The sequence below is a fragment of the Synchiropus splendidus genome, chromosome 5, assembly GCF_027744825.2.
Source record: "Synchiropus splendidus isolate RoL2022-P1 chromosome 5, RoL_Sspl_1.0, whole genome shotgun sequence".
Taxonomy (NCBI): domain Eukaryota; kingdom Metazoa; phylum Chordata; class Actinopteri; order Syngnathiformes; family Callionymidae; genus Synchiropus; species Synchiropus splendidus.
Genome location: NC_071338.1, coordinates 24,777,007 through 24,918,223, shown reverse-complemented (window position 1 = coordinate 24,918,223; position 141,217 = coordinate 24,777,007). Strand labels below are relative to the sequence as shown.

At 42.7% G+C, this 141,217-nt stretch overlaps 9 protein-coding genes and 1 long non-coding RNA gene across 27 annotated transcripts; 1 reads left to right on the top strand and 9 right to left on the bottom strand.

Moving 5' to 3' along the window:
• Positions 1-2,462: 2,462 nt before the first annotated feature.
• On the bottom strand, positions 2,463-6,891 carry LOC128759108 (insulin gene enhancer protein ISL-3). 2 transcript variants are annotated; one of them, XM_053865780.1, is made up of 6 exons: positions 6,744-6,891; positions 6,478-6,667; positions 6,087-6,349; positions 5,351-5,646; positions 3,991-4,158; positions 2,463-3,917 (listed from the first exon to the last, which is right to left on the bottom strand). In XM_053865780.1, exons 1-6 carry the CDS (start codon positions 6,799-6,801, stop codon positions 3,801-3,803), a joined length of 1,092 nt encoding a protein of 363 aa, XP_053721755.1. In that variant the 5' UTR covers positions 6,802-6,891; the 3' UTR covers positions 2,463-3,800. The 2 variants fall into 2 exon arrangements, with proteins under 2 accessions (XP_053721755.1, XP_053721756.1); XM_053865781.1 differs by having other exon boundaries at positions 5,363-5,646.
• A 13,536-nt stretch (positions 6,892-20,427) lies between these two features.
• Positions 20,428-53,755, bottom strand: LOC128758573 (transmembrane protein 266-like). Of its 4 annotated transcripts, none has more exons than XM_053864658.1 (12): positions 50,546-53,755; positions 47,772-47,883; positions 47,028-47,136; positions 41,426-41,617; positions 29,858-30,015; positions 29,455-29,528; positions 28,555-28,611; positions 28,269-28,407; positions 27,184-27,299; positions 26,121-26,316; positions 22,130-22,192; positions 20,428-21,840 (listed from the first exon to the last, which is right to left on the bottom strand). In XM_053864658.1, exons 3-12 carry the CDS (start codon positions 47,039-47,041, stop codon positions 21,257-21,259), a joined length of 1,593 nt encoding a protein of 530 aa, XP_053720633.1. In that variant the 5' UTR covers positions 47,042-47,136; positions 47,772-47,883; positions 50,546-53,755; the 3' UTR covers positions 20,428-21,256. The 4 variants fall into 4 exon arrangements, with proteins under 4 accessions (XP_053720633.1, XP_053720635.1, XP_053720632.1 ...); XM_053864660.1 differs by lacking the exon at positions 50,546-53,755 and adding an exon at positions 50,284-50,539; XM_053864657.1 differs by lacking the exon at positions 47,772-47,883.
• Position 53,756: 1 nt separating this feature from the next.
• fbxo22 (F-box protein 22) lies at positions 53,757-60,969 on the bottom strand. The gene is made up of 6 exons (XM_053866228.1): positions 60,839-60,969; positions 60,254-60,386; positions 58,936-59,023; positions 55,475-55,627; positions 55,248-55,413; positions 53,757-54,150 (listed from the first exon to the last, which is right to left on the bottom strand). The coding sequence occupies exons 1-6, from the start codon at positions 60,967-60,969 to the stop codon at positions 53,757-53,759; spliced, it is 1,065 nt and encodes a 354-aa protein (XP_053722203.1).
• Positions 60,970-61,700: 731 nt separating this feature from the next.
• On the bottom strand, positions 61,701-76,274 carry LOC128759685 (major histocompatibility complex class I-related gene protein-like). Of its 2 annotated transcripts, XM_053866838.1 has the most exons (10): positions 76,248-76,274; positions 68,484-68,523; positions 66,926-67,192; positions 64,959-65,240; positions 64,402-64,686; positions 64,097-64,198; positions 63,889-63,906; positions 63,713-63,775; positions 63,256-63,315; positions 61,701-62,717 (listed from the first exon to the last, which is right to left on the bottom strand). In XM_053866838.1, the coding sequence occupies exons 1-9, from the start codon at positions 76,272-76,274 to the stop codon at positions 63,257-63,259; spliced, it is 1,143 nt and encodes a 380-aa protein (XP_053722813.1). In that variant the 3' UTR covers positions 61,701-62,717; position 63,256. The 2 variants fall into 2 exon arrangements, with proteins under 2 accessions (XP_053722813.1, XP_053722812.1); XM_053866837.1 differs by lacking the exon at positions 76,248-76,274 and having other exon boundaries at positions 68,484-68,636.
• Positions 69,368-76,357, bottom strand: LOC128759687 (major histocompatibility complex class I-related gene protein-like). Of its 2 annotated transcripts, XM_053866841.1 has the most exons (9): positions 76,208-76,357; positions 74,482-74,748; positions 74,023-74,304; positions 72,208-72,504; positions 71,891-71,992; positions 71,683-71,700; positions 71,507-71,569; positions 71,022-71,108; positions 69,368-70,541 (listed from the first exon to the last, which is right to left on the bottom strand). In XM_053866841.1, the coding sequence occupies exons 1-8, from the start codon at positions 76,272-76,274 to the stop codon at positions 71,059-71,061; spliced, it is 1,146 nt and encodes a 381-aa protein (XP_053722816.1). In that variant the 5' UTR covers positions 76,275-76,357; the 3' UTR covers positions 69,368-70,541; positions 71,022-71,058. The 2 variants fall into 2 exon arrangements, with proteins under 2 accessions (XP_053722816.1, XP_053722817.1); XM_053866842.1 differs by lacking the exons at positions 69,368-70,541; positions 71,022-71,108; positions 71,507-71,569; positions 71,683-71,700 and having other exon boundaries at positions 71,891-72,124.
• Positions 76,358-78,164: 1,807 nt separating this feature from the next.
• On the bottom strand, positions 78,165-84,744 carry LOC128759688 (major histocompatibility complex class I-related gene protein-like). 2 transcript variants are annotated; one of them, XM_053866843.1, is made up of 9 exons: positions 84,607-84,744; positions 81,915-82,181; positions 80,997-81,275; positions 80,246-80,542; positions 79,914-80,015; positions 79,707-79,724; positions 79,531-79,593; positions 78,938-78,988; positions 78,165-78,311 (listed from the first exon to the last, which is right to left on the bottom strand). In XM_053866843.1, the coding sequence occupies exons 1-8, from the start codon at positions 84,656-84,658 to the stop codon at positions 78,939-78,941; spliced, it is 1,128 nt and encodes a 375-aa protein (XP_053722818.1). In that variant the 5' UTR covers positions 84,659-84,744; the 3' UTR covers positions 78,165-78,311; position 78,938. The 2 variants fall into 2 exon arrangements, with proteins under 2 accessions (XP_053722818.1, XP_053722819.1); XM_053866844.1 differs by lacking the exons at positions 81,915-82,181; positions 84,607-84,744 and adding an exon at positions 81,648-81,891.
• Positions 84,745-85,429: 685 nt separating this feature from the next.
• Positions 85,430-101,760, bottom strand: LOC128759686 (H-2 class I histocompatibility antigen, Q7 alpha chain-like). Of its 3 annotated transcripts, none has more exons than XM_053866839.1 (9): positions 101,589-101,760; positions 94,617-94,877; positions 93,340-93,618; positions 90,036-90,332; positions 89,401-89,496; positions 88,610-88,663; positions 87,456-87,473; positions 87,280-87,342; positions 85,430-86,890 (listed from the first exon to the last, which is right to left on the bottom strand). In XM_053866839.1, exons 1-9 carry the CDS (start codon positions 101,644-101,646, stop codon positions 86,820-86,822), a joined length of 1,197 nt encoding a protein of 398 aa, XP_053722814.1. In that variant the 5' UTR covers positions 101,647-101,760; the 3' UTR covers positions 85,430-86,819. The 3 variants fall into 3 exon arrangements, 2 of the variants coding, with proteins under 2 accessions (XP_053722814.1, XP_053722815.1); XM_053866840.1 differs by having other exon boundaries at positions 90,036-90,269; XR_008414617.1 differs by lacking the exon at positions 85,430-86,890 and having other exon boundaries at positions 87,605-88,663.
• A 1,242-nt stretch (positions 101,761-103,002) lies between these two features.
• Positions 103,003-120,480, bottom strand: LOC128759229 (major histocompatibility complex class I-related gene protein-like). 6 transcript variants are annotated; one of them, XM_053866028.1, is made up of 8 exons: positions 112,375-112,535; positions 110,415-110,681; positions 108,254-108,532; positions 107,391-107,687; positions 106,886-106,996; positions 106,677-106,694; positions 106,314-106,376; positions 103,003-103,596 (listed from the first exon to the last, which is right to left on the bottom strand). In XM_053866028.1, exons 1-8 carry the CDS (start codon positions 112,424-112,426, stop codon positions 103,556-103,558), a joined length of 1,128 nt encoding a protein of 375 aa, XP_053722003.1. In that variant the 5' UTR covers positions 112,427-112,535; the 3' UTR covers positions 103,003-103,555. The 6 variants fall into 6 exon arrangements, with proteins under 6 accessions (XP_053722003.1, XP_053722002.1, XP_053722001.1 ...); XM_053866027.1 differs by lacking the exon at positions 112,375-112,535 and adding an exon at positions 120,313-120,480 and having other exon boundaries at positions 103,003-106,376; XM_053866026.1 differs by having other exon boundaries at positions 103,003-106,376.
• Positions 116,221-118,630, top strand: LOC128759232 (uncharacterized). Its single transcript, XR_008414568.1, has 4 exons — positions 116,221-117,260; positions 117,544-117,616; positions 117,755-117,890; positions 118,078-118,630. It is a non-coding gene; the product is annotated as an uncharacterized LOC128759232 (long non-coding RNA).
• Positions 120,481-125,446: 4,966 nt separating the features above from the next.
• LOC128759656 (major histocompatibility complex class I-related gene protein-like) lies at positions 125,447-138,269 on the bottom strand. 4 transcript variants are annotated; one of them, XM_053866781.1, is made up of 10 exons: positions 138,178-138,269; positions 135,377-135,643; positions 134,496-134,774; positions 132,318-132,611; positions 129,707-129,769; positions 129,136-129,246; positions 128,928-128,945; positions 128,752-128,814; positions 128,152-128,211; positions 125,447-127,564 (listed from the first exon to the last, which is right to left on the bottom strand). In XM_053866781.1, exons 1-9 carry the CDS (start codon positions 138,230-138,232, stop codon positions 128,153-128,155), a joined length of 1,209 nt encoding a protein of 402 aa, XP_053722756.1. In that variant the 5' UTR covers positions 138,233-138,269; the 3' UTR covers positions 125,447-127,564; position 128,152. The 4 variants fall into 4 exon arrangements, with proteins under 4 accessions (XP_053722756.1, XP_053722757.1, XP_053722758.1 ...); XM_053866782.1 differs by having other exon boundaries at positions 125,447-127,561; XM_053866783.1 differs by having other exon boundaries at positions 125,447-127,424.
• Positions 138,270-141,217: the final 2,948 nt, after the last annotated feature.

Genomic DNA, 141,217 nt, shown 5'->3' with positions numbered 1-141,217 from the left:
CTTGATGCAAACTCGATAGATCAAACTGAAAAACGTGATCACAGCTGATGTATCTCATCTAGCACCTTGGACTTTCTCTTCTGAGCATTGTAAATTGCATTGTGATTTAAATAGATGCCTATATTTAATATAAAATGTATAAATAATCCATGTCGTGGCAGCGTCATCCGTGATGACCTTTGCACCTGTGATTCTCCTACACTGAAATATGCCGTGGGTTTTCTGTTTTATGACACGCTTGAGTTAACTGCTGCCTTGAACGCACCACCATGGAAACAGGGGATTATTTTGTGAGACTAAATGAGCAGCACAGTGAGGACACGGCACCGACTGTATGATAATAACAATGTGAGTCAGTAGCTCAGCTGCAAATGTTCTGAAAGGACTGCATGAGGTGAATCATTTCTAACTGTGTCTATCACTCACATAAAACAATAAGTCAGTTTTCCTCCATTAATTTGCCATAGACAATAAATAAACTGTCTTTGACGCGTTGTTTACTCACTGTTGATTTGGGTTTCAGTTGAATAACAAAGGTTTTATGCGCTGATGAATGAGAATGATTTAACTTTGTCCAAAGGGATCTTGGCTTTAACATAAACATTAAATCATTTGGTATTTTGCTCACTTATAAACAGATTGGTTTAACTGATGTTTCACTGCCCAGCGCACATACATGCTCTAACAATGAATTAGAATCAAGTGAATGGCTTTGAATCCGTTGACGTCCGTAGGGTGACGCTGTTATTTTATGACTTCTCTCCCTAAGTCAGCGCTCTTTATTAGTGAACTCGAAGTGGTGATTAAAAAGATGCACTATTTTTCACAATAGATTATTAATTGATAGCTTTCGTTTTTGTTTTAATAATTTGACTCTAAGTAAATAATACATTCCCATAGAAAGTCGACATATATTTCCTTCAAAATAATTATTTCCGGTCTTTTAAATAAACTAATTTTCCATTCGTCCTTTTTGGATTTCTCTCGTGCTTCTTTCTGCAGTCGCGTTGGGGGATGAAGAGGGGTGAAATATAAACACAATTCAATTATCTGTTTTGGAAACAGTCCGTGGCCCCTCGTGATTCTGGGCCGGAGGAGAGCTAATGTGGCCACATTCTTGCGCGTAAACGCTATTGTTATTCCCCGCTTATCTCCGCGTTATCTTCGACTAGTCGCATTGTTTACTTATCTGTTTTTGAACTGGCTCAATTACAAATCTATTATCGTCTTTTGTGCTCCCCGATTGCGTGTTTCAGTCTTGTGAGAAATTGCGTGGGTTTGACAAACTGACCAAAAATATAACTTCATTTCCGAGCGTTGTGATTAGTGACGTCATTTCGGTTTAATGTAATTAATTCGGGAATTGACTTAAGCATTTTCTGGGGATCTGTCAGAGGATAAAGGGGGTCAGTCTTGACCGGGGGTCTTGACCTGCTCGCAATAACGCAATTCACTGAAGGAAAATAAACCTTAGAGGAGAAGTGACCCTTTACGATCCGCGCGCCTGCGTGTGTGTGTGTGTGTGTGTGTGTGTGTCAGCGGTTTGTTGTGGCTTCAGCTCGCTTGCAGGTGATGCCAGAAGCAGATAAGAAGGTCGCGGATCTGCTCGCCGTCTAGACCAGACTGTGACTCAACCAGACGAACTGGACTGAGCACAATTCACAACAGATTTTTGCCCCTAAGACACCAAATGACCACTGTTCCTATTCGACATCACCGAGAGGAGAAAGCTGCAGATGGATGTCAGCGATAAGGACGCGAGGAGCTCCAGGCCGGCAGAGACGATGCTGAGGGCCCGGAGGGAGAGCCGGATCAGCGCGCGCGCGCGATGTGTGGCCCCTTCTGGGGGACCACTCTGAACTCACGTTCGTTAATAGCCAACGTGACTCTGACAACCGAGGGCATCATTGTGAGATTAAACGTTTTCAAGATTAAAAAGCGACGTCATATTAGGTATCTATAGAGATAGAGAGATCAATCGAAAGCGCTTGCGTGATTCATGAAACGGGATATTAAATTCTATATTTCTCAGCCTAGGAGGAGGTGCGTGGCTTGACTTTCGGGACGAATTTGCCATGTTGTGAACTTGCAAGGTTTGACGACCTATTAACCGTTAACACACTTTCACGTGTAAGACTTTTGTTTTTCTTCAACATTTTAAATTCCGAGTCTCTCAAAATCCTCTAAAAATACATGTCTATCTTTATATCTACAACAATATTTACCACCGATGATTTTGATAGCTATTTAAGACCAAAATTCAATACTATCAGCGATCCGAAAATGAATAGTTAAAGACAATTATGCGATAATCGCGTTTCATTTCATTGTGACATTTGAACTGCTGAGTCAGCGATATTTACACAATAGTTTCCCGAGATAATTCGTTGTCTTGCTCTGGAAACCGCATGTAAGCACATTCGTTTCATGGTTTAAAATATACACTTTATATTTCAGAATGTCTTGTGCAGCATTTCAACCCCACTGGTTTGTTCAATTATGAATTATGATCAATATACTGATATTTTTGTCACGTATTATACGCAATTCCTGGTAGCCATCGAGTCAGATTGGGGCTTTCCGAATTTAAAATATCAAGCTGAAAAAATATCGGAAAAATGAAGTTGCAATTTGCGTCTGCTAGTAAAACACCGTTAGCCAGGTTTAATATTTACTTTCATTGATATACTTTGGAGGAAAACGGTATTTCAGTGCACATTTTTCGATGAGTATCTTGTCTTTATAAATTGTTTTTGTTCTTTAAGAAAGGTAAGTGAGGTAGTAAGTGAGTCTGAGCTGATAGGTTAAAATGACAATAGACAAATTTCACGCATGATTACTAATATTCAGGACCATTTCTGACGATTTACTTGAAGTGTTTTTAAAAAAAAACAGAACAGTTTGCGTGTTTAATCATGGTTCTGCAGTAATGCAGACCGTTTTTTGCACTGTTATTACGGTAATACATTGCACCTGTGATTTACATTACTGAATTACTTCGCAATCAAAATCATATTTCTCGGGTTCTTGTAATGTTTAGACGCGGAATATTTCTATATTAACGCCGGCAAATGTTTCTTTCGTATCTTAAATCGTGAATTAAGAAACTACCCTAAACATTTCCTCTCTTCTGGATCAATTATTTTGTTTATATTCGTTATATTTATATCTATTTTCGAGCGGAAATGTAGCTTTCCTGCATTTGTTTTGTGTATCTATCAGCATCGTGTTCGGTTACTCATGCGAGCTTTCACTGCTCTGATCGATTTGACGCAGAATTTCAATGAACTCGAACGAAATTTCGTCAAAGGTTGTGGATGAAATCTGCAAAGACTGTTTCAGTATCCATTTTTATTGTCTTGATCAGTTAATAATCCCTTTACGAATCTTCCCTAACAATAAATAATATAACAATAATTTACTTTCTTTTGTCCGAGAAGCTCCAACAAGCTGCACATTTAAGATGAAGACGTTATTTTACAGGATGAAGAAGTAACGACGGGCTTTTCATGCTCGAGTATCAAAAAACAAATCGTCGAGGAAACGAGACACAAAATGATCACAATGACGTCGAAGGGTTCGGTTCTGGAAAAAAAAAATGGTTCCGGTCTGGTGTAAATCCATGGAGAGGTTCTTCTGTACATCTCCTCTCTCTCTCATGCAAATCCACAGTAAAGCTCCTCCAGAGGGGGAAAAACTCTTCTCTCGGTGGTGTGATGGTCACATGCAGGGGGGGTCATGCTGCAAATGGACTTGCAGGGCAGCAGGAGGGGAGGGGGGGCTCTGGCGGAAAGAGGGGTTCACGTCTCCACCGGACTCGGTACCATACTGTTGGGGGTGTCCGGTAACTGCGAGGATAACGATGTGACGTCGCTGCCCGAAGAGTTCCCGAGTGATCCCGATTCAGAGAAGGACACCTGAGAGTGAGATCGACAGGGTCAGAACCAGAGTGTGGTGGGGGTCACCATGACAAGCGGGTCAGACACGCACCAGTTGTTGGAAGGCCGGCTGGTCCAGGTCACTCTGCAGGGCGAACTCACTCAGGGCCTTCCACGGGGGCTGGTAGGTCTGGACCTCCACCGGGTTCCCCTGCACCGTGCTTTCGTGTCGGATTGGACTTCCGGCGACCAGCGGAGTACCAGTCAGTCCCTGCAGGTTCTGAATGAACAAGACAACCGCTATAACGCTTTGTATTTCACTGCTGCACCAGACAACAGCAACACAGACAGTTTCACTGATTCTTTTTTGGAATATTTTCTCATTTTGTTTTGTACAATGCAATTATGGCACTATATAGTTGCGGTGTTTTTAAGTGGCGAATTAATGATACCGTTTCAAATGCCGTATAAAAAATATCTGATAGTTGAAATGACATTTAAATAAACTCCGATGAAAGATCAAGATATTATCTGGGTACACACGACTATCCGTTTCATTTTTAGTCATTTTCACAGTCAAAGTTTCAGGTTTATAGAGCTTTTAAAAATATTCTGAATAAATAATATTAAAATAGAACAATGGAAAGACCGATTTTAAATCTTGTTTTTTTCTATTTATTATTTAATAAATGCCTATATACCTGTTTAATTTTATTTTTACGTCTACAACACAGGCTCAAACAGTTGATTCTGTAACACTGATCATTAACAATAAATCACAGATCGAAACATATAAATCAGTATTGATTGTGAACTCCAGCACTGTAAATTATAGTAGCAAAAAAAGATGGCACGTTTAGTCAACCTAGCATTCTACGGTTATGTTGTCAAAGTGTTTGGAAAAAAATATCTGCAGAAATAATTTTCATTTAAATTATAAGGCGCCTGGTCAAAAGACATGGTCAAAAGAGACATTGTATTAATGAACATGTCCTCATATTCATGTCGCAGATGGAATGCAAATGATAATAAGAATAACCCAAGCCGGCGAATCAAATTCCTTTAAATAAGTGTTTACATAACAATTGAAATGATGACAATATATTCATTAAGATGAAAAGAATATCGCAGTTTCTGGTTTCTAATGGTATTTGTAGTACAAAAATAACGAATGACATTTTGCGTTAGTGTGATTCTTTGGCCCCGAAAATAATACTGGAACGATGCCATTGTACAGTAAAATAATACTGAGAAAAATCGTAATATGAATCTTCAAAACAGCTATTAAAAATAGATTGTTTCTCAGAAGAAAGAGTTAAAATAGTTATCCGAGTACATTTGTGAATTCTGGTGGATTTCCAGTATCTGTTCCGATTTAGTTAATGACGTTAACTGAGATGTAAATATTTATTTCCACACACACAGACACGCAGAGACGAGAATTTTGGAAGTAATCGAGTGGTCAAACTTACGAAGATGCTTACAGTCTTATCACTGTGCTGCTGCTGCTGGAGCTGCTTGATCAGCAGCGACTTCTTCTTGTCCTTGCAGCGCTTGTTCTGGAACCAGACCCGGATGACCCGCGGACTCAGTCCCGTCATCTCCACCAGCTGCTCCTTCATCAGCGCGTCCGGCCTCGGGTTGGCGTTGTAGCAGGTCCGCAGCGTGTGCAGCTGCTTCTCGTTCAGCACCGTCCGGACCCGCGTGGTCTTCTCCGACTGCTTGTGGACGTGGTTCCGATGCGGGGCCTGCCGCACCGCCACCGGGTCTGCAGGAGCCAGCAAGAGCTCGGTAAGACGCTGGATTTTTTTCTTCTTCTTTTCAACACTATAACTCCTGTCACTGACGTCATCGCTCAATTTATCACCTATATTTATGTCTTAAACGTTCACAATTTCGGGTCCTTCTTTCCAGAGAGTGTGTTGCAGAGGAGAGTCACACGCTGAAGCAGATTATTGAGATCATAGCAGCGGAGCAGGAGCCTTCTAATGGGATCAATTATGAAATTAGCCTGCGACACACACACACAAGCGCCTCAATCGAATAAAACGCGACTAACTTTTCTTTCAATGTATTTACGCGTTTGAGCTGAAGCAGCTAACATGAGCTGAAGTAGCATAACATTACGTCATCAATTGAATGGAAACGTTCGTTCTATTCTACGTTCTCGATTGGACCGGTAAAAGAAAATAAGAGCTGAACAATGACCTGCCAGGTGCAGCGGTCTGTTGTTGTGGATGTGTCCGGGGCTGATGGGGCTCCCGGCGGAGCCTCGCTCCAGCAGCAGGCTGTGGTCCGCCCGGCACAGAAGCTCGTCCTCCCGCAGCGAGAACTCGTCTCCCGGCAGAAGCTGCCGGCTACACACCGAGCACCGAAAGCACTCGATGTGGTAGACGTTATCCCGGGCTCGCATCACCAAATCGCTGCTGCTGAACCCCAAATTGCATTTTGCGCACTTTATTCCAAACAGCCTGCGAGAGGTGAAGAGGCGTTAAATAACGGTGGTGAAAATGACCTTTTCATTTGAAATAAATCTGCTTGAATAACAGCAAGACCCTAGTGAGCTGCTGCCAAGTTTCATTTCTCCAAAAGTTATTACCTTACATAGTCTCTTTTGCAATAGGTCTTTCCGTCCCGGACGAAGCAAGTGCAGGTCTCGTCCAGGTACTGGCTGCACTCGGCGCACTTGAGGCAGGCGGCGTGCCACTCCAGGTCCGGGGAGACCCGCAGAATATACTGGTCATGGATCTGACTTCCACATCCCACACACATGGCGAATCCTGGCTTCTCTGCAAACCAACCGACAAAGAGTGGCGTGTTTTCTGATCGATGCGACTCAGCGGCATCACTACGAACGGGACTTACTTTTGGAATGATCCCCCATATCACCCAAGAAAGAAGAGCTGAAAATAATATCCACCATACAGGAAGGATGAAGGGGCTGCGGTCAGAGCGGAAAAAAAAGAGGAGAAGTCGGTCTGGCCCTTCGGCTTCCTCCCTGATAACTTGTGTCCGTCCGGACTGGAGGGGGGCCCGATGAGTCTACAGGGTCCCACCAGCGGAGCCGCTGACGTCATGACGTCACCGCCGCACTCGCCAATCACTCCGCGGCTCCGCTGTCAACCTGGGAGCCAATACATCCACTATATTTACGAGTCCGGAGCAGTGGAAGAGGACGGACATCGACGAACGTGATGTCAGTCTTTCTTTAAAATACACCTTTTAGGAATCGACGATCGCCTAAAGCGGATCAATACTTAACTTAAAAAACGGTTGTAGTGTGTTTATTGTCTAAACAAAGACTTGTAGTTATTTTCTAATTGTGCAAGATGAAATCTGATTTTCCGCTTTAGCTGTTTTTATTAGAGAAAGGAAAATGACATTTAAATTTTAATAATATTAATAATTTTTCAAAAGTCAGGATTTTTTTTATTACAAACGTTAAAAGCTAAAAATAGACTCATAATCTTAAAACGACCCGAAGTTGTGCTCCTTTTATTTCAGTAATAGTCATTCGCCGCTTCCCAGGCTGCTTTCTGTTTTAGGACGCCATCTGTCGGACAAATATTGAATTACAACCAGAAAGTTCTTCAACTCGAATTTGGTTATATGCGACGTAATTTTTTAAAAAAATGGAGATTTGACTCATACTCCTAATCTAGTTAGTCTAAATCCCCCCATCATGCTGTTGAAATTATTAGTGCCTGTATGTCTTTTTACAGTTTAAGTGGACCAAGACAAGCGCATGCCACAAATACGCGACTAAAATGCAGAGCTGCACTTCCTGTTTTTATTGAGACTCAATAAGAGGTCATTATATCAGGATTAGCATTTTTATCAGACGTTCTGCCGAATGCTTTGTAAGATCATCAGAGTCTGCATTTAAAACCATATCATCCGATGTTCTAATGCACTCGAGCATTTTTGTTTCATTTGTGATTGGTCACTTAAACTGTCTCCTTCCAAGACGTTTTTTTCTTATTAAATCAAGATGTATTAAATGTCCTCGGGGGTATTTCTACTACAGCTTGATTGGTTTTAATGGGCTCTAATTGACATGGGTATATTCAACCTTCCTGTCCGCCACAGAGCAGCAAACAGAATTAATAATAAACCAGCTTTTAGAGTGTTCCACCACAGATTTTTGTGAGAAACATTCGACTTTTGTGCTGTCTGACAGTTTTGACCGCAAAACTTTCCCCTTACTTTTTGGCAACAATGGAGTTCTCACAGTGATGGATGAAGCAAAGGCGTGAGTGAGTGGAAGTGAAATGATCTGCAGGGTTTTTTTTACCCGAGAAGGTGACTTTCAGCAAGACTAACGCGTCTAATATCAAGGAGTGTTGAGGGTGTCGGAGGATAAATCATTGGGTGGTTTTCAGGGCCACGAGCCGAGGTCTTTCTTCAAGACAGTCATGTCACGCAGTGGTCCTGAAGCAGCTCTTGTTGAGGACCCAGACTGGGAGTGAGGTGCAGCGGGGTCTGAGGTGTTTTTGTTTCTTCTTTGTTTCTTCACTGAAAGCTTTTGAAAAATCCCTTTCTGTGGGTGACTGTAGCCCTCATGGAAGTCACTTTGAGAAGCTCCAGTCTGGCTTGTTTTATACCCAAACCATGGCTGAGGAATCACCAAGAGTGTTGCAAAGCAGCACAAAATATCTTGGAAATGTGGCTCTTTCTGTGTATCTAGAGTAAAAATGAAAGTTAGATATATACGTCAGTCTCTTCGGTAAATGTCCTTTTCTTTTTTTTTTTCATTTTTAATAAATTTCCTGCTTTTTGGTACTTTATATTTATTTATTTTTGCAGTCTCTGATTCACAGGGGCGTGTCACATGACCTCCAAAGGGGTCAGCAGCAGCAGATATTCTGGTGAACCTTTTATATAGCTATTCAATCACTTCTCCTTGTTCCTCAGATGCAGCTGTGTTTCTCCTCTCAACATCAAAAACTGACCTTGTGTCACCATGGCAACCTGGCTTACTGTTGACATAATACATCAGGACGTGGTTTGTTTATGACGTTTAGCAATTTGATAACGATAGTGTATTTTTTTTGACATCACCAACTAAATCGAAACATAATCACAATTATTATTTATGTATTTTTAGGTCTTGGCATAAAGCACACTTATGTTTACTATAGGAAAACCTTTTTATTATTATATTATTATATTATATATATATTATATATTATTATTTAGAACATTTAATTTTGATCTATTTATTATCTAGGGGTGGGAGGGTGTATGTCTTTACAATCTAAACAATTCTCTCATGACATGAGTTCATAAATCTTGAATTATCTCTTCACTAAAATAGATGCAAACAGAAAAAAATAATAATTTCATAACATTGAAATGTATTTTGTCTTACAATATAATTGAAAAATATGGAACATAAAACGACCCAAAAACTGCATAAAACGGGGTAGTAAAAGTTGGAAATATTTTATTTAATTTTATTAATGTTGACCCTCATAAGCTGTGATCAAATAAATGGCCAGTTGTTATAAATAAATTTCATGATTCATTATCTTCCTTTTTCTTTGTACAAAGGGAAAAGAGAGAAACTTTTTTGCTTAAAACACACTTTGAATTTACATCTATATCTACAAAAAATGTGAGTTTCTGACTTTAATATAACTCATAATACGAACGTTGAATGATAGTTTAATGAAGTAGAATTTTACCCAGGAAAAGAGCCACTGACAGGATCCTTGCGACCCAGCACAGCACCTGCTGGAGGCTTTGCTGCACATGACAGACACCCTTTCATTTCTCCAGTCTCGCCTGTTTGTCTGCCATGGCTCAGACGTCAGTAAAGTCACGGCTGCCGGCATTCAGACGTTTTACGCTTCTGACATTCGATCAAAAGCTGTTTCAGAATTCGTCGATGCATCAAAGCTTGTTATCTTTGTAAATCACTGCATTGCTCTACATTAAAACCAGACACTCTTCATCATCCTTTGAAAGCTTTTAGTCTCCCTCGTGCCTGAAGACGGAGTGTGAGCGGCTGCACAAGAAGATCCACGTTATTAAAACTGATAACCGCTCTGATACTGGGGTCAAAGGTTAACAAGCCTGCGTACGGCCGGTCTGTAGCCAGGCCTCGTCCGACATTATTGTTTGTGACCTGTTAATGACGGAGAGATGGTGCCGTGACATAAAAGCCTCCCAGTAGAATCTCTAATCACAGTTTGATGGGGCCCATTAACCTCATGAAATATATATGCGCCACTGAAATCATCCACTTAAACTTTGGCAAGAGCCAAACGTTTGTGTTTGGGACGGAGCAGGGGGCGGGCCTTCACTGAACAAGTCTTTTCTCTCCTGAATGTTTTAGATTTGGATGGCACTCTGCCTCTTTTGTGAGACGCACGAGTCATTTACTCCAGACTCCCTGCGGCTGGATCGGAGCTGACACTCTGCCAGTTTGTCAATTTGTCCTGAAACACACTGGAGCGAAGCTGTTTACACGCGTATTGATCAGTAGCTGTTGAACTACGAAACGCCTTGTTGCTGCTGGAGTCCACTGTTTCGCTTCTGATCATCTGACGCTAAATTTGAATAAACCAATAGGATCATCTGTTTATATACATGGCTGATGCTAAGATCTGTCTTACATTGTGAATATGCTTGGGAATTTTATGAAAACAATGCCATCGTTGAAGGTAATTTTCATGTACTACTTGTTGAAAACTATTATATGAAGTTTATGCTGAAACTATTGACTTAAAATGTATAGTAATTTGAGATACTGAGAGCAGCTTTAAACCTCAAACCACCCCTCTCTTCAGTGTTATCAGCTCCCGCTTTAGAAAGACCCTGAGTTTGAGTCTTGACTGCAGGTCGGAGAGATTACCATTCTTACATCTGCAGCCAGGACTCATCCATGTTGCTGTCACCGTGAGCGAAATACAGCTGTTGACCTTTCGGAGCGCGCAAGTATCTCACGTCTGATAAAGTGTGTGGAAGCGAGACGTGGGGAGGGGCTTCATTACGCCCACCTCTTCCACCAGCAGCTGGAATCTCTAGTCCATACAGGACATCCAGACAGAGGTTCAACTTCTTGTAGCTATGTTACTAAAAACAATGTTCTTTTTACAAAAACAAACACAGATTAAGGCACCTACACATTTGTTGAAGCATCAAGCAGGCTTCATGAAACAGTGGCCTCATTTTCAGAGCTCAATTGATGGTACACTTGGTTTGTGAGGTTTCATCAAAATGGTTGTTCAAATCCAAAGTGAGCTTTGAGAATGAGGATCTATCTATCTATCTATCTATCTATATATATATATAGAGGGACTGAAAGTATATTAACAACATAATTCCCCAGAATTTTTTGCTTGATTTCCCACTTAAAGTTTGTTAAATAATTATTTATATTGTATTGTATTATTTATAAATGTGTTGCTCATTTGAATAATTTAAATCCAGTATATTACCATTACTTAATTATTGGAAAAAAAAATGTAAAAAATGTTTTTTAGAAAAATACAAAATTGATTTTGTGGCTGTGACAAAATAAAACTATTCTATTTTTGTCATAGCCTCACATGACAATTATGTTTTCCTATTGCCCACACTGGAGTTTTAAAGTGGGAAAAATGATGATAATAAAATTTCTCTGTAAACAGCATTTCATTTCTGGTTTGGTCCCTTTGTCACCTTTGCGAGCACAAGCAGCTCGCACACTTTGGTGTCTAATAAATGTCTAATAAATAAGTCTTTAGTGCGAATGTTACAGCGATGGTATTTCTGTTCTGGATTTCACTTCCTGGCTGTTTATGGGGAGGAAAATAAATAAAAAATCCCTTCCTCATGCGAGCGAAGCTGATCTGAGAGGGGAACCATGTTGCAGATTTATAATTCATAGTTTGTCAGAGTTAATGCAGTATTCACATGATAATTAGAATTAATTTTTGATTGGCGCCCGCGGGCAGCCCTCCATTGTTGCGGCCAGGAAGCGGCGCCATCGCGAGCTTATTAGTGTAACTGTCAGTCGCCTCTTTTATTTTACAAATCTGCCTCTTGTCTTTTATTATGAGCCGCTCGCGCGGTCCTTTTGCTTATCAGCGCTTTTAACACGACAGTGTGTCACTTAGATGAAGATGGAGAGCCAAGTCTGCGTAAGAAGCGGGAACAGCATTCAGAACATCCCTCTACTCTTCAACTTTTGCTTTCTCAGAAATGTGCTTTGGCTGGAAAGTGTCTGCCAATCTGACAGGGAATCTATTAGACGCTAATAATCAAGCTCCACGTGATTTATGATTAATATTTATTAAAACAGTTGCATTATTAATGAGGGGTTTCTCTCTGTTTTAAGATTAGAATGGTGGCAAATCAGACACATTTTTCTTGGTCAAAATACAGGAATACTATTGTGGTTAAATGACATCATGTTTTATCTGACATGTGTTGTGTTGTAAAATTTATTTAAGTATTCACAGATATGTACCCACACTGATCACTCTATTCAGTAGGTCGTGGTTTTGACATTTCAAAACCGACAGAAGTTCAAATTCATGATGTTTTTATTGTGAATATGAATCTCACGTGTGAACAAGCTTCAGAACCAATTCTTGAATATGTCGCCTGACCTGTGGTGAATTGACAAAGATGTCCAGGTCCAGCCTCCTTATGTTCTTTTAATACCAGTTAGACATTTATTTGTGACACCAGTTATGTCTTTATGAACTCTATAAAGCGCTACGCTAGCTAGCCTAACATAGCTTAGCTTCACATTCAAACTATTTTTTTAACATATACTTATTGGGATTATTTTTATCTTTATCTTTTTTATTCATATCTTTCATTAAAAAACAACATTTGGTCATTTATTTTATTATATTTCAACTCAACATTTTAATATATAATATATAGTCATGACATTGCCCTTTTACATAAATACTCTCTCTTTAATTATTAATTTTATTTATTATATTTATTTTTTTATGTATTCAATTCATTTTCTTCTCTTACACTGACAAGATTTTTTGTCAGTGTAATTTTCAATTTTAATTTGAATTCTTTTGTTTGTGTGTGTTTGTCTATCAACTGGTTTTAAAATGTAGGTGATTCTCACATACAGCACCTCACTCATGGTCTCACTCCAGAAACTTGGTTTTCATTTACATCTTATAGATGAGGTATCATGAAACTGTATTTCAGGGTTGATGAAACGGTGCCCTAATTTTCAAAGGCCACTAGATGGCGCTGTCTTGGTTTAGAAATGATGGGATGTTTCATTGAATTAGTTGTTTAGGTCCAAATATTTGCAGCAGACAGTGCCATCTGGTGGCCACTCAAAATCAGGAGACTGTTTCATGAAACCTCATCACTACGAGCTAATATCTGTATGTAGTGTTTATCTGGATATGACTGTCTCACTTAGCAGCTCTGTAAACAGAGTCGTCCCCTGTGAGTTTTGATGAATTTTCTGGTGGCCCAGTGTCCGCTGTCGTTGTGTTGGAGAGTCGGTTCTGGACTGGGATCACAGCTCGATGACTCACTCACTCACACAACAATCTGTGTGTTTTGCGTGTCACTCGTGTTCTCACACCTGAGGGCAGCCTGGCTGCGTCAGCTTGGAGGTTTCACATCACTTTGGGGTATTTTCTGAGCAGGACAGCAGGTGCGCGTCTGTTGACCGGCGCCCTCCACCAGCTGTGTGTGTGAGTGTGTGTTTGTGGATCGGATGGCAGGCTGCCAGGGCTCGGAGAGAACCGGCCGACCCGACTGATCCGCCGGTCGCTCTCAACTGTAGTCAGCCACTTTCTTTAAAATCTGTTTCTATGGATAGCGAGAGCAAGCGTGAGCGCCCCGGTGCGTCCCCCTCCATCTCTCTCTCTCTCTCTCTCCAGCTAGATTGACGGTGCCTTCATACTGTATTATCTGGCCGGGCTTTTAACTCCAGTAGAACTGTGTTCACAAATTGATGCTCTGCTCCTCCGGGGCTGCAGCTGAAACATTAAATTGTACTGAAATATTCATATGTGAGTGCATTTAGCTGAGAGCAATTGATGTGCGACTCCCCAGAGGCCAGATGGAAATGTTGCAGGGCCCCGGCACCCGCTGGCAGGGACCCCGAGCTCCGGCCCGGGACAGAGAGTCTGATTTAGACAAGCCAACCCACAAGTCACACCGCACTCTTCCACCCTCCAGATGCTCAGTTGGCGTGGTGCTGCCGGACTGCGGCTGCGGTTTACCAGGAAGGAGACTGTGTGGGGTCCAGATGGAGCCGGAGAAGATTTGAGATGACAAGTCCAACTGTAGAACTGTGACCACACTAACTAGCTGTATCTGATCTTTCCGAAACAAGATGCACTACTGCAGTGTGTCAGCTCTTTGTGGTGCCTTCACTGACCACAAGGATGCTTGAAAATGAGAGCTAAACCTTGAAGATGACCGTGACAAGGAATTAAAATTGTGCCTCAATGAAAATATTTTCAATAATTCAAATGAGAAAACCAAGTGTGGTTGCTATTGCCAGGTGGTTATTTAAAGATATGCACCAGCATGTCAATATTTTTCTTAGTCCTTGTTTTCATCACTCAATTCATTACATATTATTTAAAAAAAAAAAAAACATTTATCTTTACAGTCATTATAAAATTTCGAATCATCATTAATTTATCATCAAAAAAGTTTATATTGCATTTTATTGCATTTGAACACAATGCTTTCTGATAAATATAATATGACATACATTTTTACATGAAAATATCAGCTCTTTGTTTATTCACACATATTTATTTTGTTCTTTGTGACATCATTCTGTTTTTATATATTTGTTTTTAATAATAAAACGTTTTTTGTTTGCATATTTTTACCCTTAGATAATGGAATAACTATGCTTTTCCAATAATAAGTTTTATATATTTTTAAATTCCTTTATTGGCATCTCGTCTCATTTTTATTTTCAAAGTAACATAAATTCTGCACTGACTGGCAGCAAATGCTTCAACAAAACAACACAAATCTGTTTAACACAAATAGTTTTCTTCATTTATTTAAATAAAATAAAATAACTTCAATGGTCAGTGAAAACTAATGTAAAAATAGGAATGTGTTTCAGTTTTGAGTGCAGTTGATTTTCAAAAATGCCTTAAAATGTCTCATTATTAATAACTGTAAATCAAAGGAAATGTTATTCTGCATCTCATTTAGGTTGGACATGTAAAAGCCTCGGGCTCTGTCCATCCCATTTTGGTTCCATAGGTTTAATATGAAGCCATAAGTGAGTTGCCAAATATCCGATGATTACTGCAAAAGGTTGTTCGTGTCTCTGTTGAGTCAGCGACTGGAAATACACCATTTAATTCATTATATTGAAAAACACATAGCGCACAGACAAAAAAAAGCCAGAGAGGCTGTGTAATTATAAATTCATGTAAGTTATCGTAAAACATTTTAGATGGCGCAGAAAAATGGACCTGATTTCCCTGGAGAGTCCTCTCTTCCTCTTTGCTTCTGAGCGTGAGCGTTTGCTAATTCAGCCTCCGTGTTCAGACCCATGCATGACTTCATGCTCACATGTTGGACTTCTGAATTAATTTTCATGTTCATGACTTAATTCAGTTGTTGGGAGCCGCTCTAGTGTTCCAGGTCCCTGAGGGCCGCGTCAGCGGAGCCTCATGTTTATCAAATGACTTGTGATGATGCGGCTGCGACAAGAAGAAATATCTTTTTCTGTGTGTTTCTATTTTTAACTATCGCAAAACACTCAAAAGAATCGCTTCATTCTGGCTGACTTAAAACTGAATGACTGTTTTTTCATGTTAAATATTTACAGTTAATCAGACTAGCTGACAAATTTCTCCTCCAAAAATTACTAGAAATTGATTCAATAATTAATACAGCACCTCACTCTTGGTCACCCTTGCGTTCTGGGATGTTGACCCACTTTCACCCAAAGAGGCGAAACAGAAGAAAAAAAATCTCAACAGAAACATAGCTGTCGCCATGGCAACAGTCTCCAGAGTGGATTCCTTCCACCATGCGAACTTCAGAGCACTTAAGAAGTATGTCTGAAAAGGAGAACCTGAGAAGCTTTTTAAAGAATGATGTATAATTTATTTGTCTTTTTCTGCTTCTGCGTGAGACGTGATCTGAATCTGTCAGAGCCTCGCAGCCGTCTCCCGTGTTTGTTCTCCGACCCTCTGGAACATGAGTCCGGCTGTGAGCTGCCACCTTGAGGTCCCCAAAATCACAGACGCTCGGCCGGGAACTAAACAAGAGTCGGGCCCTACTTCTGCACACTTGTCTCATCTTCAGCTGCGAGTCATCGAAGAGATTTACAAGTAAAGAATTCAATACTTGTTTGCTAATAACTACATATTTGTTGTTGTTTTATTAACTCAATGTAGTGACATGGTTGGCCCTCAGAGGGCTCCCTGGCGACTGACTTGTGAACACGAGAAGTCGTCGTTGAAACATTGTGGTGAATCAGCAGTCATGCAAGACTTCATTGCATGTGGTTAGTGATGGACTCATGAAACAGGCTCAGGAAACAGCTCAGTAGGTGGCGCTATCAGGTTAAAAAGCATATGAGATGTGACTGAAATGGTTGTTTAAATCCCAAATTCTTGGAGCATAGAGTGCTAGTGGGCTCTGAAACCAAAGACACTGTTTCATGTGGTTGCTACTCCTTGAATGGAGTCCTAAATGTCTGAGTGAGCCCCTGCGACCCAACATGAACAAGGCTTTTCAGCACTTCTGACTAGAAAATTCTGACCATGGTTTTAAATGTAACTGTTCTGTGCAGAAACTGAGGCACTATTCCGATGTCAATTTGATGTTGCAGGAAAGTTACCGTCCTATTTCCGTCCTATCAGAGGATATTGGCTGGTGACAGCAAAAACAGAGGAGTTGCCAGTGAAAACCAACACCTAAAGTTGCTTTGTTGCATCCAAAGGTTTGGAGTGAAACCTGACAAGTGGCCTTTAAACAGGAAGTCATTTAGTCTGTGAGCTCTGATCAGATGTTTGGGCAGGTTCTCTCTCTCATTAATGAGCCTGAAACAACGATCATGTAAAGTTAATGTGGTTAAAGTGACTCCCTCTGAGCCGTTATTAAAACACCTCAATTATTAAGTGTCTAATGGTCAGCGCTTGCTAGCTAGCGTGACAGCGCCTCTACCTGTCGGCCCTTCAGAGAGTCCCACACGCCATTTGCCTCGCCAACATCGCCGCTCCGCACGTCAAAATTGGATTTTTGACAGGATTCGTATCGACACACTGGGTTCCTCCGGACCCCCCTCTCCACCCCTCCTCCCCTCATCAGCCAGGCGCTAGCTAGCAGGGGCAGAGGGAAGAACTTCAGCAAGTCTTTTAGTGAGCGTTTTCACGGCTGCTTGACCTGGACGGGGTTCAGACGCCCGGCGTCGGCGCTGGAGTCATTAATACGGTTAATAATAAGGTGTGACAGAGGGCGAGACGGCGTTTGGCACACGCCGCCAACATGATTCCTTTGTGTGCGTCGGGAGCCAAGCAGGTCATTATTTATTAAGCGGCTGGGTGGCATGCGATAGCTGTTGTTGTTTTTGTCAACAAGATTGATGAGACTGGTGTAGTGACGACTGTGGAGACACCTGATCAGCTGACACGGAGGGTCGGCTTTCCCGAAACCACACGGTAGATTAGAGAGCAGCTCTATGGAAAACCTGTGGGCAGCTCGGTCAAAACATTATGACCACTAACAGCTCAAGGGATGGTGTGGGAGATTTTGGAGTGGTAAACTATCGTGCACTGACTGGTCAAAAAAAAAAAAAAAAGAATGGTCTCATAACAAATATTTTGTAGAAGTAGTTTCAGCTTTGAGCCTGATGACAACAAGCACTGTCATGCTAGAATTGAGCGTCACCATCTAGCAAAACAAAAAAAAAAAAATTGAATAACCCAGTCCCTCTGTCAACTATAACTTACCTTCAGCCTGGCCGACTGCTGCTGAAGGGCTGGTGAGGTTTCATGAAATGGTGTCCTCATTCTCAGAGTCTGTCGGCCCAGAGGTGCAAAACAAAAAGAGTTCTAGTGGCCCTCTAGGGGGTGCTCGCGGCCCAACCATGGGCCCCGACCCTATGGTTAAGAATCACTGATCTAGTGGGCTCAGAAAATGAAGACACTATTTCATGAAGCCACCCACGTGGGTGCTACTCCTGGAAAGGAGTCCCACATATCTGACTGAGTCCCTGTGACCCAGGTTTTCAAAAGAGCTGACTAGAAAATTCAGAATTCAAAATAGTTCAAACCAGGTTGCAACTCTTTGTTAACGTGCCTACCTCTTTATTTAGGAGCAACAAGGCAGCAACGCTCCAGATCCAGATCAAGCTAGCGTCATTGTAGAGCAACATCTGAATGTCCTTGGAATCCTGTTCATTTCCTGCCTTGTATTAAACTGACATCACATTTGCTCAATGCTCAGATACACAAGCGGATTCTGACACGCCACAGCATTAATCGCCTCAGCTGTTGCAATTAACAATGAATCCATTCTCGGGCTGCTGGTCAACACGTGACAAGCCGCTAAATGGTGCGGCAGTTTATCTCCTAAATTAATGATATCAGCGGGTAATTAGCAGGAGTCAACTCTAACACAAGTACAATTAGCACTTGTTGTGACAGATAGTTTAATGACCCTAAATAATTCAGCCTCCATTTCATGCAAATTTCCTGAGGATGATGAAGACGCTCACGTCATGACAAACATCGATGAGCCATGTGTGGTGCTGCAGGGCGGAGGAGTGGAGGGGGGAGGAGGAAGGGGCTGTGGGGCCTCGAAATAAATGCTGCATTAGATCTATAGTATGTATAAGAGTTTCAGAATGAAGAAAAAAAAGCACTTTTCCCAATGCAGGGACAGTGGCCGTTGTACACGTCAACACAAGCGGTTACGGAAATACTAAGATTTATTTCTCGCTATTTTCATTCAAATGACAACAAACTGCATTTGGCAAAGACTTCCTCATATCAAGTTTACAAAAGTGTCTGTAAACAGTAAAGTGCAAAGAATTAGCCTGCCGAGGGGGCGCGATTCTTTTAAAGGTTCATGCTACGAGCACTCCAGTTTGAAGAGTCCAGACACTTACCTCTCTCACCGTTACAAACCTGGAAATTAAAAAAAACATGATATCAAATACAGTTTGATTTTCAGTCCAAAATAGAACATACACAAAGTTTGAACATCGAAGGGGCCATAGAATGTCTTGTGCCTTTTTAAAAATACGAGCTTGTCGTCTCAAAGTCGAGGGCCCAAACTTGGGTTCCTTGCACTGCGCTTATTTTCATTTTCTTGATCTACGAACCAGTTTTGAGGTGACTGACTGAATTAGCTTAAAAACATCTTAAATTAAGAGAATTTACGAGAAAATAAGCCGCTATAAGTCAGTTCACCACACTCATCAGTTATATTTCCAGGCCGTGAACTCTTCTCTGAGACTGATTTTGAAGTACCTTTATCCAGAATCAAGTATTTCTGAGCTCATTCCCAGGACTTTATTTGCCAGATGAGATGAAAACTCAAGCTTGGCGCCAAGCTTTTCTGCCGCCGAACAGAATTTCCTTGCAGTCAGTTTCGAAGCAACATTTACGGTTCGTCTAGTGAGACTTTAATGAGTGTGTAATTCTATGGCCCCTGTAAGAAATGAGTCGTACCCTGTTTGAACATGGACAGGTCTGATCTCAGGTGGACAATCAAACAAATCAACGAGGAAATCAAAGAAAAGTCCGGGACGAGAGCGTCTTGGTCAGCGGTCACGTCCAGCGTTTGTTCCGATATTCAGGCCTCAAAACGCGTTTTGCTGGTTTTCATGTCGGGTACAGTTCTGAGCACTGAGGACCCCTTTTGTTGAGTTTCCTGATGAAGACTGTGTCCAAGAACACAACAAGAGTCCCACGCTAGCAGGGTCTGTCTTGTGCTATCTCTGTGGGGGGGGCAGGAGGAACTGGGAGGGTTGGTCTACGGCTATGTCCACACCACTCAATTTCATTTTGAGTCTATCCAGGTGAAGATTTGGCACATTGATCGTATGGTTCTGGCCGTACGGTTTTAGATTCCACTCCACAGTTTTACATTACACAGGGGTTCCAACTGTGCTACTGACTGAGGCAAGGAAGTGGAGAGAAGAGGAGCATAAAGGTAAGGAGACGGAACGTTGGATGGAACGTCAACAAGAAATGCATAGGGTAGAGAAGAAGACACACTAGTAAATACAAAGTAAAGGAGCATCAGGCAAACAGAGAGACACATGAATGGAAAGAATAAAGATAAAAGTTGAAAAGTAAAAAAAAAAAGAAGCGGAAGAGTGAGAGGTAGTGAAGGGTAGATGAGGTATCATGAAACAGAATTGCAGGGTTGTTAAAACGTCATTTTCAGAGGCCAATTGATGGCGCTCTTGGTTTAGAAATGATGTAAGTCTACAGCAGACAGTGCCATCTGCTGGCCTCTGAAAATCAGGACACTGTTTTGTGAAACATCATCAACCCACCACCAGTGAGAGGACAAGAAATAAAAAGTATCTAGGAAGAAGAAATGACAGAAAGAAAATCTGCTGATAAATGAGGGAAGAAAATGAACGACTGTAATGATGAGGGAACGAAGAAAAGAAATGTACCAAGAATAAGAAAGGAAAGAAAAGAGAAATGAGGGAGAAAGGTTAAAAGGAAAGTACAGTAGATGAAGGAAAGAAACAAAGCACAAGAAATAATCTGTATATTTAAGTGAACAAAAGTAAGGTTGAGGGCAGGAAAATGGGGTGGATACAAACTAATAGTTGAAACTAGTGACAAACCAATGAGGCCTCATGAAACAGTGTCCTCATTTTTGGAGTTTTCATTGAAATACTTGGTCCAACCCACGATTTTCCAATTTTGAAGCAGAGGGCACCATCTAGTGGGCTCTGAAAATGAGGTCTCTGTTTCATGAAGCCCATCACTACCCATCACTGCCGGAAACCTAGCCAAAAGAAGAATGGAGAGGAAAGGGTACAGAAGGAAGGTAAACACAAATGTTAGGCAAGGGATTCAAAAACAACATAAGGAAATGTAATGTTGAATGAAAATAGAGAACAGGTGTTTAAAGAGCTGGTAAGTGAGACAGAAGGAGAGAAGAGGAAAAGAAGGAGGTGAGTATTCAAGTGTAGTTCAAAGGCAGCAGGACATCATCAGAGGGAACACTGAACCTCGGCGCTCGTCTCTCCGCAGCGTTATCGCGGACTAACGTTTCCAAAATGAGCAGTTGGTAGTTTGAACGCAGCCATTTTGAGTTAAGGATCAGTGTTGGCTAAAAGCTAAGGCTCTAGCTCAGACCTGGCTGAGATCGGACTCACTCCCGCGTGGCCTGGTTTTAAAGCTTCCCCACCGCTCCAGAGCTTCCAGCGTTGGCTATGTGTCGGACAGAGGGGCGTCGGCAGGAGCCAGGAGCCTGCGCTTCTCCTCCATGGAGGGCTCTGTGGCGCCGCCCTGCAGGTGGATCAGGGGCTTGGTCTGTAGCAACACACAGCCCCGCCCCTGATCTCTCCGCTCCACCTGGTTCCTGCAGTTGAAGATGTTTATTCTGTGGTCCAGCTCTGGACTGGCCGTCTCTGATCCAGTGGGACTGGGGAGTTTGAGGTTGACCGGGTCCACTGACAAGCCTTTTCGAGCCAGACAGGACTCCTCAGAGAGGGAGGACAGCAGTTCCTGCACCACCACACTTGGGTTCCTGTGAGGCTCAGCGGGGGGGCAGCAGCTGTAGGTCAGGCTCGGCTCCTTCCTGCTGCAGTCTGTCAAGGAAGATGCCGGCGTGTAGCTACTGCGAGGCCGAGCCGTCAGGCTTCCGCTGGACCGAGAGATGCTGGTGTCACTCATGGTGCTGCCCACACGCTCCATGGCCAGCGTGGCGTTCACCTGTGCGGGGTTGGTGGGCAGGTGGACGTCGATGGCTGCGGTGGTGATGATCCGAGTACCAAAACCGGCTCCTCCTGTGTCTGGAGGAAAAACAAATATTGACTTGGTCGTGTGAGTGAAGTGTAGAACCAAAAGTGAGGGAGAATGACTCTACACAGCTACAGGTTCTGAAGGTTACGACCTTAAATCCAGAACACAATCTCTCTCTTAAGGTGTCAGCTTGTCAAGTGGACTTTAAGAGTTGTAAAATAATGAACAATAAAAAATAAATAAAATTAAAATAAATAAAGAAGTGAGCTGTTCTCCAAGTGCCACGTCCAGAGTTGCTTTTTGGGTTTTAGCATGAGTGTTTTGATCATGCAGACTCACCACTGGTGGCTTCACTGTAGTACTGGCTGATGTAGTTGTTCATGTCGTCACGTACCAGTGGATCTGGAGAGCAGACAACACAATATCAAACTCAGAGTTTGGGAAACTGACATCAGCTTTTTGACCCATGATCTGCTTTTGTCCTGGCAACCAATGTGACCGACTTCTTCAGGAATGAAACAGGACAATCTGCAGATGCGGCAATGAAATTTCATTACGACCAAGAGTTGTGAATTAAGCTATTTGTGGATCAGGTTGCTGTCCGCATATAAACCCGGTCCAACCGTCGCTTACTTTTCTGGGCACATTTTAGACTGGAGCAGGACTCCACTTTTTAAACAGACTACGGATGATCAAAGTGCTCTGCTGTTATCACATCCTGGGCACAGAAAGAAAAATCCTGGGGAGATTTTCAGGTCAGGTGCCCTTCCGACACTGGTCGGCTTCTGCTGAACACCTCATGCTCCTTGCTACTATTTTCCTTCCCATTTGGGGAGTCTGCTTTTTCCAATGTGGGCCTTCACTTATCGGTGCTCTTCTCCAACCCATATTTACTAACATGGCGTAATATACTGACTACGGAAAAGTGGGGTTTTTGTTGCGTGTTGACACATAGGCGTGTCAGTGGAGGACATGACATTTTTCATTGCACAGCCGTTTGAGCGACTTGAGAACGTCAACCTCCGCCTTATTTTTACTCTACGCCCATGGTGTCAGGAAAAGCCGTGGAAGGCTGAACATGTGCTTCAATTGAAAGCCTATTGCGTCACCACGCAACGCTGACGGCTGCCTTTGGCGTCACTATAGGACGCAAAAGTCCACTTTCCCAAAGTCAATATATTACAGCATGGGAGGGCAGGGTTCAGAGGTCATGTGGAATCATGGCTGGACTTAGTTTGGACTAGAGTTGTGGGGGGGGTTTCGTGACCTTACAAAGGCTGCTATTCCAAAGTTTGAGCCGTTAAAAGTGTTCACGGCTCGTATCACTCTTGTACGATGTCACATTTACGATCGGTCGTTTGTTTACAACCACATATTGACAGAAGTCACTTCGCTGGCATGTGAGAAGAGGCCGCTCTTCATGCTGCATTAAGCGGACCGGGACTGAAAAAGTGGGGCACTGATGGTAGCGAGGAAGATTGGGGAGCTCTTTGTGGAGGCCAGCGTGTCCCTCCACTGGTGGCTCGGCGGCGCTCTTCTCCTCGCTTCATTGGTCTTGAGCTGGCTGTCTGCCGGCTGAGTGCCAAGCCAGAGTAGCCTGAGTGCTAGCCCTGGTCCCCGGGGACGCGCCGCAGACTCTGATGGGTAATTTCATTTATTTTTCAGCCTAAAATATTAATCCCTGAGCCAAACCCCGCGGAGGAAGCATTGCACTCACTGAAACAAGAGCGAGACAATCGCTCGGCAATTAATAACACATGAGTCTTCAGGAGGAGGAAATAAAGAACGGGCCGTCCGAGCCATGCGGGAGACGCTCGGTTCTGTGACAGGCGAGCTAGCGGGTCGTCCGCGTGAGAGGAGGAGCGACTTTTCACAGTTCCAGATATGAATTTTTAACCGGTGTCACTTCTACATCACTGCTCAAATAACCAGGTGGAGATGGGAATATGCAAGTCAGCCGCTGCTTTTGATATCGGCAGGTTTGATGGAGATTCACGTCCTCAAGGATTGCGATTTAAACCAAAGAAACCAAACATTTTAAACCAAATGAATTTCATATTTTTAATCTATTGATGAGCTGAGCTTGCATAGCTTTCACAATTCCTGATTTATTCAGATGAATTTAGAGAAAAATAAAGCAAGCAGTTACTTTTATTAAATACTGACAGACTTTTTTGTTGCACCTTAAATAAGTCAATCAGGACTTTTAACGTCTACTTCTTTCTATTTTTTTCAATTTATTTTTCATTATTTATTTACTTTTATCTAAACTGCTAGTTCTTGAGCTACTTTTGGTGTCACACAGGTTTCCACACTTGACTAGTGTTGCAGTACAGTCTCAGTCTCAGGATTTTACCAGTCGAGTCTGCTGCAGTAAAAAAAAAAAAAAAAAAATCACAAATGTGTTGGATTATGGAGTTAAAATGCAGCCAATAACTTTCTGCATTTTGTTTTGAGAAGTGCTGATTGCCACCTACGTGCCTGTTAAAACCATCTGTGCACTCCTTTGATGATCTTGTTTATCGTTGAGAGGGGAGAATGTGGAGCGCCACCTGGCCACGCCAAGCTGGCTCTGAAGGCAGCATTCAGGCTCTCAGTCATCTACTTTATTTCCTGTACATGTGTAGATCTTAAACATTTTATTGTACTACAAACAGCAAATTGTTTTTTAGCTCTGGCTCTTGATGGGAAAGACAGGAACAATTGCAGCTCACCATTCCTGACAGGAGTTGGCCTCACCAACCACCTGAAACAAGTGACAAGCAGACTAATGTGTCTGTAATCTGTCTTGACATGCTCTGGTCTTGACCCCCACTCAGGTGGTCTCGACGATAACACCACACCTGAGGCCAGTGGAGGTGGCTTAGGCATCTTTTTAGGGTGTCACATGGACGACTCCCTGGTGAGGTGTCCATTGGGGCGAGGGGGGCGAGTAATGGAAGACGGATGGTTGCTTCGTCTTTTCCAATGTCATCATCTCTTGATGCCACATGGTTGATAAGTCGTGATGGGTAGATGAGGTTTCATGAAACAGTGTCCTGATTTTCTAGGCCACCAGATGGCACTGTGTGCTGTAAAATGTTTGGACTTGACCAACTAGTTAAATGAAACCTCACATCATTTTAAAACCAAGAGCGCTATCTAGTGGCCTGTGAAAATGTGGACAATGTTTCTTCACTGCAGTACTGCTTCATGATACCTCACCCATGCATCACCACTGATGAGGCTTCATGAAACAATAAGACTCCATTAGATAGCACTCTTTGGTTTGGAGCAAACATTATTTTTAAACCTACAGTGCCACCTACTGACCTCTGAAAGTGAGGGACACTGTTTCATGATCAGCCCTTCACGACATGTGAGCAATGTCAACACTTTGCCAAGGACCGGAGTGTGGTTTGGGTGGCGGTCTGACACAAAAATGGGGCGACAGATGCCAAGACAAGCTCATGGTTGCAATGATAGATATCTAAATGAGTGTAAGTTGACCTGAGGTGACCTGGAGTACAGTGAGCCTCCTCCGTGCTCCGGTAAAAAGCCAGTTTGTTCCTGCGAGCCAGATTGCCTCCCACATGCCCTGGGGGTAGTGCTGCGGCCACGGCGCTGCCCTGTTGCGGTTTGCAGGTGAATGGGAACAGATGTTGACAGCAGCCCGCCAACACGGCCCAAAGCACAGAGCACTCTGTCGCTCAAAGAGCCCAAGCAGGCTGGGTCAGGAGGGGAGCGGGTGAGGGAGACATTAGAGGCTGCTGCTGCTGCTGCTGCTGCAGGCGGTCGGGGGAACACGCCTGCTGGATCCTAAAAGCTTTTCTGCTCCGGTATTGATCCCGGCGAGCCTGCGGTCAGGAGGCTGTTACGTGTGAGCGCGGAGGGCTAAGAGCCCGGCCCCGAAGACCCTCCAGGGCTACTGCTCCACATTAACTCTACACTGCTCCAGCATCCACTTGGCCTGATGTTACACCATCAGGGACTTTTTGTTCCACACGATTATGTACATAGTTGAGTCGGCTGGGTGAAGGTCTGTCATCTGTGCCGCGCACCTGAGGGGACAGCGCGGCTCAGCTCAGGTGAAGTAAAGCCTGGAGGAAGTCAGGAGCTGAGGTTGCCCAACTATACTTCTGCTTTTTTACATGCAAATAATTTACCGAAAGATCTCCGACCATTTTAATGTGATATCTGATATATATATATAAGAATTATGACTTCTTGATCCCGGATCTGTTCCTTCCTTTGGACGATTAAAAGGCGACTATTGTATACTCTCTGATTTTAAAAGACCTAAACGCTCATAGAAGCTAATGAAACGCCACTGCCCAACAGCGCCCCCTACCTGCAGTCGTGAGCGGCTCCCTGGGATTCCTCAGAGCCGCCTCGTCGTCGGACTCGGCGGGAGTCGCGCCCTCGACGACCTGAAAGCTCCTGCCCTGTTTGCTCCAGACGTGATGGATCTGCATTGCCGCCTCCCGCTCCGCAGCCAGGTCCACGTCCTGCTGGGCCAAGTGGGCGCGCAGCTGCCGGATCTCGAACTGAGCGTGGTGAAATGTGAAGAGGGAACTATCAGATAGGTGGCACGTATTTTTGCGATTAAAATCACCTCAATATTTGTATGACATGAAACACTGAAAACGATCATCCAGACGTTCAATAATTGTACGAAATATTCGGGGCATTTACCAAGACAGCATTGAAAATTTGAATATCAAAACACTTATACAGTGATCTACAGTGTGCTGTCCAGTCCATCCTAACCATGACCGCAACCCTGAAGTAAGAAGAAATGTGGAGGTTTGCTGCCATCGTCTGGTCAAAAACAGAATAGCACGCTTAAGTCAATGATCAAATAACTTGTGAACTGAATTTTTATCATTTCATAATATGATATTAATAGTTTAATTAGCTGTGGATACTACATATCCAAGTATTTTCTATCGACAATCGACAATGTGTTTCTCTTCACTCTCATAGTTTTTGAGAAATAATGACAAATTAATTAGACATTAAATTCCTATGTGCTAAAACATTTATATTTAATATACATCCTCATCTTCCGCAACTATCCGAATGTATTTCAGGTGCGTAATTCTAAACGCGCGACAGCATCGCCCTCGTGTGGTAGAAATCGGGACTAACACTAAAGTTCGATGACAATATTTTCATGTGAAATAACTTTCTTCTCAGGAACAATGATGCATTCGTGACCTCAAATTTCCCCTTGTAATGAGTGTCATGAGGATTTAGTTTAGGTGACCAGACTCAGCTGTGCTGGTCTGTGACAATCAGAGGGATTCTTCCAGTCACAGGAAGCTGCTAGTGATGTAAAATTTGGATCCAAAAATAAACGTGTAGCTTTGTGATCAAGCTCTTTTCCTGGCGACAGCGGGAAGTGAACTCACGGCCTGTTCTTGGCAGATCTGAGTGAGACGCTCCAGCTGCTCCTCCCTCACTGCCTTGGTCTTCTCGCACTGCTGGATCTCCAACTCCATCTCCACCTTCACCTGCAGCACGTACGCTGGGAGAACGAGAGTCAAAATGAAAGGGTCAAATATGAGATGACCCCTCTGCTCCTCTGCCACCTCCACCGATCTTGACCATGATGTCGTCGCACCTTCAACATGAAACCCCATCCTCTTCATCTCCAACACTCTTGGACCAACAAAGCTTCACTACTACCATGACGTCACGATTTCCACAAACATGCATGTGTTCTCATCAGATTTGAAGCCCTTACACGTTCCTTGACCTCACAAACTCATGTTCGCTTCCCTCATTGTTGCCTGAGAAAGACTTCATTTTCCACTGACAGAAGCCTTTCTTGAAACCGCTTTGCTGTTTTGGACCGTCGAGAGGCTTGCGGCGCTCCACTCGCGCCGAGCTGCTACCTATTTGTGCTGGTGGAATGTTTGCGTGGGATTCGTGGCTGTGTTCTTCGGAGGCCGTCTGAGATGGAAACTCAATCACTCACAGATATCAAACCCAGCAGGTCGAGGTGTGGAGGAGGGAAAATCAGGAGTTCATACCTCGGAAAACAAGAGTGGAGCTGAATGTTAAAGAGGGACGCGGCCGCTGCTGCACATCGATCCTCCGGCGTCGATCGATGACACACAAACCAAGAGTTATTCTGAAACTTTTAAGGCGACGTGCTGGACGGCGGTTAAGACTCCTGGTATGGAATCTATCGGGTCATGAACAGACCGACGGCAGATATGTTCACCTAGTTGCTGGTCTGAATCTGCTTAACCAGAGATCTGAGAATTTTGTTGTTGTCACCAAGTATACTATATCAAAGTAACTGTGGCAACACTGCACCTGGTGAAGGTGAAGAACCTTCATTTCAGATGAGCTGAGCTTCATCCCAACTGGGTCACGGGCCTCCAAAACAAAAACCATCTCACCCTGCACTGAGAAACTCGGTTCATAAAAGGACTGCTGTAGCCCTGAACACCGCCGAGCGAAGAGAGCAACACAGTTTGGGACTGACCGTCGATGATCCTCTTCACCCTCCAGATGCGAAGAGTGATGATGAGGCTGATAGCATCCCAGGGGCTGCTGGGGCCGTTGGCCACCGTAGAGGCCACCATGGGGGCCAGCGACAGCACAATGACGGCGCCATCGAACACCTGAGACCATGACGGCAAAATACAAGCCTTATTAAGCAACACAGGAGTGGAATTGTCGGACAAAATAAAAACGCCTCTAAACACTAGAGGTGTTTTTATTTTTTCAGTTTATTACTTGTAAGTGACGCACTGACATTGAACTCTCACCTCAACCTTGTTCTCGATGTAGTCCCAGATCCCCAGAACGATGATTCTGAAGACGGTCTAACAACAGACAGAAGAATCATTTGTCACATTTTTTTTTTTTTTTTTACACCAAGTGCGCCACCTACAGGCCTTTGAAAATGAGGCCACAATAGAGCCAGCTCCTGACAGAGGACAACATCAAGCATTCTGAGAGTATCTTCAGCTGCCAGGTCAGACGTTTGGTACAGTTGGTAAGAAATAATAGTTTTTAAAATCCTTGAATTCTCACTCAAAAGTTCTTTTATAGATTTTATTTTTCTCCTTTCCCGTTGTCTGTTTTTAGTCCCACATTTTTAGAAATAAGCTAAAGTAAATAAGATCCTTTTAGTGAGTCCATGAAATAAACACTTTGTTACAAAGCGCCTTCATATCATAGAACACTATAGTTCTGTTACCAAGATAGTCACCACTTGGGACCTAATATTTGTACAGCGAATACAGAGAATTAAATAACATATATGCGATAAGATTTTACGCACCTTAAGTCATGGCCTGTTTACATTTTTTTTTCTTTTTATATCCTTGTTTTTTTTTCATATTTTAGTACAAAATGTGATTTAAGTGTATTTGGTGTATTTTTCTTCTGTCATATACTTCTGAGGACCAATTCTTGGAAATACAGTTCCTTGTGGGGACACTTTGCTGGCCATGTTGAGGTTAAGGCTCAATTTGAAAATTAAAACTTCAAAATAACTGTTATTATAACTCAACGTCAGTTTAGGTCCTACATAAGGTTAGCTACAGTATTTGTTTTGAATGGTTAGGTTTAGGGTAAGAGGCTGGGGAAATGGTTATGGCAATGAGAGGTCCACTCAAAGACAAGTCAAACGTCTGTGTGTGCTATGTGTGTGCAGGTCTCACCTCGGAGAAGAAGAGCGAAAGGATGACAAGGCTGATCCAGTGAATGATGCTGGCAAACTGGAAAGCGTTGGAAACTAGTAAAATAATAAAATATGACAATGTAAATGACAAAATGGAAAAATATCAAAATGTTTGACCATAAAAGCACACATAAAAACATGTCAGTGAACACAGCTGAGGTCCTAAATGAGCTGACATCAAAAAAATAAATAATAATAAACATAGTGTATATTACATACAAATAAAATTAATAGAGTTCTTTTATAAAATGTGCCAAATTAAGTCCAAAACCTGTGTCAAATATCACCTCAAGTAGTAATTAAATATAAGCCGGTAGCAGCGGGATCACGTTTAATATAGACAGTTTATAATGCATACTAACACTATAGAAAACAAACGTTACATTGAAGCAGTTTGGTGTCGATGAGCAGCTCCAGCGACAGGAACAGAACCACCAGGATCACGCTGGCCACCAGGACGCAGTTGAAGCCCGCGCTCAGCAGACAGACCTGCCACAGCGCCACCTGGCGGCCGCAGCAGGGCTTCAGCCAGTTGGAGTAGCTGCAAAAAAGTTTGAGAGGCGCTGTTAGTCAAGATGGCCTGCAGGGGTGGAAATGTGCGGGGAATGAAGAATCGCGGTCATTGAAGGGACCGGACACTGAGGCTCTGTGAGGACCAGAATATTGATGCTGCGCTTTTCAAACTGCGATGAAGGAGCTCAGTGTTGAGGCAGGAGGAGCAGCCGGAGTCTGAGACGCCCGAGAAGCATCACACCAGGTTCCAGGTTCAATTTCAACATGATTTCAGAGCATCACTTGGGCCAGAGATGATCTGTCAGTGGGAGCGGAACCGTCACCTCTCACCAGCTGGAGTGGAAATTTGGCTCGGTGATGCACATTTCCATTCTGCACCGGCAGGAAGGAGCAACATGCCAGCAGGTCACATGACTTTGAGCACGTCTTCATTAGCTGGTATCCTGTTGCTCGGAGCCAATGAAGGCGTCTGCAGGGGGGCGATGCTGGCGTCTAAGACGGACGAAATTAGATCTTTATTTTGTTTCGTTTGTTCCACAACCTTGTCTCATCAACATAAACCAGAGCTCCAAGCTTCCTGAAAGTGTCTTTGAAATGTTATCAGTTAGAAATGTCATATTTGTAAGATATTTTGATAATAAATGATAAACGATAAATACAGAACCTCTTTGGTGAAGTCATAAATGTATTTTAAAATTATTATTATTATTGTTCTTAGTAGCAGAATAAAATTTAAAAAATGCACGAATCAGGTCCAAAAAAGTTGAAGTTGGAATTTAAATAAATATATTTAATAAATATATTTTATACATTGAAGTCAATCATCTATGAATTCCCCACGAACACACCACTTTCTCACACAGACAAAACGCATCAGTGACGGACGTTGGTGTTGAACTAAACAGTGAAGGTGAAAGAAGCACCGGGGCTCTCAGACCTGCAGCCGGCACTTTCTTTTCTGCTGTGTTTGGCTGTTTTAGAGTGTTGGGTGCATAACCTCCAGCCAATAACAGGAACTGTGGGCAGCAATGGAGGGGAACCGACCGCTGGCACAGCGAATATTTTCACCCCAACTTTGTCTGCTTGTTTGTATCTGAGAGGGGAAATGACTTTCACACGCTGCTGTAGCAGAAGAGAGCTGACACACACTGACACGTATCTTCCTATCAATGGATATTAAACAGCATTTTAGATGAACATAGGAGTCAAACCAGTCTGCAAAATTTTCCTCTGCAAAGCTGGGGTTGAAGAATTGGTGTTTGAGAGGGAACATGGAGCGCAGTAAGATCCCTCAGCGAGGCAGCCGCTGCAGGATCAGATTGATGGTGTGGGGATATTAAAATGAGTCAACAAGGTCATAAACCTGAGTTATCTGCTGATATTGATGGTCCACGGCGTCACACACTCGCCGGGCAGCGCAGAGCAACACAACACACACACACCCGAGAGCAGATGGGCGAGATATATCAGTCCTCGCAGAGCTGGAGCTTCTCAGGTGAAAGAAAAATAGACTCAGTGAAGGGGAAGTGGACGCTGACCGATGAGGATGATGTTGGTGACCTGCGGACTGGGTGTGTGGTGGAGACATCTCACAGTAAACATGAGTGATTCCACCTACAGATGTCGGCCAGAGGACACAACCATCTCAGCACTGTGATCGCATCTAAAACTCCTGATCCTGGTCGTAATGGTTTTGCAGATAAACCATGACTGGACCGGACTGTCAGCCGAGTGTGTTGTTTATTTTATGGCAGAGATGATGATGTCATCTCTCAATAATCGCAAAGTAATAACAAATGGAAACGGGCATAAAGTCACATTTTCTTTTTGCGCATTTCCACTAGACTATTTGACTGTTGACGCGGAGGTCGCCTGCACTACATTGTCTATGGTAAGACAGTTATTAGTATAACTTGTTAAAATTCTTGCGGGAAAAACTCAACTTCAACATGTGTTCTAAACTCTTCTCTCTCTTTCTCTCTTATTCTCTGTTGAGCTTCTCAACTGCTCTTCTCTATATGTTCTTCACAGTACACTCAAAAGCTGTTGTTATTCAATGGCCATCAAAACAGAGGACAAATTTGTGCAACTTCCAACACTCTCCACTGATGTGGAGTGACAACTCTTGAGGTGACATGCTGGGGCTATGACATCATTTTCAAAAAGTTGTAGTTTTATTGTACAGAGATGAGAAATCTGCCCAGTCTGGCGCGCAATCTGAAAAGGTGCCAGAGTCTCAAAAAACCATTTTGACGCATAACTTGAGCGAAAACAACCAAGGAAAGTCAGCAGAATAAGAACAGAAAGTTCAGACAGTTGGTCGACCCTAGTTTGCTGCAGACAGTTGGAGCCGGTGACCCAGAGAGGAATCACTGGATGTCCTTTTGAGGAAGATCCAAGTCGATGCCTCACGAAAAAGCCTTGAGCTGCGGCGAGTAGTTTCCTTCATGTGTCAGTTTCCTGCCGCTCCGGAGATTGAGTGAAGCTCATTAGGAGAGTAGACGTGATCGATACTCATGTGTCCAGTGGACCCGGGTAACAGGACCGGCGCCAACAGTGTCATCAAAACAACGTGGTCAAGCAACGAAACCTTCAAACGCACACGGTATATTTGTCAGAAAAAAGCAATGTTGCAATATGCTAGAATATACGACTCCATCTGTTTCTTTAAAGAAAAAAAATGTAATTTCACTTTTCGCCCGAGTGAAGGTGAGATGGATCCACCTGGGTCGACTTCTTCCTATAGGCTTCTGTAATGAGTTCCGGCAAAAACAAGTTGTCTCCTGTCCAGCGACCGATTTACCAACATGGATTTGGAAGGGAGAAGTTCCGCAGGGGGATTGAGTTCCAGAGATTTCTAGCCACAGAAGTTGAAGTGCCGTCTGGGTGGATGTCGAGCTTCTAAGAAACAGCACCTGAAACTGTCAAACACTGATCTGTTGCCTGAGACACCCGTCTCTCCACAACAAGAGCCAATCCTCCGTCACCTGCAGATGGATGGTCCCAGAGGCCGGGTCAGTGCACCAACCTGGACGGCCAATTCTTTGTCTGCGATAGTGCTTATACAGCACAGAACACACGTTTATACACATTGACACATCTATTCATCCAATCGAATGTTTTGGACGAAGAATTTAGGAAGTAGAAATGTGATATCATTTTCTACAGAGACAAATTAGCTTGATCTGGTGAACTGTATGTGACGTGTGTTGATGATAGAAAAGGTTGGCGCTGCGTTAGCGGCACAGGAAGGAGTTGGTGATTCCACAGGTGGGAGGTCGCCTCCTCCAATGCTCACTGAAAGAACAAGGAAGCAGTAGGTTCTGGCAAACACGCAGATGGCCGTGGTTGTTGTTTGGAAAACTGGCACGTCACAGAAATGGAATATTTGGACCCTTGACCCGGAGCGGCACATTTAGATCATGAACCATCTGGTGTTGCTCACCAAACCAGGACTCCTTGCTTTGCACATTTGGAAAAGCCGAATCAGCAACATATGTTTTTTCCCCCGCGTGTCTGGCAACCACACCTCCAGTGACGACACACCGCGGCTGTGGTGTTGGTTCTGCTACACACTAGTCACCAAGCACTTTAACCCAGTGGAAGTTATTTTTCAAAAATAGAGAAGCATATGCCTCTGTGTTTTCCCTTAATGGAGTCTAACTATCCCAACTACACACGGCGAGAGGCGGGAACAGGTCACATATCGCCGAGTGTGGGAGAAAATCAGTGCATGAAGAACACACATGCAAGCACGAGGGAGACTAGAACCCACAACCTTCTGGCTGCGTCGCTGTAGCACTAACCCCAAACACTCTTTCCAAGGAGCTGTAATATCATGCAAGCAAGCTTCACTTTCACTTTCCCTTGCAGCCATCCTGGCAGTCTCTCAAACCAAAAACCACAGTTTTATACTGTAACCGAGATCTTGATTTATTAATAACTTTAGAGGCCATTTTGCAATGACAGGTCGTCTGGAATTTTCCACTGACTCAAGTATGATTGTCAGACGACATTGAAGTACCTATAGTGGTAGCTGGTGAAAAAAACACGTCTTTTTGGAGCAAACAATGGGATTCTGACACAGTTTAGACAACTTGTTAAGCAAATCAAGTACCGACCAGGGTGTCTGATCAGTCAAACTCAGAAAAACACTCTAAAACACTCTATACTGATTTACCATGGCATTGATACTTCTGAGTTTGCTGGCAGTGCGTAGCCACGGCTAGTAGCCAGGAGCTCACTAACTTGCCTCGAATGTGTTTTCTCCTATTAAACATGAAGACGGATGTAGATAGATATCGACCTGCAGCGAAATGTAAGACGTTACAGCTGGCTTTCACTCTGCTGTTTCTTATATTATAACTGTCTTTTCTATTGTTTCCTCCAATTTTCAACAATTGCATTTGTTTTATTCAACTGTTTGTTTTTCAAGTAAACAAAAATATTTTTCGATGCCTTTTTAAGTGTTTGGTTTGCATCTCGCCTCACCCCAGCACTGTTTGAGATCTCGGATCAACGCTTCAGATCGGCACGTCTCAACCACAGTTCCTCTGATGCTGCCTTTCACAAGACAACACTTCCAGCACTGGGCCCAAAATAAGCCAGCAAACAAACAGAAGCAGCTTGATGACTGGAGGAGGAGTGGGCAGCTATAAAAGTGCTGATCACAAGCCCACGCCGCCCCTGGTCCTCCCAGCACTTTTCCTAGACAAGAAGATGGATGGACCCAATGCTATTAATAAACACAGTCCACTTACCACGGCGCCAAAACTGCCAGCATCGCAGCTGCCCCCTGATGTTCGCTAGAACAACCGCCTCCCACCGAGCCGCCCACTTCTCTCCTGGTAGAAGCAGCAGCGAGAGGAACAGTAAAATCAACTGCTGAGGGAAATCTCCAACTGTGCACACTCTTTTGCTTAGCACAGGCCACCGAGGCTCACCAGCCTGCACCAGGTGGTTTCTGACCAGCGGAGGAGATAACTGACTTCAAGGGAAGCGACCCACCTGTTGAAACCGCTCGAGGATATCCTCAGACACCACGAGCAGACCAGGTTTATGATGCGTTACGACTCAAGGTTCTTGGCCTCAGGTGAGTGAGGGACGGACATAGATCAGAAAGTTGGTAAGCTTCAAACATGGCCGCTGCAAATAGTAACTTTTATCATTCAAAACCAAGCCAGCAATCCAGGGTTTTTTGTTCACAAGTGAGGGACAAGGTGGTGTGTGAAAGCAGCGCATGGCCCAACAGTCACTCTGCCTCAGTCTGTCATGGTGGAGAAAGAGCTAAGCCAAAGGACAAATCTTTCTATTTATTGGTCGATCTTTCTCCAGTTCCTTCTCCAACCTGTGACTGAAGAGGTCCTGGACACCACAGTCATGAGGTACTGCAGGTGTGTCGAACTAGGAGGAGGCCATGGGGCAGACCCAGGACTTCGTTGGAGGGCCTCGATCTGGAAGCTAGCCAGGGGTGACCCATACCCGTTTTTCATTAGGAAGTACCTAAATACTAGTGATGGGTTGATAAAGTTTCATGTGTCCCAATTTTCAGAGGGTACCAGATGGCACGGTCACACATCATTTCTGAACCAAGAGCGCCATCTATGGTCGCATGTGCAATATTGTTTCATGATACCTCATCTACCCATCACCACTAAATACAACACTGAGTTCTAAATAATGCAAGGTTTAAACGTCATTGCTACCAAAGCTCCGAACTAAGCTCCGCTGTGTCCGATTTGGTGATGGGCGGACAAATCGAATGATGACGCCTGCGGATGTACTAGAGGAGGCTGGAGATCCGAGGAACCAAAGATGAAACGCATGAGTCTAAGAAAGGGAGGCAGGAGGAGTCAAGTAGTGAAAGCGGTTCAGAGCGATAGACAGGGGTGAAGAAGAGAGTGCTGGCAGGGCGGAAGGGTGGAGACTGAGGAGCAGCAAGAGTGAAAGGGAAGACTTCTTAGGACAGTAGTGGTCAGGAAGATGAAGAATACAAGAGGAAGAATAGAAAGAGGAATTTGAAGAAAAACGATAATAAACAGCCTCTGCTCATGATTATTATTTTGCTCTTGACTCTAACAAGTGAGCGACTAACAGACAAGGGGAGTGAGGAGTTTTATCAGGTGTAAACGTCCGGTGCATGGAAGGAGGCGAAAGGGAAAGAACGAGGAGGCGATTCAAATGTGCCAAGGCATCAATGAAGGAGTGCGACTGTTCCTAATGAGGTGTGACAGCCCAGTATAAGTGGAATATGAAGTGAACCATGATTAGAGCGGATTAGATAACAGCAGCGACAGAGCGCAGTGAGAATGAATTCCAAACCTGCCCTTGTTTCCTCTTCCTCTGCGTTCACTTTTGCTGCTGCTGCTGCTGCATGTGTGTGTGTGTGTTGCAGCGATGCCAAGCGAGGGCAGCGTGCAGTGCAACAGAGAGCAGTAAGGTCAGCTCCACCTTCACACTGCTGCAGGCCATGATATGCTAGCATGGCTGACGGGAGGTGCTTCATCACCCGGTTGACACCAGCGCCATCTCTCCTGATGAACCCCCCCCACGGCACTGCCCCCACTCACAAATGTGCTGCTGCTTACAGTATAGACAAAAAACGATAGCACACACGTTCATTTATTGCTGCGCTAATCTGCTAGCTGACAAAGAGAAACGCCGCCCAGTGAAGCCTGACTCCAATTCTATTCTTTGTAATCGTGTAATTACATTTCAGAGAGCAACAGCTCCTGTCTGGACTCTTCATGTGACTCACATAGAAATTCAGGAAAAACAATTAGTTCGTTTTATTTTAGTTTTACGAAAATGTACAACTAAATTGTATAAATAGACAAAGAGCCAAAGTTTAGAAACGTTAATGGACAACGAACCAACAGCTGCCATTCACCCAATAGAATGGCCCTACAGGATGTTTTTCTGTACTACTACACATAGAAAAACCACAGTATTGAAAATCCCTTTCATATTATTAGCAGTCAAACTGAAAGACGCAGAACATAACTGGAGCCATGGACGATTTGATATTGTCAATGTTTTTACTTTTTCATAACGCGATATAGATACGATAACAATATATCGTTCAGCCCTAATCCACATGGAAATCCGAATTTCATTGAAATCTATTCATCTGTTTTCGGGTTATGTTTCAAACAAAATAAACGCTGGCGATCACGTTACCACTAGCAGCAAGGTGCCATGCAAGGGAACGAGGAATCCTTCAAGCCAAGTCCTCATGGGACTAGTTGATAGTTGTTTAACTGAGTTAAGCTGTTGACATGCTGACCTCATACGACAGAGCCTTTCAGACTTTTTTATTGAATGTTGATGCCAAAAAATCCTGATTTTGCTGCAGATTGTTTGACAAATGCAGTTTTTTTTGTTCTGGAAACACAACTGAAACATGGCTAGTAAAAACTAGTGTCAGTTTTTAGCCAGAAAACGCTCATATTTCCAAAAACCAATGAGAATATCAAGAGCAAACCCCAAAAAATAAAATAAAATATTTTATGAGTATGCTAAATAAAAAATGATGATAAAATAATTGCATTTTTAAATGATGATGTTCCGTGGATAGTTTCCAGGCTGACAGTGTGTAGTGAGTGCTTGTTGTTATGTTACAGAGCTCCTCACAGGGGCGGAGACTGATGGACGTTTTGAAGGAGTCTGACAGGTAAAGGGATGAAAGGAGAATAAAAAAAAGTGATTGGAGGATTTACCAGGAAAGTGGTTGGACAGATTCGCTCGGCCAAAACTGCTCAATGGTCAGAGCGAAAATGTTGAACATTCAGAGTGTTCAAAGTAATAGCTTTGAGATTGAGAGTAGGAAACAAAATATGTGCTTCTTGTGTGATCAGTGAGCACCAGGATGAGGCAGAAAGTGCAGTCGGTGAAGGAGACATATTTGTGTTTCGGTGTCTCATTAACAACCGGAGCAGGATTCCTGGACAGAAAACTAATTTCTGAGGCAGGAAAACTTGCTGATATTCACCTTGTGAGAACCAAGAAGCTCATTCAACACTGCAGAGTCAATGGAGCATGTGACACTCTCACTTCCGACGTCACAAAAGAAAATATCTCTGCTACGGCTCCTCCACTACAGCGAGGTGTGCATGCAGAGTGTGTGTCAGTGTGTGAGGCTGAAATCCACTCCAGAGTCATCGGAGCAGCCGCACCTCTCCACCCCAACCTCCGTTTTCATTTATATTGATGTGACTTGCTCGGCGACTGCCACCTTCTCCTAACTTCACTTCATCATCCACACGTTCATAAACAGCCTCATTTCATCTGCCCCATTTCTCTGCAGGTGAGTCCAGCCATCCATCTTCAGGCTCCTGTGCAGAGCTCCGACAGCAGAGCTCGCACCGTTCCACGGAACCTGACGATGGTGCACAAAAACTACGGCAGCAGTCGACGGCTGTCTGTTTAAGGCCTATTGATCGAGCCATTAGGAGGCGCCGCCGCAATCACACAAAGCCCGGCGGTGCTGAAGTGTACGGAATGAAAAAGAATCGGGTCCAAGTGGGCCGAAGGAGCTGACTCCGAGTGAAACAGACTCTGACGGATGAGTTCCTTTGTCTGACTCAATTTTTTGTATCAAATGTTTGGCGATAGTTACTCAGGACTGAAGTTCTGGAGATGAACGAGTGAATTTCATTTCCACAAGAGTCAAGAAAGAAGAATACTGGTGCCACTGAAGCATAACCGGCTTAGTTCATCAACCATTACTTGCTAGAGCTCTGGTTAGTGTGTGTACTGATCAGAGCTTGTACTACAGCTTCTGGTGTTTGTGTGTGTCCCGCGGAGACGGAGCGCTGCTCGCCAAGCTTGAGTCACAGTTGTGGGGATAGAACGGAGCGAGACTGGACGTTCGGCAGGTCTGGCAAGTGTCGATGTTGTGACTAATGGAAGGGACAGCTGTGATGTGAGATCATTTCCATATGTCGGACAAGCTGCTCGCGAAATGAGTCACGAAAACAACAGTTTGTCTTTTCATTGTTGTTCAGAAGGAATCATGCCGCTGAGCTGCACAGGTGCGTCTGATCCTGGTCAGCCCCTCAATTTCACTTCAGTCTGTGATCAAGAAACACGCGCCTTCTGGAGACCACAACAACAACTGCTCAGTTAATACATCAACAATTTACCCAATAAAACACAGCATCGCTGACCACAGCGATATTTATTAACCAATTGTGGCAGTCATATCATTCCATATGCTCATCATCGTTCCAACAAAACAGCAATATCATATGACAAAAGCATGTAGATTGGACAGAGGCCATGACAGGTCACTCCAGCATCACATTGATGAGGCACCACTGAAAACTGGCAGAAGAATACGAGAATGGATGGACAGTTTCGGTCCAACTGGAAGGACTTTCATCACAGTGTAAACCCTAGGTCCTCAATAGGCGTCTCTCAGGCCGCAACAGGTCCTCCAGCCATATCTATGGTCCCTGAGTTGTAATTCCTAAACCCCTTATTGACAATAGAGTTGCCACAGACGTTAGTACACATGTGCATTTCAAACTACCGTAACTCCTCGAAAGTTTATCCTATGAAGCGAATACAAACACCATCTGAAAGAAGAGGACTGGGTCTTTGCACCACAAGACCATTGCAGTCATGAATATTTCTAGTTTGAAATGACACGAAAATTGAAAATAAAATCTTTGTGGCCCTTTACATTTCAGTACGACAGCATAACATAAGTATGTAACTCTAGTTCTGTGAGTGCACTGCTGAGTTGACCCTTCCGGGAACGGGAAATGCCACATTGTGGGTTGTGAGTCAGGGGGAGCACCGATGCTGAAGAGGACTCTCACCTAGTCAGGTTTGCTGCTATGTTTCACACGTCAGGGCGACTGCATTTGTAGCGTCATTAAAGCCGCGTTCCTACCGCCACAAACAGCTTGTTGCCTCACTGACTGACTGATGTTATCAGTTTCCTGCGCTTGTGCGGTGCATGTATGTATGTCACTTACAATAAAGCCTCACACGCTCCGTGGGATGGATGTGTGTTTAGACTGAGATGATTCATCGATCTCGGTTGACTTATGGATGCCGGACCACCCGGGGCCTGTCACTCCATGATAGATGGACATGAGAGAGAGAGAGAGAGAGCCGCAGGGACGGACAGTCAAGGACTCCAGTAGGCCGAAGGGGTATTAATGCATGATGGATGATGATCCAGACGACGACATGGGATTAATACTGCCATGATGCTGTGAGTCTGTGCCCTCGATGATCAATGTCTCGGGTGCAGATCGCCATGTCACTATTGCATCAACATTTGGATTTGGAGGTCAATTGTATGTTGTTTCCATAAGTGTTACCACACTTAACAAATGGATGTGTTTTTGCTAGACTGTTGAAGCGAAATATTGTGATATCTCGAAAGTAATGCTCTGACAAGATACGGAATTTTTAGAAAGAAATTCTTGATAATATGGCGGAGACTGGTAGTTAGCTTTTGGGCTGGTGATCATAGGCGTATAAAGACAGTTACTGGCCCAGAAGCTTTCTGTGGGACCCCTCTTTCCATCATGCAGTCCCCAGATGCACATACACAGTGACAGCCGGTATAACACAAATGCCACTGCTAAGGCATCACATGTCAAGATCTACAAGTGGAATTTTGCGTCTGAAAAAGAGCCTCCTATGTTGCATTGTGACGCATTGGCATTGGCAAGTTTGCCCTCCCAGGTGATGTTCAAATGAAGGGGCTGGGATTATAACAAGATTGTTAGATGTCATCACTACTTTATGCTAGACAAGTACGCACCGTGAGGGAAGCACATGATCATATGAGGTGCTGTTCATTCCAAGGGAGATGTTACGGGCTATCCAGCGCGAACAAAGCGCCACCCTATGACCCAACCCTGACCGCTCTTTTTTACACGTTGTCAAGGAAAACATTTTTTACTCTCCTGAAACACCTATTGGTCAACATGCAACACTGAAGGCTGCCTTTGGCGTCTGTATAGGACGCAAATGTCAATTTTCCCAGCAACAACATATTAGCCTCAGCATCAAGACGGTGGCAACAAGTAGATAAATCATTAAGAGAGACGCTTCCTGTCTTCAAAAGGTGAGTTTCCTTGTGCTTCTTATCTTACCTGACTTTACTTTACCTAACAGGGCCAATCTGATCTTCCACTCGAGTACATTTCAATGATCAAATCAGAGGGCCCTGGGGCCCGGTGGCCCCATCGCTCTGAGCAGCTAGTTATTGTGTGCTCCCCTGACAATAACGTTTTTCGTGACTTCTATCAATGGTATTTAATAGTGGCAAAAGGAGACATGACATGGAGGTTGTGGTCCCATAGGGTCAATGCCGAGGAGATTTTGAGCAACAACAGATCTACTGTAGAATATATCTTCACCGAAGCATCTTGTCTTCAGCAGTTTGAAACTGCAGCGACAGTGTTGTTACTCACCCGTCCCTGTTTTCGTCCTCGTCAGCGTTGGACAGCAGCTGCGATCCGGCCATGGACAGGTCCAGCGCTGCAAGCGGCAGGTCTCTGTAGCCAAAACTGACCAGCTGGACCGGCGGAGCCAAGCACTGGTTCTCATCCTCTACCGGCTGAGAGATGATCTCCAAGTCCGACAGCCCGGCCGGCTCCACACCCCTGACCACACGGAGGACACGACATTAGCGGGCGAGGTGGTCGAAATGTTGCTTCATCTTGAATCTAAAAAAAGGGATTTGTACTCTGAGGCAAGTGGATTATTACAAGTGGCGCAGAGGCGGAACTCTCTGCACCTCCAGAGAATATTAAACCCCAATATATCAAGAGTATGAAATTCCATTTGAAGGATGAGAAAGATGATAGGACAGGAGGTTCCTCCTCCTCAAGTTGTTCATACATGCAAAACAGTACACTACTAACATCAAGGAAGGAAGGCTTTTTGTCCACAACACTTTGTGACGGATGCTCCAGAGATAATCGGCCTAAGAGCCAACAAAGAGTCCCGCCCCGTGGACAAGTCCGTGTGAAACCACCAGCACAGATTTGGCGTTTTTTTTTAAACGCAGAAATGAGAACACATTTATAATTACAGTGATGACCGCGAGGAGCGGAGGGGGGTCGTGCAGGGTGACACACAAACAGCCACTTAGGAGAACACAAGAGGAGAAGTGCTCTGGTTTTTCATCACGTAAGGAACAGCACAAGAAAAATCTAGTTTCAAACACGTAAGAGGGGCTTTGGACAATATTAGGGAAAATGCTTTTTATTTAGGATGATAGGAATATAGAAACTAATGTTAACCGATGCAATTTTGCTGCAACATAAATAGAATAAACAGTGCGTAACAACATGTACAGTAATAAAAGGGACCAAACAAAAATATAAATCCAGTGTTTGATTGAAGAATTAAACAACCCCAGCATAGATGGATCTGACAGCAATTCAAATTAAACTGAATTTAAGCCAAACTTGCGGCCCGCATACCATTTGCTGCCCACAGGATGCAGTTTTGGGGCTCAAACATTGGGGATCTGATACTACCCTGGCAGTGGCCCCCATCTCCCTGTTGGTGCAAAGTGAGATGCTTGGAAAACACTGTGAATTCCAGTGGACATTCAGGCTTTACCTTGGAAGCACCGTCACAGTATTACAGTGCAAAACCACCAAATAACTCAAATGCAATTCATGTCATAAAAAGGCTGCCATTATAACAATGTCTGATTTTAACATTATGACCAGATGACATCCATGTAGAAGGGCAAAAGAATCTGGATTTTAACAGAAGGCCATTCAATCCTTCAGTACACGATGGGACACCTCAAGACCGCGCCTGGTCTGTTGTATCGCTTAGGTGGAATTACCGCAAAGTATAGATTTAATGCAAAAATATAGCAACATCAGATGAGGCAAAATGACCAATGGCAAGAGGGAAAACCACAGGACACCTCAGTCTATCAGCTGTCGGCACAGCCTCACCACGACTATGCCTCTGTGTCAGTGTGTGAGTGTTAGGTTAGTTAATATTTGTCTGTGTTTGCTGTTCATATTTAACATTCCTTCATTGCTGATTCAGTTTGCGGATTATGAGCACAAAACATGTCGTAATGTGAAAAGCACATAGTTCAAATATCTGCTTTTTGACACTCAAATTACACAGTATGTATTTGTAATCTTTAAATTCCAACACTGCAGGGCCAAGCATGACCTCTGGACTCCCAACAGCCCTGGCTCAGGCAGTCAAACTGGACACAGTTATCACCAGGTGCTTGTCATGTTATGGCTAGAGCTCCACAGCTGGAACTTTCTCAGATGACGTCATCTCATCTTCCTACCTTCGAAGGACAGGTTGTGAGGCAGTAGCACCCAAACCAGCGATACCACAGACAGCGGTTGTGTAAAAGCTGGGGCATCTCAACCGAGCATGGAGGTGGAAGCCAATGCTGAGTGCAGCTGCAGACGGTGTGTGTGTGTGTGTGTGTGTGTGAGAGAGATAGAGAGAGAGAGAGAGAGAGCCCTCTGGTGTGTATTTTTAGAGCAAAGCAGGTGCTGGTGTGTCACGTCTGGTGTGACGTCATCAGCTCTCCTTTTGTCAGCGGAGTGGATCCCCTGCTCTCCTCCAGACGACAAAGAAAGTCAGGACGCGATGGAGCGGGAGGAGAGCGTGGGGGTCGTGTGGGATGAATGTCAGGGGTTATGCAACAGAAGCAGCAGGGAAATAAAGGAGAGGAACACTGGAATGAAGACAGAAGGATGCGTCCTGAGCGGGAAGGAGCGTGGTGATCCAGGTCAGAACTGGAAGTCTATCTCACCGCAGAAGCAGGAGACAACCAAAGTTGCAATGTCAGGGAAACTCTCAGACCAACCCTTCACTCGACCATACCATCTTCCCCTTCTTCATGTACTTCTTGGTCCACTCCACGTGTCCAAATCATCTGACTAACTTTGTCTCCAAACTTCTCCACACCTCACCTCCCCTTCATGTCTGTGTCCATCACTCTGGATGAATGACCCCTAAGATTTCCTATTTCTTCTTATTCACACACTCCAGTTCATTTATTCTGACCTTCTCTTCCCTCCATTTTCTCCTTCATCACCTCCTTGAGCTCACTACAGACCACTGTACTGTACACTGTCACAAACATCATCTTCCCTTCCTCCCCCCAACCTGTCCATCACCGTAGCAACAATTGGAGCAGATCATTTGTCCTCTATGATGCCAGATTTACTTCAACTAGTGACCATTAAAAACCCAGACATGGTAGAGGCACTGTGTTTTGGCTTTGAAGGACGTTGAACTCACAGAAACACCCGGCTAACGCGCAACAGTGGCCAGAGGACAGTGGTGATATTCACCAGAGCAGGGCTCCTCCAGGGGCAGGATTAAATAGAATAGATGAGTTTAGTGTTGAGAGCCAGGTGGGAAAGGTCAGCCCAGACAAAAGTTGCTTCAGGGTCGCTCACCCACCAAAACAGTAGGTCATGCTTCAAAACCAGGAGGCAGCGTGGAACACTTTGCTACGTACAAATGGAAACTCCTTGCTCATGAAAAACCTGCTACTAAGAACTCATTGTTGTCTTTAAACTGGAAGTCGAGAATGTAATCCAAGATGGCTTCCTCAAACATAAACAGGAAGAAGAAGTTCTGAATGAAATGCACTGAAAGAACAGATTCTGTGAACTAGTGTCTCTGGTGCCTCTTCATCTTAAGAGAGTTGCATGTTTATCAAGTGAGAATAGCTTTTGTGGTCATCACGATTTTGTTTCCCGACTTTGATAACTGCAACACAGCCAACTTGGTTGTGCATCAGCTTCCTGAGCTAAATGGATCTCATGGTTGTAGAAAACTGTTGAAGTTGCCATTAATGATCACAATGTTTTGGTTGGTAATGGAGGTAAAAAAAAGTTCAAGATCCAAAAATCCAGAGACAAATATACTGTATATACACATATGTCGATGAATCATCTGAGGCAACAGCTGACTTCACCCTCAGCAGAACTGCTGAGGTCAAATCAAAGTGAAGTGATTTCTGGTGCCAGCAATGTGTCCCTCCATCGACTTCAGAGATCATGGCGCACGTTTGAGATTCGACGTCTGAGCACGGAGATTCAGACGCATCCGAACTTGGAGGACGAGAGCAGATGTTCGGTGGTCGTGCCAGCTACTGTTGGGAACTGTGAAGGAGCTGAACATCAGCACGCATCGACTGAAGGAGCCAACTAGTTGTCAGGAAGGTTGAAAGATGAGGGAAGTACTTTGGCAGTCACAGGGAGAAATGTGCAAACAACTGTGTGTTTGTGGCACTGTTGAGGTAGATGTAGAAGCCAACTCCCTCCAGGGAAAAATAGTCATAGTAATAATGCAGAGTTAATCGATAAAGTACGTGGGGAAAAAAAGGTCAAATATAGGAGCCACTAAAGTGAAGGGAAAACTTTCATTCACTCATCTGATGATAACAGAGTCAAAGTACTTCAAAACGTGACAAATACGTTCTTGAGTAACAGACCAACTTGATCTCACAGAACCTGTAGCTCCATCGTCAGTCACAGATTTTTTGGAATTATTATGACTGGTATATTTTACAGTATTCAGGACAGCCCATTTTTAAAAATGTTAGTTCTTTTAATTATAAGTATTTATAATGACAATGACAAAGCAGTTTCAGTGTTACTTAACTAAAAAAAAGTTACTTTTTAAGAATTAAATATCAGAACATGAAATATAAAAAATATTAATATTAAGAAATGGTTAAGGAATATATTAATATTTTCAGTGTTATCTGACCCTAAAAAGAGAAAAGAATAGAAAATATATATTTAAAATAAAAGTATATTATAAATTAATATATCTTATGAATTATTGGTCAGTAAAACAGTAGACGGTCAATAAAACAGAAAAACAATTATATTTTTCACAGATTTTTAACCATTAAATCAATATTGTACTTCCAAAGAAAATTCCGGAAATGTATATAAATAAATAAAAAACAATAAATAAAACAACTTATTGAAGAAAGAAATGTTGCGGGCAGTTAAAGGGTTAAGTTCATCATGGGGTAAATCCAAGGAGCTCAGGGTGTTTCACGAAAGTACATAAAACCTCCACACGGGCAGGACTCAACCCTCAGTTGCCTTGAGATGAGCGTAAACCAACAAACAAGTGACTTGGTGAGTGGTATCACGCAAGTAATTTCACGGGGAGAACGTCTTTATGAGGGCCCGGTTCAACATGAACCAGGTTTCCCGACTCTCCCGAGTCCTGCCGTGCGTGTGGACCGACCGGATAAATGCACCGTGAGCAATGTTTGCTGCTGACTGGAATCCATCGGAATATGGATTTAACATCGGAACGTGAAGATGCAGCAGAAGAAGGCCCCCACTGAAGCAATACCCGCTGGAAGCAGCAGAAAACAACTTCATCTTTTTTAGTCATTCAGGTCAATATAAATCCCCTTAAAAGGCGGACGTGTGTAGGAGGACATCCATCTCTGTCCACTTTCTGTAACGACCAGAACCTCCAGGTTAATCTGACTTGTGTGTGACGCGGGGACATCTGCCAGGACCACAGGCTCATTAATAATATTCCAGATTAAACGATGATGAATTGGTGGAGGGACAAAGGAGAGCGGGTCTCCTGCTGTGAGCAGACTCTTATCTGACCTTTACAGACAGAGGCGGCGGCGAAACCCTCGCCGGGCGGCACAAAGACACTCAGCTGTCGTCTTATATGAGTCGGTTTCTTACAACGTTGTAGCATTTAATAATAGATTGTGTCTCCTCGGGCGCACACTCAATGGCTCCCCAAATACAAGGACCCAAAATTCTTTCAACTTGAGCTAGAGGGGCGACGTTTTCAAACGTAAACATGAGTGTTGGACTCTCCCTGGTCAGCATTGTGCGCGTGTTTGCATACATCTGCATCTCTGGATGTGTGTGCTCAGCATTACAACGATGGAGGTCCGACACCTTGCTGCTGCTGAAAACAAAGGACGTTGTTGTTGTTGTTGTTGGACAAGTGAGTTTTAAAAAAAGGAAAACCTCATGAGCAGAGAGGATGTAGGTTTGTACTTACTCAGCGTTGGCCATGTTGCAAGGTTAAGGGAGCGTTTGTGCGTCGATTGATTCTCAAGGGTCTTCACTCCTGCACTTCACCCTCTCACCTGGTGGACCTCATGTTGATGCTGCAGAAATAGGACTGAAGTGAGCAGCAGCGACAGGGAACATTGATCCATTTAGTTCAGTGTGCAGCGGATCATTCTGACTGTGTGCTCCGGATACTTTGTGCTGTCTTGTACAGCTCTGTGTGAGTTTGTTCTATAGAAGATCATCGTGCCCCGGGGGCCAAATGACTCTCAAAAGCTTGAGATACTCCACTATATATAGCGATGTCATGACCCTCAACAATCACAGTGTTCAGTCATTGGAGTTTGACATGCTGTATAAACAGGTGGGGATTCGAAATGTCATCCATCAATGTGTCAAATGATGAAGGGATGGAAGGTGAGAAGCGGATGTATGTTGGAGACTAGTCGCAAAAAATTCTGGTGTTCTGAAAGACGAAGGACAGTTAAGTTCATCCTCACTACCATGGCGTAACATTTTAGCGTTGAGATAGTGGACTTTTGCGTCCAATTCTGAAGCTGTGGGCAGTTCAGTTTTTGGACTCCAAACGTCAATGACACACCAGCCAGATGAAAATTTAGTTTTTGGAACTGCACCTGGGACAGAGACATGCCAAGGAGAGAGACCCCTGTGAGAGCGCAGACCTCCACCAAGCAGCTCATAACATCATTTGTACCCAATAACGTTGGCTCACATTTGTTTTTCATTTTCGCTTCTTGGACGGGATGCACTTGACAAGGTGGTGGCGCACACGGATCGGAGACAGCAGGGGGCAGCATTATTCCAGAACTCACTCTCACAGACCACTAGAAAATGAGGAAGACTGTTGGTCGAGCTGGTGCAACACTGTGGGCAAACGCAGCAGTAATAAAGAAAGAAAGTACTAAGAAAGTGAGTGGAATACAAACAAAATGTAACCTTCATTGACCAAGGAGCCATGTTCAGCCACTTCATTGATTTCTCCCTCAAGTGTCCTGGGAGCCGTTTTTGTGACTTCCCCTAAACATTTATCAGTAGGATAAAAGTGGGAAGTGGTGAAGAGACTGCCATGTCTCATGAAGGGTTAACAAAAGTTAGTGAACACATGATGTTGGGATTCATCTGGAAGCAGTAACCCATGCCGAAAATCAGTCCAGGTGTTGAAGCAGCTCAGTAGCTGACTCTAAAGTTAGCGAGAGCCCCCCACCAAAAGAAAGGCTGATAACGCCGTCCGCACTGGTTTATTTGAGGGCAGGGACAAATGAAGACGCTCCACCGTGATGCGCTGCTATTTCCCTGGGGCCCAGCTAGAACACATCCCTGTCAGCACTTCCTCCCAATACCGTCCTCCTCAGTGAAAGCTTTAATCACCTCACCCTGTCACCCATCCGCACTGGTCCAGCCCATCTAATCATTCACTTGTTCATCTATAACCCAGGACGAGCCTCATGTCACAGCCGGCCATGCCCTAGGGGCAAAACTGGTCGGACTGGAGTCAGTGTAATAAATCCCACTCGTTCTGGTCAGATGTCGCCACGATACAGGAAACTGTTATCCATGCTTTCAGACGGGGCCACAACTATCTTTCCTCAGGGGCCACAGGGCATCATGGGACTGCTGTGGTGGGCACATCACACCAGAAGGACCGAAAGACAAATATGATGAGGAAAAAATAAGGAAATGAGAAACGTGAGTTGAATAGAAGTATAACTTTTGAGATAAAAAGTAAGAATTGAAGAGAAAAATCCATTTATATGGTCAAGAGAAAAACTTTGCCACTACAGTTAAGTAATTTGCTGAGCATTTTCTGCCTTGGCAATATGAATATCTGGGTAAAAAAAAGTAATTTAGCAAGTTAGACCTAAAATAAATGATTTAATGAATGATAAAATGTGCAATATGTCCACCAATAATTGTTGTTTCACCGACAAGGGGCCAGACCAGGACCAAGACCAATTTGAATGCAGAATACGGGAGCATAAATCTATGAGTCATAGAGACACACGTTTATTTCTTACCGCAAAAGAAATGTTCAATTTTTTATCAAACTAAATCAAGGATTGAAACACTATCATTGGAATAAAGCGGGAGTGTGGTCTCAGGCTCGATCTCATTGATCTTGGTCTTGACTCTGTCTCTGCTTTTCTGGTCTTGACTGCAACACTGTGAAACTGGCCTAAACTTTCATCAGATGATCAGATTTGAAGTTTCACACTGGCTGCAGAAGGAACAAGTAAATACAGACAAAGGGGTGTGTGTCTCCCACAAACCCCCTCACTCCCCCGGCTGGACTTCTCCCAGGTCTGTCTTGATTTTATTCAAGAAAAACCAACCTTCAAGTTTAGGTGCTATACTTGATATTCAAAACCCAATGAATATTCTACAGCTGTAAGTAACTTTTGAGGAAGGAGAAGTGCAATGTGGTGTACTGTGAGTATATAACTGGATGGAAAAAAAATTAATGGTGTTGACAGCACACTGGTGGTCTGTGAGGTGATGACTGTTTAACCAAAGCTCTGTTGATTCTTAGTTGATCTAACCAGAAAAAGCATCAGCACAGTTTGGAGCTAATGAGAGCTACCGCTCCTGAAAACATTCACAACATGTTCAGTGGTTCAGTGTTTCTGTGTAAGTACCTGGAGTAAACCTCACATTGTGGCAAGTACACTGATGTTGAGAGTTGTCCCCGTCCACAAACTAAAGTTACGCTACATTTTTCATGAGTCCTCTCTTGCAGCGATTGGAAATTCAAGTCCTTTCTGTTCAAATTGCATTTCTCTCCCACAACAGTGTGAATAGCATTGTGTTACCACGTACAAAGCTGAGGCTGGTCGACACCTCTAATCTGCGGGTCACATCAAGATGAGCCTTTTCTGTTTAGCGCTGCTGCACTAACAACAGAAATAAAGTGCTACACATTAAACTAGACGGCAGAAACATCCTGATCTCATAAAAGTTGACAGACAGATAAAATAACTTTTCTGTCTTTATTCGAGCAGAAATGTTCAGTCGAAATGCAGATAAATGCAAAAATCTAATTTATACTTTATAGAATTGTAACACATTAGTACATATATTCTCATACTGTATACATATAGCTAGGTAGGTAAGATGGAAGGTATATGGAAGGGAACAAATGCATGCATCGGATAAGGGTGAAACAAGTTAAATAAATACAATAAAAACATTTCAAATAATAATTGACAAGAAACCAAAGTATTTCGTACTTCAAAAAATGTGAACTTATGAAGAAAATGCGCTCCTGGAGCAGCAGAGTTGCTCAAAAATATGTCCATAAAATACATTTGACTGAAGTCTGCAATGAAACGAGTCTCGAACCGATGGCTTGAATGCAATCTTCAGCTCAGAAGCAGCGCAGCTGTGTGAAAAGACGTACACGAATTTCCCGCCAAACGACGTTGGAGCCGCCAAAACAGCACCTGAGCATAAACGTACGTCGTTGGAGAGTGGGTTTATTTGAGCTCCTACCTGCGTGGACTGGCATCGTGGTCTCCGCTCCGGTGGTGTGTGTAAGAGGCGGCAGGAGTGTGTAGGCTGCTGCTCCCACTCTCAGCAAAACCGAACCGACACCGAAGCTCAGCAACGAGCGCCATCGTCACCCGCTCGGACCATGTCGGCCGGGGTCTCGCGGCGAGCTCCGCGGGGATCCCGACCGCGGGAGCTGTCCAGCTGCTGAACCGATCCACGGCCTCCCGTCCTCTCACCGCGTCCCCCGAACACCGAGAAAACATCGAGGATCCAGTGACACTTGCATCGCTCCGGTCACGACATCACCGCGAGACAGAGATTCCGCGAGTAATCCCGCAACGGAGCGAGGATTTGACGCCGCAGATTTTATTCGCGTCCCCCCTCGCAGGTCGTCCCTCTCCGTGCCGTCAGCCTGCTTTATGGTTTCCTAAAATAAAGATACTATGGGAATATAAAGTGCCTCGGCAGCAATTGGCTTAACGGTTTGTCATTCAGCGGGATTAGCCAGTCGATGGTTCTCGCGCACATCAGTCAAGCCGCAGCGTCTCTGCCGTCATGTAAACCCACCAGGAGGGTTTGAGGATGAAAGCGAGAGCAAAACAAACGTATCAGCCGCGCAGCCGCCCGTAAACGCACGGCACGTGACTGCACATCGGCGTTATTACACCGATGTGCTCACGTCGCGAGTAGATGCCGCGATGGGGATGCGTTCAGGGCTGCAGTGGCCAGTACCTGCAGGAATTGTTTCATGAAAGAGAAACCCATGGATGGAGGTGATAATAGGATAACTGACTATACACATACAAACATTCCAGGTCTCACCAGGGTCCAGACTGACCCAGCTACTCAGGGCAAGAAGCGGGGTGGGATGAAAGTTAGACAGAGAGGGGTCACCCTTCAACTCCGGGTTAGTGATCAGGAACTATGTCCACCATCTTGAGTCTCATCGCTGAGTCTTGTCGCTCCACAAATACACTGAGCCTTTCCCACTGTTCCGGCTCTACCCAGCAAGAACCAGGGTGCTCATGGAAACACAGTGCTACAGCCATTCCAGGGAGAGATTTTCAGAACCTCCTGAAACGTTTTTCACATTGTGATACATTTTCACATTATTGAAATCTATGTAATAATAATGAATGCAAAGACTTAAATTATATTATTATATGCAGTAGGTCATCATATCAGCGTAAATTCAGTCTGTCAGGTCGGTTGCCTGCAGGGATTTTAATGTCCAGCAGGTGTCAGTATTCAGGGACACAGTATCAACACAGTATCGGCACAGTGTGTCACTGAGTCAAAACGCTTTATGATGCCTCACTTGCCCATCACTAGTGTATATTTTTTCCTACTACTTTTTTACTCAGTGAGAGATGGACAGGGCGGCGGGGAATTAACATCCATGTCTTAAAGAAGACACTTGAAAGGACAGAGACACGTGGTTTACATCCTAACTAAATAAGTAGTATTCTCACTCCTCTTTAGCATCCACCATCTACTACAGGAGAAATTATGGCCTAGCAACAGATACTCCGACCCTGAGGTCCTCCCACATGACGGTACTCCTCACAGTATCTTAGGATAGTCTAAGTGTCGATACGGATGGTACCACCTTCCGCATCGGATCGTACAGCAACTCTCTTGTCCTTCCTTCCCTCTCTCCTGAAGCACTCTCCGACACCTGGCAACGGCAGCCATTCCTCACATGAAGTGGACACATGGCGATCACGGTTTCAGTCACTTAGCACTTCATAATGTAGCATGGGAATGCAGACATTTTCCTGGCTAGCTTGAGCTCACTTTGCAGCTGCTCTCGACAGAAGCCAAAGAAGCAGATGCCTAGAGCGCCTTCTGCTGGCGGAGCGCCGCCAGTCACTCATGGCTTTGTGGGTTAAAAAAAAAAGCCAAGGTGAATAACAAATACAAATAGTGTGGAAATAAGTTCATTGTGGGGACCACAGGACACCTTCCCATGTGGCGACCGTTTGATCTTGATGAGTCTAGATTTTGTTTTGGTGTCGCCTGGAACAGGAACTACGTTCACTGACAATCTGATCCTATGTAGTGACAAGAAAGTCACCGTCCAAGGGATCAAAGGTCATTCGTGTGGATCGTTAGGATGTTTTTTCGTAAATTTGCAAATGACCTTAAATAGAGTGGACTATAATCTTGCGCAGGGTAGAGATCACAGACCATGAGAGTGAATGAGAGGGAGGGAGGGGAATGAGTGAAGATGAGATGAAGGGTCAGTGAAGAAGAGAGTGCAGACAGGTTGGAGACAATCATGGAGTAAAAGTAGAAGTGAGAGTGAAGGGGAGTTTTATAAGAGTATACGGGTCACTGCCATGAGACTCAGAGTCAGAGATGAAGATGGTGAGACGGTCACTGGGAGAAAAGATGAGACCACAAAGGAGTCTGTCAGAGGGAGTCAACGTTAGGGAGCACAGATGTCTTGGATCAAAAATGTTTGAGACGAATAAGACCTGTGGGGCCATTGTTTTGAGACAAGTCCTTGCTGGAGAAAAGTTCTCAGTTAGGAGGCCACAGGGACACAATTGAGAGTTTTGGCTCGAACAGCTAGAAATTTTGGGTCATGAAGTAACCAGAGTTGGAGACTGGATGAAGGTCACTAGATGAAGCCGTTTTAGGAGAGTGTGCATCATTTGAGTCCGAATGTGTAGGACGACCTGCTGAACTATGAGCAGGAGTGCAGACGATGGCTTGTCAGACTGGTTTAAAAAAACCAATGTGGAACAAGTGAAGAATGAAGTGGGGATGGCAGCAACGAGGGCAGTACTCAAGCAGCATCCGCCAGAAGCCTAAAAAAGCGAGCCTTACAAGTATTTTGTTTTGTTGTTCAACTTGACCACGATAAAAAAGTGGCGAGCTGTGTTTACTGGGAAGACAACAAGGTGATACAAACCTGTTTGTAAAAGTTGACAAAGTAAGAAAGAACATTCAAACCCAGCTCAGCATCAGAGAATCCACATTCTTCTTACAGGAATTAAAAGTGCCTTTGCTGTTTCAACAACCCAACGCTGTTAGAGGAACACAAGATCTCCGAAGCACGAAGGCCAACATGTTGATGAAGGAAGAAATGTGCAGAAAGTGGAGGAGATATATACATGTATTTTGCAGCGCTATGATCACGCAGAGGAGATGAAAGGTTGATGGTCAGAAGGTGCAGCTGAGAGGAAAGTCAGAAAGCAGTTCTTCAACCCAGGTGCACTAGGGTCATCACCGTGGTGTACTCGTGCTGCAGAGACTCGGTGTCAGTTTCACACAGCGTGTAGTCGTCTCTCACGATGCGGTCACAGCCAATTTCCCCATTCCCAAAAAAGCCGAAGACCGGGATGTTGGGGAAGACCTTGTGGAAGGCGTCGGCCTCCACGTTGGCCTGGTCGTGGTAGTAATTCTGACCTCGGCCTAAGCAGGCGAACATCAGCCCCACCGTGTTCCTCTCGGGTATTTTGGCGGCCTTCAGCCGGCGGATGGTGGCTTCTGCGGTTTTGGGGCAAACCACGTCTTGGTCCAGGAGCACGGAAGCCCCCTGTACCTTTGGGCCGCTGAGGGCCAGGCCCATCACACCGAACTCTCCCTGTCTGCAGCTGCACAAGGAAAGATGGAAAGGAAGTGTGAGGGACAGAAATGTTTCACAACAGCAACACAGTGAATCTCTTTAGTTATCATTCAATTAATTTGTTGCCTGGATGCAGTTACAAATACCATTCAAATATCCCTCTCTCACTGTCAACATCAACTGACAACTTTCATATTGTTATCCAATACAAAGACGAAACAAAGAACAGATTTGTTCCAGTGAGAAGCATTTCAATTTCAGTTCTTGGTTTATTTTGAAAAACTGATGACCGTTTCTTTTACAGTAAAAAATAAATGTGTGTCTATACGACTAACAGACTATACGTCTGTATTCAGTTTGGTCTCAGTCTTGGACTCACCACCATCATTGGTCTTGGTCTCAATAACACAAGGTTAGTCAACTACGTTGCCTGTAATGATTTTTAGGATCCAGCAGGTGTCGGTATTGAGCAACAATATACAGACAAGAGGTCGTGTGCAAGGCTAAACGAGGGCTCATCCGCCCATCAATTCAATACAAAACAACACATTTGATGAAACCCAACCTTCAAACTTGCTCCAGCTGTATTCATCAGTGTTAGAATCCTTCAGTCTTGCCTGACAAGTTCTATGGTCTTATTCCAATTACAACACTCAATCTTGTTTCATTTTAATTCAGATTATAGAGTATCTTATTTCACTTAAATCAGTTAATTTGGAAACACAAGTCAAACTCAAGGCTCAGGGGGGCAAATCCAGGCTGCCCAGTCCTGTTACAAGGCCCACTCTGTCCTCATTTAAAAGGCGCTAAAAACTCAACACGTATTTATATCATGACCAACAGACATGACAGTGATCAAGCTCCACTGTTTGGCACGTGAGGAAACTTCTAAACAACAAAAAAGTTTAAGCAGAGGCAGGAAATATGATCAATTGAGCACCAACCAAAAAAGGGAGGCAGTAGTGAAGCTGGGCTGTGTACCGTGCAACAGACCACAGAGATGCTCATTCCACAACCAGCTTCCAGAATTAGAAAGACCAGAATCAGATTCTGTTATGACTCTTGTTTCCTGATATAGACGGTTAAAGGCCAATACAGGGCTGAAACGAGCGCTACAGAACTCACCACTGTCTTGTGGGGGAGAAGACCGTCTCAACCAGCCCTCCGGTGATGAGAGCCTTGCTTTTGGCCAGGGGGTCCAGTATCTGGTTGACGAAACGTGCCCCGCCGGAAATGTGAGCCTCGTAAACAAAGAGCATAACCACTCGCAGATCGGGGTTGTCAACCAGACCTGAGGAGGCGTCACGAGGCAGTTAGATGAAGTCAGTCTGAAGGGCGGCGTCTTCACTAACCTGCTTCTTTGAGTGCGGTTGGAGACATGGACTTCTTGCAGAAGTGAAATGGCTTGATATTGACGCCTTCTATGCTGGGGAGCAGGACGGCAAAGCCTGCCTCGCCCGACTGGTACTCTTTAGGGTGTTGCACACCAGAGCCACTAGGGGTCACTGTGCAGAGAGAATTAGGATGGAACATCAGTTTTGTTCTCATTTACTTGATCCCGGCTCCAACAGCCAAGCTTCTCACTCCATCTTTGAGGGAGCTCATCTCATAATGCCATGGCTGCTGATCTGCACTCATGCTTGATGCTAAATATAGTTGCTTTTGACTACTACTATAATTTCACAATATTGAGCATACACACACTCTCGAAGGTAAAAAAAAAAAAGAATGAGTAAATGAGTCAGAGCTAGCACAGACCCACACAGAATTAAAGAAGTTCTGACTCAGCAAGCAGGACAGTCATGTGGAGGCATCTTAACGTTCAGCAGGTTGGGTTTGACTGGACTGACACCTGACAAAATACAGCATTAACCACACATGCATCGATGACAAAGGCCATAACAAACTTTTCCGTCCCAGATGATGCCTACTCAAATTCAATTTGTACAGATGCGAAAACGCCCACCAAATTTATATTTTTAATGTTTAAATCCTGCAATGATATTGGGATTGTTGGAACGTTTAGAGAACAAAAGTGAAGTGGTTCTTAATATGTGACTGCAAATTTATGTGTGTACTTGTTAGCAAAGGGAGTTTTGATAAATTTTTTGTGAGAGGAAAAATATAAATGAAAACCCACACACTGTTATTTTGTATTGAGGAGTGCTGGGGACGATGATCATAAAGGGTTTTACTTAGATTAGGCCACTATGAAAGCATCTGCAACACAGGCTTATTGCATGTTTATTGCAAGTGAAATATGCATTTTTCAGTCTTCTTTTATTCTTGCGCTCACACTCCACACTCTTCACTCCATGGGCTCTATTGTGTATCCATAAATAAAAGTGAAGAAATGTGATGCAGAAATCCGATATCCGAGCACGTCATATCTCATATTTTCAATGCGAGCAATTGGCCGCCAACACGCCTAAACGACCTGTCCCACTCAGAGCGGCATGGGAGCGAGTCATCTCAATGCTCATCCAATCCCACAACCCATCCTGTTGGAGATACAGCGGAGTGCTGACCCCGCCGTGACCCCGTCGCTTCCATATCACAAAATGACTGTTATCACAAAACAGCCAGAGCTGCCATTAACGCTGACGGATGACGGGCAGCCAACGAGCCATCATCTTGAGGAAAGAGCGCGAGGCTGATGGAGAGTTGCGTCCGCCGAGGATTGTGATTATGTAGAGAAACGGGGCGCACAGCACTGAGCTGACTCGGCTATTTATCAGAGCAGGAAGCGTGGAGGTGCCGGCGCGCGGCGATGCTTTTCAACGAGGCGGTGACTAACACTCCTCCTGCTGAGAGGATTAGCAATGGCCCCATTGTTCCACTCACCAGGAGCAGGACATCCCAAAATATGATCACAGTTGATCTGAACAATGAAAGCATCATGATGCAACTAAACACTTGATTCATCTTCCAGGTGCTGAGACAGAGGATATAAAACTCAGGGAGCTTAGATTATCACCAGATCTCCTCCCAAAATCTGCTCCTCACTCACTCTCCTACATGTTTGACCACCTAAATATCATTGAAGTGTGTCGTTTCATATTTGGTCCAAGTCTTACATGAAATGGCGTACATGCAGTTTATTACATGTAATGACACAAAAACATTTCACTTTCCATTCAACATGCTAATAATAGAGGCACCTAAAATGCTTTAATGTGCACTTACTGGGTTCAAGTACGTATTTAAAATGGTACTTTTTTAACAAGTTAAAATCAGAAGGGAAGCATCATGAAAGTTAACATGTAGTGACAGGCAGCGTTTCTGTTTTTGTATAACCCCAGTTGTAAATATGAAGCCTGGTGTAGTTACCACTTTACACAAGCAGATGGCGGACACCTGTAAATTCAATCTGAGCAACACAGGTGGGTGTCTTTCTATTGCAGTTTTGGAGTATATTCAGTTAGAAAACTGCCACAGAGTCGAATTGGCGAATTGGATTCTGAAAAGGAATATCATCATCCTCTAGCGAGTATTTTTATTTGTACAGTATGACAGAGAGTAACGCTGCTTCTGCGAGTAGTGACACCACGCCCGTTCACTGCAACAGTCCACAGGCAGCGGATCCCGTAACGAGAATGTGGGAAAGAAAAACGGGAAATAGCGGCAGACATGGGAGAAACACCAGGAATATTATGTATGCTGCGAATAGTATTGGAGACCGCACAGTCTGTGTTCACGGTCCTGTAGTAAACAACAGTGAAGATGCTAAGCCATCTTCATCATCATCATCATTCCTTTAGTGATGACCAAATAAACATCCGTAAAAGTTGCTAAACTGATTTAACTATGGCTCTATCATCATATACCACTTAGATGAGTGAAATTACGTTCATCTCAAACTTTGGGTGACACATTCAAAAAATCCTGCCAGAAACCAAAAAACCACAAACCAATTCTGTAAAAGTGAATGAAAGGGGAAAGAAAAACACTCACAGACAATTCCTGATGTGGCAATGGCCAGGATGTCACATCCTTTGGGGAACACATTGGTTAGTTCCTCAATGGTCTCTGAACTGTGTCGAACCTTTTTTGCTAGAAATGGGCGAAAGAGGCATTAAAAATTATATTAATTAATTAATTACACTGGCAAAGGAACAAAATAAAAGGCAGGAATTCAGTATTTTGGCTTGTATTTCCAATACGACAAAACACATGGTCCAATCATTTCCCATTCTGGTTTGTCTTTCAACAGTAGTATTCAAAGTCTGACATCAGGAACTTGTTTGGAAACATAGCTGTAAAAAATAATAATCCATTTCTGTCTGACCATAAAATAATTTATATTGAAATAGCAGTGTAAAAATTGTAATAAAGGTACTTTCTCAGTTAAGACTGCAACAAAAAGTACAAAACAATCTAGATTAGCGTATATTGCCATCAATAAAGTACTTATTCAAGTGCGTATTGGCTGCACAGTCGCCCATAACTAGTCATTGTAAAGTATTAACAAGCTTGTGTGAAGCATGACTATTATTCGTCTTGGAATAGTTTCTGAAAGTTCACTATAAACAAAACAATTACTGACTATTAATAGTAAATACGCAAGTAAACAGCTTCCTAATAGTTAATATTTGTTCCCCGTCTCAAGTGTCACCAAAACTTCTTCCTTATAAAATTCTTACAAACTTGCAATTGATTCTCTGTTTGATGACAGATAGCTTTGGTCAGCTACACAGTGCTCTGGCATCAAAGGCAAAACCATAATTCACATACAAACAAGTCTTTGCCAAGATCATCCAACCACTGCATTGGAGGTGAACAGTGGCTGCTTGTAGTCACTTAAAATACAAACCTTTGTTCTGTCTGTAGTAGTGATCCTGTCCAGTAAAGGCGTCACAGTCGACCATCGCAAAAACCGTTTTTGGCAGCACAAACACTTTCTGCAATCATCAGTACAGATAAACACACAAGAATTTAGGAGTCATGATTAAAAGTTACTACTTTTATATTTTGTTTTCCAGCAAAAGTGTCGGGGTGTAACAATTCAGCTAGCAGATCGACAGTATATCGATTATCCATAAATAGAAACACAAACAGTTCGATCTGTGCTCGGCTCGCTGGTCTTCCGCACGACATATATCAATCTAAAATGGTTATAAAAGTTAATGACTCCATTGAATCAATATTGGGAAAGTTTACAGCACATTTTATGTCGGCAGACTATATATAAACTTGTTTTTTATGATGACAAAGGCGTTACTTGTCACTGGATTGAGCTGGCCTTTCAGCGCTCATCAGCTACAGCTTCAAACAAAAACAGCACACTTTTGCTACTTTCTTCTTACTTTCAGCAGGTAACAGCACACCTGGACCCCAGACACTCATTCCCTGGACATGTAGTCGATGAAAAGAGCAAGGTAGGTAACATTCCAGTATTGAACGAGTGATGAGTGAAGTTTACATTGAGGATTTGAGCTGTTCATTGTTCATTGAAAAGGGAATAAAGATGTATTAATGTATATTAAACACCATGTTTTTTGTATTGTTCATTTATTTTTGCTTTAATATTTGCGAAGTTTTCTATACTATTGTTCACGATTGTCATTTTAGGTTCTTGTAATTAATAAGAAAATAGTGTCTTTTGCGTATGATTTAGCTGTGAAGAACAATGGTATCAGCTTGTTAAAGAATTGATATCAAGATTTGTATGGTATCTTTACCTTGGAATGGTAACACTTATATAAGTATGGATAAAAAACAAAAGTGCAAACATTTCTTCAGTTCAAGTTAACGTTCAACCTGGTTGCACTGTATTGTAGAAGTCAACTGAATTCAGCCTCAGGTCTTGGCTACACTTGTGAATATGAATGCATTTGCCATTGTTGTTTACACCCAGAATTCATTTATACTTGAATCGCTTAATTGAAACAACAGGAATGCAGCACACGTAACTGCACTAGTCTCATATCCAGGTCATTATTTCACAGTTTGAATTTTAAAGATTCTGAATCAATTTCAAATCGCTGAATCATAGTGTTCTAAATGAACCAATGTCGTCCTTGAATCGTATCTGCAACCTTAAAGCATGATGAAAAATGAAACATTACACCTCGAGCCCTGTCACATCCTGTGCTTGTCGAGTACAGAAGAGCTCGAGTGTGGTGAGATACCTCCACCTCCTCTTGCAGGGCAGGACAGAGGGCGTGAACCTGACAGTCGGAGGGTCCGCAGGCTGACACCCATGTCAGGGTCTGCTGGGTCCTCACCACCCTGCGGGCGCAGTTCCTCCACAGCCGGCAAACACTGTAAAGCACCCACTTGCATTAGCTTGACCAACACATGCAGTTATAACCTAAAACACCAAACCATAAACTTGATTTAGTCAGTGAAAAAAAAGCGGAATTACATTATTAAACTTGCTACTAGACATGTAGGGAAAGATCCTTTACGAAGATGGAAAATTAAAACTTAACCAGAACCAACAATTGCAAGCAAAATACGTTAAAAGTACAACTACAATAGTGGAGTCGATAGCTCCTCGATCATTACCTCGACAGCGATATATACTAATTGTGTGCATAAATACAAGTTAGAAACATAAATGTTTACCACATGCCTTGCCTCCAGTTCGTAACACAAACAGGTGACTCAACAGTCAATTGCCGACATAGATAACAGTAATCTGGTTCCACTCGTCAGGAAGAAAAGTCATAAACACTTTCACTTTCTCGCCTCCTCCGGTGTTTACCACATACCTCGCGATCCGCAGCAGCGATTTGGTCGGAACAAAGGTGAGAATCAGCTCCACTACCTCCACAACATTGCTCAGAACATATGCCGCTTTGCTCTCCGGCGAATTCGCGGCGAAATCCTGCTTTTCATCCATGTTTCCCTCTCCGGATGTGGAGAAACAGCCAAGCTGCCCGACAACGAACTCTGACCTCTGGCGTTGCAAACATCTCTAGCGGCTGAGACACCGCCTCCTGTGGCAAGGAGGAGGAATGACAACTGAAGCTTTATCAGCTCGATTCGTCATCGTAGAGATGCGATGACGTGTTAAAGGTATTATTATTATTACTTTTAATTATTACTTTAGTTTTTTTTGTCATTTTGCTTATATACAGCTTCTTCCCATCAGCCATCAGACTGTTAAATTTGTGATCAGGTTATTTTATTTTATTTTATTTTATTTATTAACAGCACTTTATTTCAAAGCACTTTCCTAGTTGGTGGAACCCCCACTGACCATGGCAATAAATTCTATTCTGATTCTGATTCTGATGCTGATATTTAATATGTATTCATCTGTGTAATCCGCGGCATAAATTATGTTGTTTGTTAAATTATCCAATAAGTAGCAGCTTTGTGGATTATGGTTTGAAAACACATCTGATGTTTATTGCATGTCTTCAATGCTGAGACTGCTAATAAAGGATATCAATCTATCCATTGATGGACTTGCAGTGAGTGGACAAAAAAGTTAACTGGCGCCATCTAGTGACTAATAAAGGAATGCCTCGTCTCTGATCATGATTATGATTCTAAACTGTTTTCTTCAGGGCAAAACAGGAAGGAAAAAAATTGTACGTCCAATGTAGCAAGAAAGTGGATTTTCTTTTCAATGTTTTTCAGCAAGACTTTTATTCGTGGCTTTAAATACAAAATACAAACCTCACATCTTGAATCCATTCAATTCAAGGTGCAAGAAAATACGCTGAAATGCCATTTGTGTGAAAGCAAAAATAAAGCGGCAAAACTCCACTGAAGTAAGAGCCTTTTGTGTGTTTTTTGAAAGCTTAAAAGGCCTGGAGCTCAAGCATATCTGCTGTATAAAAACACTGCGTACTGTATGTTGCATATGTAGCATATAGTGCACGTTGTTCACCTTTTAGGCATCAAGAGTTACATTCAATATATGTATGAAATGAAGGTTTGTCAGTTGTGAGAACTACAGACATGTTCACCAAGCACTGTGATAAATAACACTGAAGTAAAACTCTTGGGATCACAGGTGAACTGTGTGTAATACTCCATCAGGTGCTGTTTTCATGGGCACGAAGTTGAACGGAGGTGAAAGGACTAAAACATGAGATGGAAATATTAGACGTCTTCATTCACAAATCACAGAACACAAACTAGTCAGTTCCTTATTTTGTTTTTAACAATCCAGGTGGAGCAGCTTGAGGAAAATATAAACTACAGCACCAGTGAGATGTTACTGAGCTGGTTAACGGCTTCTCAACTGGTAAATACACCTGCATCTACCCTCTGTGTCTGTTTGCCTTCTAGTTACGCCTCAATTATTACAAATCTTTAAGTAATGGAAGGTTGAGGGTTTAATGTAGCGTTGCTACTGCACAGATGACTGTAAAAGGTAGGCTGTACAAAGTTCCAAGCACTCCCTGAATAAATCAGTGACAATTTATTACAGACCCTGTAGAACTGTGTAGAACAGGGTCTGTATATTTGTTCTTTTGTTTTTGTTTTGTAACAGTGTGGTTTAACATGTTGAGTATGTGGTCACTGATGTGTGTTTGTGTGTGTGTGTCAGTCAGGAAGCTCAAGATTAGAGCATAGTCGATAGCTGCAGCCACACAATGCTCCACTCTTCTTTCCTTGCAACACTCCTTCATGCTGAAAGTGAAGAGAGAGAAGAGAAATCCTCACTGATTCATCTGTGACTCTGCTGCAGTCAGTCTGCATCAATACATCACTGAGTCTGTTAAGGTCCAGTAGAATCTGTTAAAACTCATGAGATTCCATCCATCACAGTCAAGTGAAAACCAACAGACAAATTAAAGTCTGTTGAAATCTGGTGAAACTCGATGCAAGTGTTTTAGGGTATTTCAATTGAAGTCAAATAGAACTCATTACATCATTATGAGTGAATTTGTTTGACTTTACTGAGGTCAGATTAATGACACCACAGTGTAGCGAGCATCACTGGAGGACAGTCGAGTTAGTTCAAGTTCAAAAAGCACAAATTAGAATCTAGTAGAGTTTAGTGAAGTCTATCAGAGTCAGTTCAGTTGATTCAACTGATTATTTCCACTGTAAATATGAGCTCCAGGTTTCTACTGGGAGTCACATTCTTGATCTGCTTCACTCAGGCAACTTTGTGTCTCCAACATTCTGAGAACAAACAGCTGCTCAACATCAAGTCACCACTCACCTCATGTTGCTTCAGGCTGGGGTTCCACCAACAGGTCTGAAGGACTCATGTCTAAACCAACTGAAAGAAACACTTAAATTGAACATGGCATCATATTTGTGGAGGTAGAACAAGAATCACATGATGATGATGATCCTCCACTTCTACAGCTTCTCTCTCTGTCAGGGTCACTACAGCAGGTCCACCTTCCCTCTGCTCATCCTCACTCACCTCCTGCAGGTCCTTCCTCTCCTCTCAGCCTCTTCTTCCTCGAGGTGGCGCAACACCAACTCAACTCTGTGTCCTGAACCTCATCCTTCTTCACATGGACCACCTTCACCTAAATCCTGGTGTGTCTGCTGTCACTCAAACACTCCTCCAGGTACTCCACCCTTCCTGCACTCTCTTCTTCACGGACAGGAGGGTCAAAGTAGCTTTTCTTCTCTGGACTCTGTAAGAATGTTCCTCAGTGACTCACCATGTGCAGGAGCTTTAGTCAGGCGATTCAGTGGATTCAGAGCCTCCTCAGAACTGTTGGAGTCTGCAACATGAGAATCAATCTCAGCTCACATCCTCATCAACATCACGAGAGTCTCGTCTGAGATGATGCTTACTGATGATGTCAGAAGATGAAAGGAAACATGATTTACTCACCAGTTTCTGCACTTTTGCCTGAAAAAGAAAACAACAACTTTGAACATCACAACATTGTTGGACGTTGGAAGTTAAACCAGACTGGTTTTTGTGTTCAACGTGTGAAGCCATCAAGCTTGTGGTGAACATTGTGTCTCTGGATCTTTGTCACCTTCAGTTTCTGGATGATTTGATCAAAGTCAACTCAAGTCTGCTTCTGTCTTCTCACCTGCTCTTCTCCTCATGACCACTCCAATAACAGCAGCAGCAGCGACAAGCAGAACAAGAGCAGCCACTGAGACAGCGATGGGGATGGTTTGGTCCGGCTTCCCTGGTCAGACATCATCAGAACCATCAGAACAGCATTCTTGTAGAACATCTTCAAACAGCTCCATAAGTCCAGCTCCGTTGTTGAAACATTCATCTCGAATGGTCAGTGATGTTCTTCACATAATCACACCTCCTGTTCTGGAGGTGACCTGAAGACAAAGCTCTTGATGCAGCAAAGTCAGTCAAGAAAGAGTTAAAGCTTACATTTGATTAAAATGGCCTTCTTGTCAAGTTTGGTGGTTAGGTTCGTGCCATCAAGCTGGAACACACAGGTGAAGCTCTCCCAGGTTTCAGACAGGTCTGGCAGTTTCAGCCGGGCCCTCATCTGGTAGGTTCCATCATGGTTGGGGAGGACCTCTGCATAATTGTCTTTGATAATCTCTTCGCCTTTGGTCCAGAACAACTTGGCTCGTGGAGGGTAGAAGCCTGTAGCGTGGCAGACGATGGGAGAGGACGGAGTCTTCTGGAGGAGAGACACTGATGGAAGCTCTGGTGAAGACACACACAGTTGGTTGGTCACTGATATTGGCTTCATTTCTGGACTGAGCTCACAATCCTGCAGGAAATCTGAGAGATCACAACATGAGGAGAGACCAGAGCTGGAGGGTCACATGACCACTGCTGAGTTAATGGACACATGAGTCTGCTCCACCTCTCCTCACAAAAAATACTGAAGCTATCCAGACTCACTGGGTCAAAGCCAGTCAAAGGAGACACCATGGACAGAATAAAGAGGTCACGTGACATCAGGTCATCTTTACCTGTTCTTAGGAGGGAGCTCTTCCCCTGGTCCAGAAGCTTCTTCCCCCACTTAGGACAGTACTGGTTCATGTAGAAGTCATTATATTCGGTAAGATCTTGATCTTTGTCCCACGGGTCTTTTATGTTGCCTGCCAGCTGTTTTGCAGCGACCCATGTCTGAGTCTCCAGGTCCAACAACAGAAAGTCTTCTCCATCATACGCGAGCTGATAATGACCTCTGGGCTTCACAGTCTCGTCATCATCCCACTCACAGCCGTAAATCCACTGGACAATGTGGACACCTGAGAGAGAGACAGAGACTGCAGGTCTCAGTGACATCATTTGTCTCCAGTCTGGGCCTGAGTGCGTGCGTCGGTCACAGCAGCAACAAGTACTTGATCAAAACAATAATAATCAATCATAGAAAGAGTTGCCAATGACTTGTTCTGTTGACGGATAATGATGCTGAAAAATTGAAAGAACAGTCAACAGCTCAAGGAGTTGGGTTCCAGAGCCCAGGCTGTGCGTGGAGGAGAGCCCGACTATATCTAGCCGGTACCTCTCAACCTCCTGCACAAGCTCAGGCTCTTTCCCCCCCAGCGAAGTGACATTCCATGTCCCAAGAGCCAGAGAATGTCCACACGAACCAGGTCGTCGGGCCCCCCGGCCTCGACTGCTACCTAGTTCTCTATGCACCCGACCCCTATGACTCCCTCTGTGGGTGGTGGGTCCGCAGGAGGGACGGCCCATGTCATTCGTTCGGGCTTGGCCCGGCCGGGCCCCATGGGCAGAGGCCCGGCCACCAGGCGCTCGCATTCGAGCCCCAACCCCAGGCCTGGCTCCAGGGTGGGGCCCCGGCTGCGCCATGCCGGGCGACGTCACGGTCCTTGATGTTTTTGGTTTTGTCATCGGGGCTTCTGAACTGCTCTTAGTCTGACCCGTCACCTAGGACCTGTTTGCCATGGGAGACCCTACCAGGAGCATAACGCCCCCGACAACATAGCTCCTAGGATCATTCAAGGTACACAAACTCCCCCACCACGATAAGGTTGCAGTTCCAGGGGGAGAAGAAGGTGAAGGTGAAGGCAGTCAACAGCTGACCACGTTACTGAAATAATAGCACCAAGGTCACACATTCACCAACACTGAAACAAAACCACTGCCAACACAAAAACAGCACAATCATTGACAAACTCTAACCGACAATTGAAAGATCATGTAAAACTGTTGATAGTGAGTAAGGAGTTCATTCACAGTGCCACATTGAGCTTATGTGTGTCTGGATGATGCAGTGGGTTGCCATTTTAAACCTGGAGGCAGAGCTAGAGAAAGTGGTGCGACCGGACAGGGGCCAGAAACATTCACAAAACGAAGAACAAACTGAAAACATCAACTAAGTACTTTAGTCATGCAAAACAAACACCACAGTCTGTAACGTGTATGTACTCATAGCTGCACAACTGTGAAGAAGAATGAAAGCAAGACCACTCACCAGCTGCGGTTTTGGTCACGTTGTATCTGAGATGACTGTTCGTACAGGAGGTCAAAAAGTAAAAGTATTTCCGGTGAAATTTCAAAACTAAAGCACTGTTCAAAGAGTCTGATGTATGACTTTGAAACAAACAACATGTCATAGTGCCACGCACCAAGCCCTCGTTCCACATAAAATGTGATGAGAGTCGCAGACTTGGATCATCATGAGATCCAAGATCATGATCAACACGATTGAACTTCAATCAGAGAAGAATTGCTCCTCTCTGATTGGCCAAGCCTCATTTTGAGGGATAAAACTACAAAACAGGTTGGTTATTATAATTGGGTTTTAGTCTGGTTAAGCATAAAGGTTAAGTTTAGCCATTTGTTTTCAATGGTTAGGTATAGGGGGAGAGGCTGGGGAAAGAGTTATGTTAATGTTGGTCAATGACAGTCCTCACTAAGATAGGAAGCAAACATATGTATGTGTGTGTGTGTGTGTGTGCAAACAAACCTCCAGTGTGGTTGAATCTCTCTTTAAGATAGATAACTCTGTTCTTGGCACGCTCCTGGTTTATCTTGCACCTCCTCGTGTTAAAGTTTAAATATTCCAAATTTTCAGAACTCTGTTGAGACATCCAGTCCTGTCTGGGCTCTGCTTTCTCGTTGTTGCTGTCGTAGCGATAGATCACGACACCGTCCATCATACCAACCGCCACATACTCTGGGAAGCTCGTAACTCCAGATGATGCAGTTGTAATGTAGGTGAGGTGGTGGCGTGCTGAAGAGCAGAAGAAAGTCCATTTAAAACCATGAAAACCAGCGTCTCACTGTTTGGAATCTCAATCTCAATCTCCTCCAATACATGAGAAATACCTTTGACACAGAGGAACAAATTGCCCACAGCAGCAGTAGAGGAGGGCATAGCATCACACAGAGGGTGAAAACTGAAATTGTATTCATTTATTTTTAATTTACATTCATTTACTTATTGCTAAATTCCGAATGTTGCCTTAGAATCTGACAGACCGCTCCTCTTGTTATCGACTCTATGTCCAGTGTAGTGTCTTGTTTTAATGCTCTGTCAGAGTCCGTGCATGAACAAGTTGCGAACTGCCATTCAGCTGTAACAAGTATTGCCAAACGACCGCCATCATGGCTGGCCAGCTCTCATGTCTGCAGCTGCAGGTCTACTCTGCAGGCGGGGCTGCAGCATCACAACAAGTCGTGTGAGAGAAATGTCAGCTTTGTTTTTGTCATTTTTACATTGTGGTGTACAATTTTAAAGCAGCCACCTATTTACTACCATCGGCATGAACACCTTATTTCTCTGGCAATTCTGAGTCCTGCGAGTCGTCGTCAACTCAGAGCGGAGGTCCCTGCTAGGGCTGCAGCAGGATGTGGCGTTTCACAGACAAAACTAAACGAATCTTGTCATGTTTATTTTACAAGGAAATTGCGTAAACAAGCTGCGTAATACGGAGCGTCCCCCGATCAAGTCCGCCCAAACCCAACTGGCTGGTGTTCACTTCTCGGACTTCAGAGCGCGTTGAAACAACACGACTGAAAATGGATGCTACTGTTATGGAATCAAGGCCCCAGTCGCCAATATCTAAACATGCTAACGTGTCTGCAGTGTGGAGACATTCCACAGCATCTAAAAACGACCGTGCAATAGAAATTTGCAAGGTGTGTGACGCAGATGCGAGTCTTTGACAGTCACGTCACGACAGTGGATCATATTACAGATCGTTACCTCGGTTCTTGCCCTTTGCAGTGGCTTAAAATGACAATTATGAAACAACGACTTCGATAAAAACACGAGTCCACACGCATTTTGAGACTATTTTGCAAGTATCCACGCAGTTGCGACGAGTTTGTGGCACTTCCTGTTTAAGGCCAGGTGGTTCAAACACTGTGTGTATTACAGCACGGCTGCCGTCACTTTATAATTACATTATACTTATAACTAGACTTGATACAAAGCGACGAGGGTAATGTGGTACGTTATGAACGGTTAGCAGAGTTTCAAACGACGGAACACACAACGTCACATAAAGTGGAACAAATACCTGCATTTGCGCTTGTCATCCAACAAAGAGCCAAAATAACTCTCGTTATCGTCATCTTGATCATCTTTTGGAAACAAGAGGCGTCCGTTTCAGGTCGAAAACAAACAATGTCGGAGCTCATGTCGCAGGAAACAGGCCTCGCTATCGTCGCAGAGCTCGCTCCGCCTCCAGAGCGTCATATCGAAAGTGAAACTAAAACAGTCTTGGCGTAGAGCATATTTTATAACAGCCGCACAAGTGTTTCGAGACTAACTTGCAAGTTTCTGGTCTGTGTTCGACCTAAAGGAAAAACAAATTTGTCAATTTAGGCCAAAGGAATTGTTTACTAAAATATCACAGAAGACATGATTATGTTTTTTTTCCACACTGTCATTTATACAGGATTTAAGTGATTCACCTTTTGTCTATAAAATTATCATCAGTACAACTCTGTATAACATTGTATCCTAGTTAACATTCAAGAAAAGAAAAATAATGAAGAATAACTTTATTAACATTGTTTTTCTCTGTAACAGAAAAGACTTAAAGTGCATCAATTTCCCTGAAATTTCAAAAACTGGATGTGCAATTACACTGTATTGTAGTACAGCAAAAAAAAGATGTTCACCGAGGTCACGTTAGCACGTAGCACTGTGACATAAATTCTGTTCTCTGGTTCTGTTACATCAACATTATTATTGTGTTGCCAGGATTAGATGGTGCGGGTAACTTTATGAGCCACAAGATGGTTCTGGTAGAGACTCACTCCTGCAGAGAGTCTTCTGTCTGACTGTATCCGGTGTGGTTAAACTTGCACTTGTGCTGAATGTTACACTAAGTGAAGAACTGAAAAATCTTGCCACAACTTACTTCATGACAACAATTATTTAATAATTTATAAACTGCTTTCTTTCGTGCAAAACAAGAACAAAATTAATTGAACATCCATTTGCATCTATATTTATTATAACATACGTCCATTCACAACAAACAAGATTTTCTTTTTTTCAACAGGAATTTTATTCATGACTTAAGAAACAAAACACATTACATTACATCTTGATTCTATTCAATTCAAGATGCAAGAAATTCGTTGAAATGCTATTTGTGTGAAAAGCAAAAATGAACCAGCAAAAACCTACCTATATAAAAGCCTTCAGTATGTTTTTTTGAAGCTTAAGAAGACAACAGCTCAAGCATATCTGCTGTATAAATATATTGATTGCAACACACTAATCACTCGTAAGATCCAAAATGTTATAACTCATACGATAACAGCTAATTCATGTGTGCTTCAAATTTCCATCGGAAAAAATGGTCACATGTATTTCACTTTTTCACCAAGAGTTACATTCAATATATGTATGAGGGTGACAACAGTTGTGAGAACTACAGACATGTTCACCAAGCACTGTGACAAATAACACTGAAGTAAAACTCTTGGGATCACAGGTGAACTGTGTGTAATACTCCATCAGGTGCCGTCTTCATGGGCATGAAGTTGAACGGAGGTGAAAGGACTAAACCATGAGATGGAAATATTAGACCTCTTCCTTCACAAATCACAGAACGGAAACTAGTCTGTTTCTTATTTTGTTTTTAACAATCCAGGTGGAGCAGCTTGAGGAAAATATAAACTACAGCACCAGTGAGATCTTACTGAGCTGGTTAACGGCTTCTCAACTGGTAAATACACCTGCATCCACCCTCTGTGTCCGTTTGCCTTCTAGTTACGCCTCAATTATTACAAATCTTTAAGTAATGGAAGGTTGAGGGTGTAATGTAGCGTTGCTATTGAACAGATGACTGTAAAAATATGTGGTGAGGTATAAAGTTCCAAGCACTCCCTGAATAAATTGAATGTGAGTAGAGCACAGACCTTGTAGTTGTAGTTGCTTCACTCTGTCGGTAACATAGACAGAGAGTGTTCACATACTATGATGAGTGTGAGGACACTGGAGTGCATGTGTGTGTGAGTGTAGAACACAAATTTCACACATGAAGCTCAAGATTAGAGCATAGTCGATAGCTGCAGCCACACAATGCTCCACTCTTCTTTCCTTGTGACATTCCTTCATGCTGAAAGTGAAGAGAGGATGGATTTGAGTTAAAAGAAAAATCCTCACTGAGTGGTTTGAGTCTGCATCAATATGTTGGTTCAGTAACATCACTGAGTCTGTTAAGGTCCAGAAGAATCTGTTAAAACTCTGAGCGACTCATGAGATTCCACTCCAACAGAGTCAAGTGGAAACCAACAGTCACACTGAAGTCTGTTGAAAACTCAACAAGTGTTTTAGGCCATTTTAATTGAAGTCAAATAGAATTCATTACATCATTATGAGTAAATTTGTTTGTTCTAATTCTGATAGAATTAGAATTTCGTAGAGTTTAGTGAAGTCCATCAGAGTCAGTTCAGTTGATTCAACTGATTCTTTCCACTGTAAACATGAGCTCCAGTTTTCTACTGGGAGTCACACTCTTGATCTGCTTCACTCAGGCAACTTTGTGTCTCCAACATTCTGAGAACAAACAGCTGCTCAACATCAAATCACCACTCACCTCATGTTGCTTCACGCTGGAGCTTCATGCTGGAGCTTCATGCTGGAGCTTCATGTAGGAGATCCACCGACTCTGAAGGCCTGATGCCTGAAACAAGGAAACACTGGGATTGAAGATGGAGACCCACTTATGGAGGTAGAACAAGAATCACATGATGATGATCCTCCACTTCTACAGCTTCTCTCTCTCTCAGGGTCACTACAGCAGCTCCACCTTCCCTCTGCTCATCCTCACTCACCTCCTGCAGGTCCTTCCTCTCCTCTCAGCCTCTTCCTCCTCTAGACGGCGCAACACCAACTCAACTCTGTGTCCTGAACCTCTTCCTTCTTCACATGGACCACCTTCACCTAAATCCTGGTGTGTCTGCTGTCACTCAAACACTCCTCCAGGTACTCCACCCTTCCTGCACTCTATTCTTCACTCTTAGGAGAGTCAAAGGAGCTTTTCTTCTCTGGACTCTGTAAGAATGTTCCTCAGTGACTCACCATGTGCAGTAGCTTTAGTCAGGCGATTCAGTGGATTCAGAACCTCCTCAGAACTGTTGGAGTCTGCAACATGAGAATCACTCTCAGCTCACATCCTCATCAACATCACGAGAGTCTCGTCTGAGATGATGCTTGTTGATGATGTCAGAAGATGAAAGGAAACATGATTTACTCACCAGTTTCTGCACTTTTGCCTGAAAAAGAAAACAACAACTTTGAACATCACAACACTGATGGACCTTCACTGAAGTTAAACCAGACTGGTTTTGTGTTCAACGTGCGAAGCCATCAAGCTTGTGGTGGAACATTGTGTCTCTTCTTAGTCACCTTCTGTTTCTGGATGATTTGATCAAAGTCAACTCAAGTCTGCTCCTGCCTTCTCACCTGCTCTTCTCCTCATGACCACTCCAATAACAGCAGCAGCAGCGACAAGCAGAACAAGAGCAGTCACTGAGACAGCGATGGGGATGGTTTGGTCCGGCTTCCCTGGTCAGACATCATCAGAACCATCAGAACAGTATTCTTGTAGAACATCTTGAAACAGCTCCATAAGTCTAGCTCCGCTGTTGAAACATTCATCTCGAATGGTCAGTGATGTTCTTCACAGAATCACACCTCCTGTTCAGGATCAAGGGGGTCAGGTGACCTGAAGACAAAGCTCTTGATGCAGCAAAGTCAGTCATGAAAGAGTTCAATCTTACTGTTGGTTAAAATGGCCTCTTTGTCCAGGTTGGTGAGCAAGGCTTCCTCTACACCATCAAGGTGGAACACACAGGTGAACCTCTCCCAGTCTTCAGATGGGTCTGGCAGTTTCAGCTGGGCCCTCATCTGGTAGGTTCCATCAGGGTTGGGGAGGACCTCTCCATTTGTAACACCTTGGTGAAGCTCCTCTCCATCTTTGGTCCAGAACAACTTGGCTCGTGGAGGGTAGAAGCCTGTAGCGTGGCAGACGATGGGAGAGGACGGAGTCCTCTGGAGGAGAGACACTGATGGAAGCTCTGGTGAAGACACACACAGTTGGATGGTCAGTGATATTTCTGCTTCATTTCTGGACTGAGCTCACAATCCTGCGGGAAATCTGAGAGATCATAAGATTAACACTGCAGGATGCTGCGTCATAACTCGTGAACCCAGTGTGGTGGGGGCACACACACAGCTCCCCCTTCTCCAGGACCCAGATGAACAAAGGCAGACTTGAATGTGAATGTGTCTTAATGTATATTTCTGAAAAAGAACTTTGTTTCTCAACTCACCCAGTGACCCCCACAGGACATTCAAACAAGCTGGATGCCATGAACATGTGATGTGAAAATTGACAGGAATGCTTGTATGTTGTATTAGTCATCACAGATAACAATTTTATTCAATTTCAAATGATTGAAACTTTGGTAGTGGGGGGATCAAAATCTCCTGTATGCAAGTAGGAATTTACGACCTCGGCACAGGAGGAGGAGGCCAGGCTTGGGGACCCTCGTCCAGTGAACAAGAGGTGATGAAACTCATCCAGCCAACCAAAACTGGGCAATAGGACTCTTTTGAGCGTGTGAGAGTGACGTAGAAACTTCTTTCATGTTGCACGTCACCCTCATCCATCAGCGGTCTGCCCGAGCCAGCGTTTCCCTAGGAACGGCCATGTCACACCAGGTGATTCAGAGTCCAACTTCAAACAACCTTCCTCTATTTAGAGTTTGTCATCAAGGCGACAGCTCCAAAAGGTTGTTCAGACCGGCGAATCATTTGGCACGAGATAAAGATACGCCTTCGGTTCTACGCCGTTCTCTGCCAGCCATGATCACCCCGACTGCGACGAAAGATCCTGGATAGTCCGGAAGACGGTCCTAGAATGCCATCCACACCTGGAAGCTGCGGGTCCTCATCGTCTCCAAGCCACCTCGTTGAGAACCAGGACGCCTCCCTCCAAAGCCGCTCGCCTCCTCCCTCATCTCCTGCCCGACCTACTTCAGTGACCCATCACCCTTTCATCAATCCATCCACTTCATCCCTCCATTCATCGCAAACCTAAGCCACTGTTTGTCATCTCTGCACAGATTGGTGTGTTGGGATTCAATAATATTATTGCTTCCCTGAGGTTGACAGTTTAGACTAGAACAACTAGTCTCAACTTTCTGATACAGCTTTGACATTACCTCATAACTGGTTCACTGTCTCCATCACGATATTGTCGGAATCATCTCATTTCATTTTTGCATCTTTCCTGTTTCCTTCTGTTCTTTTACTCTTAAATAAACCTAATTACGCTGGTCTTAATCACATTACTCTGGAGTGTATTATGATCAATCTAAGAGCCTCTGATCAGTAAAGAACATTACATCACGACAAAAGTAGTGACTTCAGATAAACAGATTGATTACGCTAATTATTAATTAATTTACTATGGTCCGTGATCAAACCATTCATCACTTTCACGACACCAGGCTCACTGGGTCAAAGCCAGTCAAAGGAGACACCATGGACAACATAAAGAGGTCATGTCACGTCAGGTCATGTGACTTTACCTGTTCTTAGGAGGGAGCTCTTCCCCTGGTCCAGAAGCTTCTTCCCCCACTTAGGACAGTACCGGTTCATGTAGAAGTCATTATATTCGGTAATCTCTTGATCATTGTTCCACGGGTCTTTTAAGTTGCCCGCCAGCTGTTTTGCAGCGACCCATGTCTGAGTCTCCAGGTCCAACGACAGAAAGTCTTCTCCATCATACGCGAGCTGATAATGACCTCTGACCTTTACAGTCTCGTCATCATCCCACTCACAGCCGTAAATCCACTGGACAATGTGGACACCTGAGAGAGAGACAGAGACTGCAGGTCTCAGTGACAGCATTTGTCACCAGTCTGGGCCTGAGTGTGTGTGTGTCAGTCACTGCAGCAAATAACAAATAATTGATCAAAACAATAATAATCAATTATGGAAAGTGTTGCCAATGATTCTGGGGCCAGTGTGTGTGTGTGCAAACAAACCTCCAGTGTGGTTGAATCTCTCTGTAAGATAGTTAACTTTATCCTTGGCGCGCTTCTGGTTTGTCTTGCACCTCCATGTGTTGAACTCTAAATATTCCGGATCAGCAGAACTGAGTTGAGACATCCAGTCCTGTCTGGGCTCTGCTTTCCTGTTGTTGCTGTCGTAGCGATAGATCACAACACCGTCCACCAAACCAACCTCCACATACTCTGGGAAGCTCGTAACTCCAGATGATGCAGTTGTAATGTAGGTGAGGGAGTGGCGTGCTGAAGAGCAGAAGAAAGTCCATTTAAAACCAGCGTCTCACTGTTCGGAATCTCAATCTCAGTCTCCTCCAATACATGAGAAATACCTTTGACACAGAGGAACAAATCACCCGCAGCAGCAGTGAAGGAGGGCATAGCATCACAAGTGGGTGAAAGCTGAAATTGTATTAATTTTTTTTAATTTTCACTCATTTACTTATTGCTAAATTCCGGAATGTTGCCTTACAACCTGACAGACCGCTCTTCTTTTTATTGACTACATGTCCAGGGAATGAGCATCTGGGGTCCAGGTCTGCTGATAGCTCACCTCTGGGTTTTCAAAGGCAGAACGCTGCTGCTCGTCCAAAACAATAAACTCCATCAGCATTGGTTTTGCCTGCGGTTAGTTTGGGTTCGCTTAACTTTTGTCCGTTAGCCACTTGGTAGCGCTCGATTTTGGAGGCCAAGTGTCTTGTTTTAATGCTCCGTCTGAGTCTGTGGGTGCACGAGTAGTAAACTACCATTCGGTTATCATGTCCCTAGATGGAGAAGTATTGCCAAATGACCACAATCGTGACTGGCCAGCTCTCATGTCTACAGCTGCAGGTCTACTCTGCAGGCGGGGCTGCAGCATCACAACAAGTCGTGTCAAAATCAAGAAATGTCGGCTTTGTTTATGTCATTTTAACATTGTGATGTGCAATTTTAAAGCAAAATAACAATGTCATAATTTCTCTGGCTGCCTGCTTATGCTCTGATACTTTCAGGAAGAGGTGCAACTCAGGCATTCAGTAACTTTTGATACAGATAGACGTCAACTGGTGCGATCGATCATGAAAAATCTAAACCCACTCTAAATGTGTTGGTCTTCACTTAACATTTTGTTGTATTCAATATAGTGTACATACATATATATTGTCTCTGACAAAAAGGTTCCCAACCATTTTCTCTGGCTCTCACCAAAAGAAGATGTAAAGATGCATTGAAAAGTGACCATCTCCAAAATTTTGACAGTAGTTTGCAAAGACATTTAGTGCTGAAACAACGTGACTGAAAAAGGAAGCTATGATAATGGAATCAATAAAAAAAGAGCTTATAATTAAGATTTGTAAGGTGTGCGACGTCACATCAGTGGGTCATATTAGAGATCATTACCTCTGCACTTACCCTTTTGAGTGGCTTAAAATTATTATCATGAAGCCACGACTTTGACATAAACAGGAGTTTACATGCATTTTGGAGACTACTTTGCAAGTATCTACACAGAGGCAATGAGTTTTCGACTTCCTGAAGACGCCAAAGTGCTTCTAACACAGTGTGTGTGAATTACAGCACAGCTGCCGTCACTTTATAGCAATAATTACATTGTAGTTATAACAAGACTTGAGACAAAGCGACGAGTGTAATGTGGTATGTTATGAACAGTTTGCAGAGTTTCAAATGACGTAACACACAATGTCACATAAAGTAGAATAATTACCTGCATTTGCGCTTTTCGCCCAACAAAGTGCCAAAATAACGAAGACTCTCATTGCCATCTTGTTCATCTTTTGGAAACAAGAGGCTGCAGTTTCAGGTCAAAAACAAACAAAATGTCGGAGAGCATGTCGCAGGAAACAGAGCTCGCTCCGCCTCCAGAGCGTCATATCAAAACTGAAACTAAAACAGTCATGGCGTAGAGCATATTTTATCACAGTTGCACAAGTATTTTGAACTTGCAAGTTTCTGGTCTGTGTTTGACCTAAAGGAAAAACAAATTTGTCAATTTAGGCCAAAGGCGTTGTTTACTAAAATATCACAGAAGACATGATTGTTTTCTTTCTTTCACAAGGTAATTTTAGCAGGATTTGAGTGAGCAAAACTCTTAACAGCTCATTGAGAGGGTCAAATGAAAATGCAGACTTAAGTCATTGATGTTATTTCTTTGAGTGAAACAACTGCTTTTCAGGAATCTTCGGAGTGTTCAACTCCTTCCAGAAAGTGGGCATCCTGACATCTACCACAGATTATTACAAAGCAATATGATCTGGCTTGTACTGTGTTATGGTTGGTATACAGTTACCTGTTTTGCATGATTCTATTCTGGCGTGGGGAATTTCCAGACGAATCTTGTAGCACTGTAACATAAATTATGATATTCTGTTACATCACTAATATTACTGTATTGCCAGGATTAGATGGTGCGGGTACTTGAGCCACAAGATGGTTCTGGTAGAGACTCACTCCTGCAGAGAGTCTTCTGTCTGACTGCATCCGGTGTGGTTAAACTTGCACTTGTGCTGAACGTTACACTAAGTGAAGAATTGTTAAGTTGCAACAAATCTTTAAGATTCTCTGCCTCAGCTTACATCATCATTCACAACAATTATTTAATAATTTCTAAACTGTTCTCTCCAGTTCAAAATAGGAACAAAATTAATTGTACAGCCATTAGCATCTATATTTATTAGAAACATATGTCAAAGTGTTTGAAAATAATGGACAAAATGTCAGTTCACATTCTTTTCAACTTTTTTCAACTAGAATTTTATTCATGACTTTAAAAACAAAATACAAACATCACATCTTGATTCTTTTCAATTCAAGATGCAATAAATATGTTGAAATGCTATTTGTGTGAAATTCAAAAATGAACCAGCAAAAACCTACCAATGTAAAAGCCTTCAGTATGTTTTGTTTTTCTTAAAAAGACAACAGCTCAAGCATATCTGCTGCATAAAAATAGTGACCGCAACACACTCGTAACTCAGTCTTCAAAAGCTTCAAAATTCCTCTGGACAAAATGGTCACATGTATTTAACCTTTTAGGCACCAAGAGTTACATTCAATATATGTATGAAATGAGGATTTGTCAGTTGTGAGAACTACAGACATGTTCACCGAGCACTGTGATAAATAACACTGAAGTAAAACTCTTGGGATCACAGGTGAACTGTGTGTAATACTCCATCAGGTGCTGTTTTCATGGGCACGAAGTTGAACGGAGGTGAAAGGACTAAACCATGAGATGGAAATATTAGACCTCTTCCTTCACAAATCACAGAACAGAAACTAGTCAGTTTTTGTTTTTAACAATCCAGGTGAAGCAGCTTGAGGAAAATATAAACTACAGCGCCAGTGAGATGTTACTGAGCTGGTTAACGGCTTCTCAACTGGTAAATACACCTGCATCTACCCTCTGTGTCTGTTTGCCTTCTAGTTACGCCTCAATTATTACAAATCTTTAAGTAATGGAAGGTTGAGGGTGTAATGTAGGGTTGCTATTACACAGATGACTGTAAAAATATGTGGTGAGGTATAAAGTTCCAAGCACTCTCTGAATAAATCAGTGAATAGAGCACAGACCCTGTAGAACAGTGTAGAACAGTGTCTGTATACTTTGTTCTTTCTGCAGGTGTGTGTTTGTTTCTCCCTGTCGGTTGCAGTGTGGTTTAACATGTTGAGTATGTGGTCACTGAGGTGTGTGTTTGTGTGTGTGTGTGTATAGAACACAAGTGTCACTCAGGAAGCTCAAGATTAGAGCATAGTCAATAGCTGCAGCCACACAATGCTCCACTCTTCTTTCCTTGCAACACTCCTTCATGCTGAAAGTGAAGAGAGAGAAGAGAAATCCTCACTGAATCATCTGTGACTCTGCTGCAGTCAGTCCGCATCAATATGTTGGTTCAGTAACATCACTGAGTCTGTTAAGGTCCAGTAGAATCTGTTAAAACTCTGAGCGACTCATGAGATTCCACTCCAACAGAGTCAAGTGGAAACCAACAGTCACACTGAAGTACTGAAGTCTAGTAGTCTCCAAAATGCATGTAAAATCTCTGTGAAACTCGATGCAAGTGTTTCAGGGCATTTTAAATGAAGTCAAATAGAATTCATTACATCATTATGAGTGAGCTTGTTTGACTTTACTGACGTCAGATTAATGACACCACAGTAGCGAGTACCACTGGAGTCGAGTCAGTTAAAGTTCAAGAAGCACCGAGGTTGATTCAAGTCCGACAGAGTCTGACGCTGCCATAAAGTCACAAGAACCTAGTTGAGTTTAGTGAAGTCCATCAGAGTCAGTTCAGTTGATTCAACTGATTCTTTCCACTGTAAACATGAGCTCCAGGTTTCTACTGGAAGTCACACTCTTGAACTGCTTCACTCAGGCAACTTTGTGTCTCCAACATTCTGAGAACAAACAGCTGCTCAACATCAAGTCACCACTCACCTCATGCAGGACCTTCATGCAGGAGATCCACTGGCTCTGAAGACCTGATGCCTGAAACAAGGAAACACTGGGATTGAACATAAAGACCCACTTGTGGAGGCAGAATCACATGATGATGAAGATCCTCCACTTCTCCAGCGTCTCTCTGTCAGGGTCACTACAGCAGGTCCACCTTCCCTCTGCTCATCCTCACTCACCTCCTGCAGGTCCTTCCTCTCCTTTCAGCCTTTTCTTCCTCAAGGGGGCGCAACATCAACTCAAGTCTGTGTCCTGAACCTCCTCCTCCTTCACATGGACCACCTTCATGTTCTCCTCTCCTGCACCTCCACCCTCCCCTTTATTCTCATACATCCCATAATAGTCCCTCTTCAGCTGACTCCACTCTGACCTTGACTCCTCCTACCAGACTCCATGACAAAGACGTCTCAGGAGAGAAGAAGATGCTCACTCTGTGCCCTAAATCCTGGTGTGTCTGCTGTCACTCAAACACTCCTCCAGGTACTCCACCCTGCCTGCACTCTCTTCTTCACTCTGAGGAGAGTCAAAGAGCTTTTCCTCTCCGGTTTCTTTAAGAATGTTCCTCAGTGACTCACCGTGTGCAGTAGCTTCAGTCGGTGGCTTCAGTGGATTCAGAACCTCCTCAGTAGTGTTGGAGTCTGCAACATGAGAATCACTCTCAGCTCACATCCTCATCAACACCATGAGAGTCAAGTCTGAGATGATGCTTGTTGATGATGTCAGAAGACGAAAGGAAACATGATTTACTCACCAGTTTCTGTACTTTGGCCTGAAAAAGAAAACAACAACTTTGAACGTCACAACGGTGATGGACCTTCAAGTTTAACCAGACTGGTTTTTGTGTTCAACGTGTGAAGCCTCAAGCTTGAGGTGGAACATTGTGTCTCTGGATCTTTGTCACCTTCTGTTTCTGGATGATTTGATCAAAGTCAACTCAAGTCTGCTCCTCTCTTCTCACCTGCTCTTCTCCTCAAGACCACTCCAATAACAGCAGCAGCAGCGACAAGCAGAACAAGAGCAGTCACTGAGACAGCGATGGGGATGGTTTGGTCCGGCTTCCCTGGTCAGACATAGTCAGAACCATCAGAACAGCAGTATTGTAGAACAACATCTTCAAACATCTCCATAAGTTAACTTGTTAAAACATCTCAAATGAGTTTTTAAACACTCAGGTTAAACACTGATGTTCTACACAGAATCAAACCTACTGTTCTGGATCAAGGGGGTCAGGTGACCTGAAGACAAAGCTCTTGATGCAGCAAAGTCAGTCATAAAACAGTTAAATCTCACAGTTGGTTAAAATGGCCTCTTTGTCCAGGTTGGTGAGCAAGGCTTCCTCTACACCTTCAAGCTGGAACACACAGGTGAACCTCTCCCAGTCTTCAGACGGGTCTGGTAGTTTCAGCTCAGCCATCATCTGGTAGGTTCCATCAGGGTTGGGGAGGACCTCTTCAATTGTAACACCATGGTGAAGCTCCTCTCCGTCTTTGGTCCAAAGCAACTTGGCTTGTGGAGGGTAAAAGCCCGTAGCGTGGCAGACGATGGGAGAGGACGGAGTCTTCTGGAGGAGAGACACTGATGGAAGCTCTGGTGAAGACACACACGGTTGGTTGTTGCTTGTTACATGAGTCTGGTAGCTTCTGCTCCACCTCTCCTCACAGCCTGTTCAGTTAGTGGACTTTTGCCATGTGCATGTTCTGCCCAACATAAGTGCTTCATATTTTGGGTTTCATCTCACGTCCTGGATCATGATCATCTCACAATACTTCAGTTAGTAACTGTTAAGTACAATAGTATTACTCGTGTGAACTTATAAATCGTCCTATAATACCACTCCTTGTGTGGCTGTCTGTCTGCCACTCCCTCTTGGGTCCCCTCCTCATGATAAAGCTACAAACACTTCTTTTTAAAATACTATCCAGGGTCACAGGGTCAGAGCCAGTAGATACTGGGTGAGAAGTGGGAGAGGCTTACACACGGGCAGATGTCGGACTGTCAGGAAATAAAGAGGTCACTTGCTGTTAGGTCATGTGACTCGTACCTGTTCTCAGGAGGGAGCTCTTCCCATAGTGGAGAAACTTCTTCAGCCACTTACGACAGTACTGGTTCATGTAGCGGTCATTATATTCGTTCAGAGCTTCAAAGTTGTCCCACCAGTGTTTTAAGATGACGGCCTGTTGTTTGGCAGCGATCCATGTCAGAGTCTCCAGGTCCAACGCTATGAAGTCTTCTCCATCGTAGGCGATATGATAATGACTTCTGAAATCTCCAGTCTTATCATCCAACTCACAGCCATATATCCACTGATAAATGTGGACACCTGAGTGAGACAGAAGCTGCAGGTCACAGTGAGCTCTGACACACACTACTGACACCAGGGGGCAACTCTCACAAGTAAACACCTTCATCCACACCACTCTGAAACAATGGCACTGGCCCACACTCAACTGTCACAGCCTCTGACACACCAAAGGGAAAGCACTGGCCCACACGAGTCTTCGTGTGAGAAAGCACACAATGAGAAACACATAAAACTGAGTCAGAGCAAGTTTTAACTCCTCAAAGACTGATGAAAGTAAAAGCACACTAAAGTACTTTAATGAAAAATCACCACAGTCAACAACATCACCTGTGACTGCCACCAGGGAAAGATAAATATTAATATTTCCCTCACCCAACTCTGCGATCTTACCTGAGAGCAGCCTCGGTCCATTGTCCAAAAACATCACTCCTACAGCCCCAAATCTTGGCATCCTAGTTGACAAATTCCTCAATTTGAGGATGAAGACGTCAAAATAACTGGATCATTATAAATGAATTTGGTGAAGAGTCCTGGTTATGGTTAACCTTTTGTTTTGGATAGTTGGGTTTAGGGGGAGAGACTGAGGAAAGCATTATGCCGCTGAGAAGTCCCCACAGATATAGGGAGTAATGTGTCAGTGTGTGGGTGAAAACAAACCTCCAGAGTGGTTGAATCGCTCTTTCACATCGATAAGTCGGTACTTCGTGCGCTGCTGGTTTTGCTTGCACCTCGGTGTGTTGTTCTCTAGATATTCCATATCATCAGAACTGAGTCGGGTCATCCAGTCCTGTTTGGGTTCGGTTGTCTGGCTGTCGCTGTCGTAGCGATAGATCACAACATCATCCACCAAACCAACCTCTATGAACTCAGGTACGTTTGGAACTCCAGATAATCCAGTTGCAACATACGTGAGGGAGTGAAGCGCTGCACAGGAGAAGAAAGTCCATTTTAAACCACAAAAAACAGCGTCTCACTGCAGATATGACTCCAAAATTCCAAAGTGATGATGTTTATTTTTATAGCAGCACCAGTGGGCGGAGCCATCAAGTGGACATGGAGAGACCCATCTAAACAGGAGGACAAGCCACTGCAGGGCTATTAAACATAGTGAGGTTCCCCGCTCTTGCCAAAATGTGCCGCACTCCATGTAGCATGAAGATTCAGGAAATATCTTTTATTTTATTTATTTTTGGTTGTCAGCATATGAACTGACTGCCCAGGCGAAAGTTGAAAGGTTGAAATCAAAATCTCTAGCAGTGGTGTCTGTTCAGGAAACAGAAAAAAAGCTGAAAAAAGGGCAATAAGAACTTAAAATGGTTGTTGTGGTACTTCTAACTCGTCGGCTTGAAGATGGCACTATATTGACCGACCTGAGCTTTGCGTGTTAAATAAGTCAACAACGTCAACGTTTTGGAACATATACCTTACCTCTTACTAGTCACTACTACATCGACTGCGTCTTAACAGCATATGAAGTACAAAGTAAATGGTCACAAAATTCACATCACTTGTAGAGGACCTCCCCATGATGCACCTACACTGATTCATTTTTTAAATAATAAAAATAAATTAAGAAAAGTTTGGAGGAAAATTTGAGTCGACGTTCTGTAATAACTTCTAAAGCACAGACTTATGTTAATGAAATAATGCAAATGAAATGAGCTGTGCTGTTACATTTTTTAATTTTTCATTTTCCAGGAATATTTGCATCTGTATTGATGTAATTATTTTGTGACGATTTTGTGACGAACAACAACAAATCAAGGACCTACGCATGATGATACACACCAACTGGAGTCACAAATATCTACAGTATTTTCAATATTATTCAAAAAATATTTATTTACTTTTTAAATGCTATTTTTTTTCTGACAGACGCCATATTCATGTCACCGTGACAGGACCTCTCCATGGTATTCCAGAGATATTTACATGATATTTAAGTGCACATTTTGCAATAGCTCTGTAACACTGACAGGCACCTAATTCATGTTCATGTCAGCTCTAACTAGAATTGTAGAAAAAACACTATCGCCATTGCAGTATTGCACTTCTGCGTCATCCTCTACTTATTTTCTTTCTATAGTACTTGCATGCATATCTTTTTCTATTTCTTCACTCTTAACTGTGAGCAGGGAGGACTGCAGTTTCATTTATACTGGATGTCCCGCATTCAGTATTCATGACTATAAAGGTGACTTTGACTTAAATAAAGGAAATATGGCTGCACTTCTAAAGTAAACATTGCAGAACAATGGACTGCCTGAGTCAGGCAGTCCATTGGTGACTTTGACTTAAATAAAGGAAATATGGCTGCACTTCTAAAGTAAACATTGCAGAACAATGGACTGCCTGACTGATTAAGTCAGGCAGTCCATTGGTGACTTTGACTTAAATAAAGGAAATATGGCTGCACTTCTAAAGTAAACATTGCAGAACAATGGACTGCCTGACTGATTAAGTGGATCCATAAAAGCACAATTAATAAAGTGTGCTCCACATACATGCTCATAATTATAACTGCAGCGCTTAATTGCTCACTAATAGGTGTAAATGTTGCTTAAAATGTTGGAAGTAAGACTGCACTTTACTCAGGAAGTGCATAGTAAATTATCCACATGGTCGAGGGCAAGCAATTATCTTTCATTCATGGGATGGATTTAATGATTGAATACTTCAAAGTGAAGTTACAAAAACAAACAAACAAAAACAATACATTTATTAAAATATCAATGTTAAAAATAGTTACATGTGGGAAATATTGTAGCAATACAATTTAAGAAGTCATTGTTAAAATAAGATCAGTTTTGTTGCTTTGTATTAAAAAAAACATTTTAAACGGAAAATTATCATGTCTGGAAAGTACTTAAAATGAACTTGAGAAACTAACTGGTGTAGTGACACGTGAGTGTTGTTGTCTGTCAGTCTTGTAATTTACAGAGCTATTACAAAATCCTACTTGTACTTGGTTGTCAATAAAATGGTGTCGGGTCACCCCTTCTAAACCAAGAAAATTAAAATGGAGTCAATTACGAGGTAGACTTGTACTTGTCAACATTATTGGTGAAACATAAAAACTCAAGTAAAATAATATTTGGAATAACTGTTCCGTTGTTTTAAACTCAAAAGAATCCTGAATAAATTCCGAACTTGTCACGTCATATCTAACTCCATCACTGTCTCAAACGATCCCCTCGATCTTTCCAACTTCGCTAATTATCTCCGGTGGAGAACAGTTGGAAATGGAAAACCAAACAAGTGCAAGTGTGAGGCTCGAGAAGGAAGTTCAGTTCTGAAACGTGTAACGGGAAAAAGTGCCTTAACAATGTGGAATAGCTGAAATATTTACCTGCATTCGCGCCAATTACCTCACAAATTGTCAAAACAACGAAGCGATTCATCGTCACGTCAACCACCGACCGGAAAGCAAAGGTGTTTGTAGCATGAAGTCGCAGATTGAAAATGTCGGTTAAGATCCATCTGAAAATGGACGCCGCGGAGTTCCGCCTCCCCGTCCGCCAGAAGGCGTGGAAACGAAAGTGAAACTATAATCGTCGCAGGACCGGAGCACCCTCTGGTGCTTGTCTGGTCTGGTGGGCTATATATACTGTGTATCGAAGAAAAAAATACAAATAAATAATGCATGTACTCCCTGTGTGCGCATGGGTTTTCTCCAGGTGCTCCAGTTTCCTCCATAACACATGCTCACCAGCTAATTGGACACGCTAAAATTGCACCTAGGTGTGAATGGTGTGTGTGTGTGTGTGTGCCCCGCGATGGACTGGCGACCTGTCCAGGGTGTATTCCTGCCTCTCACCCAATGACCACTAGGATAGGCTCCAGCACTCCCTGCAACCCTGACCAGGACTAAGCACTGTTAATTGACCATGAAGACATCCTGTATGTATAAAGTTGTACTGTTTACTGTTGGTTTGAACTACAGTTACTGCACACTTTTTTTCTTACCTGTACAAACTGGTAGCAGCTCCTTCACTCTGCAATTATTTTTTTTCAAAGGGAACAGTGTACAGCTGCTTCATATTCATTCATTTGGTTTAATTTCACCACTCTGTCAATTTTTGAGACGCTGACTGTAAAACTGTCAGTCTCTTAACGTTTCGTTGACGAGTAAAGAATCACACCAGGATGACATTTAAATTTGTTTACTCCGTCGGCATGGATCACACACACATGCACACTTCTCAGTAGGGATCTACCTCTAGGTTGACAAACTACCAAAATTCCCACCGCTAACATTCAAAGCTCTGATTTGCTGTCACAATGGGAACTTCACACACACCACAGAACAGTCAAATGTAGATGGAAACAATTATATGATTTCACCAAATTACTGTATCTACACTGACTTTTTGGATGTTCTCAACAATGTTGTCCCCAATAATGGCACTGTTGACCTCCCTCAGTCTTATGGCATTGTTTTCTACAATCATGTGGTCAAAAGCTTCCTCCTGTTCAGGTGTGAAGAGGCGCCCTCTGCCACCACCGTGAAGTTGTGTTTGCAGTTCTATGTGGGAAAAAATATGGTACTGCAAAACACAAAATTGAGTAAGCCACAGTAAACTGTCTCTGTATAAAGTACTTACCGTACATTGTAAATTGCAATTGCAACACTGAAGTATTGGATGAAGCATTACAGAAAGTATACAGTATTACAGTACAGTGTCTATTGTCTGAGTACCTACATGTTCTGTTGATGACAAGGCTGAATGATTGAGGTCACAGATGTTCTCCCAATATTTGGCTGGACTCTTCGACCAGCCGTGGCTATTGTAAGCCCATGTTTAGAACATACTACGACTAGTGTGGCTCTTATCTCATTAGGAACGCACATATGTCTTCTCCCTCTTCCTTTATTTTGCCATCCAACCCTTCCACCATGTAGCCTCACTCTACTTCTCCCTGACTATTGACACCGTCTAATTCCTTGTCCTTCCATTGTTAGACATCATTACATTGTGCTGACCTCTAGTTGTGTATATACTCGCCAGTTGATGGTTCATGAGATTCACCTGTGACCTATTTCAGAAAAGCATTCCGTTCATGAGAGAGATTGGAGAAATTAGAGGAATACAAGACTCACCTGGCAGCATTTTTCACATTCAGGTAGAAGGACTTATGCTATGAAATGATGCCAAAACATTGTGAGGGGTGAGACTATCAACAGACATGCACTTTAATACATTTCGATCTACATGACATAAGCAACTGTGAATGTAGAAAACAGCACAGAATTGTACAATAATTCGCCTGGCTGTACTAAAGCATTTGCAACTTGACCAAAGGCATGAGAAACTGCTGGTATTGTGCCATAACTCCTGCGACTGTGCCACTGCTCACGGGTTGGCTCGTGTGTTAAGCAATTGGCGACACATACGTACACAACAAAGGAGAATAGACGGCGGTATGCACATCTCTTGCTGGGAATACAGTACATTTGTACATTTGTGTGAGCACCAAATGTGTCCACCTGTGGAATCTAAAAACGCTTTCCAATGTGGGCTCGGGCTCCAGGTTGGCAATCGCAGTCCTGATCTGCTTTATTCATTCTTGTTTGCTTCTCGAGGCCATGGGAAGTTCACTCAGGGGACCAACCAACTCTGAAGGCCCAATGTCTGGAAGATATGGGATTGAACATGAAGTCATATTTGTGGAGTCACCACAAGAATCACATGATGATGATCCTCCACTTCTCCAGCTTCTCTCTCTCAGGGTCACTACAGCAGCTCCACCTTCCGTCTGCTCATCCTCACTCACCTCCTGCAGGTCCTTCCTCTCCTCTCAGCCTCTTCCTCCTCTAGGGGGTGCAACATCAACTCAACTCTGTGTCCTGAACCTCATCCTTCTTCACATGGACAACCTTCACCTAAATCCTGGTGTGTCTGCTGTCACTCAAACACTCCTCCAGGTACTCCACCCTTCCTGCACTCTATTCTTCACTCACAGGAGAGTCAAAGCAGCTTTTCTTCTCTCATCTCTTTAAGAATGTTCCTCAGTGACTCACCGTGTGCAGGAGCTTCAGTCGGGGGATTCAGTGGATTCAGAACCTCCTCAGAACTGTTGGAGTCTGCAACATGAGAATCACTCTCAGCTCACATCCTCATCAACATCACGACAGTCTTGTCTGAGATGATGCTTGTTGATGATGTCAGAAAATGAAAGGAAACATGATTTACTCACCAGTTTCTGCACTTTTGCCTGAAAAAGAAAACAACTTTGAACATCACAACATTGATGGACCTTCACTGAAGTTTAACCAGACTGGTTTTTGTGTTCAACGTGTGTAGCCATCAAGCTTGTGGTGGAACATTGTGTCTCTTCTTTGTCACCTTCTGTTTCTGGATGGTTTGATCAAAGTCAACTCAAGTCTGCTCCTGTCTTCTCACCCGCTCTTCTGAACTTGAACACTCGTGGAACACGTGACGATGCAGCAGCGACACTGAGAAGAGCAGCCACCCTTCCAGCATTGGGGAGGGCCCGGTCCTCTGCGCACTGCTGATACGATCTCATCGCACAAAAACATCTACGCGGCGCAACAAAAATTACTCCGGAATTGAATATAAATTCTATGTCATATGTGCTCCGCCCTCTAACGGCCTTCACTATTGGTTAATCCACATCGAGGCACTGGTCTTGGCCTGAGACTACGATTGATTGGCTCTCCGCCCAGGAAGGCTCCACCCACCACGTATAACTCTCCCCTGCTCCTGCCGCTCTGCTCCTTTTTCCACTCAGCCTGCGACTGCAACCATCGGGTTATTATGGATCGTTCCTGTTCGTCCTGCGCTGATTTTCTCGGTGAGTCAAGCATGACGCCTGTGTAGTCTGCTTGAGACCTGATCACCCGAGACTGCTAGACTCGTGTCCCGCCTGTGTGGCTCTTCCAGGAGAGGAGCGGCGCAGGCGAGCAGGTCTAGCACACTGGAATGGAGTCGACCAGGGGTCGGCCTCTCTTCGCAGCGAAGGCCATTAGAGGGCTACGCACATATTCGTAGTACCTGGGTTACGTGAGTAACCATCATTTACTGCACTATGGGGCTTCTTGCCGTCCAGACATAAAGCCTTGTGACATCACACCAATAAACTGAAGCGCTCACTGCGCTGTTCGGCCGTGTGTATCCTTAACCGGCAGTTTCTACCTTTACCAGAGGACATTTAATATAATGCAGTGTCATGTAAGTAACCAAAATATAACACAATATTCATGCCAACAAATTAGAGGAGACATTAATCAATTCATACCAGAAAACAATATTGTGTCTCTGGATCATTGTCACCTTCTGTTTCTGGATGATTTGATCAATGTCAACTAAAGTCTGCGCCTGTCTTCTCACCTGCTCTTTTGAACTTGAACACTCCAATAACAGCACCAGCGACGTGCAGAACAACTGAGACAAAAAACAAACAACAACAAAAAACGTTATTATGGTCATAACTTTTATCTGTATGGCGAGCGGGTGGTGAGCTTCACACCTCAGGCGACTCAGTGCTAGACGCCGGAAACTGTGCGTGTAAAGCATGACTCCACACAAACATGATAAATGCCGGGCAGTAAAGGGTCTGATCACTGTCTGGGTGCACAACATCATTCAAAAACAACTTCTCAAACTCCCAGAACACTGAGGTGTGCAGCTGGGAGCTGCAGGAAATTGCCCTCTGCAGTGCAGAGTAGTGGTCCGGGACTCACAATGTGTGCGGGTGTTTGATAACTCAGGTGTTTTCGCCTTTATTAGGCAGAAAAACATCTGATTTTATTGACAGACAGATTTGCTTAAATGGATTTGGTTTGGATTTCTGTGAGAAAAATGTAAAGTCAATAACCTGTTTGGAAAAACCTACATCCAAAGTGGCATTGAAATTATAAGAACTGTACTTCACTGTGTCCCTCTTCAATCTCTCCAAAAACAAAATGATGCTTCTGGTGCATGTAACGTACCAGAGGACATTTAATATAATGCAGTGTCATGTAAGTAACCAAAATATAACACAATATTCATGCCAACGAATTAGAGGAGACATTAATCAATTCATACCAGAAAACAATATTGTGTCTCTGGATCATTGTCACCTTCTGTTTCTGGATGATTTGATCAAAGTCAACTAAAGTCTGTGCCTGTCTTCTCACCTGCTCTTCTGAACTTGAACACTACAATAACAGCAGCGACGAGCAGAACAGCAGCCACTGAGACAGCGATGGGGACGGTCTGGTCCTGTGGCTTCCCTGGTGAGCAAAACAAACATCACTGGAACCATTTAACATTCTAATCAAGATAACAGACAGACAAATGAAAGCAGTCTGTTGGAGCAACAGAGGAACATCTTGAAGAAGCTCAACAAGTCCAGCTCCCTTGGTGCTGAGAGCGGTGAGCCGGTCCTCCCAAATAGTGAACTAAGCTGCTGCTTAAAGGAACCCACCACTGTTGCCCAACTTTAGTTCCCAACATGATGAAGCATTGTGACTGGACTGGACATTGTGATCTTTCCGGGAGGTCAACAACTTGTTTTCCAACTTTAGTAACTGGAAAGCACTGAACTGAGCAGCAACATATTTCCCAGCTCCAACTTCTGAGATTAATGAACTTAACATTAGTTTGCAGGCAAAGTCACATGGACTTGAATGAGGTTAGATGTTGATTATTTAAAGCCTTTGCTCAAGTCCTTATTGATGAGCAAAGTGTAAATCTGTCAATTCAGAATCATTCAAGGCAAAGACAAAGCTCTTAAATCAGCAAAGTCAGTAATGAAAGAGTTAAATCTTACAGTTGGTTAATGTGGCATTTTTGCTCAGGTTCGTTGTCAAGTCTTTCTCAACGCCGTCAAGCTGGAACACACAGGTGAACCTCTCCCAGTCTTCAGACGGGTCTGGCAGTTTCAGCTCAGCCATCATCTGGTAGGTTCCATCATGGTTGGGGAGGACCTCTTCAATTGTAACACCATGGTGAAGCTCCTCTCCGTCTTTGGTCCAGAACAACTTGGCTCGTGGAGGGTAGAAGCCTGTAGCGAGGCAGACGATGGGAGAGGACGGACTCTTTTGGAGGAGAGACACTGATGGAAGCACTGGTGAAGACACAGCAACACAGAAACTCAACTATCAACACAAAATCAGGAACTTGAAACCTGTTACTGAAAGCTGGTTAACCAAATCTGGTGACAGAACTGCTGGCTTGTGTACCTCATGGGTTTTTGGTTTCAGAACCAGGGTTAACAGTGTAAGGTATTCTCCTGTATGTTATAGTTGGTGCATATCCTACTGTTGGGTAATCTTTTATTTTGAAGGGAGAGGAAGTGACCTTCTCACTGTTCGGTGTTGTTGAAGTTGGCGACTGGGAAAAAGACGAAAATAAAGACGTGTGTTGCACACTTAGGAGAAATACAGCCTCCTTGTAATCATTCGCATCGAACTCAAGACTCGACTACAACAGTTTGTTCAATCAACCATGAGTCAAAATTGTTCTGTGTTCAGCTCAAGCCACAGTGCATTAAGAGGCCTCATTAATATACTTAGATTACACTACTCAACGCCAAATGTTGCTTGTTCCCAGTTTCCCATGGTGCCTCCGTGAAAGATCCGTGATGGTTCATGACCGCTCCTTTCATGGACCAGTGCTGCTCCTCAGCGATAAACGTATTGCCTGCAATGACGTAGTGAGTGCGGAACGCCTCGTTTATCCACGGGGGGGGTGTGAGGATAATATGAAGTATGAACTCCGGAGCGATGATCAAAGAATGACTGAGATATTAGCTAGACAATTGTTGTAAGTGGTCTTGATAGCTCACTTTCACCATTGAACGTCCCGGAACTGACATCAGGATTGTGTGTGTCGTGTTCTGATTTTTGTGTTTGGAATCGACATCTAACATCTAACAAACCACTCACAACATTCATTCATTAATATCTGACAACTACTGATGGTCGTTAGTTACTCAAACGATCCGAGCACAAACAAGGCTTTTCTATTGATCTGGAGTCACTGTCCAGAACTTGACCACGCTGATGGGGGAGGGAGTGGCATATACTGAGATACGGTCACGCCGCGTTTGACTCAAAATTCAGATCATCGTCACAACCTAAGACAGGGGTTGACAACCATTCAGAGAGCCACACTGTTTCACTGTGTTGCTGAAGAGAGCCACATCCTACTATGCTGTAAGGCTCACCTGAACAGCTGGTCACGTGACTTAGCGGTAGTATAGTGGTTAAAGCACATCCCTGTGTGTCACTAGGTTGCCAGTTTGCGTCCGGCGTAGGTCTCTTGTGCATGTACTTTTAAAATTCATACATTTTACCGTGATCCTCCTCAAAATATCAAGCGGCGTAGATAGAAATGTGTGCGCCATTTATTTTACTTATATATATATATTTTTCAATAATTTTTTTTCAGTTCACAATGATCTAAAACACACTGCTGCTGGAGCCTGCATGGCATCCGAAGGGATCAACTGTGTCAAAACTCCACAGGGGTCACCAGACTTGAATGAGTGGGTCTATTAAAATAAAATTAAATTAAAATACCAGTGCATTGAACTTTTGTATTAAATTTAAAGCTACTTACAAAATTTAAGAACGGAAATAGCATGAGGAAGTGAGGAATGAACCCAAGCTTGCCACAGACAGGTTCCTCAAGTAACCTATTCCTGTGACATGGGCCTCTTTGTGGAGGCATGATGTATGGAGCCCTAATCACACTCTGGACTCTCAAAACACAACCGTAGTTGGTGTGAGGGCAGCTTTCACTAGTCACTCTGGGCTTTGTGTATGAAGAGAAAGCATCACCTTCAGTTTGCACCTTGTAGCGCAATTAGTAGGTGGAGTTTACATTATTCAAAGACACTCCCTCAAGAAGAGTGTGCTGGAACTCTGCTGGGAGTTGTGCTGAGAGGGATCCTCAGTAGCACTCACGATTATGTCGTTCTCTGTGTCAGTGCTTTTATTTTGTTGTACTCAGGTTGTTGTTTTTCTGATTCCTGTCTTGTGTTTGTCACCCCACCCCCAGTGTTTCAGGCACACAGCTGGGACCAATTCCCCTAATCAACCTTCCCTTCTTCTACTCCCTGGTTCCAGTCTGCTGTGCAAGATAGTTGCTTCGCTTCTTTCGGTACAGTTCTCCCTCTCGTGTTGTTGTTCACGTGTTGTTTGATGATATTTGGATTGTGTATGCATGTTAGTTTTCTGCCACCATTGTATTTTACGCTTTGTTTTGAGTTTTTCTTGCGCTGCTTTATTGTGTTCCTTGGGTGAGTGCTTCTTCATCACATTTTGCTTTCTCTATTCTTTTCTCCCTTGTGTGTGTGTATATATATTTCTACGCCCGAGCGCTTTCTGTTATTTGGACCTTGTGAGTTTTATAGAGTTTTTGTACTCCCTGTTCTTTAGGCTTTGATTCGCCTGTTTTCTGTTTTGTTTTTTTCCCCGTCCCCTTGTGTTTGTCGTATTATAAAATATTGTATTTCTTTTCTGTCTAGCACTTGGGACTGGTACCCTGAGCGACAGACAGATTATACAGTTATACCGGTTACCCTCCTTTATCATCCTGTCAACCTAAATGGTGGTCTTCCACTTATTCCTATGTCTCTCCTTTCCGTACATCCAAACTACCTGAGTCTGTCCTCCCTAATATTGTTTCCAAACTTGTCCAATTGTCCCTCAGATATGCTCATTTCTAATCTTCCACTTCCAAGTGACAGCAAATTAAAACCTGAGCATCTTCAACACTGATTCTTCTAACTCGGCAAACTTTGAATTTCTGAGTAACCTGACTGGGTGTGTGACCCTGATAGAACTTTTAGTATCTGCTCCTCAACGGGCAAAATTCAAGGCTAGGTTTGGTTCCCTGTGTATGCAGAATCGACAACTCTCAAGGTATTGGAGTAACCCATGGATTCCATAAATGCACTCCATGAAATGGCACTGTGAACTGAAAGCGGTAGGTACAGGTCTTTTAAAGCAGCACAATGCCACCAGGGTCACTGGCTGAGAGGTGACACCATGGACAGGACACTCACACACGGACACATGTTGGACTGACAGGAATTAAAGAGATCACTTCCTGTCACGTGACTCTACCTGTTCTCAGAAGGGAGCTCTTCCCGTATTGCAGAAGCGTCTTCAAGTGCTCAGGACACTGGGTCTTCAGGTAGTACCGTAGATATTTGGTACGACCGTCATTTTTGTCCCACATGTGTTTGGTGGATTCAGCCTGTAGAGTTCTAGCGACCCACGACAGAGTCTCCAGGTCAAACGACAGAAAGTCTTCTCCATCGTAAGCGTACTGATAATGACCTGTGGAGTAATTAGTCTCGTCGTTCCACTCACAGCCGTGCATCACCTGTACAATGTGGACACCTGAGAAAGAGACAGAAGCTGCAGCAGGTCAGTGAGCACATTCATATGACGGCCCAGAAAACCAAATTATTCAGTTAGTCCGGTTAAGCTCTATACTGTAGGACCCCCACAGTTATCATTCTTGCAAGACAAAAAATAGACTCATCTGAATATTTCATTTTATTCAGAAATTTGCGAGTACCAAAGCAGAACCCAGCCAAAGGTAGCGCAATGGTAACGGCTCCATCATGGTAATGACAACTGGCACTTAAGATTAAACTAATTGATCAATCAGCACTATCACTGGGAACAGAATATAGCTACTACTTTGGAAAAAATGATTATCAGGATTATTTTGATTCATATCTAGGGCAGCACTGATCAATCAGCTGGCCAATTTATTGCCGCCAATATGGGTATATAAGCCGATTTTTTTTCTTTTTTTAATCATTTATTTTAATAAGATGGTAGTTATATTCATACACGATGAGAAATGATATTACTATTTAAATTTTCACATCAGAATGTAAAAATGACAAAACAAAGCAGGCATTTCAAATCGCACAACTTGTGACGCTGCAGCCTCGCCTACAGAGTAGACCTGCAGCTGCAGACATTGCCTGCCAGCCAGTCATGATGGCGGTCATATGGCAATACTTCATAATTACTAGTTCCTTATAATTGAGTGGTGGTTCAGAGTCCTGGTTGAGTTTAGCCATTTGTTTTGGATAGTTTGGTTTAGGGTGAGAGGCTGAGGAAAGCATTATGGCAATAAGAAGTAAGCTAGGTAAGTCAATGAAATGTCCCTGAAAAACATAAAAACATGAGTGTGCCAGTGTGTCTGGGCATGTTTTAAAACGTCAGCGAAAGTAGTTCATGATAATTGGGTGCAAGTTTGGATCAGAGTCCAGGTAAAGGTTAGCCATTTGTTAAGGGTTAAAGGTGAGAGGCTGGGGAAAAGGTTAACTCAGTGAGAGGTAAAAATAGAGAAAAAAATGAGTGTGTGTGCATAAACAAACCTCCAGTCAGGTTGAATCTTTGTTGAACAACTCTTATGAGGTTCTTGCAGAACAACTGGTCGTTCCAGCACCTCAGTGTTTCTGTCTCTAAATATTTTGTCTTATCAGTGAGTCGAGTCATCCAGTCTTGTTTGGGTTTGACTCCGCTGCTGTTGCTGTTGTAGCAAGTGAACTCAATACCATCCACCAAACCAACCTCCATGAAATGGAAGTGATGAACTCCAGATGATGCAGTTGCCTGATAGGTGAGAGAGTGATTCCCTGCAGGGAAGAAGAAAGTCAATTTTAAACCACAAAAAACAGCGTCTCACTGTATTCTCAGCAGAGATGATGATACAGTAAAAAGTGCCGAGTCACCGTTTGGTTCATGAGTGAGTGTTTAGTTAGTACAGACAATACCCACTGGGTTGGTCAGCTTCAGATGCTGTTAGAAAGGTGGCAGAAGATTCTCCACTACATGCTTGTGACAAATGCCGGAGAAGATTCTGGACTGATGATGGACAACCTGGCATCTTGCTCTGCTGGTCATCAGTTCTACTCTCAGCTGGACCAAGGCACTATGTATGACCTCAGCGTTATCAGCAGTGCAAAACAGTAGGAGACAAAATTATGTGAAAGTGATGGACAAGAGTACCTCAAGGCTTCAGGGTTTTCTGCTGATGACCAGCCATTGAACCCTAACCCCTGAACTTGAGCGCGATGTAGTACACATGCCAGTCAGCCTTGTTATGTGCTTTACAGGCTGTCTTCTGTCTCATTATTGGGGTCTCTGTCACATTGATTTTTGTTTTTGTCTAGAATTCCAGTAAAATATATTGTTATGGTAGCTGCCTTAACACTGGAGCACTTCAGGAAACAGTTCCGTACAGTAATGCCGGGTTGATGAGGTTTGTTTGTTTGGACAACTAATTCAATGAAACCTCACACCATTTCTAAACCAAGACTGCGCCATCTAGTGGCATCTGAAAATCAGGACACTGGTTCATCAACTCTGCAAATACTGTTTCATGATACCTCTTCTACCCATCGCTACTCAACAAGGCAGGTTTTTAAAATATCTATTAATCGGTCTGTATCAATATTTCTTCATGGCGTGACGCTGGGGCTGGCCAATTAATCATTTTTTTATCGGAATTACGATTATGTCTTCCTACGTTTATAAAAACGTGATCATCGCCATGAAACGATTATTCAGCCAGACACCTGTCTCCCCAGTTTCTGTCATTGCGTCAAGAAATAGCTAGCGCTCAACCTGAGACAGGGGTGATAAAATCAAAGGCCTCTTCATCATGCTGCAGAGACGTAGGAAGAGTGCTCAAACATAGACGTTTTATAATCAAAGGAGTTGACTTCTTCTCTCATGATCTCATGAAAAATGACTAAAAAGCTTGGAATGTGAAATTACAGGCTACAATATCAGAACCACAGAAAAATCTATGCATCCCAGCCAAGTACCTGCTCAACTGTAAATATTGTCTCCTGTCTCCATTGTTCTCTAAACCCAGACCATACGGATTGTTGTTTCTAGAGAGAAACATTTAACCTACATGATGAAGATTAAATATAACTGTTATGTATTTTAGCACATTGTTTTATTGTAGTTCATTGTTCAATAAAGTTTTAAATTTCAGTGACAGCAAAATCTTAAATCATTGAATAATCGTTTGAATAATCGCGATTATGATATGAATCAAAATAATTGTGATTATCATTCTTGCCATAATCGTCCAACCTTACCTGATACCGATTTGTGGGTTGATTATTTAAGGACCCTTGTGGATTTTGGTGTGTTTGTAATGAAAAATTCTCCAAAGAAACATAATGACTAAATGAAAGGAACCTGTCAAAAAGACAGGGATTTAATGACTTCTTACCACTATCTATATTTCAATATCAATATTATCATGGAAGGATTTATCCAGGGGATTATGCTGTTTAACACTAAAACAGTGCATAGCATCTCATCTTCACGATATTTTTCCGACATTCTTCTTAGGACAAGAAAGCCCACAGCTACAGTCGTGTGAGTGGTTGTGAGTTTATAATTTCTCTTTCTCACAAACTATTCTGGAGTATGAATTACCCACATGCTTTTACTATAATGGACTGTTTAACTGCCGACATTATCAGCAGCCATCTTTCAAGTAATTCACAGACATGTCAGGAGGTAGTACAAACTAGCAGAGGTGTCGCATTTACTCCGCTCTTACATTAATCGCCTGCTCACTGGAATATTAGTAGAAGTTGGGAGATGTAGAGTGTAGGAATGTTTATTATATCTTCTACATTTACCAGTTCTTGTGTTTCAGATACATGGGCCAGACGTGACTGTCAAACATTCCAGGGGGGGTCTGGCACCGTGTAGTTGCTTGAGCATTTGCTCTCGCACTTTCTCCTCTGCAGTGTGTGACAGCCTCCACTTCAGATTGCTAGTGCTAGATGGTCATTTTTCAGGAGACACAGACTACCACTGACATGCAACTGTGGTCTGAACTGTTTAAAAGACTACTGTGAACAAAATCCCATTCTACATCTCAAAACAACAATGGTTCACACTACATAATGTTGTGAGCAAAATAGAAAATCAGGTTGTGGTTTAATCTCCAGTCGGTGTGTAATATAAAATAAACAACACATGTACAACGATGTAAGACACCTTTTACACCAGACAAGACACACGGTGAGACCCACAGAGAGAGACCAGGATGTATGGAGCAGCCATGATCACTGTGACAATCAGTGATGTTTGTAAATGACCACTAGGTGTCAATGTTGGGAAAAGCGAAAAACAAGAAGAACGGTGGTTAATGACGAATGGGCTATAAGATGAATAAATAAACAAGGTGACAATCATAAAAGTTTTTCAGTCTTCAGTGAGGTGAATTGTGAAAGTGACATGGATTTGAAACTGCCGGAAAGTTTGGAGCTGACGGGGAATGTCGACAACAATTGGCACACCTTTAAGCAGCAGTTCCAGCTCTATATTGCAGCAATGGGACTCGAGGCAAAGGCGGATGTGAGAAAGGTAGCGTTGCTGCTAACTGTAGCAGGCCCACAAGCCCTGGAGGTGTACAACACGTTCATGTTTGATAATGAAGATGACAGGAACAAACTTGAGAGCGTGATACAAAAGTTTGATGAGCATTTTTCTCCAAAGAAAAATGAAATACATGCCAGACACAACAACAACATGAACCCTTTGATAACTTTCTGACTGACCTGAGGCTCAAGGCACAGTCATGCAACTTTGCAAACCTAAAAGATTCCATAGTACCAGACCAAATTGTTTTTGGAGTACACGACAAGAAAGTCAGAGAAAGAACCGGAGCTAACACTGGAAGGAGCTATCAAAATCTGTCACTCCAAGTGAGCGTTCTCAGATGCAAGCCAAAACATTTGGTGAGATGACCACAGGAACACGGGATGTGACTGACGATGACGTTGCAATTGCTACTATCTCCAACAGAAGGAAGAAATGTCCACAAAACCAATCTACACAGCAACAAAATGGAAAGATGTTCAGCTGTAAACGCTGTGGCACACACCGCTTACCAAGACAATGTCCTGCTTATGGAAAGAAAAGTGCACAAATTGCCAAGGTTTGAATCACTTTTCCAAGCAACGTTTCTCAAAAACAAAAAGGAGGAGCAAAAGTTGAAATATAAACAAAGTGGATGACACTGATCTGTGTGACACTTTCTTCGTGGGACTAGTGAACTGTGAAAATGAAAGTTCGAGTGAAGTAAATACTGTTTCTGCAGACAAATGGATAGCAGCACTCAAAATAAATGGAACTCTGGTCACAGTGAAGCTGGACACAGGTGCAGAGTGACATCAAAGCAAGATTTACAGAGAGACACTTGCACTAAAGGATTACAATGGCAAAGAGATCAAATGTCTGGGCTCCTGTCACTTAAGTGTGAATGTGAAAGGCAAGAATCATCAACTGATGTTCTCAGTGGTTCCAGAAGGACTCGATTCAATACTGGGAGACAAAGCCTGTGAAAGCCTGGAATTGGTGAGGAGAGTGTACTGCATCAACAGAGATGTGAGAAATAACACTGTTGACATGATTGTTGAAAAGTATGATGATACATTCAAAGGTTTTGGTGTCCTGCCCATTCACATACAAAATCCAACTCACAAATGCACAACCAGTCGTTCATGCTGCACACAGAATCCCAGCCCCGCTGCGAGAACAGCTGAGGAAAGAACTGGACAGGATGACGATGCGTGGAGTGATCAAGAAGGTAGATGAACCAACGGACTGGGTCAACTCCATGGTATGTGTAAAGAAAAAGAATGGATATGAATATGTATGGATCCAAAAGATCTGAATGAAAATATAAAAAGAGAACACTATCAAATTCCAAAGAGAGAAGAAATTAGCAATGAGATGGCTGGAGCTAAATATTTCTCAAAACTCGATGCATCTCAACGGTTTCTGGCAACTGAAACTAGATGAAAACAGCACAAAGTACAGCACGTTCCCTTTGGAAGATATTGCTTCCTCAGACTACCATTTGGAATGATTTCTGCATCGGACATATTCCATAAAGCAATGGAACACATCATTGAAGGACTCAACAGAGTTCGTGTCTATGTTGATGACATCATCATCTGGGGATCAACAATTCAAGAGCGCAATGAGAGACTGATCCTGGTGTTTGAACTGATTCAAAAATATGGACTAAAACGCAACAAACACAAGTGTCAGTTTGGAGTTAATGAACTTGAACTTTTCTGGGTGACAAACTTTCTGCTCAAGGTGTACATGCAGACCAAGAAAAGATCAAGGCAATACTGAACATGCCACAACCCACAGACAAGACAGGTGTATTGCACATAATGGGAATGGTCAACTTCAAGAGGAAGTTCACACCTAATCTCTCAACTAAAACATCATGCATACGACAGCTATTGCACGAAGAGAACGATTTCAGGTGGAAAACTGAACATGAGGAGGAATGGTGCCAGTTCAAAGAAACATTAACAACAACACCTGTACTCATGTTCTTTGACCCAACAAAGAACATCAAGGTGTCAACAGATGCTTCAAAAATGTTCTTCTTCTTCTGCAAAGTGAAGGCAAAAACTGGAGACCAGTGGCCTATACTTCCAGATCGATGACGCAAGCAGAATGTAGATATGCACAAATCGAAAAAGAGTGTCAGGGACTTGCGTTTGGACTGGAAAGATTCCACCATTACATCTATGACTTACCGACCTTCACTGTGGAGACAGACCATCGACCTCTTGTAGCAATAATGAAGAAAAATCTGAATGAAATGTCTCCAAGAATCCAGCGCATGATGATGAAGCTGCAGAGATATGATTTCCATCTGGCATACACACCAGGTAAACATTTGGTACTTGCTGATGCACAGTCAAGAGCCTCCACAGGAGAAAGTACTTCAGAAGAGGATGTGCAAGTACATGTGAAGATTATTTCAGAAACACTCCCTGTGATTGAGGCCAAATGCACTCAAATAGCTCAAGAAACAGCAAATGACTCAGAACTGCAAGCCATAATCAATAACATGTATCTTGGCCAGTGGGATTGTCATTCCAAAAGCTTTAAGACAAGACATTCTAAAAAGGATTCATGAAGGTCATCTAGGCATTGAAAAATGCAAAAGAAGGGCAAGAGACACTGTATTCTGGCCTGGAATGAACAAAGACATTGAAGCACGAATCACCGGATGTGAAACATGTCAAAAGCACAGATTCAACCAGAACAAATAACCAATGATTGCACACGGTTTGACAACGGCACCATGGCAAAAAGTTGGTATGGATTTGTTTCATTTTAAAGGAAAGGATTATCTTGTTGTCATAGATAATTTTTCCAACTTCCCAAAAATGGCTCTTCTGTCCAACACATCGTCAAATTGTGTGATGACACATGTGAAATCAATTTTTGCTAGACATGGAATCCCAAACACAGTTGTGACTGACAATGGACCTTGTTTCAGTAGCAAAGAGTGGAAGAGATTCTCTGAGCAGTATGATTTCATCCACATCAGGTCAAGTCCATTGTATGCTCAGTCGAATGCAAAGGCAGAGAAAGGTGTGCACAAAAAATCAGCAGACAGTGGATCTGATCAATGTCTTGCTTTACTAAGTCATTCAATGTTATGACAGAGGAAGGAGAGATTTTGAGAAGGAATCGTCACAGTCTTCTCAAGATACCAGAATCCAAGAATCTGTTCCAGAAGTCAAAGGACATACTGAAGACAGAGAAACAGTTGACGGTGAAAAAGCATTTCAAATAAGCAAAATAAGCAAAACATTTCAAATAATTCAGGTAACTTGGTGTTAAGAAGATCAACAAGACAAATAAGGAAACCTGTAAAGTTAGACCTATAGGTTTCAAAATAAATGTTTGTAACTGCTTATTTGTGTTCAGGAAAAAAGAAGTGTTTTGTTGTGTGGCTGGTGATTAAAATGTTACCGAAGTAAAGTAGTAATTTTGTTTTGTTTAAAGAAAGGGAGATGTGACAATCAGTGATGTTTGTAAATGACCAGTAGGTGTCAATGTTGGGAAAAGAAAAAAAAACAAGAAGAAGAACGGTGGTTAATGACGAACGGGCTATAAGATGAATAAATAAACAAGGTGACAATCATAAAAGTTTATGGACGATTCATCAAACAAAGCAATCACCTCAACGTGAACTTTTTCTCTATAAAATACAATGGTTTATTCAGGCGTGCATGTGAGTAAATATCGTCAAGATTTTTTTTTTTTTTTTGACCAGACCTGTCAAAATGTCGGACTCCCGTGTATGTCCTGTGGACTGAGGATTGAGGTTGAGGGTGACAAAGGAAGCACAGAACATTTAGCTTGTTAAATATTCAATAGTCGAAATAATAATAAACCAACTCGAAATAAAACGGAGTGTTTGCGGATCACATTTTAAAGCCTCAGAAGGGAAGTGACAAACTTGAAATGCACTAAGTTAAGGTACTTACCTGCATTTGCGGTATTCAGCCCCAAAATAGCCAAAATGAAGAAGAGTCTTGTCGCCATCTAAATCATGTTGGGTTTAGCCGTTTTCGGTCGCAGACAAGCACACTGCGTGTGATCATACGAGGACCAGATAAACGTATGAAAAATGAAAGTGATCCAGTTCAACTCAGAGAAGGCGTGTGTAAAAAAAATATCCTGTCTCCAATCTCTGATTGGTGAGAGTGGCTGTCACTTTCCAACAGACCCCGCCTCACAAACCTGCTAGTTCTCAAAGTTCGTTTTTCACCAAATATCTCACTCCATGAGGAGCAACGACGAGAGCGCGTGGAGATCGTTATTTGTGCACTCGCAGCACACGAACAGCACACATACAGCAGAACGAGAGAGTTTCGTGGTACACCGTCATAGAACGAAGCCGCTCGCTTTATTAACCAGCCGCACATTTCCGCTCCACCTTAAAAATAAAACAGAACCACGCGTAGTGACAGGAACGAATATCAAATAGAACTTTTTACACTCGTATGCAACAGTTCCGAGTGGTTCGGTGTGAGCTGGACAGTGTCTTCGTCAGGGTGGGTCGGCGCCAGCGGGGGGCGGCTTTCAAATGTCACACATCTCCATATCTCGCCGACTCCTGCATCGAGACAGGTGAAGAAAACGAACCCAGAACACGCGTCATGTCGCCAATATAATTAGATGGGCAGCACCATGGTTAGCACTACTGCCTGTCAGCACCAACCCAACCGGACCGATAGAATTAAAGGCCTTCTGTTGACATTAAAGCGCACTTGAATGTGAATAAAATGTCGCACAGAAAACAGGTTTCAGTGTGCGTGTGAGCGTGTGTGAATGGGCGTCGGCTCGGCCATCTGCGGGTGTAACATTTACTTTCATTTACACAATTACTTCCTGAGGCCGCTTTCTTTGTTTAGTCGAAGATGACGATTCAATAGTTGATTTAATATAGACACATGATGATTAGTGGTTTCTACATCATCTCTTCAGCTGCAACATTTCAAACTGTCCAATAATGGCTTTCCTAACTTGGAGTTCAGTGTTCATAGTAATTCTACAGCAGTTCATGAGAGTATTAATGTTGACAAGATTTGTGGAATATTGTCTGAAGTGCTGCCACCTGGAGTGGAAAAGCCAAAAAGTGAAAACTGGATGAGTACCAGCGCAGCTCTGACTCACAAGTATATAATATATATGCATAATATAATGCATTATATTATGTGTTACTTGTTAACTGCAACAGATGACACACATTACAAGTCTAGTACGACTACATTCACGGCTGTCACCATGTTTTAAGCTTACAAAAAGCAATGCAATACATTCACATAAAGTAGCATTCAAGCTTCAAATCATAAATCAAAAACATAAATGAATGAATGAAATTGTTTATTGAGCAGTACTGACATTCAAACAGTGCTCCAAATAAAATTCAAAATATGAGCACTAATGAACAATGCAGGCCGACAACTGACCTGCTGAGCGATGATAACGTTCTGTACATAACATTTAAGTCACAGGCATCTTAACTTTTATTTGAAGGATTACTGCAACAAAGCGGACCGATACCTGTATTTATGAGGTCCAAACTACAAGCGAAGTTGATCGACATTATAAGGTTTGGAAAAGTTTTTGAAAAAAAAGCTCCTTTGTATCTTATGCTTACTTGCTTTACTCATCGTGATGATGGCAAGACACTCACTGTAATAACGGTCATGCTGATTCACTCAATCCACAGGGGAACCAGTGCGCTTGCAGTGGATACCTGAAGGGCTGCAATCAAGCTCCACAGTGGCACCAGCAGACATCTAGCTGCTCGCCAGATTGTTGCAGAATTTAGATTTTCCAAAACCCAAACATCGTCAACTTTTAAGAGACTCAAAATTCGCTGACTCGTGATCTTAGCAGTTGATAGATGCAGCAACACAATCCTGGTGATTTCGACTGAAGATATTTAACGCTGCTTTTCCTTTCTTGCACCATCTTTTCTTGAAACTGAAGAGAGAAGGAATTTGAGTGAGAAGAGAAATCCTCATTAAATCATCTGTGATTCCGTTTCAGACAAACTAAACTGGTCTTCATGTTAAATGTCTCAGTCCTAGTGATGAAAATCAACTCGAGAATTATGGTGTGTTCCAATTCCTTCCTTAACCCTCACCCTCAACCCTCAAAAATGCTTGTTCTCGCAAGGAGTAAGGACTGACCCAATTCTTAGGAAGTTATATGGAGGAACATGATTGAGGAACGTAGCTTCCTTAATCTTGAGGAACTCCGCGACCTCCCTCGGTATTGAGGAATACCCAGAATCCTTTGGGTAGTATCAAAGATGGCATCGAAAACAATGAGACTGAGCTACAAATGTATTGCAAAAGTATTTTCTTTGTTAATGGAAATATGAAACACAAGCCACAAACACAGCTGCAGATGGCATTGTCGCTAATCCTGTAAATGCTTCTTGCTTCCCATTCTTCTTCTTCTTTGCCGTAATGCTGCTCTCAATCGGCTATCGGACTGAGGATTGAGGTTAAGGGTGACAAATGCGGCTACATAATAACGAACCTCAAGCGGCACCTGGCGGCTGACTGTGGGGAGAGTTGTTCACAGGTAAGTCACAACAAGTGCCATTAACCAACCATATATTGATACTATTAGTCAAGCAGTAGTTGTGATACAACCTTCTCCACATAGCTTTTAGCGCAAATGAGTTGCAGATGGGCTTGAACTACACACGGAAAAAAATGTTGGTACCTGTACCCTTCCTTGAATGGAGCAAAAGCTCACAATGGTCACAGAAATAAATTTAAATTATAAATAAAAATCCAATGAAATTTAACCAATGAAAGTCAGACATTGCTTCTCAACCAAAAAAAAAAAAAACTCGTTCCTCAATCGTTTGGGATCTCTGCACTTTGAGTAACTAACTACCATCAGTAGTTGTCATATATTAATGAATGAATGTTGCGAGTGGTCGCCTCACCGCACTGGTTTGTTTAAATGGCGATTCACGGACGCAAAAATCGGAACATGACACACACAATCCTGATGTCAGTTCCGGGACGTTCACTGTTGAAAGTGAGCTATCAAGACCACTTACAACAATTGTCTAATTAATATCTCATTACTCTTTGATCATCGATCCAGAGTTCATACTGTTTTGTCCAAGCGGCTACTGTGCCAAGCGGTGCATTGAGGAGCCTGGTTTTTGCTACACATGGCTGTCAGGTCAGGTGAGGAGGATGAATTATGGACCATAGAGCCAGACAGAGACCGGACGAGCCAGTCTACCAGCAGAAGCAAGCCAATCAGAAGAGTGGACCATATCTGTTAACAGCTTCCCACCAAAAAAGGACTTAAAATGGACAACAACAAGAGGATTCATCAATGTCACTCCAAAATAAGAAGAGTCGACACAAGACCTGACTCTGACTCCTCTGACGGGGAATAAATACTTTTGGATTTAACTTGTTGGTTCTTTGGTAGTCATTCGCACAAATAAACAGACGTGTTTAAGATACAATCAAGGTGTGTTTCCCAACTATGACAACAACAATATTATTCAGCAAACTGCCCTGGACATGGCTGGAGGAAAATTCAAGACGAATCAAGGAGAAGTATAATATAAATGATTACAAAAGACGAATGGTGACAGACAAACTTCTGAAGAGATTTAAGGAGAACTTCAAGCTCAAGGAACATAAGCCTCAGATCGCACCATCCGTTGTTGTTTGAGACAAAATGGATTTAATGGGAGACAACCAAGGAGGACACCATTGTTGAAAACAAGTAATAAATAAGCCAGACTGAAATTTGCCAAACTACATGCTGAGAAGCCACACAGCTTCAGGGAGAATGTCCTATGGACAGGTGAGACAAAATTTGAACTTTTTGGCAAGGCAGCTCTATGTTCACAGACGAAAAAATGAAGTATATAAAGAAAAAAACACTGTCCCTACTGTGAAACAAAGATGCTGTTTTGGGGCTACTTTGCTGCATCCAAGGGCACAGGGTGTCTTGAATCTGTGCAGGGTGCAAGGGATTCTAGAGAGAAATGTGCTGGCTAGTGTCAGATAGCTTGGTCTCAGTCGCAGGTCATGGGTCTTGCAACACACAATGACCCAAAACACACAGCTAAAAGCACCCAAGAATGGATAAGAGGAAAACACTGAACAACTCTAAAGTGGCCTTCTATGAACCCTGAGCTTGATCCTATTGAGCATCTTTGTAAGGAGCTGAAACATGACATCTGGAAAAGGCACCCTTCAAAACTGAGACAACTGGAACAGTTTGCGCAGGAGGAGTGGGCTAAAATACTGTGCCAACTGCGAGGTGCAAAGGTCTCGTTGACAGTAACAGGAATCGTTTGATTGCAGTAGAACAAAACATGAATTTATGGGTTACCATCATTTTTGTCCAGGCCTGTTTCACAAGTTTATTTTTTAAAATAATTCTATTGAAGAATAGTTGACAAGCAACGTCTGACTTTCACTGGTTAAATTTTATAGAATTTTTATTTATTATTACTTTACATACTCCTATGACAAAAACGTCTCAAGAGTGAAGAAGATGGTCTCTCTGTGCCCTACATCCTGGTGTGTCTGCTGTCACTCAAACACTCCTCCAGGTACTCCACCCCACCTCTCTTCTTCACTCACAGGAGAGTCAAAGCAGCTTTTCTTCTCTAGTCTCTTTAAGAATGTTCCTCAGTGACTCACCGTGTGCAGGAGCTTCAATCAGGGGAATCAGTAGATTCAGAGCCTCCTCAGAACTGTTGGAGTCTGCAACATGAGAATCACTAGCAGCTCAGAACCTCATCAACATCGATGGGCTGATGAGGCTTTGTGAAACAGTGTCCTAATTTTTAGGGATCACTCAGTGGTGCTATTAGGGTTTAAAAATGATGTGAAGTTCCATTGAAACAGTTGTTCAAAGCTTATATAGAAGACAGTTCCATCTAGAGGCCTCTGAAAATTGGGACACTGTTATATAAAGCCTTATCAACCCATTACTACCCATCAACATCATGTTCGTCGCTTGTTGATGACGTCAGAAGATGCAAGGAAACATGATTTACTCACCAGTTATTGGTTTTCGTCCTGAAAAAGAAAACAACTTTGAACACCACAGCATTGATGGACCTTCACTGAAGTTCAACCAGACTGTTTTTTGTGTTCAGTGTGTGAAGCCATCAAGCTTGTGGTGGAACATTGTGTCTCTGGATCTTTGTCACCTTCAGTTTCTGGATGATTTGATCAAAGTCAACTCAAGTTTGCTCCTCTCTTCTCACCTGCTCTTCTCCTCTTGACCACTCCAATAACAGCAGCAGCAGTGATGAGCAGAACAACAACAACAGCAGCCACTGAGACAGCGATGAGAACTGTCTGGTCCTCCAGCTTCCCTGATGTGGTTACACACAACATGAGGGTTTAGTCTGGAGCCTAGGTCACCCGGCTGGATTGTGGTGGAATGTTCATTTTTAGCCGTCATTTCAGCAGTTATTAATGAGCGAGTGTGTATCTTTCAATCAAGCCAACTTCACAGGACATTCTGGACGGACCTGAGGCTCGCTCCAATAAGACAAAGACTGACTCAGAGTCTCCGTAACTACTGACATCATTGTTGAGTTTGTTGTATTAAAATATATTCAAATGTAATGTTGAATCAAAGATTGTGTTTTGAATCAACATTCTGGCAAGCTGGAACACAACTAATGTCATGAATCAACCTCTAGAGATAGACCAGAATACAAAGGTCTTGATGAAACAGTCAGTTATGAAAGAGTAAAATCTCACTGTTGGTTAAAATGGCCTCTTTGTCCAGGTTGGTGGGCAAGTCTTCTTTAACGCCAGCAAGCTGGAACACACAGGTGAACCTCTCCCAGTCTTCAGACGGGTCTGACAGTTTCAGCTCAGCCATCATCTGGTAGGTTCCATCAGGGTTGGGGAGGACCTCTCCAATATTAACATCATCGAGAAGCTCCTCTCCGTCTTTGGTCCAGAACAGAATGGCTCGTGGAGGGTAGAAGCCTGTAGCGAGGCAGATGATGGGAGAGGACGGAGTCTTCTGGAGGAGAGACACTGATGGAAGCTCTGGTGAAGACACGCACGGTTGGATGGTCATTTTGCAGAATAATTGGCTAAACCAGATCTAAAATATGTGCATTGGGTCACTCCAATGCACCCAGATAAGAATTCAAAGAGTATAAAACAGTATTTAATGTTGCAATCATGTTCATACTAGTTTTTTTCTTTTTCGTTTATCAAGCAGTATCCAAACACCTGAGATCTTCACAAACTGAATCTGAAAACATAAATGATGTGTTCACTGGCATTTTAAGATGTGTTGCTGTTTGTTTGTGCGTTCTATGTAAATCTTTTTATAAACAGTTTCACAAAAAGACTTTTTCATAATGTGACCGGACAAGCATCATGTTGTGATCAAAATCTGTATATTTCTTTTACATAATCCTGACCATCTATTAGTCACCACATCTGACGTTTACTGATCGCTCACAGTGGTCCAAGTGACGGCTCACAGAGTTTGTGTGTTTGCTCACACCCAATTTAGAGGGATCATTCGACTCCATGGTCACTCACACACGGACAGGTGTTGGACTGTGATGAGGTCACGTCCATCTCAGGTCGCATGACTCTACCTGTTTTCAGGAGGGAGCTCTTCCCGTAGTGCAAAAACTGCTTCAGCAGCTCAGGACATCGCTCGGACAGGGAGGATTGTAGATATCTGTTGCGACTTTCATTATTGTCCCACTGGAGTTTGGTGATGACAGCCTGTGGTTTGGCAGCGATCCATGTCAGAGTCTTCAAGTCCAACGCTATGAAGTCTTCTCCATCGTAAGCGTACTGATAATAACCTCTGACCTCTCCAGTCTCATCGTCCCACTCACAGCCGTGCATCACCTGAAGAGTGTGGACACCTGAGGGAGAGACAGAAGCTGCAGTTGGTCAAAATGACATCTGACAAACACACACGTTTTGCAGTACTTGTGAGGACCGATCCTCATAAGGTTTTGATGGTCAAAATAATTAGGTTATTATAATTGGGTTAAGTTTAGTTTTGGATGGTTAGGTTTAGGATGAGATGCTGCTGAAAGCATTATGGCAAGGAGTTTATGGTGATCAAGTAGCATTTATCACAGTTGCTTTAATAAATGAAAAGAATTGTGACGATGGTGAGGACAAGACTTAACACTTGCTCGTAACTTAATTATGCCTCGATGTGGCAGCCACCTAAAAGGGCCAGTCCCAGTCAGCAGGCAGCCGAGATCTAGCAACTTTCCAGCTGGCAAATACACTTGAAGTCTTAAATGACTGAGGTTACATGACAGCCCAACCTTCAGCTACACAGCGGAAGCAAACACATTCCAATGATGTCGTTAGCCGATGAACACATAACAAATTTGATATCAGCTGTAGTTTGTAACTTGTGACAGCAATGATCTTAGATGTGCAGATTTGTTTACAAGGTCCTCCACTCAGGTCGTTTTGATCATTAGTTCTTGGTAGAAGATTAGACGACGGGATTTTTTTTTTATTTCAATTTATTCACAAACTTGAGAGTTTAATCCCAAAACTTGGCATAGGAATTGTGTTGATGATGATGTATTTTTTTGGCATTTACCAAAGTTTCAGCAGAGGGGTTGAACAGACAGCTCAATTTAACCCTCAACTAAAGCTGGCAGAGCAGTCTGTCAGACACAACGGTTCTGCGAGAGAGAAACATTGAATTTCTGATCTCTACACTTAGTTAACTATTATATTTGAACATAAGAAAATACTGATGTTGGGGACTCCACTAATAAGTTGCATCATAAAACAGTTTCAAGAGAGACTGTAGTGTGTACAACACATGGAATAGAGTGAGTGATATATACAGTATATACATATGTGGTTGACTCTGAGTCTCTGGATCGGTGTTTGTTTTATTAGATAGAGTGGCCCACAGGTTTTCTGAATTAGGTGTCAGCTGAAACAAAAAGGACCAGATCGGCAATGAAACTGTGTCCTCACGATCAGTTGAAACAAAAACCTTGCACCCACTGCGGCTCTTTCTGGAACAGTTAGCCACCCCTGGTCGAGCTAATTTAAGCATTTTGTTAGGTTTCGTGTTTGTATGTGCTTTTATTGTTGTACTTCCTGTCTCCCCGCTTCCGTGTTTTCATCTCTCCTGCTCCAGCTTAATGGCGACACACAGCTAGGACTCATTCCACTGATGATCCTCCCATGGATATCTACCCTGCCGCCCACTGTGTTGTCGCTAGATGGTCCGCTGCCAATACGTGGTATGACCGCTCGCAATTACTCTGATTCTCTTGTCCCTGGTATGTTGTTTCTCGTTGTCCCTCCGCGCCTCTCTCCTCGACTGTACCGCTGTCAGATAATGGGTATAGACAGTACCAGTTGGTATCTGTTTTTCAAATTGAAGCCACTGCATTTTCTTTGTTTTTAATCACATCCTATTTCTTTCCATTAAGTGGATTTGAAATGACAATTCATTTAGGCCTACCACAGTCTCAAATGAAAACAAGTGTGCATACATGTAAGAAGAAGAGTTGACAGTTCTAATTTTCTGCTTCAAGCAAGGGAACAGGCAGTGAAGGGGAGAAATAAGAAGACAGTATCAAGTAAATGAAAGAAACAGGACTAATTTGAAGGGTGAGCTACTTGTTACAGAAATGCAAAAGATACTATAGCTTTCAGGTGCTAGGTGTGTGTGTGTGTGTGTGTGTGTGTGTGTGTGTGTGTGTGTGTGTGTGTGTGTGTGTGTGTGTGTGTGTGTGTGTGTGTGTGAAAACAAACCTCCAATCTGGTTGAATCTGCCTTTAAATACTTTAATGAGTGTCTTGCACGTCTGCTGGTCAATCATGCACCTCTGTGTTTCTCTCTCTAAATATTCCGGATCATCATCAATGAGTCGGGTCATCCAGTCCTGTTTGGGTTTGACTCTCCTGCTGTTGTTGTCGTAGTAAATTAACTCAACACCATCCACCAAACCAACCTCCACATACTCTGGGAAGTGATGAACCTGAGATGATGCAGTTGCCCAATAGGTGAGAGAGTGAAACACTGCAGAGAAGACGACACAATGATGACCATTTGAAAGTAATAAAAACATTCTCGTTCTTGTTGAAGTTTTACTTTGTCATGTTGTTCACAACAAACCACATCAAAACCGAAAAGACAATGATTATAAAGACAACATTCAGAGGAGAATAGCTGTGGAGATTGAATATGATGATGGTGTAGCTCATATAAACCACCAGAGGACAGAGTCGGCATTGAAAGGCAGATATTTACAAGCTTCCACCCACTCCATGTAAACCGCTATGTTTTCAAGACAATCCTACCAGATCAAAAAGATAAATATATGAATGTGGGCGGTACATGCTTAAAATATTTAACCTTTAATCTATGTACTAACTGATTAGACTTTAGACTTTCTTTATTGTCATTGCACAAAACATATTACTATATGATGGTAACGAAATTTCGGTCTGAGGCCTCCGGTTTCCAAAAACAAAACGAAACGTCCAAAAATAAATAGATGAATAATAATAAAATAATAAAATAATAATTAATTGAGAGATTCCACATTTTAATACAATGACAGCCCCAATACGATTCTTGAAGCATGCAGTGAACACATGGTAGGAACCTTTTCAGTTATCGGAATGATTTTGGTGGATAAAATGGTTTCAGTACCCATTTTACAGCAAGATCCGAATCTATTCAGGAGCCTTTTTAGCTCAAGCTCCAGAGCAGGGTCTGTTTAACTATTCCAGTAGGTGCCATCCGCACAAAGCAATGTACGAAGTGCTGTGATTTTAATCGTAGTCCAAGGTTATATTGAACTTTGACACAACATGAGATACATTGGGGACAGCAGACTGAAAGAACATTTTAGCAGCTGTCTTGTTCCAAACATGACAGGGTTCTACCAGAGATGAGAAACATTGAATATTATACCGTATTTAGACATATAATGATGTTGGAGATGAACTCCAGTAACATAGAGAACAGAATTGATCATTTAGTAACTGCCAAGTTTCATCATTACAGAATATACATCCAAGAACATGCCTCAGACACTCACATGCACACAGCGCTGCTGAGGGACTCTCATGTATTTGCAAGTGCATAGTCTGCGGTTGAGTCCATTGTAACTCAATTGGAGTGATCTGTGACCTCTGCCTTCATTTAACCAATAAACAAAGCAACACAACAACTCACAGTATATTTGCATATTGTTCTATCTGAATGTTGCCGTAGCACATACAAAACAATAATTAAGAGCATTCTGTTGTTTTGTGGATGAAGTACCAATCAACAGGGCAGTACTATTCACTTTAAGTTACATTATTTGTTGCCTTATGTTTGTGGGTGTGAGCGTCATCTGTGTCGCAACAGCCTATAGAAACAGGCATCAATATAGACATAACATAGCACAGTGTATGGATATTATAAGTCTTTAGGTTTAATTTTGGAATCTGAATTTAAAGTGACCGCTGGCAATAAATTATTTAAATTGGGCCATATGATTAAGAAACAAACCTCGAAGATATCGAGTCTAATTGAGACCTTTTATTTAAGACATATTGTTAATGGATTACAACAAAACAACAACTACTACTTGTGACAATGATATTATTATTGTTGTTGTTGTTGTTACGTTTTAGTTCATTACAATTCGACTTCGAACTGACGAGAATAACATTCGAGAGAACGTGGCAAAGTGAAACATACAAAGTTGTGATTTTACCTGAATTTGCGCCATTAATCCAAAACACAGCCAACATAAACCATATTCTCATCGTCGCCTAAATGTTAAGTTCAATGCTGCAGACGATCGAGGAGAAACGAAAGTACAATTCGCTTCATAGGGAGGTTTCCGGATTTGACGGATGACGGTTATGAGACACCCCGCCCAACTGCACGCTGCTCACATCAAATGCCTCTCACAGTCTCATTTGTTCCCGTTCTACATGTATTTTTGTCCCATTTGCTTTAAATTTGACTCAGCTCGGTTTTGTTGACTTGACACCTTTCATTATAATGATGACCAAATCGGGTCATGTACGCGTGCGTCAGCTAATATTTTGAGGTTAAATAAAATAAAACCTCGGACTCAATATGCTCCTATGATTTCATACATCCACATTTTAGGGGAATAAATAACAACAATAAAAAAAAACAAACCCTTGTGGGGTCCATCCAGAAGCTGTTCATGTCATTAACACATTGTCGTGAGCTGACATACAATTGAGAGGCTGCTGGTGGAAGCGCGAGAGAAATTCACTGGTGAGGTTCGATAATAACGTGAGTCACAACACTGACATTGTCTCTGACATTTTTGTCTTGTGCATTGTTTTCATTATGATGCAAGTGAAACATAACTTTCTCGTTTGATTGTTGTTAATTGTTCTTCTGTGGTCTTTTCCGTTGGCTATTTTAGGAGTATTTCTTGTCCCTTATAATACATCAGAATTAAAAGTAGATTTTGAAATGCATGAGACACATCAAGAATCTTTAAATGTAATGTGGTTTAAATTAAATAAAACACAACAAACCAACATTTTCTGTGCATTTTTAAAGTGTAATTTTAAATTCACACATGATGTCATCACTTATTTTTTTATTTTTTCTAACCCTCCTTTTTTGGGGGTTGACGGCCCCTCTCAGCGGTTACAATATATATATTGGCCTCTTAGGAAATTGAATTGCCCACCTCTGATGTAGACAGATAACACTTTCATCATGTGAGGCCTTTGTTCCTTAGATTGTTGTTCATAATTTCTAATGAGTCATCTCCACTGGCGTCTCAGTGAATCGCACTGCCACATAGGCTGTTAGGTGAGTACTTTTTTGTCTCCGTTTCCTCCTGAATATTTTTTAAAAGCCTGCCAGGAAGTAGTGAAAACAATCCTAAAATTTATCAAGCTAGCCCACCAAAACAAAAATGTTGCAGCGCAACATTAAATAGTATGGAATACCATTACTGTGGAAGTCCATTTCCACCAGGCAAATTAAGAAAATCACGAGAATGGGCCTATGGCAAAAATAAATAAATAAGTGGCAGCCACGAAATAAGCAAAATGTGCACATGAGTATGGAAGTGCAGACTCTCTGCTGAATATCAACAGCCAAATTGAAGGTTTAAGAATTACAGCTCTTTAATAACATAGCCAACTCTTTTTCAAGAGGCCATAAGTAATTGGACAATTGACTCAGAGGGCAGCAAAAAAAAAAAGGCAGCATGGTCAAAATACTATTATCAAAATATTATTTCCATTATATAGTCATCAGTCACGAACATCCAAATTAAAATCCTTGGAAAATATCAATACTGCATACATGAATGGTTTTTTTTAACTACAGGAAGGGCAGGTGGATATCTTTTTAATATAACTGCAATACAGGAGGATTTGTGTGAGTGTCGACCATGACAACTCGATTAGAAACACAATCCTGTTCTATGCTGTTCACAGCATAGAACAGCAACAAAACCTCATCATGCTAGAAGACAATGTCCTTAGGCGACAAAAAAGACAAAAAAAAAAAAGACAAATACAAAAAGGTTAGATATCATGATTTAATACCAGAGAAACATGATACAAGTAAAACAAGGCCATTAAAATGGACGCAACCTGAACAAGTCATAGTAGTGCAGGTTCTGTGTAAACACCAGAAACAAAGCCTCTCACACACCCTCGGTGGCGGAGGTTCACAGCAGTGAGTGTTTGAGATGCTGAGGAAATAAATGAAGCTAATGAAGTAACAGTGCATAAGAGCAATTGCTGGGGCTCAATTGTCGGCTTGAGGTGGATAAATCAAGATTCCCATGTGTTGTCCACCACGTTGCAGTCACATGGATGCAATAAAGGAGTGAATTCCCCTCTGATGGATGTCATGGAAAATGACTAAAAATACTTTTGAAGTTTTGTTTGAAGTTTCAATGAAGTCGTCGCCATCTTATTGTGACCTCACTTAAGAACAAAAGCCCAGAACGAACAAAGTGTGTGAGCTAGATTATTTATGCGGCTTCATGATGTGGTTTGTGTGGACAGTTTTTGTGTACTAGTTAATGCAGTTTTGTATCTATGCAGTTTTGGTCCATGTTTTGTGTGTTGCAATAAATGTTTCATACTTCATGTTGTGTCTGTATTGTAACGTATTTTCCCTCCTATATATATATATATATATATATATATATACACGGCTGGCTCAGCATTTCTTTTCATGTTTACATTCTATACATACAAAAAGTGTTTGCTTGAGCAACAAAACTCATTCTGAAAGATAAATGTAATATTTACAAGCACTACTTGCAAAGTCATCTGGAGCCAGTCAACTATATGTTGAGGAAACACATCAAACATCAAGCGTGTCTGATAACCAGAGCACACGTTCACATCGCGACCTGAGAGTACAGCAGAGATGATTCTCCCGTCAGGATGTTGTTGTATATACTGGAAAATCGAAAATATTATAACCAAGGTCTACACTTATTATGAGCACTTATTGAACCTGTATGCTTTACACTTATTATGAGCACTTTTGAACTTACAAGCAGGGCATGCTCTAACCTCAGGGTGAATTTGTAAGCAGAACATGTTTTTAAGCTGAGCTTGCGATTATGGTTAACACTTAGAAGGAACGTTGTATTAATAGAACATTGTGGTCTTCAACTTAGAACATAAGTTACATTTATCAAAACAATGAAACTAACACTCAGCATGTTCAATGAATCTAAAACATCTGCATAAGACATAAGGGGTGTCTCTAATGAAGTTAAAACTTTCCACTAAGAACGACAGCTAGAACACATGATGAAAATTAAAACTTTCCACTGAAGATGACAAGAACACGTCACCCATTAATGACGCATTGGGGGATTGTTTATTGAAATCGGCAATGTTGCTATAAAGGTCTAGGATAAACTGACCTCTCGCTCTCGCTCTTGTTCCACGCTTTTGGCTTCATCCGTTTGCTGTAAGGTCTTGTATCTTAACTTGGGACGGTGCTCTTGCTCTTGCTCTTAGGCCATTTGATTTAACTCTTTTTGTTGTTTTTTATTATTGATTGGTTGATTTTTATGATTAATTCTTTTGACTTAATCTCTTGTATTGCATATACTTTGAATATAATTTTTAGGATCTTTGACTTAATCCTTTTTATTGTGTATGCATTTTGATTATATGATTTTTTGACATTTATGTATGTGCACCAGCGTCTGGCAGTGCCTATGACTTTGTTGGGTATTAGCGTCTGGCAATACCCTTGATTTTATTGATGTTTATTGATTTTATTGTTTTTATTATCCTTTTTTGAATTTTATTGTTTTATTACCCTTTTATCATTTTTGTATTGAATTTTATTCTTTATTGATTTTACTGTTTTGTTATCCTTTTTATCAATTTTTTGGAGAAATACTTTTGATATAAAAACAAAATAAAACTGAGTACGAATTAAGTACTGAAAAGGCACAACGGCATTGATCCCTGGCTACTAAAGAATCGACTGGCTCCTGTACTACCATCAACTGGGTTATAGGTGAGTTAATGCTCGATTGAATTAATGTTTGATTCCCTTTCCTGTGCACATGTAGTGAATGTTTCGACTGGTAGCATTATTCCATCCTGAATTATTATGTCAATGATAATGTGGTAGTTCAGAAGGCTGAGGTAATATTTTATTTAAGGAATGGATTGAGAATCTAATCATGTGTCCCTAAACGAAGCTAAGTAAAGAGACTACGGTAGAAGGTGTAGCATTGTAAGGTCAAGAACCTGTTTCTCAACAGGTCGGACGAATTAAATAACCCGCTCAGTGAAGCGCCGACACTACTCACTAATATAATAGGTGAAGTTGATACATCTATTATAGTTTTAGAACCGTGTCTGCAACAAGAGGCTGACTGAGTTGACCACACGAGGGGGCCCTTTACCAGAGAGGCAAAGGGAGGTAGTGTATTCGGAACTAGGGACGGCTTGTTATAGCCAATTGCCCTGTACACAAAACCTTGAAATCCAAACCCGAGCGGCAGATGTGTGTAATTTAGTCAGCAGACATCTCAGCTGAGTCACAAGACGAAGCTCTCGATTTACCGATCGATCTACGTTCCCACCCTCACTTATGGTCACGAGCTTTGAGTAATGACAGAGAGGATGAGATCGCGGATACAAGCGGCTGAGATGAGTTTCCTCCGCAGGGTGGCTGGGCGCAGCCTTACTGTACGTACAGACCAAACGCGACTTCCGCGAGCGACACGACTGATTTGCATAGAAAGTCAATGGGGTTGGGCGACTGACGGCGACCAGCGGCGACCAACATGGCAGCGACACGACTGGGGTGTGCAACGCTACAAGATTTGAGCTACATACGGCGACTCCGGCTACTCAAGACGACACAACTGGGGTACAGCGACAGTCGCAGAAGTTCACCACCTGCGGAGCGTTGACCAATCAGAGACCAGATCCGCGAGTGACGTGTCCCGGCGGAGGAGAAGCAAATCGCTGCGGTTGTTTACAAGCAGACTTTCCGCCGTCCTGAGAGTGGCTCAAATCGTGCATTTTTTAATTTCCACCGGAACATAAATAGGAAGAATCTTGTCCGGAGGGAAAGTTCGCCACAACGGTGGCGTTCCTGGTGAGCTGAGACCTTTATTTACGTAAGTTTACTAAAGTTATGTTCGCCTAAACGCAATGTCCACCGAGTTTACGAGGCGAATGCACCGCTGCGACGGTTGAAACTACGTATGTATGGTGACGAGATAAATAAGTACTGTTTCTGATTTAATTAAATTCAGATGAGACGTCCTGAAGGGTCTGTTTATATGAGGGGAGGACGGTGACCGAGGAGCGGAGTGGTCAGCGGCATCTACTGTAGTGCCGTGAAGTGACCGTTCTTCACCGTCCTCTCTCTTCTGCAGCCCTTCATCTCCAAGAGAGACCTCGGCCAACATGACTGGAGATGCAGCAGCAGCTGCAGCAGCAAGGTAGCAGGTAGGTTTGCACGTTCATTTAGTGGGGATATTCTGAATACTAGATTAATATATAAATATAAAAATGTATGTAGCTTTCTGTATAGCTTTTTTCTGTATAGCTTGTACAATAATGTAATCAAGCTGTGCTGTCATTAAGGAGAGGAGGAGGATGGATCCACTCATGATGTTGGTGATGATGATGAGGAGGAGGATGGACGTCCCTCTGCCTCACCTGGTGCTGCTGCGTCTCCTCCACCTGCCACTGGCCCTTGTCATCCACTGCTGCTCCCCATGTATGTAGAAATAGCATTTTCTAGCATTATTCTATTTTTTTAATTAAATGTTATTGTTCTACATCATTCAAGCACTGTCATAGTGACATGACTTGCTTTAGGTTAACTATTGCTGTCCTATACAGATTTTATTTATTCGTACTCATCACTATGGCATGTAATTGAACTCAACTTCCATTATGTGCAGGACAGCGATGGAAGAGACCAACAGAGGAAGGGGTCCCCCGATGCTGAAGCTGAGCTCAAACATCTACTAATGTACTCCCTCCACACACCCAGCTCAGAAGAAGGGACAGTTTTCAAGGTCCTCGTTCCTTCCAGGTTCCACATAAATTTAAAATGTACATGTTACTTTACCAAGCAAAACAACAGCTGACTGAAACCATTTGGACCCTTCATTTATTTTCTTTGTAGCCACAGTTTCATTAAAGAACCGGATGCCGCCCCACTTCCTCCGCCTCTCTTGACCCTCGTCCCTCTGAGGAAGATCCTTCAAAACACACCTACGTAGTTCACTTCAAGTTTGACTGTGATTCTGTGTGTATTGAATGAGTATAAATGAATGGGGTTACTTTATTTTTGCAAATAAAGTGTTTGACAATGAACATTTCTTTTTGTGAAAAATGGATTCACAGAAAAAAATAAAATCAAAAGCACTTTGCAAAATATCAACAAATTGAGTTGAACACAGCTTTGTTTTATTGCAGAGATGAAATATATATGCAAGAACCTAGGCTTTGTTAAAATAGGTGGCTGACTCTTGAATGAGCAATTGTGTTGCACTGATAACTGTTTTTTTTCCAAAAAGGAGAAGCCTCATCTTCAACAAAAACATATGTGGTCGGTGGCCGTGGTCCTCTGGTCAGCTCCTAGAAGTGGACCGTCACACCAACACAGAAGCAGTTGGTGATGAGTCTCCTGTTACCGAAGATCTGCAAAATATAAACCATACATGGATATGTAAACATACATATGTTGGTGATAATTTAACAAAGTATATATCAACCATACAACAGTGCATCTAGGACAAATTGTTTCATCAGAATGCATTTAACTGTTGCATTCATTGATTACCACAAAGTGGCGCTCACTGAAAAGAATTTAGTGTACAAATTATTGACGATGACAGATTATATATCTCCGAAAATTACTTCAAGCATACAGCAGATACGACCGCGGATTTCATGAACTGATGACAGTTCAGAAAGACTTGGACACAAGTCGCCGTACATAACTACACATCGAGTTGCTTACCGAAGACAGACGTTCGCCAGAGGACAGACCGCGGTACTTGGTGTCCTGTATTCGGCCACTGATCCGGACCAACAGGTCGTCCAACTCGCGGCGGTTCCGCCTGAAGTACCGCACGAAGCGGGCGTATCCCGGTGACGCTGCTGGAGCAGGAAGTTAAATTCACCAGTGTGAGCGGCTCTGGCGAATGCTACGAAACGAGAGACGTCTCTTTTTCCATGTTTTCAATTAATAAGTAGCGATAGTTTGAGCACCGGCTCCGCCATCTTCAATCCACCGTCCACAACAACTTGAGACCACGCCCCCCGGCGACTGACCTACTTTCGATCCGGACAGGTGGCGACTAATGACGACAGGAGCAAGCTACCTGCTGCTGACGACTGGCGCTACAGCGACAGAAATGTCGCGTTCGGTGTGTACGTACCTTTAGAGATAGGGTGAGGAGTCCGGGAGGAGCTCGGGGTGGAGCCGCTGCTCCTCCACATTGAGAGGAACCAGCTGAGGTGGCTCGGGCATCTGATCCAGATGCCCCCTGGACGCCTCCCTGGGGAGGTGTTCCGGGCATGTCCTACCGGGAGGAGACCCCGGGGAAGACCCAGGACTCGCTGGAGAGATTATGTCTCCGGTCTGGCACCTCGGGATCCCCGGGATGAGCTGGAGGAGGTTTGTGCGGATTGGGAAGCTTGGGCTTCTGTGCTCCGAATGCTGCCTCCGTGACCCGACCCCGGATAAGCGGCAGAAGAAGGTGGAGGTGAATTCCGAAGTTTCACTGAATGCACTTTCGTTTTTTTTTTGTTTTTTTTTGGGGTTTTTTTTAACATAAACAAAACATTGGAACATGGTTTGTCATTTAATCTGTACGACCTGATGATTATTTTTACTCTCGCGCCAGTATATCCTCAACCTTTGACGCGGAAGTCAAATGTGTTGCCACTTACACCGATCCAATGAAGAGACAAGGTTTCATCTTCACAGTTTAGGAAAGACCGGTTATTTGACCGCGATTACTTTGTGGCTTTGATTTGTTCTTCTCACAAAGCGAGTGTGGACTTAAACAATAGGCCTCCATGATACGTAGATCGTAATACAATGACTGTAAGACGTCGAAGTGAAAAGCAGCAAACGTAAATGTTAAAGGGAAGAAAGGCAGGAAACAAAGTTGCATATTTACCTGCAATCGCGCCATGGAACCCATACAGTGCAAAAATAATGACGAGTCTCATCTCTCGTCGTCTAACCCATATTTTTGAAAGGGTCGATGTTGCGGTTTGCAACAGTCGAAGACAAAAACACTGTTGGTGCGCAGATTAATCTGAAAATGAAGGCAGTGCACTTCCGGACAGGGTTGCCAGATATGGCCTTTACACTTCAACGCCCACCCATAAACAAACCAGTCGTGACACTTTCGTTGACCACTGATGACGTATAGTAGGTGGCAGATTCTCTCATTTCTAAACAAATACAAGGATGTGTGGGGATTGTGCTTTGTTTCTCCTGAATATTTCCACAAAACCGGGAGAGAATGCGAGAACCAGCCCAAACTTTATCAACATACTCAGCTATTTTATTTTCCAGGCGCGCATGTTTGAGAAAAGCGGAACAAAGCGGGAACTCGCCCAATCTGGCAACAGGGTTCAAGTTCCTTCGGCGTTGATCGACCGACCTCCACCGTGAGCTCGAGCGCTCTGCCCACTTGGGAGGAGAAGTAGAGGAAAATATTGAGGGAATAAATACCATCGTTACTCTTCATTTGCCATCAAAGACTTTTTATTAGAAAATAACATTAATTTAGTGAAACTGTCGACATACGCCAACACACTAACCCAGACTTTAATGATGGCACCATCTTGTGGCAAAGTCGTATAACAAGGAAATGCAGTTTACCAGAATCTTGTTTTGAAAAAGCACATTGACACATTGACACATATGACAACTGTTTTTAATAGACTTCTTATGGTGTGCCGGTGACATGGCCTAATGCTAGAATCCTTGCTGGTGTACAGGTGACTCAGAACAACAAAAGTACATACCGTAAGAGATAAATACAAATACACAAAATCCAAACACGAACAGGAACGAAGAAACAAGGGAGTCGAAACCAAAACGCGGAGCAAAGAAGACAACACACAGGGGGCGGGGGCAAAACCTGAAACTGAAAACAGGTGAATCTTATTAATATTATGTTAAAAACAACAACTTTGCACTTCGACTTCACCTGAACAGGTCACATAAAGAACTCAACAATAATATGGCCATGTCACCATTCCGCTCATCTCCCAAACGTACAACTCTCATCTCATTCCTCGAGCAACTCCAACAACAGCTGCAGCGACAATGAGTCACCAGTACAGTGCAGAGGACCACCTACGGCTTCCCTGGTGAGCAAAACAAAGGTCACTGGAACCATTTAATATCCAACGCCTGATAATGGGTAGACAAATGACAGCAGTCTGTTGGAGCAACAGAGAACCAGAGAACATCTGGAAGAAGCTCAAGAAGTCCAGCTCCCTTGTTTCAAAGCATAACACGGGTTCAAGAGAGGTGATGTTGCCTGGACTTCCAGGTAAAGTCCATTCCACTGTAGCTGTGAGGCCGTGAACGTATTCACAAATTCACATTCACAATTGTCTTCAATTCTTAATGTAACATTTACATAAGATTGACGGTGTTTGATGAGGGAACGGCAGTTGTAGTCAGATTTTACAGTTTTACATTTTCTTACTGTTTGAAGTGTAACCTAGGCAACAAAAGCCATATCATTGTTCGGTCACAACGGCAACGAAGCCTCACCATGAAAGGAGGAACATGTCACTTATACTCATGCAATATCAGAGAGACATGGATGACACATTATTACAAAAAAATGGACTCTGAAAATAATAGACCAATGATGACAACACAACTGTGCATGTGGGCGTATGGCTCCATGACATTATACACATTTCTTGGTGTGTTCTAACAAAGTCATGTATTTGGCTTCATATATCATGCTCAGTGTTTGAGCTTCTTCTATGTGGCACATCAGAGGACAAGCTTAGAAAGTCTGTATGAAGAGGGCTGTAGTCAGTTTGACTAGACGGGGAGGAATCATTCTGCGCTCCTCTTATGCTGTTGACCCTGAAGAAGAGACGAGAAATTGATTCTATTCATCAGTTCAGTAAAATCAATAGGGCCACTAAGTTCGACACATTCTCACGTCCAAGGCGTTAAATAGCGGCATCAACATAGGACGCAAAAGTCACTAGTATATAGTCAGTTCTTAACACCTTGGGAGTGAGGATGGGGTGAGAAGGTGATCGGTTGCAGCCTGCCACCTCTTCAGGACCTGATCCAGGTCGGATCAGAGCCGACTCTTCTCACCCTGGACATGGACAGTTTGTTCCTCTTCCCTCTGGCAGGTGGCTATGGTCCATCCAGACCAGAACCTCCCATCACAGGAACAGCTTCTTCCCCTCGGCCGTCAGACTGTTGAATTTATGAACAGCCTTTGTTGTTTATTTTATTTTATTTTATTTTATTTTTATTTTATTCCAAGATACTTTCCTAGTTGGTGGGATTCCCACTGACCATGGCAATAAATTTGATTCTGATTCTGATTATTCTATTAAAATCCTACTTGGAATCAGTTTTAAGTACAGTCTAAACAATCGTGTTGAAACACCATCAGTCACCAGGGGTGGGGTTATGGGCTGGCTACTTGGGCTCAAGTGCCCCTTGTCTTCAGAAAAGACCCCCATCTAAATTCAACTTCTGCAGTCCAAAAGAGAGGCAGTAGCTGTGTAAAGCAATGTAAAGAAAGTCAATAGCAGGATTTAACACGAGGGAAGACTCAAACATAATCATGCCCGAAAATAATGTGAATATAACAGAGGCTGATGCCTGTTTATGCCACCTCATTTGGCTCTGTGCCTGAGTTAAGCTGCTGAAACGTCTGACCATTTAAAGCGCTGTATACACTGTACCTTGTGACTTGGCTCACATTAGAGAATAGACTCAGCAGTGTTTGAACTGATCCTGATTTATTTTTTTTAAACAATGTTTTCACTGTGTCAAGGTGCGACACCAAAAGTCGGCAACCTAGAAGGAACAAATTGCAAAATAAAAACGTAATATGGCCGATGAAAAATGCTCCTGTAGGCTTGTTTGTCAAGCCAAGGATATTAGGGGAAGATAGCACTTTTCTCGCAATCTATCTATCTGTCTATCTATCTATCTGTCTGTCTGTCTGTCTGTCTATCTATCTATCTGTCTGTCTGTCTGTCTGTCTGTCTGTCTGTCTCTATCTATCTATCTATCCAGCCATGGAGCACGTTACTATCTTGCAGCCGCCTCAGTGATAGTGACTATGGCTTGGAAAAAGACGGCTCAAAAAAACCAAGCTAAGTTCAGACTTTGACAATGTATGTAAACAGCTTAGTCCGACTACTGGAGAGAAATTTGAATTGAAGTGAAATGAAGTCAGACTACAGACCCTGGATAATGCGGTTAATGGCTGGACTAAGCTAGCGAGTAGCCAAGTACCTTAAATGTGACCAGACTGCAAACTCCCTGAACACTGAGGTGTGGAGCTGATACATAATATCTTTTTATTTCAAAATTCATCAGTGAAAACTCTCCAAATGCACATGGATGGTAGTCAAGACAATCCTGAACATGAAGCCAGTGAAAGATTTCACTAACCTCTTTTGGTATTTTTTATAAGATTTTTTTTTTATTAATAGACATGTTATCACAATACATAATATCTACAGGTATTTATTCCAAATTCATCAGTGAAACCCCTTTAAATTCACAGGGATGGTAGCCAAGAATATCCTGAACATGAATCCAGTGAAAGATTTCACTAACCTCTTTTGGTATTTTTTATAAGATTTTTTTATTAATGAACATGTTAGTACAATACATTTATTTCAAAATTCATCAGTGAAAACTCTCCAAATGCACATGGATGGTAGTCAAGAGAATTCTGAACATGAATCCAGTGAAAGATTTCACTAACCTCTTTCGGTATTTATTAGTAAAAACACACACTGACAGTACACAACTTCTATTAATGAACACAGGACATCGTTGTCAGTCATCTTAGTAACTTACAACAACCAGTGCAGCTCTTTTCGACACCTCTAACGCGTAACTGCACAAATAAACGTTTTTTGTGGGATGGCGAGATGGGTGTATGTCGATCGCGGGCTGGCGTGATGCCAGTGTGTCGCCTGAAAGAATGCTAGAGCTAATGTTGAGCAACACGACACGCTTCAAGAGTATTCTGGGTAACAGTACTTGACGATCAGTGTTGTTCATAGTAGAGTTTGGATTTCATTTTTCAGATTCTAAAAAGTCTTGTTCAGTTAACAGTGTGTTTGAATTACAAGAAAACTTCTGCAATCATCCTATAGCGATATCGGATTTTATATATATCATAATTTTTTTAGAATTAAAAAAGAGTCAATAACAACACTCGAATACGGCGATATGCCAAAAGAAGAAACATACATAACGGCGAAAAGTTGAGAGGTTACCTGCATTCACGCAGTTTATCCCCCACAGGAGAAAAACAGCAACGCCTCTCGACGTCATTTAAAACCATGTTTTTGAAAACATCTGCTGTTTTGTGCCGCAGACCAACAAAACGGTCGGTGACCCGTCGAGGAGGAAACAACCAGCTTGAAACGAAACCTGTTCCGACAGACGACAAGGTTGCCAGGTGTGTCTGACGTAATCTGACGTAAAACCAGACCAAGCCAAGCGCCTTGTCCGTCTTCCACTGCTTCCCGAGTATGCGCGTGTTTTATATGTTTTTTCACATCGTCATTCACTTCCACTCTCCTCAACATGTGCTGACTCTCGACAGTATTTCAACAGCAACAGCGGGTGGAAACTCGACCAACCTGGCAACACTACTTCAACGAGCATGGCCGTCAAACTGAAACTGAAACTGCACTTCTGTTTATAAGCTGGGCCCAGTGAACTCAAATGTATCGTTAAATGGGAGTGTCCGTGAGCTTTAAACGTTTTATCTGTATGAAATTCTTATCAGACAAAGAACTTTTAATATTAAGCGACAATATCACCTTGATGGGTGTCGTTTTTTGTGGTAAAGGTGGTTAAAATGTATAACTGTACTTTACGACAGAAGAAATGAAATCATCATCGGTTCGTGACGACAGAAGGGTTCTGAAAATTGCAAAAGCTAAAAAAAAAAAAAAAAAAATGAAAACCATGGAATAAAGAACTGGAAATATTATTTATTTTCAAATACAGGAGTAAAGCAATGACAGCAACAGACCTACTGGCAGTGCCCTTTTTAAATGTGCCAGTTTATTTACCTGATGGAGAATTTGAAAAACAATAAAAAGAATGAAGCATGGAGAGTAGCCCCACAAGATTAAATTAATTTATACATTTCAAACATCTTCTCTGCATTCTACAAGGATACTGAGACACGACCAGAGTTCTATGAAGCAGAGTCGAGAGAACCAGGCTGTTCAAAACCAGGGCATTATTTCCACACTTGTTCAGAGTTTACCTGTTTCAAATGTAGCAAAAAAGAACACACTGGGAACAAAGGACAAAATGGCAGAAAAGGAGAGGCGGTGCAAACAAACAGAGGCCACGATGGTGGACAGGGATGCAGATGAGTATTTAAGGGTTGATGAGGATTCAGGAAACAGTGAACTGATTTTCAGTGGGCACTAGATGGCACTGTCTACTGTAGAATGACCAACTAATGCAATGAAACCATAGCATTTCTAAAACAAGAACATTATCCCATCACTACCTCAAGGTGTCCATGTTCAGTTCAATTCCAGAGCAATTCATGAAAGAATTACAGTCTGAACTGTCGCCATCTGAGGTGGAAAAAAGGAAAAACTGAAACCTGCATGAGTCAAGCAAATAAACTGTTTTATCCAAAAACAATTAATACATACTACATGGGATGCTCTGACTCTCGCAAGGATGAAAGTAATTCATACTGAGACTCTGTGTTGAGTCAATCACACTCACGGAAGAGCTTCTCCCTTCATACATTTCTAGTAAATACTACTAGACACTCATTATTTCACAGTACCAAGTGTTATTCTGTCCTGAGGAGGTTTCACTAGAGGTACAAGTCCGCTGAAGGACCAAAGGTCATCTCAACAGAAACAGAAAAATGGCATGACGGTTCAACATTCAACTGAAACATTGTAAACCACACTTTCCATAAGACGTCACACGAGTACGAGTGAACAATCCTTCAACACAGAAGGAAGAAACATGTAACATACACATTGATGTGACACATTACAAGTCAACCATTGCGGCATTTGTATACATTTGTATTGTAAAAATCTTAACACAAATGTGTAAACATTGAATGCAACAAAATGCAAAGTCTTGGTTGAAATTGTAAGACAAGTAACTATGGTTTCAATTGTCAGCACCATTACATTCATGGCTGTGACTGTGCAGAAATGTTTATTCAGCACTGACGTTTCAGCAATGCACAAAATAAAAACCATGTTTGCACATAAAAACCTGCATTTAAGTCACATCATTTGCAGGGTTGCTTCAACAGTGTGGTCACACTTCAGATCAACAAATAGTTCCTATAATATTCAAAAACATATTATGCTTCTGATTTATTACAGGATTATACCCATGATAATACATCAAGAAGTAGTTTGTTCAAATATAAGTGTCCTAATCTAAAGTGTGACCCAAAGTGCATTTCATAACATTTGCAACTGCTGAAAGATATAACAATATCTTTAAATAATAGCTTGTCAAAACAAAGCTTGTAGTTAAGTTAAATACCTTCAAAAACACAACCTCAAATATGCCATAGAAATTTTATACTCAGGCAATGAGGGCTGTTCTTTCATATGCAGAGATTGCCTACACTCTACGAAATTACCAGCATGTCACAAAAATTTGCAGAATTAGTTCACACCAACTTGTTATACAGAACTTCCCCTGAAAGATCCCAATGGATACCTGTTAAAGCTACAGTATCGTAGGATTGTACAACGTTATAGTCTTAGTTTGCAGTACAATCCTGTAATCAAAAAGCTGTTCACAGTGAAGTCAGGAAAGATCTGCAGCAGGTGCTGAGATCAACGGGGAAAAAAAGTGTGTCTGCGAATAGTCTGGCAACCTGAATAGGAATTGTCTGCTATCCCATAATTTACTGTGAATTCACAGCAAAAATGTTTGCAATACAGGCAAAACCTGAAATGTTCAAAGGGAAATCTGTGTCATTGGTGTCATTGAAGAAGCGACCCAGGTGCAGATGATTGCAGGCTGACAGAAGGCACAAACGAGATTAAATTAATAAATTTAATAGACAAGTTACAATGAACACAGACGGCGAAGACAGGAACTGAAGGCGCCGGAGTCGAAACACGAGCCGGAAATACACAGAGGGACTAGGAAAAAATCTGCTACAAAAGAGGTGTGAATTAGCTTCAACCATCAATAACAGGGAGAACTCAAACATGCTCGGATATAAATTCACAAGGTCCAATCAACTAAAAGCTCTACGTGGAGGAGAAGTCTCAAACTCACACGAAGGGAAAAAACCTACACAATCCATAAATGAAAAGTGAGTTTAAGAAAACTCACACGCGGTCTGGCTAAAGAGTTGAGGAGATCAAAACAGAAGCAGAGCAAGGAGGAGAAAGCGAAACTCAGGAAGCGGCTGAAGAGAAATTCAGACAAAGAATAAGAGCACAGAGTGAGGAACGTGACAGTCATGTTTGTTCGGGCAACATAAAATGAAAAAATAGGTTAGAATGAATAAATACATTAATAAAAAATGTTATAATTACTTGTCTCGGAACTTGGTAGCAGCAAGTACTCTAATGACAGTACTTGTACTCGACCAGCAAAAAAGCTGTATCGGAACATCCCGACTTTCTAATGTGGACACGGTTTCTACTGGGAGTCACTCTCTTGATCTGCTTCACTCAGTCCACAGTCTTCAACATTCTCAGAACAAACAGCTGCTCAACATCAAGTCACCACTCACCTCATGTTGCTTCAGACTGGGGTTCCACCAACGGGTCTGAAGGACTCATGTCTAAAACATCTGAAAGAAACACTTAAATTGAACATGGCATCATATTTGTGGAGGCAGAACAAGAATCACATGATGATGATGATCCTCCACTTCTACAGCTTCTCTCTCTCAGGGTCACTACAGCAGGTCCACCTTCCCTCTGCTCATCCTCACTCACCTCCTGCAGGTCCTACCTCTCCTCTCAGCCTCTTCTTCCTCGAGGCGGCACAACATCAACTCAACTCTGTGTCCTGAACCTCTTTCTCCTTCACATGGAATCTTCATGTTCTCCTCTCCTGCACCTCCACCCTCCCTCTTCTTCTCCTCATTCATCCCATAATAGTCCCTCTTCAGCTGACCCCTCTCTGACCTTGACTCCTCCTAGACTCCATGACAAAGACGTCTGAGGAGAGAAGACGGTCTCTCTGTGCACCAAATCTTGGAGAGTCTGCTGTGACTCAAACACTCCTCCAGGTACTCCACCCTGCCTGCACTCTCTTATTCACTCACAGGAGAGTCAAAGCAGCTTTTCTTCTCTGGACTCTGTAAGAATGTTCCTCAGTGACTCACCGTGTGCAGGAGCTTCAGTCAGTGGATTCAGTGCCAGCGTATGGCCCTCAGAGATGTTGGTGTCTGCAACATGATAATCACTGTCAGCTCACATCCACATCAACATCACGAGAGTGAAGTCTGAGATGACGCTTGTTGATGACGTCAGAAGATGAAAGGATACGCGATTTACTCACCTGTTTCTGTACTTTGGCCTGAAAAAGAAAGAAACAACTTTGAACATCACAATGTTGATGGACCTTCACTGAAGTTTGACCAGATTGTTTTTTGTGTTGTGTGAAGCCATCAAGCTTGTGGTAGAACATTGTGTCTCTGGATCTTTGTCACCTTCTGTTTCTGGATGGTTTGATAAAAGTTAACTCAAGTCTGCTCCTGTCTTCTCACCTGCTCTTCTCCTCATGACCACTCCAATAACAGCAGCAGCAGTGATGAGCAGAACAACAACAACAGCAGCCACTGAGACAGCGATGGGGACGGTCTGGTCCTCTGGTTTCCCTTGTGAGCAAAACAAACATCAACAAACACCAACTCCAACGCTCCCAAATAGTGAACTAAGCGCCACCGGGATCTCTATTGCTCTATTCAGGGCCATGCACACCATGCACGCCTAGGAACTCAAAGGAGCTCTTTGCAAAGTGGTATAAAGGCGGCCTACTAATTGCGGTGGTGTAGTTAAACAGACCTTCATGTTTTTTTCATGTTTCAATATCATAAAGGACGCAACTTTTGTCTAAGTCAGCTACTGTAAGTCCTTCGAACAATATTTTGTTTCATTTAAAATAACAGAAAAGTAGTGTTAGACTTACGTTTACTTTGATTGTTCTTAATGTATATAGTGGATGTAGTGCCATGGTTGGAAAGGTATATTTGCATTTTCACTGAAGTTGCCTGTCACAGCATGAAGCCATCAGCCACTAATTTAATCAGCATTTTTTGGCAACTAACAGTGACTCACCATGTGGAGGAGCTTCAGTCGGGGGCTTCAGTGGATTCAGAACCTCCTCAGTAGTGTTGGAGGCTGCAACATGAGAATCACTCTCAGCTCACATCCTCATCAACACCATTAGACTCAAGTCTCATTCTAATAAAATACATGTAAATCATTGCTAATAAAAGATTGTGTTTTGAATCAACATGGCAGACCTGATGACACCTTCTGTTCTGGATTAAGGGGGTCAGGTGACCTGAAAAGCAGTGTTGAGACTAATGCGTTTCTAAGTAACGTGTGATAGGAACTACGTTATCCTTTGTAATAACGAGCACCATAATGCGCTCCTTTGCCAAAATTACCAACGTGTTTATCATTACTGTGATTTAAACATGCTCGTTACCTGTTACATCACATTCACAACTCTTTAAAACGTTTAAAAAGCAGCGTCCATAATATGCAAAAGCTTCCGTGGTGGACATTAAGCCCACATTAGTCACGTGACGCAGCGCCGTGCATGTGAAAAAAATAATGGCCGCAGTCGATGCCAGTCCAGGTGTGGGATACTTATTGTGGACATCAGTGTTGGCCAGTGTTACTAACTTAGTTACAGTTACCAGTTACCTTGTTCAAAAGTAACTTTGTTTCTTCAAGTTACTCATTACTTTCAAAGTAACTAGTTACTGGTGAAAATAACTTTTTTTTAACTGTATTTTATAGCAGAGCTCAAGCATAATCATCTTAGAACCGTCAGGGTCATCAAGCTGGGTGTGGAAGCAGCAACATTGGGACAGAATCTGGCCCATTATGGACATTTGTGTGGCCTGCAGAACTAGACAGTCTCCTATAAGCTCTAAACCACTTCAAGTGCAATCCTATTACAGAGTCGCCACTCCATGATCTGAAGGTGTAATGGCAGTGTGAGTGCAGGTGAATGAATGACAATATTCACACTTTTGATGGGCATATTCATTGTAACCATTTAGATTAGAAACTATACTTTTGGCAGTGCAAAAAAATCATCTCTTTTACAGACCACTTGTTAGTAGCAGGAACAAAATCATCTCAACAGCAACACAACTATACCAAGTGTAAATGTTGGAGTCATTCTGTGTGTTACGCACAGTGGATGAGTGGTGTGCAATGTTAAGTCTGTCTTACAGGACTGTCTATTGGTTGGTGTGACTGCTCTTCTCATTGGCTGAAGAACGCGTATGCGGCGTGACGTGTGAGTTTTGACATTACAAGTGTTATGGAAGCCAGAGAAGCATACTAGTTTTTGACCGTGCTGTTGCTGTTTTTGTTTGGAATACTTGTTTGGAAGAAGGATCTTAATAAATCCCGTCAAAAAGGAACAGCTGTGGATACTTTTGTTGCATTGGAAGGCATGCGTCAACTACATGCTAGACTTCCATATTGAAGAGTGTTTTGGAAAAGAATACACGGCACCACACTTACAGGAATTTCATTAACTGCAGTGACAACTCCACAATTGCGATTGGTAGCATGTCTTCCACACAGGCTTTTAGCTAGAGGCGCGTCTGGGCGTCCCGTGGACTCCCTGAACTGCAAAACGTAGAAAACTGGACACCCATTTGTCTTATATACGGACCCCCTAAATTTTTAATCAGTGCCTGCGTAATGTCCCAATCATAGTCTCATTATATTATTTTCATCATAGTATTTTTTCGCTGAATGTGATAAACCGGCACCGGCACCATCTTTTAATCGGATGAGCCACATGGCGACAGCGCTGCATACAGAGCGAGAACTGAGCTGGGGAGTTCATGCAGCATTTGCAGAACAACCTACGAACAACATGTACATATTTTATAGAGAAATATTTACAGTTGTTGCTGTCCTTTTCCATGTGAAGGCTATAAAACATTTTCCAAACTAAATCTTTGTGTACAACACAAGACAGACAACACTCAGCGTCTTCCTAAAGGAAAAACAGGTCAGAATTGTTTTCTTGTTTGAATGTTTAAATGTGTGAAAGTTCAGAAAACCATCACAGATTCACAGCTGATACAGCTCTATGCTTGTATTGCATCACTATATGGAGGAAGATGAACAAAACTGTTGTCGAGATAGCATGTAGTCAGGGAAATAATTATTATTTTTAATTCATCAGGGTCAGAAGGAGAGTCCCATCCCTTCATCAGATCAGGAGAGCGAGGAAGAGGCTCCATGACCACAAAAGAAGAAGAAGAAGTGGATTTGCTGATTTTGACTTTGCATCTGCTCAAGAAATATACCTCCAGACCCCCAGGCGTTTCTGCATTATGAATTTGATATTGTGATATTTGACGCAATATGTTTGGTTTTATTCTCATAGCTTGCACGCCACTACAATATTTCTCTGGCCCTTTACAGCTAAAAAGGAAATATAATGAGAATATACCCACAATAGAAATCCCAATTTCCTGCATATTATGGACGCTGCTTTTTAAAGAGTTGTGAATATGAAGTAAAAAGTAATAAGCATGGTTAAATCACAGTAATGATAAACGCATTGGTAATTTTGGCAAAGGAACGCATTATGGCACTCCTTATTACAAAGGATAAAGTAGTTCCTATAACGCGTTAGTCCCAACACTGACAAATACATTCAAATATATTGTATGACAGATCTTACAGTTGGTGAGAAAGGCCCTTTGGTCCAGCTTTTTTGAGACTTTCTTAGCACCGTGAAGCTGCAACACACAGGTGAACCTCTCCCAGGCTTCAGATGGGTCTGGCAGTTTCAGCTCAGCCATCATCTGGAAGGTTCCATCAGGGTTGGGGAGGACCTCTCCAATATCAACATCTTTGTGAAGCTCCTCTCCGTCTTTGGTCCAGAACAACTTCGCTTGTGGAGGGTAGAACCATGTAGCGTGGCAGACGATGGGAGAGGACGGAGTCTTCTGGAGGAGAGACACTGATGGAAGCTCTGGAGAAGACACACACAGTTGGTTTGTCACTGATGTTGAAGGCAACTGGAAATCTGATCACAACATGAGGAGAGACCAGTGCTGAAGGGTCACATGACCACTGCCCAGTCTGAATCTGCTTCTGTTGCACCTCTTCTCACAGCCTCATCAGTCAAAACTGGACTAACAAATATCCTCCACTGATCTGGTCACTGAAGGAACACTTGAAGTGAAGAATCCAAAACTTCTCTTCCTCAGGCCTCTGAAGTCACATGTTACACACAATTGTCAGCACAGTCTCGTTGAGGACAGAAAAATAGTCAAACTCACAGAGCAACAGTATTAACATCAGGGGTGCAACGATCAACCGCTGACAACATCCTTAATGTGCAGGACGCTGGATCTGCAGATTAATTTTTCAGAAGATGATCCTATCTACTGAGCTCATCAACCAGGGTCACCTGCTACATGCTCCACAAGACATACACTCAACAAAAATATAAACACTTTTGTTTTTGCACCCATTTGTCATGTGATGGACTTAAATATCTAAAATTCATTCCAGATACACAATATTACCATTTCTCTCAAACATTGTTCACAAATCTGTCTAAATGTGTGCTAGTGAGCACTTCTGCTTTGCTGAGATGATCCATCCCACCTCACAGATGCGCCACATCAAGACGCTGATCTGACGTCATGATTAGCGCACAGTAGGGTTGAGCGATATGGACAAAAAAGTTATGTAGTAATTTCGGCAATAACAATAATAAAATCCATTTTCATTCTACCCAGTCGTTTTATTTAGGGGTTAAATTGAACCATCTGTCTGCTGTATCTCAATAAATGATCATTTAGTCATATTCCATTCTCAAAATCATGATACAAACTGTCAGTTCTTTCTCTTGTGTGATGAAAAACATTTTCACAATTCTCTCTCCTAAAATGGTTGTTTTAGGTGAGGCCCTCCGGGGCAACAGAGCCTTCAGCCTTGTAAGCGGCAGAAACATACAAACCCAGTGGGCAAGACTCTGTGACATGACAGCTTTGCCCTTCAGGTTCCCTCCATCGCAGACAAACAGACTATCGGTTAACCGAAAGTCTTTTGTTCTGTCAACATAGCAAGCTAGGATGCACCGGTTGTGTCCGGGCAATAAAAGGCCCTCAACATCAGGACTTGAGACCGATAAGAAGTCGTCATGACCTTCGGTCTAAAAGCCGGGTTTGGATGAAGGGTCACAGAGGTCAGACCCTCACCAAAAGACATACATCGTGAGCTCACCGACAAGGCCGTCAGAATACTCTCTCTCTTAGCCGAAGCTAAGGCCAGAAGAAGAGCCGTCTTCAAGGACAGAATATCCAACGAAGCGGCCGCCAGCGGTCCTACAGAGCCCTTCTAGAACCACCTGCAAACTCCAGGGCAGAATTAGGCTCCTCACCGGAGGCCTAATGCGCCGAGCGCCAAGAAGAAACCTCTTAATAATCGCTCCGCGCCAGAGATAATTGATAGACAATTCTGCAGCCTGATAGGAAACTCAGCACACCTCATTTATGTTGTTTCGTTTTTGTTCAGAAAACTGTTATTTAATTTACTGCCTCAGTTGCTTTATGAATGCATGTTTATTTCACTATTCTCAAACAAATTGTGATAATTTCTTTGCATTATATTACATCACTTAAGATTATTTTTTAAAAACAAAATACTCTTGTGTTAAAATGTTTTCTTTTTCAAAAACTAGTTTCAAATATTGAAAGTGTATGCTGTCTGTTAGGGGGAAAAAAGAAAAAGGTATTGGCAGGTCAAGCTTTTCAAAAATGGCTAAGTGGCCAGAAAACTAAGATTGGTGCATCTCCAATGAAAATAGAACACTAGACAACCTCCCTGTCAGGTCATGTGACTGTACCTGGTCTCAGGAGGGAACTGTTCCCGTAGTGCAGAAGCTTCTTCAAGCGCTCAGGACACTGGGTCTTCAGGTAGTACCGTAGATATTTGTTGTAACTTTCATTATTGTCCCACTGGTGTTTGGTGTCGACAGCCTGTGGAGTACTAGCGTTCCACGTCAGAGTCTTCAGGTCCAACGATAGAAAGTCTTCTCCATCGTAAGTGCACTGATGATGACATCTGACCTCTCCAGTCTCATCGTCCCACTCACAGCTGGACATCACCTGAAGTATGTGGACACCTGAGACACACACACACACACACACACACACACACACACACACACACACACACACACACACACACACACAGACTTGAAGCCCAGTCTGATGACTCGCTCCTTCACCAGTCAGGCAGGAAGCTCCACATACTTCATGAGAACAACCACCAAGTGCATTTAGCTCAGTAGCAGCCGTGTGGATATTTAGCGCATGTATTCCCACAGTGTCGAGAACTGGCTCTGGTTTGTGCCACTTCATTTCTAGTGATGATTAAATGTCAATATCTTAACTCAGGAATTAAAAGAACAATCCTACACTTGAAACGAAGACTGGCACTGATCTCAACAATCTGGTGGCCAAGTGCCAGACCCAAAGCAATTCGTTCAAACCAGTTTTGCTGGTCAGGGAGTGGCAGGTGTTTTTAACCAGCCTGTTATTGGTGGGTCGTCTGGTGGCCTGATCCTAGACCCCGCCCCCCAGAGGGCGACAGCTGTGCCATATATAGTCACCATATACAAAATAGGGACAATCTGACTCAAACTCCTCGCTAAAAGCCTGTTCACAGCAGGTGTTGATACAGGTATCGACAAAGAGGTTTCAGTGCGTGTGTTTGTGAACAAACCTCCAGTCTGGTTGAATCTTTCTTGAACCTCTCTCATGGACTTCTTGCTGGCCCACTGGTCATTCTTGCACCTCTGTGTTTCACTCTCTAAATATTCCGGATCATCCTCAGTGAGTCGGATCATCCAGTCCTGTTTGGGTTTGACTCTGCTGCTGTTGCTGTCGTAGTGACTGAACAAGACATCGTCCACCAAACCAACCTCCATGAACTCTGGAACATTTTGAACTCCAGATGATGCAGTTCTGATGAATTTCAGTGAGTGAAACACTGCAGAGAAGAAGAAACATTGATGACCATTGAAAAATAACTCAATAAAACAACATAAAAAAAATAATGTGAAATGAATTTTTGGGCAAGAACTTAGATGTCTTAATTCTGATGAATTGGCTACAGAAAAATAAATACTTAAACTTGAAGATATGTTGTTCAGGACAATGTATGTATTTAATTTTAATCAATCATCACATGTTGGCCTGGCTGTGTTTTGATGTTGGTTGTATCTGACTTTGTGTTGGCCATGTATAGATCAATTTATTGCTTGTGTTTGGTGAATAATGCAGAAAACAATTCGACTCCCCCTGTGAGTTTTTTTGCCACATAGGGATGAGCTTCCATACCGATGGCAAATCACTGGCTCAGGTACAACAATTTACTGACGTTTCACCTCCAGGAAATTATTTGAATTGAGTTTGAATCTGTGGAACATAAGGAAGTCTGAGCTGCCTAAAGGTTATGACAAACGTGTAACTGACATCTCCCCTTTTCAAGGACTGGATTTGACCGTATGGGATTTTTAGACTTTTAATGACAATTAATAGTTAACAAATTGTTGTTTCATTCTCACAGATTCTTGTTGTTCAGCCCAGTGACGCAGAATTATTTAACTCAGTCTTTTTCAACCATTTTAAGGCCATGGCACACTTTGTTCATTCAAAAAATCCTGAGGCACACCACCAAAGGAACCTAGCAGTTGTCCTTCATCGAAAATTGAGTGTTGTTGTTCAGAGAGTTCATTTTGTGTACTACTCTGCTAGATTGATTTTTACGCAATTGGATCACAGTAGTTTCTATTCATAAATTGTAATGCTCCCTCGACCTTATATTAGTTCATCCTATTTTTGTCTGGTTTTCTTTTAATATCTCTCATAACTTGGCTTCTGATTTTCCCCCTGTTGACATTCCAACTCCATTTTTTATTTCTTTTTCCAAGTTTGTCTGTATATTGTGTCTTTTCTTTTTGATTTTCGATGAAATTGCAATTATGTTTCCTCTCATTACAGCTTTGACCCCCTCCCACAGAATAGATGGGGAGACCATATCATTATCGTTCAGCAAAAAATAGTCTGTCAACTGTTTTGTTAATTGTTGTTGGATTACTTCATCATTTAAAAGAGAGACATTTAGTCTCCAGTATTTAAACAGCCTATGCTGTCCTATTTGTAGTTGTTCTGTAACTGGAGCATGGTCTGACAGTGTTATCGGTTCTATTTTGTATTCTTTAGCTCTGTGAATGTATGTTGTTGACATTAGAAACATGTCTAAACATGAGTAACTGCCATGAATTTGTGATCTGAAAGTAAACTCTTTATCTTTTTGGTGTTGCTGTCACCATATATCTACGTCTAAGTCCCAACTCATTAATCATTGTGCCGAGGGAGACCGTCTTTCTGAATGGGGGAGTCTATTGGTTGCTTATCTATATGTTTCTTCAAAACACAATTGAAGTCTCCCCCAACAAGAATCAATCCTTCTGCTTCCTTCGCAAATAAAAATGCTATTTAAAAAAAAAAAAAGTTGGTCCATCTTCATTTGGCCCATACAAGTTTAACGTAGTTATTTTAGTTCCTCCTATACTTCCAGTGACCATAATCCACCTGCCCTCATTTTCCTCAATAGTTTTCTAGTAAATAAAAAATACAGATTTTCCTATCAAAACAGCTACTCCCCTTTTTCTTCCGTTATTATTTGAAGCCCTGTACACATGCCTACCCTCTTTTGAATTTTAAATGTTCTGTTTTATTCACGTGTTTCCTGAATCATTGCAACAGAGCACTGCATGCTTTTAAACTGATTGAGAATTTTCTTTCATTTGATGGGGCTGTTTAATCCCTTTACATTATAACTCATTCAACCATTAACTTTACTTCCTAGGTTGTGTAACCTATAATATAGCCTAATAATAACCTGTAATGATGATCTGCAAGGAGCCATTTTAACAGTTGTGGTTCAAACACATCCCACGGGAAAAATACAACAAATTAACTCTGTACATATAATTTCCACAAACCCGACTGTCTGTTAGGGTTCACCGTTTGATAATAAACGCTCACAAACCAGTTGTGTCCGGCTCCGCTCCGTCTTCCACCTGGCAGTTCTCTCTCCATCCCTTTCATCCACTCGAACCCGAATGTTAAGTTCACGAAGGGTTGGCAGGGCATCCACAAGTGTCAGGAAAGTCATTTTCCTTCACATTGTCACCTTTCTTACCTCTTACTTGCCATCGTTCCAGTATGAGTTTGTTTTTGTTTTGCTATTTTTGGGGAGTTTTTTTTTATCAGAGAAACAACTTTCAATCGATATCTTCTAACATGGCGTCACCAGAATTTCTAAAGTATTTTCTTATGACATGATTATATTATGATTTCACTGTGTTGACGTTTCACTCACCCATGGCGTGCGGATTACAACACATCTGTCACAACGTTGTAATAATTCCGTTTTAGTTCATTACAATTAGACTTCAAAGCAGCGAGAACGAAATCCGAGCGTCAGTGGGTTGAGATCAGAAAAAGATTTTTTACCTGCATTTGCACTATTGATCCCGAAAAGAGGCAAAATAAGGACAAGTCCCATCATAGACTTTGACGATGAGACGATGAGCACACATGCCTCTGGGAAGGGAGGAATAGTTAAAACCCGCCCATGATCTAGAACCATCTTTGATCAACTCCGCCTTTAATGCCTTGAGCTGAGCAAAGTGATGAGATCTGTCTCATCACATCAGGTTGACTCCTCCTCAGGGTGGCGGGGTTGAGGCACTGAACTTGACAGATTCTGCTCAGATTTATGAGCTGACTTGAAGCCCAGTCTGATGACTCGCTCTTTCACCAGTCAGGCAGGAAGCTCCACATACTTCATGAGAACAACCACCAACTGCATGTAGCTCAGTAGCAGCCGTGTGGATATTTAGCGCATATATTCCCACAGTGTCGAGAACTGACTCTGGTTTGTGCCACTTTATTTCTAGTGATGATTAAATGTCAATATCTTCACTCAGGAATTAAAAGAACAATCCTACACTTGAAACGAAGACTGGCACTGATCTCAACAATCTGGTGGCCAAGTGCCAGACCCAAAGCAATTCGTTCAAACCAGTTTTGCTGGTCAGGGAGTGGCAGGTGTTTTTAACCAGCCTGTTATTGGTGGGTCGTCTGGTGGCCTGGTCCTAGACCCCACCCCCCAGAGGGCGACAGCTGTGCCATATATAGTCACCATATACAAAATAGGGACAGTCTGTCTCAAACTCCTCGCTAAAAGCCTGTTCACAGCAGGTGTTGATACAGGTATCGACAAAGAGGTTTCAGTGCGTGTGTTTGTGAACAAACCTCCATGTTCTGGTATTATTGAAATATTTTCTACTCTGCTGTACATTTTCATTATATCGATAGATTTTTGAACAAATGAGTTGTAGACATCAAATAAAGCATGAAATAACATCTGTTTTCAAACTACAGGCTGCACTGTATCAAAAAAATTGACTCACAAATGGGATTAATTTTCGGGTTTAAAACAAATATTACAAGACCGGATCATGATGGAAAGGATGTGACAAAGTGTGAGAGAGGTTCAGTGTTTGTTTTTTTTCAAGCAAAAATATGGATCGGACAGTGAGACACGCATTTCGCAGACCTACATGTAGAAAAGCCAGATAGAGCTGACACTCAGCCAATCTGGCAACACACCCCTGACACCGGACTCCTGCAGTCTCTCAAGCTCTGATGAGTGACTGAATTTTTTGTTCCTGAAACAAAAAAGAGAAAATATCTTGGAGAGTCGACTAACTATTCGTCAAATCCTCTCCATGGGTTAAAAGATAGGAACAATGAATTATTCCAGCGAACTAAACTCCATTAACTTGAGCTGTCTATGAAATGAACTTGACGTAACTTGGTGAAAGTAACTGAAATTTATATTCAAAACAAAAGTGCCCACAAAACAGGTCAAATAATCATTCATCTGCGACTCGATCAGAGAGTCAGTTAACATCACACACAACATGTCAGGCCAGGACGGCAGACTGAAAAACAATAGTAATCTGTTGCAGTCAGTTTCAACTCATAAAACACTGCTACTGTCTGTCAGGTGAGGAAAGTCTCTTGTGGTCCACTGGAGTCCATCAGAGTCTGTTGAAGTCTCAAAGAATCATGGGAAGGAGCCGAAGTCAACCACAGTTCATGAGTCAGCATGCTGCATTCGACTTCAGTCAATTCTGATCCATGTGACTCCTTTCAAACAGAATCTAGTAGACAGTCCGACTAGAATGTCTATTGAAACTCCATCAGTCAGGTGAAGGGCAATATCAAGTCCATCCCAGTCCACAAAGAATGTTTCAGGACATTGAGTCAAATACACCTCATTAAAATCCAGTGAAGCTCAGTGGAGGCCAATAAAGACCCTGTGACTCCATCATTTTAAGTCAGTTCAAGTCTGATGAATTTAACCAGACTGGTTTCTGTGAAGCCATCAAGCTTTTGTCTCTGGATCTACCTTCAGTTGATGGATGATTTGGTCAAAGTCAACTGAAGTTTGCTTGTGTTCTCACCTGCACCTCTGACCTCGATCAGTCACACGACAACAGCGGCAGTAGCAGCGGCAGCGAGGAGGACAAGAGCCGCGATGATAAGGACAAGAGCAGCAACGATAAGAACTGAAGCCGTCAGAGAGATCGTTTGGAGTTCGGTCTGCTTCATTTTCCCTGGTGAGCACATTCTTACCATCAAAAATATCAGTATAAAATGATCTTTCAGGAGAAAACTGAGAAAACAGCACTCAGAATCTCCACCACCTCTGAGTAGAGGAAGCCAAGTGATGCTTTACTGCCCAACATGCTCCCACATAGTAGTTTCTCTTTCAGTCACCTCCTCTTTGTTAACTTCTGTTTCTGGATGATTTGGTCAACTAAAGTGTGCTCTGGACTTCTCACCTGCTCCCATGGACTGAAACACATTGTCGTCATCGGTGGCGATCACGAGAAAAATGGCAGCCCACGAGAAAATCACTGCCATAATCCCTGATGTGCAAAACAAAACATTATTGGAGTAAGATGGCGAGCTGGGACACACATGGAATACAAGTAAAGACAGCCTCCATTCACATTAATGGCAAATTTTAAACATTTTTTTACCAGCTGATGTAAAAAAAATGAACAACCCATTTTTCCTAGTTTAACCACACAATTAGAAATACTGATTTTGACCAGCACATGGCATAATGTAAAGTTAAAATGAAGTCTTTCTTGACTTTTAGTGTGTGCCAGTAAACAATAACGTAGCTCGGTTACTGTTTCAGTGTAGCGCTGTGGCAACGCTGCTTCTCACCTGCACGTCTCCACTCGACCACTCCGACAACAATAGCAGCGACGATGAGAGCAAGAGCAGCCACCGAGACAGCTATGGGGACGGTCAGGTCCTCTGGCTTCCTGTCTTCTGGTGTGGAATACCAAATGTCATGTTGCTTGGACTGAGCTGCTGCTTAAAGGGTCCCAACACAGGTGACTGAAACAGCCTAGGAACTGATGTTGGACCCCAGTGGAGCCTGGAGTCACGTTCTTCTCGTCAAATA

Excerpts from the sequence above, each read along its gene's own strand:
- LOC128759687 (XM_053866841.1), bottom strand. The coding sequence starts at position 76,274 with ATGAACAAGATGGCAATGAGAGTCTTCGTTATTTTGGCACTTTGTTGG. Across the intron at positions 72,505-74,022 it reads GAGCTCCCTCCTAAGAACAG|AGCTTCCATCAGTGTCTCTC; the intron begins GTAAAGTCACAT and ends TGTCTTCACCAG. Across the intron at positions 71,109-71,506 it reads GACTAAAGCTACTGCACATG|GCATCAGGCCTTCAGAGTCG; the intron begins GTGAGTCACTGA and ends TCCTTGTTTCAG.
- LOC128759229 (XM_053866027.1), bottom strand. The coding sequence starts at position 120,364 with ATGAGACTCGTCATTATTTTTGCACTGTATGGGTTCCATGGCGCGATT. Across the intron at positions 110,682-120,312 it reads GTTCCATGGCGCGATTGCAG|TGTTTCACTCTCTCACCTAT; the intron begins GTAAATATGCAA and ends TCTTCTCTGCAG. Across the intron at positions 107,688-108,253 it reads GAGCTCCCTCCTGAAAACAG|AGCTTCCATCAGTGTCTCTC; the intron begins GTAGAGTCATGC and ends TGTCTTCACCAG.
- LOC128759688 (XM_053866843.1), bottom strand. The coding sequence starts at position 84,658 with ATGAATCGCTTCGTTGTTTTGACAATTTGTGAGGTAATTGGCGCGAAT. Across the intron at positions 82,182-84,606 it reads GGTAATTGGCGCGAATGCAG|CGCTTCACTCCCTCACGTAT; the intron begins GTAAATATTTCA and ends TCTCCTGTGCAG. Across the intron at positions 80,016-80,245 it reads AGAGGCCATTTTAACCAACT|GGAAGCCGGACCAAACCATC; the intron begins GTGAGATTTAAC and ends ATGTCTGACCAG.
- LOC128759685 (XM_053866837.1), bottom strand. The coding sequence starts at position 68,604 with ATGAGCTCCGACATTGTTTGTTTTCGACCTGAAACGGACGCCTCTTGT. Across the intron at positions 64,199-64,401 it reads GAAGGCCATTTTAATCAAAT|GGAAGCCGGACCAAACCATC; the intron begins GTAAGCTTTAAC and ends ATGTCTGACCAG. Across the intron at positions 63,316-63,712 it reads GACTAAAGCTCCTGCACATG|TTGGTTTAGACATGAGTCCT; the intron begins GTGAGTCACTGA and ends TGTTTCTTTCAG.
- fbxo22 (XM_053866228.1), bottom strand. The coding sequence starts at position 60,969 with ATGGATGAAAAGCAGGATTTCGCCGCGAATTCGCCGGAGAGCAAAGCG. Across the intron at positions 59,024-60,253 it reads CCCTGCAAGAGGAGGTGGAG|AAAGTGTTTGTGCTGCCAAA; the intron begins GTATCTCACCAC and ends TGATGATTGCAG. Across the intron at positions 54,151-55,247 it reads TTCTCCCCCACAAGACAGTG|CTGCAGACAGGGAGAGTTCG; the intron begins GTGAGTTCTGTA and ends TTCCTTGTGCAG.
- LOC128759108 (XM_053865780.1), bottom strand. The coding sequence starts at position 6,801 with ATGGTGGATATTATTTTCAGCTCTTCTTTCTTGGGTGATATGGGGGAT. Across the intron at positions 5,647-6,086 it reads CAGACCGCTGCACCTGGCAG|ACCCGGTGGCGGTGCGGCAG; the intron begins GTCATTGTTCAG and ends TGGCTCCTGCAG. Across the intron at positions 4,159-5,350 it reads ATAAGACTGTAAGCATCTTC|AACCTGCAGGGACTGACTGG; the intron begins GTAAGTTTGACC and ends TTGTTCATTCAG.
- LOC128759686 (XM_053866839.1), bottom strand. The coding sequence starts at position 101,646 with ATGGCGACAAGACTCTTCTTCATTTTGGCTATTTTGGGGCTGAATACC. Across the intron at positions 89,497-90,035 it reads AAATGCCACATTAACCAACT|GGAAGCCACAGGACCAGACC; the intron begins GTAAGATTTAAC and ends TTTGCTCACCAG. Across the intron at positions 88,664-89,400 it reads GTTCAAGTTCAGAAGAGCAG|TTGTTCTGCACGTCGCTGGT; the intron begins GTGAGAAGACAG and ends TTTTTGTCTCAG.
- LOC128758573 (XM_053864658.1), bottom strand. Across the intron at positions 29,529-29,857 it reads CGACACCAAACTGCTTCAAT|TTTCCAACGCTTTCCAGTTT; the intron begins GTAACGTTTGTT and ends TTATTTTACTAG. Across the intron at positions 21,841-22,129 it reads CTACAGTGAAGCCACCAGTG|ACACAGGAGGAGCCGGTTTT; the intron begins GTGAGTCTGCAT and ends TTTTTCCTCCAG.
- LOC128759656 (XM_053866781.1), bottom strand. The coding sequence starts at position 138,232 with ATGATGGGACTTGTCCTTATTTTGCCTCTTTTCGGGATCAATAGTGCA. Across the intron at positions 132,612-134,495 it reads CAGTTCCCTCCTGAGACCAG|AGCTTCCATCAGTGTCTCTC; the intron begins GTACAGTCACAT and ends TGTCTTCTCCAG. Across the intron at positions 129,247-129,706 it reads GACTGAAGCTCCTCCACATG|GGAAACCAGAGGACCAGACC; the intron begins GTGAGTCACTGT and ends TTTGCTCACAAG.